This window comes from Hoplias malabaricus, chromosome 15 (assembly GCF_029633855.1).
Source record: "Hoplias malabaricus isolate fHopMal1 chromosome 15, fHopMal1.hap1, whole genome shotgun sequence".
NCBI lineage: Eukaryota > Metazoa > Chordata > Actinopteri > Characiformes > Erythrinidae > Hoplias > Hoplias malabaricus.
The window spans coordinates 25,839,458-25,983,162 of NC_089814.1; the positions used below are offsets into that span (position 1 = coordinate 25,839,458).

The 143,705-nt window shown below is 39.8% G+C and overlaps 9 protein-coding genes and 1 non-coding gene across 17 annotated transcripts; 5 read left to right on the forward strand and 5 right to left on the reverse strand.

Annotated features, from left to right (window-relative positions):
* Positions 1-2,358: 2,358 nt before the first annotated feature.
* ripply1 (ripply transcriptional repressor 1) lies at positions 2,359-4,848 on the forward strand. Its single transcript, XM_066646629.1, has 4 exons — positions 2,359-2,557; positions 3,058-3,127; positions 3,852-3,925; positions 4,132-4,848. Exons 1-4 carry the CDS (start codon positions 2,454-2,456, stop codon positions 4,340-4,342), a joined length of 459 nt encoding a protein of 152 aa, XP_066502726.1. The 5' UTR covers positions 2,359-2,453; the 3' UTR covers positions 4,343-4,848.
* A 1,300-nt stretch (positions 4,849-6,148) lies between these two features.
* LOC136668968 (transmembrane gamma-carboxyglutamic acid protein 3) lies at positions 6,149-16,004 on the forward strand. 2 transcript variants are annotated; one of them, XM_066646740.1, is made up of 4 exons: positions 6,149-6,181; positions 7,132-7,177; positions 10,305-10,465; positions 11,667-16,004. In XM_066646740.1, exons 2-4 carry the CDS (start codon positions 7,168-7,170, stop codon positions 12,213-12,215), a joined length of 720 nt encoding a protein of 239 aa, XP_066502837.1. In that variant the 5' UTR covers positions 6,149-6,181; positions 7,132-7,167; the 3' UTR covers positions 12,216-16,004. The 2 variants fall into 2 exon arrangements, with proteins under 2 accessions (XP_066502837.1, XP_066502836.1); XM_066646739.1 differs by lacking the exon at positions 6,149-6,181 and having other exon boundaries at positions 6,868-7,177.
* Positions 16,005-17,123: 1,119 nt separating this feature from the next.
* LOC136668118 (mitochondrial fission factor homolog A) lies at positions 17,124-27,502 on the forward strand. Of its 5 annotated transcripts, none has more exons than XM_066645396.1 (8): positions 17,124-17,213; positions 20,381-20,590; positions 21,609-21,721; positions 22,087-22,181; positions 23,501-23,680; positions 24,617-24,682; positions 25,279-25,354; positions 25,924-27,500. In XM_066645396.1, the coding sequence occupies exons 2-8, from the start codon at positions 20,395-20,397 to the stop codon at positions 26,053-26,055; spliced, it is 858 nt and encodes a 285-aa protein (XP_066501493.1). In that variant the 5' UTR covers positions 17,124-17,213; positions 20,381-20,394; the 3' UTR covers positions 26,056-27,500. The 5 variants fall into 5 exon arrangements, with proteins under 5 accessions (XP_066501493.1, XP_066501496.1, XP_066501495.1 ...); XM_066645397.1 differs by lacking the exon at positions 17,124-17,213 and adding an exon at positions 17,413-17,504 and having other exon boundaries at positions 25,924-27,502; XM_066645399.1 differs by lacking the exon at positions 23,501-23,680 and having other exon boundaries at positions 25,924-27,502.
* A 17-nt stretch (positions 27,503-27,519) lies between these two features.
* On the reverse strand, positions 27,520-68,523 carry amot (angiomotin). Of its 3 annotated transcripts, none has more exons than XM_066645394.1 (17): positions 68,398-68,523; positions 68,118-68,287; positions 67,792-67,914; positions 67,538-67,588; positions 51,812-51,949; positions 51,171-51,244; positions 50,925-50,985; positions 49,010-50,021; positions 46,916-47,420; positions 44,689-44,833; positions 42,865-42,957; positions 42,382-42,527; positions 40,713-40,862; positions 35,614-35,804; positions 34,252-34,634; positions 33,310-33,558; positions 27,520-31,290 (listed from the first exon to the last, which is right to left on the reverse strand). In XM_066645394.1, the coding sequence occupies exons 3-17, from the start codon at positions 67,877-67,879 to the stop codon at positions 31,163-31,165; spliced, it is 3,414 nt and encodes a 1,137-aa protein (XP_066501491.1). In that variant the 5' UTR covers positions 67,880-67,914; positions 68,118-68,287; positions 68,398-68,523; the 3' UTR covers positions 27,520-31,162. The 3 variants fall into 3 exon arrangements, with proteins under 3 accessions (XP_066501491.1, XP_066501490.1, XP_066501492.1); XM_066645393.1 differs by having other exon boundaries at positions 68,118-68,307; positions 68,398-68,510; XM_066645395.1 differs by lacking the exons at positions 50,925-50,985; positions 51,171-51,244 and having other exon boundaries at positions 68,118-68,480.
* A 5,634-nt stretch (positions 68,524-74,157) lies between these two features.
* pgk1 (phosphoglycerate kinase 1) lies at positions 74,158-84,548 on the reverse strand. Its single transcript, XM_066645675.1, has 11 exons — positions 84,390-84,548; positions 81,356-81,406; positions 81,064-81,219; positions 80,610-80,754; positions 78,959-79,062; positions 78,543-78,662; positions 77,086-77,200; positions 76,323-76,502; positions 75,859-76,036; positions 75,327-75,425; positions 74,158-74,828 (listed from the first exon to the last, which is right to left on the reverse strand). Exons 1-11 carry the CDS (start codon positions 84,452-84,454, stop codon positions 74,788-74,790), a joined length of 1,254 nt encoding a protein of 417 aa, XP_066501772.1. The 5' UTR covers positions 84,455-84,548; the 3' UTR covers positions 74,158-74,787.
* A 2,214-nt stretch (positions 84,549-86,762) lies between these two features.
* Positions 86,763-88,173, reverse strand: cox7b (cytochrome c oxidase subunit 7B). Its single transcript, XM_066646592.1, has 3 exons — positions 88,137-88,173; positions 87,122-87,246; positions 86,763-86,987 (listed from the first exon to the last, which is right to left on the reverse strand). Exons 1-3 carry the CDS (start codon positions 88,171-88,173, stop codon positions 86,913-86,915), a joined length of 237 nt encoding a protein of 78 aa, XP_066502689.1. The 3' UTR covers positions 86,763-86,912.
* Positions 88,174-88,848: 675 nt separating this feature from the next.
* On the forward strand, positions 88,849-88,958 carry trnal-caa (transfer RNA leucine (anticodon CAA)). The gene is made up of 2 exons: positions 88,849-88,886; positions 88,913-88,958. It is a non-coding gene; the product is annotated as a tRNA-Leu (tRNA).
* Positions 88,959-91,975: 3,017 nt separating this feature from the next.
* pgrmc1 (progesterone receptor membrane component 1) lies at positions 91,976-95,026 on the reverse strand. The gene is made up of 3 exons (XM_066645542.1): positions 94,647-95,026; positions 93,122-93,277; positions 91,976-92,625 (listed from the first exon to the last, which is right to left on the reverse strand). Exons 1-3 carry the CDS (start codon positions 94,936-94,938, stop codon positions 92,531-92,533), a joined length of 543 nt encoding a protein of 180 aa, XP_066501639.1. The 5' UTR covers positions 94,939-95,026; the 3' UTR covers positions 91,976-92,530.
* A 382-nt stretch (positions 95,027-95,408) lies between these two features.
* Positions 95,409-108,169, forward strand: fam114a2 (family with sequence similarity 114 member A2). The gene is made up of 14 exons (XM_066645541.1): positions 95,409-95,597; positions 97,071-97,309; positions 98,328-98,427; positions 100,565-100,666; positions 101,070-101,194; positions 101,706-101,840; positions 103,283-103,441; positions 103,949-104,072; positions 104,322-104,407; positions 104,841-104,954; positions 105,600-105,739; positions 105,817-105,889; positions 106,038-106,091; positions 106,675-108,169. The coding sequence occupies exons 2-14, from the start codon at positions 97,100-97,102 to the stop codon at positions 106,774-106,776; spliced, it is 1,524 nt and encodes a 507-aa protein (XP_066501638.1). The 5' UTR covers positions 95,409-95,597; positions 97,071-97,099; the 3' UTR covers positions 106,777-108,169.
* Positions 108,170-108,176: 7 nt separating this feature from the next.
* Positions 108,177-110,747, reverse strand: mrps17 (mitochondrial ribosomal protein S17). The gene is made up of 3 exons (XM_066645543.1): positions 110,611-110,747; positions 109,633-109,773; positions 108,177-108,631 (listed from the first exon to the last, which is right to left on the reverse strand). The coding sequence occupies exons 2-3, from the start codon at positions 109,753-109,755 to the stop codon at positions 108,329-108,331; spliced, it is 426 nt and encodes a 141-aa protein (XP_066501640.1). The 5' UTR covers positions 109,756-109,773; positions 110,611-110,747; the 3' UTR covers positions 108,177-108,328.
* Between the last annotated feature and the right edge of the window lie 32,958 nt (positions 110,748-143,705).

Sequence of the window (143,705 nt, forward strand, 5' to 3'; positions counted from 1 at the left end):
ACATCTATTTTTTGAGATTAGGCATTTGCTGGAGATAATGTGTTTAATGACAGTTCAGTGTTAACCAGAGCTGATGGTTTATAGTTAAGGGCCTATGAAATTTAAATTTAATTCAGTCTACAAAGCTGATTTTAAAACCTCTATTGTTGTTTCATCTTCAAACTTTTCTAGCAAAGATTTGCTACACTTGGGGCTGGCTTCCCACACAGGTATTAAGCTTAATCCTGGACTATATTCTCCTTTCAATTGAGAATATATTACAGTTCAAAATGTTGTGTAGTCCAAGAACAGGTTTAATACCTGTCTGGGGTATTAAATTAATTTGGTATTTTCTGTAAAGTTATTGGCTTTTAGATTTATAAGTGAGTCTCAAAATCTAAACTTGAAATACAAGGAATTGTGGCTACGGAACTGAATCATATGTCAATATATAGTCAATATATATTTTAAACTTGTGACGCTGAAAATTATCATAAGATTAAATACTTTTATACATTTATGTACAGCCAAATTGGTTACATTTGTTTAATTTTTGCCAGAAGACACAGCAAACAAAATGTCTCCTGAAATGTTGCTAATGAACACAAAATAATACTAATATGCATTACATGGTAATAATAAAAATTATTATTTAATAGTTCATAGCTCAAAATATACCATAAAAATAAAACGGAAAATCGTGTATTTACAGGCATGTGTCTCGTTAGGTTAAAATCCAAGGCTTATTACTACGAAATTAAGGTAAATTAAATCAGCTAAAACTGAATTGTGTAATCTCTTCATAGATGAAGATTATAATGTGTGTTTGTACCAGGTATATAAAACGCTGTGAGGACAAAAACCACTTTTCAGTATGAAGACTTCAACTCCTCTTGGGGATCACAAGTTGGTGAAGACATATTTAAATGTGAAGCTAACATTAGGACTAGTTCGGGGTTAGGGTTAGGTTTAGGCTAGTAGGGACTATTTATGTATAGGGTTAGTTGTAAGTCTCCACAAAATCTATGAAATAGCCCCAAAATGCATTGTGTTAGCGTGCTTCTTTCCATTTGTGCCTTTTGCCCCTCTTCTCAGTTTGCTGGCCCTGCAGGAGGTCAGTATGGTTCTGTCCTGAAGAGTTTGCCTTTCCAAACGGAGCCGCTAAGTCCATCAGGCCTCCATTAGGGACTCATTAAAGCCGCGTAGTGAGAGATTTGGCGCCTGGCTTAACGGCCTCCTACGCCAGCGCGTGCTTCAAGAAAAACACAGCGCAAGACTTGAGCCGCCCTGAGATCAGATCAAGCGAAGACACACAGAGAGAACTTCCTCTTTAATGTGCGGGAGAGCTGATCACAGATCAGCGGCTAGAACCGCGCAGCACAAAGGACTTTTATCGTTCTTTCAATAATGAAACACTCGAACACATAGAGCTGTGATTTGTGTAGAATTAACTGGAAGTTACTTACTGAGCAGCATTAAAATAAATTCATAATTTTGAAAAAAATGTTGGCTGAATAAAACTTCAGTTAACCTTTAAGTTAATTGTAAGTTATGGCCTACTTGTGTATTTTTCAGTCACTGTTCACCTTACATTTTGGTTACATCTTGAAAGTATTGAAAGTATCTGATTATATATTTGTCTGTTGTACAACTATGGGCGGGATTAGAATCAAATACTGTTGAACTTTATTTAATCATCAATTAAAAAGTGTGAAATTAGGCTGCTGATATTTGTAAATTTACTATGTCTAGAATCAAAACTATGTCCACCACCAAAATTGTATCAAGCTGTCTTTCTTTTTATGTGCTTTGTAAATAAAAATGACTTTCCACATTAGAACTGATTGTCTTTCTGCTTTCTCTCTCTTGAACAAATAGGTCTATTTCCTTATAGTTTTCCCTAATACGTCTGCGTTAGGAATGTATTATTTGTAGTGAAACGGTGTGTTTTAAATGTATTAGACATGACGTTATCCAATACGCTACAGCCCATTGAAACCCTATTAACTATTATCTGTGTTATATATGGCCCCGAATCCTGCCAATGCCCCCTGTTGTCCTTCTCACAGATGGTGTGTAAGTTTGCCCCTCTGTGTTGTTGTAATAACCTCACGGTACCAGATTTCTCACTCTCACGCTGTGGTGGCCTGTTTATACAACTGGGGAAGTCTTCACACCCAAATGTCCCCCAGCAGTCCACTCATTTGGCAAATGATTAGACATTTTGTCGTGAAGACCATTCAAAACACACCTCCTATCAAAGCCACGCCCCGTACACATAAACCACGCCTATACCCGAAACCACACCCCTCCTCGCGCTTGCTTCTTTATAAAGGCGGATATCACCTCTTCTTCATTCATTTGCTCTCATTCTCTTCAGTTTGTCGTCGCCTTTTCTCCTTCAGAGGAAGTTACCGCTTCAAACGGATCTGCTCTTTTTTCTCTTTCGGACTACGACACGAAGCCAAAGAAACATGAATTCTGCTTGCCTTGTCGCAGCTCAGACGTCTTTCGTCAGCCCTTCAGCATTTCTCTCGGCAGAGCCTCAGCTTGGGCTTCAACAGTCGTCCATGAGCAGGTGAGCACAACCCCTCACATCTTAAATAACGCTTCTACCCCGAGAAATATATCAGTGTTTTTTTTTTTTGCTTTGTCTATATGCCTGTATGTATTCTCAGGGGAAATAGTTTTGAGGGTTGAACAATGAATCGTTTTCATATTAAAGTTGCAATTCCAGTTTAATTTCAAAATGCTTCGTATGAGTTGTTACAATTTTGAAAACTAAACAGATAATGTTTAGTGGGAACTTTTACTAGATTCTCTTATAAATGTAGTAATAATTATATTGTAATATTGTGTAAAGCCTGCTCAAAGCAATTTTCAACATAGTCTGTAAACTGTTTTAGAATAAATTACCACAATTTTCAAATGGCAGGAGCTGTAGATTTTATTAATTTGTATAAAATCCAGCATCAAATAGGGGTTTCCCTATTGGGAAATTGACCTGGTAGTCCATGTGAACAGCATTTAAAATCTTCATGTTCAGTCAGTGACCTTCTTACTCTTTTCTTCTTACAGTCATGCTAGCTTGTGGAGACCCTGGCTCGTCACCAGCCAAAATGTTTGCAGGAAGACCAAGATCTCATGTGTAAGTTTTACTCTCATAATCATGATCACATTTAAAAAGTCTTCAATGTCATTGCGTAATAGTGAATGCATTCTTTAATCTGATGCAGTTGTAGGTCACACCTCAGAATAATTTACATTCATGTGGAAATTTCCCCAGACTGGTTATTTGCACTGAGAAATATGAGTGAATTCAAATTAATGAGGCTTCAGCAGTGCATTGAAAGCCTATAGTGTTTTCAAAAGAAGCCCTTTCAAAAGAGTCCTTGGAGCCAGCAGGGAGCTTGAAGGAGACAGACAGGCATGTGGAGCACATTAGCAACAGTATGCTAGAGCAGGAGGTGTGACTGTCAGGCTGTTTTGTTGACACTGAGCCACTCTGCGCAAAGGCAGAGAGAGCAACTGTAAAGCTGACACACTGTGCCATATGGTACCACTGTCTGATACAGAGTAAGTTTGGCACCCAGCGAAGAGGTGTAGGAAGAATAGCTTCCAGAGAGGTACAGAGCGCCTGCCAAGATTGAAGTAGACACCTCTGACTCTGGGGAGCATGTTTGGGCCAGTTTCCCACCCTTAGCCTGACACCCACCTAGTCACAGCAATTGCATCCTGCCCAAGGCGCTATACAGCCACAAAGCTGGCGCTGATGTCACCCCATAAACACTAGGCAGGAAGCCGTGTTGGATGCTTTTGCTCGTTTTTGTGCTTTGCAAATGTGGCCTTACACCTCTTTCCTCTCTTTACAGCCTTATGCCAGACCAACAGTGCCGACTAACACCACAGCAGATGGCAAAGCTCAGTCTTTCCAGCACCCTGTCAGGTCAGTGCTCTTGTTTTGGTTGGTTTTGGTCTGTGAAGTTGTAATCTATATTAAGGGTATCCCACTGAAGTAAGACAGCTAAATTAAGAAAATGATCTGGCATTTTGTGAAGGAAAGCTTAAATTTGTAGCCAAACTGAAAAAGTACAGCATATTTTCAGCCCAAAGGGAATGTTATTTTAAATGTTTGTTCTCTTTTTATAACAGACTCTTCTGGCCAAGGTCCAAGTCATATGACTACCTCTACAGTGATGGTGAAGTACTGCTGAGAAACTTCCCAGTCCAGGCAACTATCAGCTTCTATGATGAGTCTGACAGTGAGGATGAAGAAGATGACCAGGATGACTGGGAGGAAGAGGAAGACACTGATGAAAAGGACTCCCTCAAAACCCAGAACCAGTTCTCCACCTACAACTGAATACATATATTGAGAAAAAACTGATAGAAAACTTAGTCGAAGACTTTCATACAGACAATCTCAAGAACGATCATACAGAGTGTCTTCACAAATGAAACATTCTGATAATGCATGTACACAGCAACCTGCATGGATGTCCTTTTTTTTTTTTTCAAATTCATTCACTTATTCATTGTCTGTAACCACTATTCAGTGTTGTGGTAGGTCCAAAGCCTACCTGGAATCACTGGGAGCTTTTTTCAAATTCCATTCATTTAATGCCGTAAAAAGGACAGAAATCTTCCTAAATGTAAATTCCTCTGGGAATTGAATAATGGAAAACAATCCCACATTGGGATGAATGTGTTGTTTCCAAGCCATCTCAGGGTCGCTTTTGTTTTGTACACGAGATTCCTTTTTTTATTATTTTAATTTTATTCCTCTCTCCCTAATTTATGTTGTATATATATATATATATATATATTTATGTCTTATTTTTGTACTTTTTGTGCATTTGACACAGAATAAACTATATGAAAAATAACAAAGCTTGGTTTCTCCATTTATTTTAGCCGAGACTGTGAGTGATGCCTCTTTTTAAGCCCTGGTGATTTCCTCTTTGATGTTTGCCAATTGAGCTTGCCCTGAGTGGGCCTGTTCCACGTCTGCCTAGTTTTAAGTGCTGTGGAACTGATAGCGAAGAGGGGCTATGCTTTGTGGAGAATGTCAGAGGTCAAAGAAGTAGCTCTCCACCAGTGTCACAGTTCACAGGATGTCACTGTTATTAGCTACACCACAGCTGTTGATTATGAACAAATGGTTAAAAAATAACTAAATTCCTATTTTCCCATAATGCTCATACTGGAAAAGGTATGCAAGTGTTTCTATTGTTGTAAAATAACTTTTGTGTACGTCTCACACAGACATACTGCATAAGTTTAAAAAACCTGTGTGTGTGTAGAATTCTGAAAAAAAGCAGAGAGCTTCAGAGCAATCAAAGCTTGTGGTTTTGTTGGGATATTTTCCTTGAATTTCTCAAAAAAAAAAAAACAAACAAACTCCAAAGTCCAGTCTTTATTTGGCACAATTTTCTATTGTCGCTGTTCATAGTTTTCTTTATATATATAAATATTGTTTTTACTCTAATATTGGAAACTCCTTGGATTTTTATTCTTTCACTACTACATTCCTAAGTGATTAATTATTTGACACCTTATCCCCTCGGTGATATCCCTGATAAACGAATAGCTTGCTTTTGTGTAAAATATATCATTAATGGATATAGACTTTTCGGCCATCTCTTTCACAGCCTTTCTGCGACATTTGGTGGGACAGATTTAGACTACCACAACAAAACTATTCCCACTACAGGTGACACACAAAAATGTCACAGATAAGTTCAAGACTGACCTAATAAAAATGAATGGGTTTAAAGAGAATCGCGGGCGTAGGGAAATGTAGTCTTTTTACGTAAGGTGTGGCATGGGTGGAGAGCCGCCAAGATTTTTCCCTGCAAGAAATAAAAAATACAATCAGTGCTATTTATAGAATCAGTTTTGTTAATAAATCAGCATGAATGATGAACTAAAATTACCTGTCAGTTTCATGGAAAGGTGTAAATGTGCTTGCAGCCTGCCAGTGTGCGGACTACAAATCCCAGGGCTTTATTTATTTTTCATTCCAGAGGCGTGACCTTGCGCGTCCAAAATAATTAGTAGCGCGCAGATTGGCTCACCGGGGAAAGCCTCCCGTTCTTATTGGTCCGTATCCTTGTCGATCAACCGCTCTCCGTGACTCATGTGGATGCTCCCTCGGTGGAAACAGGGACGAAATGGATCGGCAGTCGTAACGGCGGGGAAGGTAGGGCTTTATATATTTTTGTTTTCATACGCGCTTCCGTTAGAAGTTAGATTTGTGGGCGACATGTGTGGCATTCGTTCTATTTTTACAGAAACCAAAAATAAAAGAAAGGACACATAAGCTGTCTATATGAATTTATAATGTATAGCCTCGAAGGAGTTTTCAGAGTCCTCTTCTAGGCTGATGTTTTGATTAATATTTGATTCGCTTGTATGGCAGAGGGATGTGACTCTTAAGACATGGGAGACGTACCTAGTGATAGCTGCTCCTCTTTTTATCAAACACTCTATCCTACGTTCAAACTATGTAGCTTTCACCAATGGACGGTGGATAAAGTGACGAATAACAGTCCGTTCTCGACTTGTACTTATCGAGCACGACACTTTAAAATGCTAGAAATTAGATTAAATAAAGAAGACACGCTTTGAGGTCCGCCTTCGATGTAAACACCGCAAGTGAAACTGGTTAAGATGGTGAATTCCGTTCTGTTTGTGTTGAAGCACTGATACGGCATAGTGATATAAATTTAGCTCCTGAACGCTAATGGCACATCTACCCCGCTCGGTTTCCATGGAAACCTCCTCCCCCGCCCTCCTCCTCATGCATATTCATGTGAGAGAGGGTTAGACACGTATTAAAGGCGGACAACCTTTAACATACACCCAAACTTTAGTGTCTTCTGCACGGGTTTGCAAGATGTTTTGATGTGTTACTGTTCACACCATGTTCTTGGCGTTTCTCAAGTAAAGACTGAGTGCTCGTGTTTGTGTCCCTTCAGTCAAGGACATGTTTCTGCAAGAGTGTGTTGTTGCCCTCACCATGTTATTCAGGGCCAGATGTGTGACTGCCTTCTAATGACCTCCGTTTGGTTTCTCTAAGACTAAAACCCGTAGAAAAGAAAGATAAAGACTGCCACACACAACTCTTTCACAATGTGTTTTTCTCCTCAGTCCAGAGCACCCTGCATTGATTTTTCCAGTGGTAGCATGGCAGCAGGTGAGCAAGAGAGTTTACTGCACATCATAGTACATTCTGTTTTCTTAAAAGAACAATGTTTCACTGATCAAACTTCAAAAGCTTTAATATAAATTTGTCTTTAAGTTAAACTCCAACTGTGAAAAGATATGGGCTTAAGTCATCACATTTAAAGGAACCCTAGGTAGTATTTCTACCTTAAAATCACAGCTTCAAAATAACTTTGATGCTTTATTTACCTGTAATAGATAGAAAAGTCTATGGAAATATGTTGACAGAGGAGTCACAACATGTGAATGTTCACACTGCACACTGTGCATTAAATCATAGTAAAGTCAGAGTTACTGTGTGTTACCACGATTCCTTTCATTGCATAAAGCTTTCTTTTTTTGTTGGAGGTAATTATAATAATAAAATAGAGATAATTTAGAACATAATTAGATGCATTAAGAGCCCATACCTGTTCTGTTTAATCAGAGTATCTATAAATTGAATATGTATATTAATTATCTTCCTAATAGTGTGTTTTCTTGTTCGAAATAATAGACTCTGACTCCAGCAAAATCAAAATCTACATATTTTCAGATCTGATAAATGTATTACATATCAAATACAAACCCAATTCCAAAAAAAGTTGGGATACTGTGTAAAATGTAAGTAAATGTAAATGAAAACAAAATGCAATAATGGCAAATCTCATGTACCCATATTTTATTCAAAATAGAACATAGAACACTTATCAAATGTTGAAAGTGAGACATTTTACCATTTCATGAAAAATATTCACTCAATTAGACACTTGATGGCAGCAATGTATCACAAAAAACTTGGGACAGGGCAACGTCTACCATTGTGAAGCATTCCCTCTACTTCTAACCATCGTCTGTAAACGTCTGGGGAGTGAGCAGGTAATTTGCTGGAGTTTGGGAGAGGCTATTCTTTTCCGATGTAGGATTAGTCCTGAGTCTTTGTTGGACTTGATTTCATGATGCGTCAAATGTTTTATGATGCTGAACAGTTTCCCACTTTGCGTCAGTCCATTTTAAATTAGCTTGGGCCCAAAGAAGATGGTGGTGTTTCTGGATCGTGTTGCCATATGGTTTGTTCTTTTCATGATACACCTTGTATCATGAAACTTGTAACTTGTAACTTGTATTTGTGGATTGCATGGTGAAATGTGTTTACATACAAGGATTTCTGGAAGTGTTCCTGGGCCCATGCAGTGATCCCCAGTACAGAATCAGGCCTGTTTTTAATGCAGTGCTGTCTGAGGTCCCGACCATCATGAGTGTCCATTATTGACTGTGGGCCTGCTCTCTTTTGCACAAGGATTTCTCCAGATTCTCTGAATTTTTTATATATGTGCTGTCAATCTTCATAGTGTTCACAATTTTACATTGAGAAATTTTCTCTGAAATTGCTCTGCAATTCTTAGACAAATATTTTTGCTGATTGGTAAACCTCTGTTCATTTCATGCTTCGTGCTTCTGACAGACTCATCCTCTATAAAATGCTCTTTTTATACCCAGTCATGTGACTTAGTTGTAGATTGATCCTTTTTATTAGTACTTTTACCTTTTTATTAGTATTTTTATTAGTTTCTGCCATCAAATGAAAATTTAGTTAATATTTTTCATGATATGTTAAAATGTCTTGCTCCAACATCTGATACTTTATGTGTTCTGTGGTGAATACAATATTGATCTATGAGATTTGCAAATCATTGCTTTCTGTTTTTATTTAGTTTTCATGAGAAAATTATTTAGTTTTATCTCTTTTTAATAGGCTGTGCTCAAATTTTTTGGAACTAGGGATGCATACACAATATCAGTGACACATCACTTTATGAAAAGTAGATTTAAAAAGTACATGGCAAGATTGATGGCCAATCTGGCCGCTCATAAAATTAATTAATGCTTTTCTGTTGACAGTAAAATGTGTGAGAATTGGAAAATCTGTGTTCACATTAGGTGCACTTTAAAATAGTTGAATTCACTCATAAGTGCTGTCTACAATTTTTTCACATTCAGTGTGTCTTATGTTGTTTATCATTCATGTGTCAAAACCATCAGTGTTCTTTTTGCCTGGTTCTCCCTGTGCCTTACTTTGATAATTTAAAATAGCCCACATACATATTTATATGTGTGATAGATATTTGTGTAGGGAGAAATGATGCAAGCTGAGGCTGAGCTGAGAAATGGAAGGCCATTTCCCCCCACAGAAGCTCACTCCAAATCAAGATAAATTCCAAACTCAAACTTATGGATGTGGGAGTCATAGTGATGTCTCCAATATATTATACACTGGTCAGCCATAACATTATGACCACCTCCTTGTTTCTGCACTTACTGTCTAATCTCTCAGCTCCAATGACCACACAGGAGCAGTAGGAGTGTAGTTCTACCATTACAGGTTGTAGTCCATCTGCTGCTCTACATACTTTTGTCCTGTGGGCAGCATTCAGTGTCCACTGATGAAGGACCAGAGGACGACTAACAGAAACTGAAGCAACGGATGAAGTACTGTCTCTGACTTTACATCTGCAAGAGGGGCCTGCAAGGTAGGTGTGTCTAATAAAGTGGACAGTGAGTGGACACAGTTTGGAAAAACTTAAGCAGCCCTGCTGTGTCTGATCCACTCGTACCAGCGTAACACATGCAAATACACTACCACCACGTCAGCATCACTACAGTGCTGAGAATGATCCACAAGCCAAATATTTAATGTTCTGTGATGGTCCTGATCATTGATAAACAAGGTTAAAGTGGGGAAAGTATGTATACAGAACAAGAGATGGACTACAGTCAGTAATTGTAGAACTACAAAGTATTTGAGCTGACCCCAATGATTTTCCTAAGGCTTGTATAATAGCTAGATAAATCCTGGTCAGGCCTATTTTCCTTTTCTTTATTTTAAACAGGTTTAAATACACACACACACACACACACGCACTCTCTCTTACAGAAGCAATGACACAGCACTGTTTCTAGAGCTCTGATGGACTCAAGTGACTCCATCTGCTTGTCTCTTGTTGTGACATCACCCATGGCATGTATGTTATTCTCTCACTCTATCTCTCTCTTTCTGTCTCTCCCTACGATTCCTCTGTCTTACTCCTTATTTTTTTCCCTTTTTCTTTACTGGACAGCATTCCTAGAGGGTAAGGATGCTAACTCTCTCCTCAAGCGTTTTCCAAGGGCCAATGGTTTCCTGGAGGAGTTACGACAAGGCAACATTGAGAGAGAGTGTGTGGAAGAGAGCTGCAGTTTTGAGGAGGCCAATGAAGTTTTTGAAAACAAGGAAAAAACAGTAAGTGCTATCATTTTATTAGCTCAGGTAGTCTCAGCTAAAGCATGAATGTACAGATGTTTCTCTATTTTCCTTGTTTGATTAATATGTGTATTCATTATAACAGTACCGAGTTTTTGGTTCTTGATTGTTAGTAAATAATGTCTTTTCAAGATCATTATCAAAAAATGGTATTGTTTTAATTTACAGATTGTTATTGCTGTATTATTATTATTATTATTATTATTATTATTATTATTGTATGTTCAGGTAAAGGATGACAAAAGCCACAATTGCATGTTATTATAAAATCAGTTTATAATTTTTTACATTAAATTTGCAACTGGCGGCACGGTGGCGCAGCAGGTAAGGGGCCTGGAGCTTGTGGGTTCGATTCCCGCTCCGGGTGACTTGGTGTGTTCTCCCCATGTCCGCGTGGGTTTCCTCCGGGTGGTCCGGTTTCCTCCCACCGTCCAAAAACACACGTTGGTAGGTGGATTGGCGACTCAAAAGTGTCCCTAGGTGTGAGTGAATGTGTGTGTCTCTGTGTTGCCCTGTGAAGGACGGGCGCCCCCTCCAGGGTGTATTCCCGCTTTGCGCCCAATGATTCCAGGTAGGCTCTGAACCCACCATGACCCTGAACTGGATAAGCGGTTACAGATAATGAATAAATAAATAAATGATTTTCAAAATCATTGTGATGCTCCACTGTTGTGTAATAGGGAGAACAGAGCCTCTGTTGTTGCTACTCTGGGATTACTGGAAAACTGCACTATGTAACTTTCGGAGGTGGATAGGAAACTACCACCCACCCTTTAGGACTACTTTAGGACAAGGGCGGCATGGTGGCGCAGCAGGTAGTGCCGCAGTCACACAGCTCCAGGGTCCTAGAAGTTGTGGGTTCATGTCCCGCTCTGGGTGACTGTCTGTGAGGAGTGTGGTCTGTTGTCCATGTGGGTGTGTTCCTCCCATGATCCAAAAACACATGAGAGTGTATATATGTTGCACTGCGAAGGAGTGGAGCCCCCTCCAGGGTTTGTTCCCACCTTGAGCCCAGTAATTCAAGGTAGGCTTCAGACCCACCACGACCCTGAACTGGATAAGCAGTTACATAAAATAAATGAATGAACTTTAGGACTAACCCAGGAGCAAAAATATTAAATCTTGCTTAATGTTGCTTTATTGAGTGTGTTGTACTGAGATACTGTTTTCTGAACTGTAGATGGAGTTTTGGAAGACACGGAGTGTCTACACGGTGAGAAGCAATGTTGAATCGCACTCGGAGCGGGCAGACACTGTGTACATGCTGGTGCCACTGCTGGGTGTGGCCCTCCTCATCATCATCGCACTCTTCCTCATCTGGCGTTGCCAGCTACAGAAGGCCACACGCCGGCGTCCAGCCTACACACAGAACCGCTACCTGGCCAACCGCAATGGCCGAAGACTTCCTAGAATCCTTGTGCACCGTGATGGCCCCTCCCACACAGACAACTGCCATGATAGGCCGACGGTGGTGGTCAGCAGTAGTGGAGAACGTGGGGGAGGAGCCTCCACCACTGCGGACACTTCCAATCACGCTAATCAGGCTGCAAATGGCCGTGGCCTCTATGTTCAGGATTCATCTATGTCTGTGGCTTCACGTTTGTCTGGGGCCACACCTCCCCCGTCCTACGAGGAAGTGACCGGCCATTTAGAGAGCAGCAGCGACGAGACTACGGCCACTTACAGTGACCCACCACCTAAATATGAAGAGATAGTTAAAGAAAAGTAAGAATGAAAGAATAAAAACAGAAAACTGCCAGGTACTGTCATTTTGGGGAAGCTTTCCAATCTCGAACTGTCGTCATGAGGGTCTCACTTGGACTACCTTGCCAGCTAACTGCGTTATTGGCCTCTTGACTTGTCCTGGGCTACTGTCCAAATGTTCACGATGGATGGGTGGGTGACCCTATTCCCCAAACAAAGAGTGAACATGCTTTACGGACGGGACCCCTCACTGCTTTTTCTCACAATCTTCCAAAATTCCATCTGCCAACCCATCACTGCTTCACCTAGCACCCAGTGCATCTTTTGAATCCAACTTTGACTTTAGTATTCGGAATAGGATACCTAAACAAGGAAATGGGGAAGTTTTCTGGTATCTCTTTGGATATTAAAATGAAAAAAGCACAGGTTCAAGGAAAAAACAAGTGGTGGCTAATCCCTGAAGCACATGGATTGGTAGATAACTTGTGTATAATATTTCGGATCACTGTGTGCCATCACATTGTACAGTGTCCAGTCCACTGTGGAAGTGTCAAATATTAACATCAAATTAATCCTTCAGGCAAATTTCCAAACAATTAGTACAACACCATATCATCAGAAAGAGCAAACAGGAATTGTTTCTCAAAAAACTGTAAAATATTATGCAAATAGTGAGACGATCCAGCAATGGCATTTTAAAAGCATGCTATGATATGGAAACAATTCATGTTTAAATGTAGAACTGCTAAAATGTGACAGTTTTTCCTGCACATTTCTATTCAGCACACATTCTCCCTCTCTGTACCTGAATAGGAAATTGGACACAGGCCTTAATTACAAGTCAGAAATCAATAGTCAATCAGTCTTTCTGTGTATTCAGCAATCTTGCTGCCAGTGGTTTCACCAATCTTATAATATTCTACTTCCAATACTGTATCCTTTCCTAGACCCTACTGCAAGACACACAGAAACTCAGCTCACTGAGAGCACAAATACTGGGTGACATAAAATTCCAGACTCCTCCTGAACCCCTGGTTCTCCTCCTGTCTTTCTTTTCTTCTCTCTGCTCTCTGACTGTTTACAGCTTTTGTTACTCTTTTTTATAACGGCATAAAAAACAAACTGTGTGAATTTGTATAAAGCATTATGTGGCTTTTTTGACCTCACCGGGTGCTATACTGTAGTCTAATGCTGCTTGTCCATGTCATTTTGTTCCTCGCACACTGTCTATGACTCTTGGTTCGAAGGAGTTAGCCAAGCTGCCCATCCACTGACATGCACCTGAACAGTGTTTTCCAGCTCAGGTTAAAACCAATGAACTGCCGCCTTTTACAGTAAATATGTAAATAATTTCTCACTGCCAGCCAATAGAGGAAATGAGTTGGTGGGAGAGAGGCGTTCAATGCTGTGTTTTTGAGTGGTACAGAAAATCAGCACTATTTTCAGATGAGAGCAGAGCCACGTGTATGAGAATGTCAAGAAGTAGCAGAAGATACACATGAAAGCAAATTTAGCTTGAACAATGATTGAGCACAACATGTTGCCACATGTACAAAAGTACTTAAAAGGATCCAGGGACAGAGCGGCAAAGCTATCTTCAAAATACTACTACTACAAGATACTAGCAGTAGGTACAAGCCAAAGTTACAATACCATGTAAATGATTGTGCAAAAAAAAAAAAAAAAAAAAAAAAAAAAACCCACATCCAAGTGAAAAAAAAGTACTGTAACGGATTCAGGGGCTCCGTTAGCTAGAGTCATGATGATGTAGCATCTCATGCTTATCCCTGTAGGTCAAACCCAGTGGCTCAGATGGGGCTCGGCTAAAGCCCTTAGCTTGATGTTAGTGGTAGCATTATAGAGCACTTGGGCTGGACTCCAATTCCAAAGATCCAAAATCCAAAAAAGGTACACCATGGACAAAGACATAATTAGAACACTCCGGAAAATGAGAACAAACAAGGCATCCACATGCTCAAATGAAGTTGGATCTAACTGGGTGGCTATCTAAGGCTTCATTTTGTAAGAAAGCAGCTTGTGAAGTCTGTAAAAATTGAGGTGACCTTCCCTCTTCCTCTCTAATCATTGAGGGGGAAGAAAGGCTTATTTCTGGTACTTTAGTGATACTGCCTCTTTGATTGATCCCCATCCAAGGGGCCTGAGCCTATGAAATCAGTGATGAAGGAAAGCTGTTGCTGAACTAATTTTACACTGACAAAGCACTAAGTTGCTACATTGACTGTATCGATGGTTGAAACTTGCTGACCTAGGATCAGTTTGTGGCTTTGTTCTTGAGAGATTGATGAACAAATGGATAGGAGACAATTGATCTTGGAACTGATGTTAATGGAAACTGGTCCGGGCTAGTATAAATAAGTGTGGGCTGAAAGAGTTGTAGGTTGTGAATAAAGTGCTACACATATATGCTTCTAATGTAACACCACTGTGTGTGTTGTCTGTAACCTACTGTGTGTTTGTTCAAGAGAGGATGTGTGAGTGAATGTGCTTTGTGTGTGTATGTCTGGTTCTGTATTGCCAACTACCTACCTAGAATGTGCCACCAGAGCCACAGGTTTTTTTTCCACAGTTAGACATTTTGTTTGTCCTCAATCAAATGTCAGAACATGTGTGCATCTTTTTTCTGTTGCTCAGCCTAAATTGCATGATGGACTATAAATGTTTTTTGTTGTTGTTTTTTAATTTTATTTTCATGCATATTACTGTCTTATTTTTTAAAGACTTTTAATTATGTCTACATTTTTACTGGGGCTCTCTATATCTTTATGTGCTGGTTAAATCTATTTAAACACTTTTTTAAACCAGTGTAAGCGCTGTTGAAATTGTAATACATATTTGTGTACTATGATAAAAAGTTGTACATTTGTGTATACATAAACCTATACAAATTATGTCACCGGGCATACTCCATTCCACATAGTAGTAGTAATTTTTTCATATTCATGTATTTGTGTATTCAGAACTTTATATTTAAGTATATAGCACTCACCAGCTATTGGTCATTAAAGCATGAATATTCATTTATTTTAATAGCTTTAGTTTATTCACATAATTTTTACTACCACAGATTGCTTCACGGTACAGAGGGCTTATGATAGCACTAGCTGGTCAATGAAGAAGCTCATCCAAAGAAAAATGAAGACCATCACCATGCCATAAAGCTTTGTTTTGCTTTTGCCAATTTTGTTGACTTGAAAAACTGCAGAAAATTGTCTTCCCTAAAAATCCTTTTCTTGCGCTAAAGTTTACCTCTTTGTAGAGTTTCCAATCAGACTGGCTTTAAAAACGGATATCAGCCCACTGCTCACAAATATGACATTGAACTTGTGTAACGTATCAGTGTGATTACAAATGCATATGTATTGTTCATTCTTTTTTTTTCTTCTTGTCATTCTTAGTGGACTGTGGTCAAGGTGGTGGTATCAGTTGACTGGACCCTTAGGTCTGAAACATACAAATTTAATATTCTATTTCACATTTAGAATATAATCTAAAATACAACAATAGTTGGCATTTATAAAAGAATGAGACACAATATAATTTTATGCTAATATTTGCCTCCTGCCACAATTCTCCTATCGAAGGCATGGGCCCAGTCATCCGGCTATATATGCACAATGCACAGCCAGGATTACTGCTGATATTCTTGTTAAGATTGGAGAACAGAATAAATCTGTATTTACCTTGTCACCTATTTGCCCTACCACCCTTCCCTCTGTCATAACAACCTGTTTTGAAGTGCCAAATAGTCCTGTTTGTGAAAGCACTGTATTCTGTGCGAATATTAAACCAGTGAGCCACACAGTTCTCTTTGACTCTTTTCATTACAAGGCATATCTCCATTTTGTTATGTAATTTTTTTTCTGCTTGTTGAAAAGGGATGCCATTTTGCATAGTTACACCCTGAATATGTAGCATGCATTTGAAAAAAAGGTTTTGATTACACATTTGATTGCATTTTTCCACAGTCAATCTTGGAAAAAAACACAGTCCCATTTGTCTATGTATTATTTAAGTGATAAAGTAAATTGTAAGTAAAAGTCAAGATGACAAAATATCTTCTAAATTACATAGTGTTCTTTTCATATTCATATGCATTATATGGACAGAATATTGGGACACACCTAATAATTTAATTCAGGTGTTACATTCAGTCCAGTTGCCACAAGTTTAAATCAGTCATAAAACACCTAGCCTTGCAATCTGCTATTACAAACATTTGTAAAGGGTGGATCATTTTAAAGACCTCACTGTACAAAAGTATGATATTGTAATTGGCTGTTGCAAATAGTCGGTTCATGGAATTTCTTTCCTTTGAGATATTCCAGAATGTAAGTGGTATTATTGAAAGGTGGAAGTGTTTAGGGACCACAGAAACTCAGCCACGAAATGACAGACCATGTAAAGGGTCACCAAAATGGTCAGGAAAATGTACAGTAAATAATTGTGCACTAAAGGTACAGACCAACTCCTTATATTTTTAGTGTAAATGTACCATTAAATGTAAAACAATGGCTTTCCTTAATGGTACATTTCAATCTCTTCTAGACTATTTGTAAGCTTTTAATATAAAACTGAATATATTCTTAAAGGTACTGCCAATTCACCAAACTGACAAAGTGCAGCTTAAAATATTTTAGAGCGTTAGAGAGTTTAGAGCCCATGCATACGTAATAGGAAATGTACGATTTAAAACGGAATATTATTGATTAAAAGAGGACATTTTTCATTGTCAAAGTGAAATTTGTTTGAAACCTACAGTTATTTACAGCTGTAATACTGCTGGGGTAATTATGAAGAGAAATAACAAAGAAGAGAAGCTTTAAGGTGGGCGTAAAATAATTTATCTGCTATATTTAGAAGTAAACATTGTTATTTAATAACAAAGTTATTAACGAATTGGTAATTGGTTGGGGGACGTCTGCTCCCGCCCCTCGCCCGGTGAACCCGCCTATCACGTGACAGGGGTTTTCTGCGTCGTCCCCCGGCGGAGAAGTGGACGAAGGTTTGTTTTTGAATGTTGAACGTTGTTAATTTAGAGAAGTTCGAGGGGAAGGGTTTATATGGGTTTGTGGTGGTTGTGAGATGAACGGAGGAGTCTTGTTATACTTTCGGGAAGCTGTGTAATATTCTGGGCTATAAACTGATAAACTGCTGGTGTATTCAGTTCGGTGGCGCTGGTTTGCCTTGCAAAGTGTCAATGGTGCCCTTCCTTTGAACTGGGTGAAACAGAAGTCAAGTTCCATGCCGTAAACTGTGCTAAGTAATGCTTTCTGCGTACAGTCGGTGAATTAACGTAAACACTATTTCAGCGTTTTCAAACTTTTGGCCCCCGTGTTACAGACTTGTGTCAGCTGCTATATTAGTGTGTTGACCCTACATCGTAAACGTACATGTCTGTGAATCAGAATCCCATAAAAAGGTGTTTGGCTCGTTCGTGTTGTTGTACATAAGTAAGCAGAGTTCACTAATGCTTTACAAGGGCTTAACGTTAGCTATATACAGCCCAACCCTGTGGCTAACCTCTCCCAACAGCACAGGCCGGACATTCAGACTTTCACTTTAAAACTCGAATTAACCTTCGGTGTACATTTTTAATATCACTGTTAGTCTGCCCGCCCTCCTGCCCTAATAGTATTCCGTGTTGTCCTTACTTAGCTACTCGGCTTAAAACAGCTCTAATCTGCACTACATGTAAATTAACGTTAAATTACAAACTAATCCCACACTGGGTTGGACCTGCTGCTTCAGTTTTCAGCATGTATTTTAAAAGGCCACGCCAGCTTCAACTGCTGTGAAGACATTTTCAAGTTTTTTTAACGTTTGTTTGAACGTTTTGACATAAAATGCCAAAAATAAAATAATTAAACACATTATTGAACAGGAGGCATATGGAAGATTCAAGGCCACTTGAATAAGCCACTCAATAAGGAAGAAAATGCAGTTTTTCCAATTTAATGAATTGGAATACACAAAATGTTTAAATATCCTAAATAAGTAAAGCCTCTGTTTTTAAACAAATTGTCATAGAGGGACCAGAGAAACCCAGAGATCATAATACAGCCAGTGGCTAAAAATGTGTGAGGTGCATTCAATATGTAAATATTGAGGTTAGCAGAAATTAACGAGGTAATGTCCATATATTATATGACATGTCTGTTCATCAGTTTTGACATTGTGTTAGTAATATAACAAATAGTTCCTTCAGGGTTCGTGAAATTATAAATACATTCCTTATATGTAGTAAATCTTTCAGTCGAGTTGCTCATATTTAATCATGCGATATTCTGGGCCTAATTAGTGAAAGTGAGGCACCAGTTTCTAAACTTGCACTTATTGCAAGCCTTTTTACTGAAATATTAATGTCTTCATTCATTAATATTGTCAGCTAACTATTTTATTACTACAGCCACTTGTCAGTGCATTAACCTCTAGCTGTTTGCTGTCCAACAAAAATCATAAAACCCTTAGCACCTGATTATGTCTCCATGTATACCAACCCTGTGACAAACCAACCTTACAAGCCAACCCCTGTACATAATCCACCATTGTCCAAGATTTTGCAGTGTTGGAAGGACATCATAAATTGCTCCCAGCAAAAACTTAATACGACTTGCCTCCATCACCCACAATTCTTGCCAGGAAATCTTCCACCTCTCTAGATTCTCCCATCGAAGCAACTGGCCTTGTTTTATCTGTGATGCTACTGTTGCACACAGTGCCTCCTCTTCCTGCTCACAAATAAAACTAGTCATCATATGCCTGCTCCGGTTTCCTCCCACAGTCCAAAAACACACGTTGCAGGTGAATTGGTGACTCGAAAGTGTCCGTAGGTGTGAGTGTGTGAGTGAATGTGTGTGTGTCTGTGTTGCTCTGTGAAGGACTGGCGTCCCCTCCAGGGTGTATTCCCGCCTTGCGCCCAATGATTCCAGGTAGGCTCTGGACCCCCCGCGACCCTAAATTGGATAAGCGGTTACAGATAATGGATGGATGGATCATATGCCTTCTATCTGGTGATATGGTCTTACTAAAAGCTTTCTATTAATCACACGACCCAAGGCCTGCACTTACGCATTGTGCTTGTACCCCTCTCCCATGCTGTACCTCACTACTTATACTTAATACTTATGGCCCTGTTCATCCTCTCTAGGCAACCCTTTCCATCCTCTCTATTTCGGTGATTGAAACATCATAAACTGTGAATGGCCATCTAATATGAAGCAGTAAGCCAAACTGCAGACCCCACAATTTCAACTTCTCTGGCAAACATGATCTATCAATGGTATTAACAGCCTTCACCAGTTCAGATTTTAGTCCCACAACCTGTTTGGTATCGTTTAGCGCTGCACTATACCATCTACATAAACTCTTCACTGGTCTCTCCAGTACTGTAGGGATCATTTCGCCTTCCATCAAAAAGTTTTTTGCACAAGTTTTCCTCTGTCAACAGACCTCTAGACTTGCTTGGTTTAACTTTCAGCCTAGCCAACCTTAGATTATCATTTAACTTCTCCAGCAACTGCCGTGTGCAAGGCACAGTAGTCATCATTGTCATCATGTTGTCCATGTATGCACTAATTGGAGACACCGAGTACCGTCATGCAACTTCTCCCTGCCTACGACTCACTTAGAGGCCCTAATTACTGTATCCAATGCCATTGTAAATGCTAATGGTGAAATCGTACATCCAGCCATTATACCTATTTCTAATTGCTGACATGATGTAACAAATTCCCCTGTACCAAAGCAGAACTGAAAAGGATGTTGGCCAATTGTTTTAAAATTCTCATGTATGTTGAATTACTGATATTGATAAATACAGCACTGCATGAAAGTTTGTGTACCCTTTAGAATTTTCAATAATTTCTGCATACATTTGATACAACTTTTCACACAAGATTCAGATAAATTAGACAAAAATATTATATTAGGCCATTTATTCATTGAGGATCAAATATTTCATATCTGTGATTGGCCAACATATGTGAACCTTTGCTTTCAGTATCTGGTGATACTGATATTACCGCAACTTAATGTTTTCAGTATTTCATTAGTTCTGCAGGTGGGCTTGGATGAAGTAAGTCTTAGCACTTTTGGGGACTGTATCCTGATTTCCATTGTGGCGAAGTTAGTTTAAGTACATAAATACAGTTGTTTAATTATAATTCTCAGCCTGTGTGAAGAATATGGCCACTCCAGGGTTTATGGGCGAGGGCTCCCAGGTCCGTGGAGGAGACCCATACTTCACAGAGATCATCAGCAAGAAGATGAGAGTGCCAGAACGACTGAGGGTTGGTCATGGAAGCCTGGCTGAAGAACAGAGGCCAGAGGATCTGCTCCCTGTCTACAGCATGCATGTACCAGACAGACTGGCTTTAACAGGTGAGGCTTGTCCCTTTAATATTAGGTCTTACTATACAGTAACAGTATTATGTTATTTGTGACAAGACAAGAGACAAAGGAATATTCAAGATGGTTTATCTTAGAAAATGTTGGGCCTCTGCAAGCCACTAGAACTAGCATTGGCATAAACTATGGAACTGTAAGTCTAATCGCTTTTCCTAAAGATATTGTAGCAAAGGGCTTCTCATCGCTTAAAAGAGCTGTAAACATCATGCATGCCAAGAATGCAGTGGTATTACTCTTGTGATCAAGTCAGTTTTCTCAACATCTCAGCAGTAAACTCACAAATATTAGACATTCATCAAATGGGCGTTCATCTATGTAATGAAGGGTTTATTCACTGTGACCCTGCTATAAAATTCCTCTTTATGGAGTTAAGGACAGACTCTCCTTACTGATGCAGTTCGGCAGTTTTTTTTTTTATTTTCTCACACTAATGCCTGTGTAAGGATAGGCATAACAAATGTGCTTTACAATTGCTTAGTTTGATCATGGTGTATGCCTCTGCTGATTTAACAGCACTGTATAATATTTTTCTCTTTGCAATTATTTAGGGATAAATGCTGGAATAGGTGCATTTGAAATGTGAGGGGTTCCGATATATTAGACAGTTTTAGATGAATATGCAGATACTATTCCACACACATTATATGTTAAAAATAATACAGTGGCTCGGAATCAATATGAGCAAAATTGGCCCTGTTTCTAGGGGGGTAGGATGGCCTACTTTCTCCTCTCCTCATAATAACAGTGCATGCTAGTGTGGGCATCTGTTAGCTTTGAAGAAACTGATAGGTTTGAATGTTTTGAGGAAGTATATGCTTGCATTCAACTTCTGGCATTTTGTGGGGTTTAGGGAATCCCAGCTATTGGTTGGAATTGGCAAGGGGGTGGTTACAGACAGTTTATGGAAGAATTGTGGTTCAGTCTATTTGTTTTGAAACCAGAGATTTATGTCTGTGTAGATATTTTGCCAAAATATTTACAACGTTGACAGATGCTCCTGACCTCAGTCCACGGCCGCTGTTCTCCAGGCAGAGTGCCTCATCAATGCGAGATCTGCATCGTGGAGCCTGGGATAAGGAGACTCACACACGGGAATCTGTCCAGGTAAACTGACTTAGCAGATGTAAGCAAATTTTTCTGTAGCTCCAATTTGCCTTAATTCAGATCTGTAAAGGCAAAGTCACAACAGACCCTACTAAGACAATGATTCCTTTGTTTTTGGTTGGTGATTTAGTGACAAGAATTCCTGGAGACAATGAGACTGTGTTTTCCATCAGATAAATGTTGTTTGCGATGCTGACAGTATTTATTTGCCATTGTTTATCTTTTCCTTATCCATTGTGTTACAGCTTTAAGGTAGCACTTCATTGTTCAGACCAGGTGTCAGCTCAAAAGACTATGGAATCTGTTGCTATATTATTGAAGTTCAGAGACTTTAACTCGTAAATGGTCTATTCTGATACGTGCAGAGTCCACTACGTAGATCTTACAGTGACCAGACCTTTGGGAGAACTCCACCTGGCACCCCAACACAATCCAAACAAGCACCGCATTCTACATCTGTGTAAGTAAACATTCACACATTTTCTGCTGCTGTTCCTTTAATTCAGGGTGCGGGTTGTTGGGTCCAGAGCCTACCTGTAATCACTGGGAACACACCCTGGACGGGCGCAAGTCCATTACAGGGCACCACACGCTCACACATTCACTCACCCACTTGCAAAAATATGGGCACTTTTGAAAACGCAATCTACCTACTAAACACACCTACAGGGTGTGTTTTTGGACTGTGGGAGGAAACTGGCTCGCCCAGAGGAAACCCACGAAGAGACAGGGAGAACACACTAAGCTGTGTACACTGGGGCTGTGTGATACTGACACCTACCTGTTGGGCCACTGTGCCTCCTGAAATTTTCCTTAGGTAGCTTTTTTCTTTTTCTTTTGTGAAGAAAACGTCTGAATCTAATTTTGTTTGTTTTATTTAGATATATTTTAACTGTACTTAATAAATATGGATGGACATTTAATTACTTTAAACTTTAAACTCATAAGGCAAAGGACAGTTTGATTACACACATGTATCAAGGCCATCCTGCATTCACTGAAAGTCAAGAAAGTTTTTATTAATATGAGATTTTAATTTTAATTTTGGAAGGTTATAATTTTGATAATCTTTCTTTTGTTTTTAAAATGTTCTTCTTTTATTAACAGTAAACAGGGATTTTTTTAAACTCTTCCTTGTTTTTTCATTTTACTCATTTAGCCAACTTGATTATTACAGCACTACTGCTCTGCAGTACAATATTTTGCCACACATAAATGGACACATAAACACCAATAGCTGTCTAAACTGATCAGTTTTCAAGATCTATTTGTATTTACCTCTGAATTATTACACACAACCTACAATTTTTTTGCATTAATTGTATTTAAGGAAACAAAGGGAGATTTAATGTAATCATCTACCTGTTTTAGTGCCGGGGTACTCAGTTTATTCAAGAACATTCTTACGATTTCTCTGTCTAAACATACCATAATACATTCATCACGTTATCATGTTTAGTGTATGTGAATGTTTGCACTGGGAAATTAGCAGTGCTGGAATAAAGCCCTCCAGGACTCAACGTTTGTGTTTTTTGTCATATTATGCCAGTGTTTGTTAGTTCTTCTTCTAGGGATTTCAGCTTTTGCCCCATCACCCTTGTTCCAGTTCATATGCTGATCAGCAACATTTTTTATGTGCTGGATCAGGCTCAGAGGGGAGTAGCTGAAACTGTGGGTTACTTAGAAACAGTATTTTAAAAAAAATTGTTGTTTGTGTGGTTACTCAACTTAACAGTGGCACTCTTATTGTGTGTCTTGCCCTCGGCCTGCCTGCAATAGTGTTGGAAGAGCCACCCCTGTAGACCCCGACCCAGACCTGCCCCCACCTGGGCCCCTGCAGTTCCCCACGGTCCCACCCAGCCTCCTGTCCCCACAGAGCATGCTGTACACAGCCAGGCAGCTGGGCCAGCAGGCTTCAAAGAAACTCCTCCAGACGGTCACTCAAAAATGCTCTTCCAGGTGAAATGTCTCTAGATCATGCCACCTTCTAAGCCCTAAGTCGCACCCATTTTTAACCCCAGCCCTCCCACTGCCATGGCTTATAAAGGTTGTTTTATATCTAATGCGGACACGGCACGGGGTGTGTATATTAGGTGCCGGACCCTCTGCATTGTTTGATATTCACACGGCTTGCACCACTCGACAAACCAGGCTATCTTTGGTCAAACCTTTTCCCTGGGCAGCGAGTGTTGTGGGCGTGTTGTTTCATATTGGAGTTGTAAATGCCGTTTCATCTGCAGTTCTGTCAATTTGGCCGTGCGTGATGTGCCGCCTCCGCAGTAGGTATGAACCAGATTTGAGAGCTATGTGGATTTGATTGGCTTGTAGTGATGCACCTAGAGCACGCTGGGAAGGTCCACCTTTGAAGAAAATGGTTAATTATTCATGTGTGAGGCCATTTTGCTGGGGAACGTATAGCTGTCACTTCTGTCATGACCTTAGTTTAGATTTTTTTTGAGGCCATTAATGCTTCTGCCTGCTGTGTTCTTCACCGCTTGCTCTGCTTTTACCCCGTTCACAGTTTGCCTGTCCCTGTGGATTTGTAGAAGCCTGTACGAGGATAAAATTGAAGCCTAAACTTGACTCTGTTGAATTTGACCAGGCCCAGTTAAATAATGTTACATTTGAAGAGCATAGATTAGTTTAGAAACATTTTAGTTGCTGATTCTAATCGAGCAGCAAATTTGTTTTTAGTTAGACTCAACCCTAAACCTGATATTTTTTGGTGTTTGTCAGGCTCAAGTTGGGCTCCAGACCTTTAACCCACTGCTTGGCTTGCTAGAGCTTGTTGGTTGAGCTTGTCACTCACTCTTGTGTCAGACTTTTGGTTTCAGTTATCTGGGAGTTGAATTAAAGCATATTCCTGTGGATCCTGGTCTTTCTCTTATGTTTAAGGTTCAATTTCCCAGAAAACGCTCCGCCTCAACCAGTCGAGGTCCATTCTGATCAGACCAGGAAAAGGTGATGGATGCTTCTGGTCCTGTGTGTTTGTAGTGAGCTGAATGTTGATTATTCATGTGGTTATTAAGTTGCCTCTATAGTTTTAACCTGGGAAAAAGACAAGCAATCAAAACTAATTTGCATCATACTTAGCTGTGTAATTTCAGTTGCTTTTAGTGGATAAGACTGGAATCTATATGTGTATCTGTAGCAATAGATGAGTACATTACATAGCTACAAACATTAGGAAAAGACATTTTGGAGATCTTTCTCTCAGCTTTTTTTCCCCTTAAACTTAGAAAACTTACTTTGAACAACAAAAATTTACAGTATGTGGAAATTGTGTGTACATTTCTTAAAAACCAAATTATTGCTAAAATGTTAATATGGTGTGCTCTGTATAAAGATACATATGTGTCCTCTAGGTTTTCATAGATAGCAACCTTCATTCTGTTTTCTCAACAAATTTTCTACTGTGGTTTATTATTCGTTGTGGTATTTTTGTGTTCCTGTGCATCATGTGTAAAATAAGGGTGTTGCAGTATTTATCTTCAGGTTGATGTGGAAATGAGTAAAAGTTAGACTTTTGTGTCTATTGCTCTTTACTGATGTAACAGCACCATACAGGAGTCCTGGTTCAGTCCGGAGGAAGAGACAGGAACTGCGGTCGAATTCATTGTGCTTCGCAGACAGGTCAGCTCAAACAAACTTATCAGATGTTGACTGTTTTTGTGTTGGACTAGTTTTGATTCGTCTGTGGTTTTCTGGATATTTGTAATAAAATTCTGGTGAAAAAAAATCCATGAAATCCATGCTGGATTATTCTGAGGTATGCAGGTCTGTTAATGTAGTTGACCAGCGTACTAGATTTCATAACTATATATGTGGGTTAATAAAAATAAAAAGTGGGCCTGGGTGGGAGGGATGGCCCTTTTCTCCCCTAATAATAATTAGCTGGCATAAAAGATCTGGACTGAGAGCGAAATTGACAATGAGTACATTAGGTATAAAATTTGGTAAAAGTTTAATAGACTTTTATTATTATTATTAGACCATTAATTAAAGGCTTTTACGAATAACCTAATAGTAAGTCTCAGTCTTTGGATGGTGAAAGTGTAAATACAATTTATTTTTTACATCTTGTGATTCACAAAATAACCACAAGAGGGTGACAGTATCTCAGAGATGTTTTAGAAAATGCTCTCACCAGCTCACACGCCTTCACGCCCCCCTGAGCTGTGTTCGTTACATTGTTTCTGCAGGTGGTGAAGATGAGCAGGAGGATAGCAGGGCTGGAGAAACAGAATGCTGAGCGCAGACAGAATGAACTGGTGCTTTTCTCTCTTCTGCTGTCAGCCTGTCTAATTAACGGCTGGCTGTGGATGCGCAGATAAACCCTCGCTCACCTCCAGCTGATCAAATTCAGTCCTCCTCGTCCCCATCAGGGCTCAGGCAAAACAGCCCTGCTACTAAACCACGCACTTATACAGAACATAGTCTAGAACTACACTGTAATGTGAGGAGTGTTGCGTAAAGCGTGAGTTAATTTTTTTTTCTGTTGGCAGCCATAATGAAAACATTACTGTGAGGAAAGTTACAAGCATTTATTAATAACATTTCCACTCACAACAAACAATAAGAATCAGCACTTAAATGGGAAGTCCTACACTTTTTACGGGCCTGCATAGCTCAAAGGTCGAGATGTAAACAAATCCATTAGAGATTATAATCCATGAAATTATATATTGTGTAAAATCATACCACCTGTTATGTACAAAGGTGATGAAAGAAATATACACACATTTTATTTCCTATTAAAAAGACATCAGGGAATATGAATCATACACTTAAAGGCAACATTCATGATTGTAATTTAAAAAAAATAATACTTTTTTATAAAATACAGATAATATTTCCTCACCCTTTGCTAGCTCTCCAGACTGTTTGCATGTTTGAAACTTGTCTAATGTGCTTATGAAGCCCCACTGTCTGTAAATGAGTACAAAAACAATCTATCTCAGTCTGGTATGCTAGGCTCTTTCTCTCTCTCCCTCTGCTCATGTCAGAGAAAAGGCATCTGGAGTTTTTTTAGACAACGGGGGGAACTCAAAACATTGTAAAGCACAAACCGAAATGCGGAAATTGCTCTATTCCTGCTCCATAGGTGGGTAATATTGACATATTTTTGCTTTTTTGGATTCCCCTTTAAGCAGCTTCTGCCATCCACATGCAGTCTGGGAACAGTGTATTAGGCAAGAACTTTTTTTGACAGTAAATGTAACTACAGATTTATATGATCATTTTCATCCTGTCCTCTGTAAATGGCCGTTGAGAAGTTATTAAACACTGCAGATGCCCTGATATTCATCATAAAATGTGATATGACCATGATGAAGCATGACGTACTGAAGGCTTTCATAATATTTATGGGATTTATTGTTTACTGGACTTTGTACATCCAATTAATCTGAATTACACATATGCTTTTATATCTGTGCATGAAGTTTACCTCTTTATCCTGATGGTGTTTGCATTGTAGTACATAGGCTACTTAACCCAGTTAAGTAAGGAAATATTGCTGCATGCCTTCCAAATACATGCAAATTCCAAACAGAAAAAAAGAAGAGATCAGTGAAGTGCTCAGTATATTTATTTATTGAAAAATTAAATAAAATTTTGTCAAGGAAAAAAAGAAAAGTTATTTGGAACATGTTCAGGAGTATACACCAAATAATTAAAAAACTGTAAATGGTAGAAGGACAACTGTATGAGATGAATTTTGTAAAACAAAATTGATTAAAGAGAATACCATTGAATTAAAAAAAAAATAATGAATCATGATTGTACAGTAATAACATTGTCAAGCAGCAACTAGAATACAAACTTTGTGATGAGAGATACTATGAAAGTGAAGGAATTCTTCTCACTTGGAGAAAGACTAACAGGGAAAACAAAATGTTCCTAGATTGTCCCGAGTTGGACTATAACACATTGTTCTTTTGAAGCTCAATGTAACATTGTTTTGACTAACAAACATAGCAAGACCAAGACATAACCCTGAATGACTCTTGGGTGGGAAAACTGAGAAAATGATACAGAGTGTCCTCCACCATTAAAGGTGGTAGCAGCTTGGTCGGGTCATTTACTGTAGGTCTGTGGTAATTACATTATCATGAAGACATAAAAACCTTAAATTAAAAAGGACTTTGAAATGTCATGAAAGTAAGGCTCGTTTCTTGAAGAAAGCATCATTGATGTAGTCTTTGTTTTCTGAAAATATTGCAAAAACAAATTGTTTATTAAGTTGTGAATATGCATACAGTCACTTCACCCACCCAAGACTCAGTCAGCAGCTCTGGGGTCCATTGTCCTGTTTCTCTGGCCAAAATGAGGTGTTTCTACCAAACTGCTGGAAATGTTTTAAGGTTCAAGTCGTGAAGCAAAGCCATGTTGATAGTGGTTGCTTTAATGTAGATGGAATCATTAATCTATTAAACTTGTGCTCAAAAGGACAGTAAACTGAAGGGCAACATTGGGCAGGAAATGTAAAGTACTTGTTTCTTTAACAGAGAGGGGGTCTTTAATGGTGTTTTTCCACTAGAGTCCAGCTCTACTCTACTCGGCTTTAAGCTTGCAGCTTTTCCACTAGCACAGCTCAAAATGTCGCAAAACCCAGTCTCTAACGGGAATCACAGGCTCAGAAAAACACAACAATGACGGCGGTAAATGTAGGCGTTGTTGTCTCATCGTGTATTCGGTTTATTTTTTGGACTGAACACGGCTCTGCGGCCCAGTTCTCACAGATCAGTTTTACTTGTTGCACTTTCGCTGGAAATTTTCTCCGGCCATTGGCCCAAGGAGCATTTAAACTCTTCAAAACACCTTCAGGTAAATTTATGAGCTGCCGTGTTGAGTCCGATAAAAATGAAAGCTAATGTAAACTTAAGAGATTTTACAAGCGGTGAGTTTGTGCTGGATTTGATTGAGCTCTGCATTTCGTGGTGATTGACATGTCTCTCTGGCCAATCTGTGCTCTGCAGGTTTACATGTCAACATTTAGTATCTAGCATCCTAAATTAGAACAGGGTTATTTTTTTATCTGAAGGTTTAACGATTAGAGTTGGGTTTCTGAACTCATCTAAGTCTTTTTAAGCCTAGACTAGGCCTGTGATTACTTCAGTGGTGATTTACAACAGTGTAATTGTTATGTTAATAAAGACTTACTACTGAAAAGCCTTTTTAGGATAGGATTAAGATTAATCTGGGATCAGGAATCTAGTGTTGAGGGTAATGTTTTATATCTGGAAGGGCAAATTTATCATAAGTTCATGCAGATATAAAGGCACTACTTAAGGCTATCTGAAAATATGCTTTTAATTTATACCGAGTTATACACGTTGAGAGCGAGGTATTTCAGAACTGTTCATGAAATGTTTGAACATTTTAGATGTTAAAAGGACTGAATACAGAATAAACACTGATGGTGAGTTCTCAGGACTTACAGTAAACTACATAAACATCTTAGTGTATGTGTCTGCATATTTCTCTGCCCCAGCATTGTTGAAATAGTGGTAAAATAAGATCTGAACTATTTTTTTAAGACAGACCACCTTGGAAAGACATTTTCAAAGTACACAAACAACCCACTGAGCAAATCCATTGTTTCTATGTTCACAAAACAATACTGATTCAGTATCAGAGCATTGCTTTCATTTGGCAACGACATGTAAAGAATGTAGATCTTGTATTGCCCAGGTGCAAAGTATTGCAAGTTTTCTCTGAGATAAAACAATGCTCCGTTAATGTTCAATTTAGTTTTCAGTCGTACATTTTGAATAACCTTTGGTCAAAAGCTAAATGCCTATGTGTTCCCTGGAAAACTGAGAATGTGAAAACACTGAAATGCACCTCCACCCCTCAAACACAACCAACCATACTGTCCATAGCAGACAATGTAATCCAAGTAACATTCCCATAAAAAGTTGAAATGTCTAGAGACTTCGCAAAGCATGACAAAAAGTGACAACCACCCCCCACCCCTTACACCCAGCATCCACTACATTAAAATAAGTGGTGCTTTTCAGAATTCTCTCATACTACACACTTACACAAACCCAAAACCAGTTGGGTTATTTGAGTTTTTGCATATACAGCAAAGTAAAATTATGGACCACAGGGCAATCCTGTCGGTCCAATGGACCCATCCATGCTTCCCCTCACTAATACATTCTTTAGTTGCTAGAATCAACAAGTTTTATAGAATGCCATTGAGCAGAACAAAATTGTCCAGACCAGAGCATAAACACCTTCATCTCATATTGGGTGGGGGGATGTTTGGTTATATGACCAAAAGTTTGTACCCGTGTTCTTCTTCTGAAATTAAGATTAATACTTTGGGGGTTTGATGCATTCAGCCTTTAAAGCATTACTGATAATGGTTATTAATTTTTTGGATCATTAATTCTGGATCACAAGTGACACACTAGTTCATCTCAAAGATAATAAATGAAGTGCAAGAGAATACAGAGCTCAGTGCTGGGGGGGCTTTAAAAATGTATATTCTGGGGAATGGTGACCCTAAGCTCATCTGTAGCTGCTCCATAGTGTCTCATTTTTTATGTAAATTATATACATTTTGTGTTAAAGCCTGTGGCCAACATTTATACATTTTAGAAATAGTCAAATTCATCAGCTACTTTCTAGGGGTGTGCAAAAACTATGAGGCATAGTGTAATTAATTATATTCATAGTTGCTTTAGATTGGAAGTGTTTTTTTCCCCCTTCTGTATGAGCAAGCATTAATATTTTTGACAAATTCAGTGGAGAGATGTGAGCTACAATTTCTGATTAAATCAGTGCAGTTTTGGTCAGTGTTCTGTAAAGCTTGACCAACAGTATTTTATGAAAGAATGCAGTTGTTGGCGAAGCATGGATGGGTCAGTTCTCTTTAACACTGCATTCCTACACTCTCAGTGCCCATTTTAGGTCACAAAGCCCCACACATTCTATCTCACGCGTCTTACAGTATTTAGATACAGTATTTACATGTAACGACAGTTCCGCTAGATATTATGCCAACGTATACTCAAGTGCCAAGATTGTAACATTGGTATATGTGCACTACAGAGAGAAAAAGCCTAATCAAATTACATTTGGAAAAAAAAAAAAAAAAATTGTAGTGCAATAAATGCAAAAATCGGTTGCCAATACATTTGGTCCTAAACTCTGGAGGAATAAAACGCCACCAGAGAATACTGTACAAAAAAGTTAGTTAATCATAACTGACAGGCCTTTGTTCTGTACAAGGAATAAAATATCACTAAAATGTAGTGCATTTCAACACCCCATTAGTGTCCCACAAAAAGAGTGTATAGAAGAGCCTAACATGGAATAAAGTAATCCTTCACCTGTATGTATATATATATATATATATATATATATATATGTGTGTGTGTGTGTGTGTGTGTGGGTGTGTTTGTATGTATGAGAGAGAGAGAGAGTTCAGATGAGGATTTCCACCATCTCGTTATCCACATCCTGCTGTGGCAGTGGCTGAGGCAGGGGTTGTTGAGGAAGAGACTGTACAGGGGCTCTTCTCTCTAGAGTGCTGCTGTGGAACACAGGAACATCTGCAGGAACACAAACCAAACTATTTAATTTTGCTATAATGATATACTTGGAAATATGACAAAACACAGAAAAAGTTTTATTCATTTCCAGAACACACTACTCCAAAAAAACAAATGTTAAAGTTTCATTTTAGTATAAATGTTCAACAACAATTCCAATGAAGTTGGGACATTGTGTAAAACAAATAAACACAGAATATGACGATTTGCAAATTCTTTTCAACCTATATTCAATTGAACACACTACAAAGACAAAATATTTAATGTTCAAACGGATATACTTCATTTTTTTTTTTTTTGCAAATATTCACTCATTTTAAATTTGAGGCCTGCAACACATTCCAAAAGAGTTGGGACTGGGGCAAGTTTAACACTGTGTTACACCTTTCCTTTTAACAACACTCAATAAGCACTGGTGGCCTGAGGACACTAATTGTTGAAGCTTGGTGGAATTTCCCATTCTTGCTTGATGTACAACTTCAGTTGCTGAACAGTCCGTGGTCTCTGTTGTCATATTTTGCACTTCATAACGTGCCACACATTTTCAATAGGAGACAGGTTTGGGCTGTATGCAGGTCAGTCTAGTACCTGCACTCTTTTACTACAAAGCCATGCTGTTGTAATATGTGCAGAATGTGGCTTGGCATTGTCTTGCTGAAATAAGCAAGGATGTCCCTGAAAAAGACATTGCTTGGATGGCAGCATATGTTGCTCCAAAACCTGTAAGTACCTTTAAGTAGCATTAATAGTGCCTTCACAGATGTGCAAGTTACCCATGCCATCAGAGATGCTGGCTTTTGAACTTGCGCTGATAAGAATCCAGACAATCCTTTTCCTCTTTGGCCCGGAGTACACGATATCCATGATTTCCAAAAACAATTTGAAATGTGGACTCGTCAGACCACAGGACACTTTCCCACTTTGTGTCAATCCATCTCAGATGAGCTCGGGCCCAGAGAAGCCGGTGGCGTTTCTAGGTGTTGTTGATATATGACTTTAGCTTTGCATGGTAGAGTTTTAACATGCACTAGTAGATGGAGCGACGAACTGTGTTCACTGACAATGAACAGAATGATGTCAATTTTTAATGTAGTGCCGCCTGAGGGATCGAAGGTCACGGGCGATCAATGCTGGTTTTCTGCCTTGCCACTTACTTGCAGAGATTTATCCAGATTCTCTGAATCTTTTGATGATATTATGGACTGTAGATGATGAAACCCTTATATTCCTTACAATTGTATTTTGAGAAACATTGTTCTTAAACTGTTGGACGATTTGCTCACACAGTTGTTCACAGAGTGGTGAACCTCGCCCCATCCTTGCTTGTGAACGACTGAGCCCTTTGGGGATGCTCACTTTATACTCAATCATGACACTTACCTGTTTCCAATTCACCTGTTCACCTGTGGAATGTTCCAAACAGGTGTTTTCTGAGCATTCCTCAACTTTCCCAGTCTTTTGTTGCCCCTGTCCCAACTCGTTCTTTTAGAACGTGTTGCAGGCCTCAAATTCAAAATGAGTGAATATTTTTTTCCTTTAAAAACCCTTAAAGCATCACAGTAAATTAAAAGTAAATAAATAAAAACAAATACAAAATAGTTGCTGTGCTGCGTCAGTGTAGTCTGCTAGGGTTAGAGCTCACTGGCACTCTCTGCATTTTTTAATTTCCTTGTATTCAACAAGGTGCTTCTGCTTGAGGTGGTGAAACATTAGTTGTTTCTCCCCTTCTGTTGTTACAGGTTTTGTTCATATCTTACATATTACCATGGTTTGTTGTATATCTGATATTTTGTAAACACACCACCTCTTCCCTTTTTTTAAATTGTGTAAAACATTACACCAGTATTTTCACAAACAATACAATATGGAACAACTCTAATAACAGTTAAAATGTCTGCTCTCCATAATAATTTTTTGATTGCCCAGGCTAATAGTCTTTTATATCCCAACTGTACACAATATAAACAGGTGTAGCATTAGCTGAGCTGTTTGAAAATCTTGTGTGTAAATGTGTGTTACCTGCAATGCGGTCTGGGATGTACACAGGGCTTGGGCTGCTGATGCGGTTGTTTGCTATGCTCTGCAGGGCTGGCGTGCTGGGCTTGCTCGTCTCCTGGCTCTTATCCGTCTGAGTGCAGCTGTCCCGGCTGCCTGTCTTTGAATGAGTGGCGGCTGGCATAGGGGTGGAGGGCAGCACAGGAGACGGAGAGGAGGAGATAGACTCGGTTCTCAGAGAGTCACCTCGAAACTCTGGCCCCAGTAACACACCTGAAACCAGCAGTGGGGAGTGAGAGGTGTAAACAAGGCAGATGGTCCAGAATTAACTGACAAATTAAAAGGAGAATGAATGATATTCTGTCAAGGTCCTTTCACATGCTTTTTACAGCAGGAGGTTGTCTGTCAGACACGCTCTCATAGCGAGAAGTATTCAGAATGCTTTGGGAAAGGGGAAATTGCTGTGCAGGAAATAGAGGGAATTCTCCAGAACATTAGTGGCTCTATTCACACATGCACTCACTTAGACTTTACCCAAAGTCTCTACTCAGGTGCTAGCTGGATGAAGTCAGCGTAAAGTCGAGGACAACTGTTGCAGGCTCATACTTGCAGCTGTTCCTGGTCAAGTCCAGAATATTTCTTGGTAACCGTGCCTGTGTGAAAAGGTACATGTGTGCAACTAATTCTTCTCTTTCATGTTTCCTCTGTCCTATTTCCAACCATTTGAGATGGCCAAGGGTGTTCAAAAACACAAACATATTTTTGTATTTCTTTGATTTACATAATCATATTTCAAATCATAAGATGGGATAAAATGGGAGTGATCACTGGGAACACTGGGAGCTGGAGTTCTGTATGTCTTCCACTCTAAACTGTACATTTGATATAGTATCACACCCTGGAGAGGATATCATTCCTTCCATCAACATATCTAACACTTGATTCCACTGTAGAGATTGTGCTTACCCAGACTGCCCTTCCAGCTGCGGTCTTCTCTGCGCTCCTCAGTGATGGGGCTGCTGCCGCTGAGCCCCAGTGAGTGCGAGAGGAGGCCGGAGCCACTGGAGCTGCCTGTACCCGTGGCAATGGACATAAGGGATTTGGAGGGCCGCATTGTGGCCGGCCCGTCTGCTTTGCTGCCGGGCTCCTTCCTTGAGCGCTGGTGCAGGACCTTGATCATTGCATCCTTCTCAATGATCTGTGCATGCAGGTTCTTGATGCGACTCTCCATGTCCAGGCAGCGGCGGTTGGCCATCAGGATCTCCTCCTCCTCCTTCTGGATGCGTGCCTCCACCGAGGTGTCATAGCTGCTGCTGGGTGAATGGCTGATGATGGCTGCTGATGTGTCCCTGCCAGAAGAAAAGAGTAAACGATGGAGGTGAGGTATGATTATGCACATCTATAAGATCATCATGTCAATTCTGCTTCTTTAATCTCCTAAATGTTCTTATGTCTTTCTAAGAAAATGTAAATAAGGTCACTTTTTGTAGCCTGCAGCACTCAGGCTAAAGACAGGTCTCCTAAGACCCTTTCTCCTATTCAGTAGTTTATGTAGTGTATAATACTTTGAACACTGGGTTGGGAAGACCTGCTTTGTATCTACACTCGCTGTTCATTTTATCAGCTCCACTGACCATACAGAAGCAATTTTGTAGTTCAACAATTAGACTGTAGTACAACTGTTTTTGCATAATTTCTCACCCCCATTTTCACCCTGTTCTTCAATGGTCTACACCACCACAGAGCAGCTATGATTTGCTGAAAAATGATTCAGTGCTGCAGTGGCACTGATGTGGTGATGTGTGTGTGTTGTGCTAGTATGAGTGGATCAGATCAGTGTCGCAACCAAAAATGTCCTCCAACAGCGTTCTGCGTGAACTGAGAAAGGACTAGAGCAGAACCAACATAGACTGCAACTGATTAAGATTAAGAATGTAGATACAAGGTAGGTGTTGCTAATCCAGTGATTGTTCAGTGTATGTCCAAAGTTCCAAAAGTGTCCAGTGTGGGCAAATTCAACAGTGCATGCACAGCTTATATAATCTCCATAAAAGAATCTGAAGCTGTTATCAAAACAAACCACGACAAGCTGCCTCTTACTCCCCTTGACTTCAGAAAATTTGTAGATGCCCACAGGCCATTAGTATATCCTTCTGAAAAAATACAGGAATCTTACAAATTTGTATCATTTCCCTGCTCCAACTGCCTCAGTAAACCAGCTGATTAACGGGCCTCTCATATCCTAAAGTAGGCTGGTCAGCAGTGGCTACCCATGGTTCTTCTGACTCACATTAAGTGAACATGATTAACGTGCGAATGTATATTTACCTCTGTGTGGCAACGGAGGCAGCAGCATCCAGAGCAAACTGTCTCATTACACTCTCTTCCAAGTACTTCTGCTCCCATTTGGTCATGTCTGCCTCCAGGGCCAGAATCCTCTCCTCTTTCTCCCGCAGGTGCTCCATCAGGGCCACGGTGCTGTACTCTGGGCTGACGGGGGTCTGCGGACCGCCCTGCCTCTGTGGAGCACAGAGAGAGAGGAATGCTATAGGCATTAAAAGTGTATGACTTATGAGCTAGTATTAAAAAGCCTAAATAAGAGGACTGGTCTCAGTCCAGATTCCTCTGATCATTGCCAGTACAACTGATTTGAGATCAACACTACTACTCTAATTGGTATATTCAATACACTGTAAGAAGGCAGTACTCAATTCCTGAGATGGTCTGTCAGCTACTTGGGAGTTCTTATTCACTTTAATAGTTCGCAGTTAGTCCTAATGTGCACTGAAACACAATGAACAGTCTTTGCAATGTTAATAAAGACATGAACAAAATATAAGTGTGGATTGTTAATGTACTTTTACAGACATTATTTATCTACTTGACTGCTGATCATGTTAAGTTTATTCATTTGAAGTTTATTTTATTTTATAGTTCACAGTGCAGTATAATGGCTTAAACATATGGATTAATCTGTGAGACATTTAGGCTACATTCACATCACAAGACACATTAATCAGTAGCCTGAAATGGCATACATTCATACATTTATGCGGCTCTAGCTTAAATGGCCAGAGTAGTGCAGGATGTAGGTCCTTACAGAACAGCTTCTACAGCCAAGTACTGTATATGTCTAACACAAATACATTTATATTTAGTGATCTCCTGCACTGCACCTTTTCTAACATTCAGTGCGTTATTTTGGTGTAAAAGCCATAGTTTCACCCCCTGTGCATGAAATATATTCAGAATTCACATTCATGTCACAGCCAATGAACTGGGTATGTGTCTGATGTAGAAAGTGACTCAAATCTGACTTGGAAAGATCAAATTTGACATGTCCACACAGCTTTGATCATTAAGGATCATGTTTAAAACACTACCGAACTAGTCTCAACTATGCCTGCTGTACTCTTTAACTTTTAAAGTGTGTATGTCAGTGTGTCAGTTTGTGAGACAGTGGCTACATGTGAGATAGAAACAGTTTACCCCACACACACTTCCAGTGGAGATTCTGTAGCAGTCAGTACAGGGACAGCATTAAAGTGCGTGTGCAGCAGCATCCAACAACGTGGACAAAACAGTACTCAGAATTCGCTCATGGCATTACAAATATATTAAAAACTCTTGAAATCTATATTGTTGTAGTTCAATTAAAAATATGTATCTTTATCTTTGTTGATATTTTTAGTTTACTATTTCATTTGAACAGAGCAGCTGTCCTCCACACTGTGCGAAAATGTCATGATAAATGGACCAATAGAAATGCTCCAAACTTGGAATCCATTTTTTTTTTAATGAATTCCATAGAAAGTTAAGAAGATTTTCCCTTTCTCTCGTAAATTAGCTATTTTGGGAGATACATGATTTAATTGAACAGCGATGATATGCTTCATGTGAATGGTGTGCTCATAATGCAAAAAGCTTTCATGACTGGTAATATGAATTTACCCTTATTCAGAAATGACTGTGGTTTGATAGGTGTCTTGATGGTGAACTTTTTTCAGAAACAATTTGGATATTTTGAGTGACTGTTGACTTCCAGGATTTGTTAGCAGCATTAGCCACACAGAGCTTTTGTCATAAAGTAAAACTCTGCTTTAAAATATGTTTTGGTTAGAATTAGAATAATTTTATTGGCCACTGTGCTTGCACACAGGAATATTTTCTATGCATTTAACCCAATCTGTGCAGTGAATCACACATTTACACACACACCCTAATAAACACAAGGGGCTGCCCTTGTTGATCAACTTCTTTGGTCTGTATTCATTTACATGATATTAAAAACTAATCCAGCTTGAACGTTCTTATTTTTCTTAAGATTTATGAAACCTATGCAGAGATGCATAATCAGAACTGGCTAAGATCAGATATGCAAGGTTTTTGTCTAAATAAACGTGATAATTTAGACCACATAATCACATAAAAATTGGCCACTGATCAGCGTTACATTAGAATTCATGATTACTGCCTAGTTACAGTTAATATCTTTATGAAGTCCAGCACTATATTCATCATTCATAACAGCATAACATTTACTGACGTAATTTCATATATTCCAGGACATTGTATACATTAAAATAATAGGCTCATAATCTACACTCATTTGTTGGAAAGTGTATTTGTGGATGTGCTTATCCTATCAAGTGTTTCTGTTTAAAACAGAGCTTAGCCATCATCCAACTTGCTTGTATAAATGTAGTGCCTGATTACCAGGTTTCAAACACACTACAAAGGTTTCAGAGGATGTCTAGTGTCGGGGCCCCTAATGGAGAACACAGCTGTTCGCTCTTCCTAACGTGCCCTCCTCCCTCTCTCTCTCATACACACAGTGCGAGCTGCAACCTTTCTCCCAGATTAAGGATCGTGTAAAAACACTACCGAACATTTGTATTGGGCGCACAGGAAGAATAGAGTGGAACTGGAGAAATAAAACATCTGCAGCTCCTGCTGACTGCAGCTGAGTCTCAGTTATGCCTGCTGTAGTCTTTCACATGTGTGTATGTGAGTGTGTGAGCCAGTGGCTACATGTGGGAGAGAAACAGTTTACAGGGACAGCATTAAAGTGTGTGTGCAGCAGGATCCAACAACATGGACAAAACCGTACTCAGAATTCTCTCATGGCTTAAGGGGCGTCAGACTGTGGGTGATGGTGGATGCTGATGGCTGGGGCTGGGGGTGGGGGGAGTGTTGTAGAGTGTGTTGTGGGGTCGTTGGCAGGGCAGACCTAGCTAAAATGAACACGAAATTAGGCTTTCTGAAATGTAGTAATGAAAGCAGCTATCAGTCTCAGGGAGTAAATTTCTCAATCGCTATGAAAGCGAGCCATTCCCCACAGGTTCTGTTTTGTTTAGTGTGAGTTTAAATATATTAATCATGTGTCTAAAAGAACAAGCGTAAATTTGAGAATCTGTTAAGTCGCGAGGTATTGACCTTGTGTAACGACACATCCGGGTCCAAACCGTTGCTCAGTATGACAACTTAGTGATTTTACTGCTAGATTTAGCGACTTTTCAGACCTTCTGCTGAGTTTTTTTTAAATAATTTTAAAAAACTAAAGCAAAAAAACAGACTAGCACCAAATCTATTGACTTTCTGTACAAATCTTTGACATCTCTTACAGTTGATTATCTCTGGTAGCACATCTCGTTTACAACATAGGGACAGACCGTGAGCAGGAGACACAGCTCTCCCTATGCGGCCCCTCTGCTCCCAGAGACGGAGCTGCGGAAGCTCTCTCCTCCGCAGCTTCTCTGCTCCCAAAAATGGAGCAGCCCATTCAGTCCGCCCAGCAGCTCTCACACACATTAGAATGAGCTGTGAATGTACAATCTGTGCGGCCAAAGACACACATTTGCTTCTGTTTACGTTTCAATTATGGCTTTTTCTGAACTCCTGAACAGAGATCACAAAATTGAGCGAGACATTCAGCTGTATTCAAACAGTAAACACACATCTTATGAATGTATGACAAGGGACCTTAGGTGCGATGGGACATCACAGTTTCCTTGTACTCCACTTTTGGAGTCATAGCAAATTCAACTGTAGAAAAATCGCTAAAACGAGTATCAGGTTTAGCAAAGCTCTAGGCCAGGGGTCGGCAACTCTTTATCCCTCTGATGCGGCTCAGCTTTTGAAAATAATTACCGAGTATTTAATTAAAATGTAATTTATTTTAGTTTGTTCATTTTCAAAATGTAATTCTATGAAGATTATGGCAATCTTGTAACATTTAAAATATTTTGTCGCTCTTAATACACGTCACAACTTCCAATCTGCAAACCCATGCCAGTGTGCAGTTTCTTGAACTTTTTGACCGCTGACTGCACAACGGCAGTAAAAGGATGATGGCACGCAGAGAGAGGACAGCATTTTTGTTTGCTGCCAGTGGAGAATTTAAGTTTGGCTTTTTTTTCCCCATTACTACAAGGACTCAAATAGACATTGAGTATTTTACTTAACCTTCAACCCAACGTCTTTTTTTAAAAACCCTGTTATATTCAGTGTTATTTCATGTAAAATTTCAAAAGGGTTTTGTGGCTCCCAGTGTTTTCTTTACTGTGTGAAACTGGTCCAAATGGCTCTGAGTGGTAAAGGTTGACGACCCCTGCTCTAGGCTCATGGTTCTATTGCCAAAAAGCAAAAAATTCAATTCAGTTGAAGAAATTATTTAATGCTGCTGCTGTTAGCTGTCTTTGGGGCATTGTTTTATTGTCTGGTTTTATGATTATATACTGTCAAGCCACTTACGAACTAGAGAATTTAAATAAAATCTAGATTACTTCTTGATGCCTGTTTTGGAGATGAGCAGAAATGGTTACATGTGGCATGGTGGGGGTAACATAATTTTATTACAGTTGCCTACATATTTTTCTACCTGAATCTAAGGGGAAAGGAATGTTCACTCAGAATACTTTTTTTCCTTCAATCCCTGCAATCTACATTTGTGGTCATTTATGAAGGACAAGGTGATAGTCAAAACCAAAAGTATTTAAATCATTGTCTGTCAGTTTTGTGTTTAGGCTTGTCGAGTATTCTGTTAGTGCACCCGGTGTGTGTGGGGGATGTGAATGGCGTGCTCATGTAAAATGTTTTAATGTACAAATACATTGTTGTATAAACTTCATTACATAAGTCTGCTGCTGGATGTTAACTGGAGTGCACAGAGGAGAAGGGGGACCAAACATGTGTTCTGCTAATAAAATCTGATTATTATTAAAAAAAAAAAAAAAAAACTTTTATTGCTGTAAGAATCATTTGTATTTTATAGTGATTTTACAAGCCAAAACAAGTTCACTGCCCAGACTGTAAATTTTTAACAACTTCACGACTGGTTTATATTTACATCCTTCAGGCCAAGCTAATGCAAATTCCTTTGATAGTTGTGTACGGAGTGGGCTTTGCTGTGTGTGTTTGTGTTGCACCTGCTGCATCCTGAGTGATTCCAGCTCTCTCTCCAAGCGTGTGCGAAGCCGATGCTCTAACTGCTCTCTCTTCTCACATGCAGCCTGAAGCTGAGCCAGTGCCTGCTGCATCCGCTCCACTTTCTCCACATAGACCTGCTTCTTCTTCAGCTACACACACACACAGATAGATACAGAACATACAGGTGAGACCCAATGCTCTTTCCCCAACTGACAAACCCCACCTTACAATAACCTCCTTGTGTTCTTCAGTCCCCTTCCCCCAAAACTCTGCTTTCAAATCCACCAGGAACTATAATTGTAGCCCAAATGAATGGCCCAATTTAGATCAGAGGGCAAATGCGACAGAGAAGAAGTAGAGAAATAGGACAAGTATGTGGCTCCTGTTTAGACAGGGCTGGCCTGGCCTGGTTGGTGGGTGGATTTTGGGGGGGGGGGGGGTGTTAAGAATTCAGCCATCTTCAAGTCCTTTCATGGCACACAACTCAAGAGGCTTTGTTTGGGGAACAAGCGGCCGTTTGTGACCAGGGCCTGAGGAAAGTGGAACAGGCCGGTGCATTTCGGGATGGCTTTAGCAGCAGCCAGAAGGCCATCTGGGGCTGAAACTGTGGAGGCCACACACACACACACACAAACCCCAACTGTTCCAAATACACTCAGACTTCAAAACTCACAAGAGTCAATACTGGTTCAGCCGTTCATTCTCTCTCTCTATTGTTTCTCTCCATTTCTTTGTGTCTCCCTTTTTATATCATTTAATTATACCCCCCCCCCCATTGGCATCAATGCCGAATTGCACTCAGCCATTTGTGTTAGTTCAAAATAAAATAGCAAAAACAGATGTTGACCAACAGATAAGTTCCTCTCTCTTCTTGCTATGTGCCCTCGCTGAGGCTGTGTGAGTGTCTGGCTGTCCTGTGTTTAGTGAGCTTGTTTGGATTCAGTGAAGGTCATGGCCAGCCGCTCACTCAAGCTTGAAGATTTTAACTGCGCCTGTGTGAAGTTGACAAGAAAAACATCAAAGCTGCCATCTGCAGGGAGGGTGGAGCCAAAAGTTAAATTGTGGTCAGCATTAAGGTAGCAGGGTGGCCGCTGACTTTTTTGCGTAATCCTTATTAAACTCATTAAACTGAAGGTAGCAACAGAAAATGAAAACTCCAAAACTCTTTTTGATTAAATGGTGTGAACAGAATAACTGTGGTGTGGGTAATACATTCAGCATTTAGCCAAAACAACAGCAATGCCCAACAACTCACAACCTTAAAGCCCTTCAGTTTCTGATTGTCCAGAAAGATTTTTGAAGGGAAATTTTTGAAGACATGTTTCAATAAGAGTGATGGCAAACATAAAAAGTTACTCTAGAGTATAGCCCTATGACTCAGCAAAGTACTCAGGGCAATGAAGAAAAACCCTAAATTCCTGAGAGCTCCTCTGAGAACATTCTCAGCTTTAAACTGAACCAGATACTGCAGCCTTTGGCTACAGGTTGAAAAGTGTCCACAAGGGGGCAGGCGCGCGCGCACACACACACACACACACACACACACACACACACACACACACACACAATGATAAATGATCCCAGACTTAACTGAAAGCATACCACTCAGTACCCTCATAAGCTGCAGAAATATGCTGAGCAGGCCACAGCTGAAAGTAGTGAGCTCACCTCCTCCTCCAATTTGACTACTTTAGCCTGAGCGTTGTTCAGTGCCTGGTCGCGGATCTCGATGTGCCTGCGCTGGTCTTCATTGGTGGAGCGCAGCGCATTTAGCTCCATCTCAAGTTTCTCCTTTTCCCGCTGAGTCTCTTTGTCTATAGAGTGGCCCAACAGTGAAAGACAATTAGCTTATTTCAAGTGGCCTTTTCAGCCCTTTGCTGGACTAAACAAGTACTCGAGATATATATAATCTTCTACATTCCTATTTTTAATATTGCAGTGTGTTAAGCTTAGCCATAAGACATAACTATAGTTATCTCCAGTGGGAATACTGCAACAAACAGCATATGATGACAGTTTTTTTAAGTAAGACTTATTTGATAGATACTTGATAACTAGCACTAAATCCTACAGTAACAGTAACCCTACACTAAGTACAGTTCTGGTGTTTCTAGATGGCATGTTGAAAGAATTTCTGGATGAATCACTCACTCTGAACCAGAAGCTGTGAGATGGTTTTGCGGTTGTCCTCTGTGCCCTCACACTCTTTGGCTGCTAGCTGCTTGTTGGCAGTCTCCATACGTTCTACAATGGGAAAAGAACTTTTGTCACATCAAATCTCCTTTTTTATGCACTCTTTTCAACACTTACTGCATAAGCTTTGATACATGTGTTACATCAAATCCATGTTAGAAGCCATGCAGAACTGTAATGCAGAGTTGTGGACAGGAGGATTTAATTTTACTTTTATCTTACCACTCTCCGATCCTGAAATCAATTATAAATGAACATATGTTAATCCAAATTTTTACTAGCATGGACAAAGTAAAGCACTGAATTTATTTGATTCAAATGTGCGCATCATGTAAAAGTAAACAGAAAGACAACATTGTGTTCTTGTATTTTGTTGCTGTGGAAATTACATTCACATTTTCATTGTGTAAATTAAATGCATTATTTCTTCCATGTGAGCTCTGTATCTTTTTTAATGGTTACAGATGTGGTGTACAATGTTCCCTTTTCCTTAGCAAATATGCTGGAAATTTCTCTGGACATCTATGCACACGAAACACCAATGGGTCCGGTTGCTCAGCAAATTGAAAAACAAAACAAAAATTTTATATGAATCCTGATTCCCATGGAGCAGACTTAGTCATAATTCAGCAAGTGCTGTTAAGTTCGATAAAAGGTCTGATTCAACAAAAGGACAATTATACTGCAGGGGTTGCTTTTTGCAATAGCACCACGTTAATCAAGAAAGCAGGGCAGACGTTAAAACAATATTTTCTGCATGTTAAGTAAACTAGGCTCTGCGATGAGGATTCCAGAACCCAAATCTACACTCCTTAACATCCTAGATCCATAGTATTCAATGGAAATTTAGATTTTCTTTTCGGAAAAAAAAGGGGCGTGTATCTTTCTTGTGTGAATGAGAAACAGTGAGGAAGAATGGAGGTCAAGAGGCAGAGAGAGGGAGCAAGAGAGAACGAGAGAGAGAGGGGGGGCTTATGCTGTAAAATTCTCCGGCCTCCCTGTGGACTTCGAGTCTGGGCTCAGTGCCATAAATCAGGGATTTCTCTGTTCTCTGCTGCTCCAAAGAACAACTATGAGACAGAATGGTTGAGGTGGCCGTGCTCAGCCTGTTCTCAGGCACTGAGCGAGCAAACAGAGAGGCCTTTGCTTTGGGTTGAGTGGAAATAAAAACATTTAAGAAAACAGAACGGAGGAAGTGACATGCAGGAAAATATTTAGCTGAGGTCAAGTTGCTTTTGACAATAAAATAAATCAATAAAAAACACTAATTGTACATTACAGGTAAAATTTTTTAGTTAAAGTTAGGGTTCAAACTTAAATTAATTTCTGTAACAGTGCAGCCACTCAGACATTAAACTTAAACTACTGAATGTAGTCATTCATTTTCAGTCATTTCCCTACAGAAATAATCTCCACGCAATGAAATCATTAGCCTTTTACTAACACCTAGTGAACTGCATGTATTAGAGCTTCCTGCAATTTATACACTGTCATTAACCCCCATTTGAGGGACCCACTCACGTGTGTAGCATGCACTAGATCATTCAAGTAGTCTAGACTTGCTGATCATATGTGAGCAACATAAATGTCATAATCCTATATAATCACTTTTATAAATAGTGATTGGTGCATTTTGATCAAAATGAGATTGCTTCCTTTTGTTAAGATAAAACAATAAAACAATTGTAGTTGTTCAGCCCTAGCAGAGTTTAGTTCCAAACTGTCCTGTTAAAGTAGAACTCAAACTCAGCTACAACCTGGGCAGCTCTTCTTACAGCTTACCTCTCAGGTCCCTGTTGAAGTCATGAAGCCGGCGCACCTCCAGCTCCAGCTTGTTCCTCATGGTCTTCTCCAGGGCCTCCCTCTTAGACGATGACTTTGCCAGGTTCTCATATGCCTCAGAAACCAGCTGGATCTCCGTCTCCAGCTACAAAAGGAGAGGAACTTACATGGTTTAACCTTTTAAAGTCACAGTGGTATCTGACAGTGACAAAAAGCATGCTGTTTTATTATATGGATTTTTCCACAAAAGTAGTAGAAACAATTAAGAAAGCCCAGAAGTGGAAGTTCTTTACAATTTCTACCGATACCCCATGATATAACACATCAAATAAATAAATAAATCAAGCAATAAAACATAACACCCATCATTATAAGAGGAGTTATTTCATTAAGATTATATCAGACATGCTAAAGTTATCAAACTAAAATTTTTTTTTTTTAAAACAGTCATTTTGTAATTATACTTTAATAGTATAGCAGATTATAGTTAAGTATACGTTCTGACCATTAAAACCAACTGACTGAAAATTGGCATACTTGTTTTATTATATCTGATGACATGATCAATAGCATGAGCTGCTGGAGCCACCCTTTCCCTCTTGTAAATAACTCTAGAGTACTACTTCTGAGAATTACACAGCTTGATGCTACATCCTAACATGGTGTTGGGGAATGATTACACTTTACTGGCCAAACTGGAGCCAAAGACTGACTGTTGGTATATAACCAAACACACTGTTGGTATATGCCTGCTTAATAGTCTAAAATTAATCTTAAAATTAAAGTGAAATAGATGTGCAATTTCTCGACAGTTTGAGATACACTTGTTTCAAACACTCTTAAAACAAGTTTAAAAGTGAGGGCATTTAACTGTTCACTGCCAGATGAGTCTTAACATGAATCACCACAAATAAGATTTATGCAGAGATCAATTTTCTGAGCAGAGATATCAAGTTACCGGTTTTTACCAGGGCATACAGGCCAAGCTGGTGGCTACATTCAAATACTTACATTTATAAAAATGGTATTAAGTCCTTCTGCATATTCCTACATCCATAAGAAGGGCATGCCATTTTGATATGCACTCTGGAAATGCAGAACCCAAGGTAAACAACGAGGAAATGAGGCTATATGCACCAAGCAGGAGCTTAATTTGTGTGAATATAGGAAACAGGGAGAGGAGGCTATTTAAAGCAGCTTGGTCTTTTTTGCTGTTTTTTTACTGGTCAAATGGTTAACAGCGTACAGATGCTAAATAGTGATCCAGACACTTATTCGCTATGTATACATTCAAAGATTTTCACCAAGAAAATTTAATTCATTCTGATAATAGATTACAACTGAGGTGTTTGTATGCATACACTTTATAAATCTGATGCCAATTACTGTTTGTATGCACACTATGTACATTAATTAGTGTACATGAAGCACAATTTAGTGTAAAGGTTACCATGACAACAAGCATCACATGAGTCCAGACCCAATGTTTTAATACGGTGTGCTTGTGTTTGTAGTTACTTTAAAATTATGGCAGACTTAGGAGTACTTGAGATGTACTTATTAAACAAAGGGCATAAAGAAAAAGACGTAATTTCCTGCAACATTCCGCAAAATTCCAAAAATAAACATCATTCTGACCCGCCAAAAATAACATGAAACCTCTGGAGTAAAAAATTCAGTAAAGATTTTTGTGTGAAAAGTGAGAAAGATTTGTACAGAAGGAATTCACAGATTGAGTGAAAGCAAAACTTCCTTATGGCATGGCAGTCATTTGTGGTTATATGCGACGTAATGAACGATAATCTGACCCACGCAGAACATAGCGTTATACATAGTGTAAGTAAATGCATATGTGCAGAATATACTCAGCATCTGATTGGAAATGTTCTGGGATACAGCAGTTTCCATGGCTATTATTTTTGTATTTAATGGATTATTTAAAGGATAATCCTGCTTGTTCAATCAGAAATAATAATAGGATTGGCTCCATTGGACTACTCTATTGTGAATGAAGTGTTAAGCATGGACATATTCTACTCTAACTGAGCTATTAGTTGAATAAATAATGGATAATCCGGATGCAATGAGGACCTCCTAAAAATCCAGTACCCAGTGGAAGGAATCATATCGAATATCGTTCCAAAGCTATTAATGCATGCCTTCTTGAACTCTTGGTCACAAACCGACATCCCTGAGATCATAACATTAGGTTCCTGACGTGTCTTACCCTCTGCAGCTTGGACACCTTCTCTCCACACACCTCCATCTCCTGCTTGAGGTGTCGATTCTCCTCTGTAAGCATGTCCACCATCTGTTGGGCACGGGCCAGAATGGCGTAGGGGTCACCCTGGATCGAATGAGGGTGCGGGAAATGTTGCCCAGGGCCCTGCTGCTGTTGCTGTGGGTGAAACGGGTGCTGATGCATGTGGAGACCCCGGGGGGCCGAGCCATAAGGATCATGAGGAAAGCCATGGCCTCGCTGGTGTGGTGGCGGGTGGCCTGGTCCATATGGCTCTCCCTGGTGTGAACCTGGTCCTTGAGGGCTCCGAGGGCCCATAGGGAATGGCGGCTCCCCTTGGTGGCCCATGCCTTGTGGAGGATGGGACGAGGCCAAGATGCTGCTCAGGGTGGAGGACTGGGCACGGGACAGTGAGCCTACTGAGGTAACAGAGGAGGTGGGGCTGTGGTGATGGATTGGCCTCTGAGAGTGGACTGAGTTTTCCTTACTGGAGCTGAGGAGAACAGAGCAGCCAAGGGGTTTTATTGACCCATGCTTATTTAAAGTCACTGTACATTTGCCACACTGAACAGCACGTTACATCAGCACTTCATTATGACCAATATCACATTTATGAAATAGCAGATTCATTGTGATGGCTCTTAATGACGCAGGCAAGTGCATGAGTCTGACTAGTGTCACTGATACTTTATACATTTACACAGCAGGTGTCTCAAACAATAATTCATGTCAACATTCCTGTTTCTATGGAACATAACAGAGAGACAGTCATGCTGTAACTTGCAGTGGCTGAATACTAAAATTTGGGCCACATTCTTTTCCAGTGTGACACACTGGCTCTGAGGTTAATGAATTGAAGGAAAACAGGCAAAACTGGCTCTTCCTTCAACGCCTGACAACATGTTCCAGCATTTCAGGGAAAGGCCATTCAAAGGGAAATTCAACCTGTTCCCCCTTGTCGACACTACACAACATTTACCTGTTGATTATAAGGTTGCTCAAAGGCTAATTTGGAGCACTGATTAACAATATGTACATTTACGTACATTCTAGTTAATGTACATTATACTCTTTTCCCAAAAGAACATTTCAACTTCAGTGCCTCCATTAACCTTTCTTAGCATATGATTAAGTCTCCTTGTCCCAATTCTGTAAATTAATAAAACTATATCAACGTCAACAAGGGTGCCATTACATGTCATCATTGTCAAAATAAACATGCATCTCCAAAATAGTAATTTTATAGAAGGAAGAAAAAAAACTTTCTTAAATTTCAGTGGATCTCAATCTGAAAAGTGGCACTGGACAATAATTCAATATCAGTATATATCACATTATATCATGTTTCAATAACAATGATATGATTTTTATATACATTCTCAATATTTCAATATATAATATTTACAGCACCTGTTTCTGACCAGCTGTCATTACAGAGCACTGCCATTAGGTTATTGCGCTCAATTTTAAAGTTAGTTTAATAATATTATTATTGACAAGGCCAAGAAGTTGTTGTTTGATGGTGATGTCATGTTTCTTGTTGATCTTGGAAGTTTTTCAGTGGAATTTATACTGTCCAAATCGATATCAGAATTATATTGTATCAACCAAAATTAAGTAATATATCGTGATATAAATTTTGGCCATATCATCCAGCCCTAGTAAAAAGATTTATTCCATTTCTATTGGTCCATTCTTCGCTGCTGGGTTCAAATGTAGTAAACTGAAAATACATGTTTCTCTTTAGACAATGACATTTTTTTTACTTTTTTGCTTTTTTTATTGTTACTGCTAAGGAACATACTCCAGGACCAGTATTTGGGAAATTATGTGGCAGAAAATAGTAACTATATTACATTTACATTATTTAGCAGATATATAACTCTTTAGATATGTAATGGCTTAAATCAGCTATTTTTTCTCTTTCATCTGGTGTTGTGTATCCCAAATATAAAAAAAAAAAAAAAACACACTTCCATTTCCATGCTCTGATCACATGCATTTTCTGAAGAAATTTCAACCAGCCTAAAAATTACACAACCATGACCGTTCACATAACACTTCACTCACACAGACACTCACCGGAAGGAGCCATACTCGGGTGGCGGCTGGTAACGGACGTGGGGCACCTCACCTCTCCCCTGCTGGCCTGCAGCGCGATGATCTGAAAAGTAATGTCCTGGCTCCTGATGCTGCGGCTGATGGTGGTGCTGCTGCTGTTGTTTGGGTAGTGAGGGAATGCCCTTAAAAGGGTAGTCAGGTGGTGGACCCCTGTACTGACCTGCAGGTTTGTAATAGTCCCCTGGTGGACCAGGAGGGGGCATCTGAGGCGAAAGCGGGGCACTTGTTACAGGTGCATGGGCTTTGACACCACTGGTGGCCAAAGACAGCTGCATGAGCCTCTCACTGAGTGATCGCACATGGCCCTGCTTTAGGTCTTTAAGCCCGTCGTCTTGATGCACCTTCCCTGCGCTAACCCGCTGTACGGCAGGCCGGCCCTCTGGGGGCCGCACCTTTTGATTGGAGACTCCGGTCACATAGAATGCGGCACCGAGTTGTGGCTGCTGTGGCTGTGGTGGCTGGTGTCCACGAAAATACTGTGACTGCACTTTGGCCTCCTCATAGGATGGCAGATCTTCAGGGTTTGGCCCTTGTCCGGAGATGCAGCCACCACCAGATGTTCCTCCACTGCCTCCTCCAGCACGAGGATTGAGCTGCTTCTCCATGCCACTGTCCACCTGCAGCTCCTGGCCCTGCGGCTCCTGCCGCGCGATGTGTGTGACCATGGAGTGCTCGTCCCCGGGACCTCCTGGACCTGGGTATCCACTCAAAGGACCTTGTTGCTGTTGCTGCTGCTGTTGCTGTTGTTGTTGCTGCTGCTGCTGCTGCTGTTGCAGGGCGAGGTAGTTCCGGCTTTCGCCATAGCGCATCTGCTCCTGCAGGAGGCGCTGTAGAACGGTATGGCTTCCACCACTGCCGCCACCGCCGCCGCCGGATGACTCTTCGGAAACCGAGGACGCTGCTGCCCTCATCTCCGCTTCTCGCTTGCCGCCCACCTCATGGAAGGAGGAGCTTCGTCCCCGGTCCACACCCCCTGAAAATGGCAATGAGAGTCAAAATATTCAACTGTGCAACAAAAATGAAATAAATAAATTAATTAATTCATTCATTTAAAAATAATAATAATAATAATTACAATATAAAATGGCAGCATATTGACAGTCATGTTACATTTAGCCAACAATGATTGTGGATGGAAATGCTATAAATTAAATCAGAAGATCTGCATTAGACCTGTGCCTTGAGGAGTGGAATGCCCCAAAAATACATTTAAACCCCAACTGCCCCAAAAGTATTAACACATTGACCAGCTGGATGACATCACAGGTTTAGCTATCAGGCCCAAATATAGGCACTGTTCTCCATGGCTGGAATCAAACAGTGTAGCTTCTTTTCAAAGATCACTGTGTGATCAGATTTGATTGTTTAGATCCTGATTGGATTGTGATAACACCCAGAGTCAACACATTGAAATCCACCCAGTAGATCCTTTAACCACCAAAACAACATACAGCAAAACAACTTTTTATTTTTTGAAACATGCAGTGCTGATAGCTGATCAACATTGTCTCTTAAACCAAAGCTGTAATCTGCCCTAACCTTTAATTAGTTCAGGACAACAAAGGCATTTTCACAAATTGCATATAGCGATTTTAAAGTTATAGTGAAGTGTTAAAGCATACAAAGCCATTAGCAGGAGACCCTTCTATCAGACTACATTGTGCCATAAAAACACATCAGTTAATACTGCTCTCTGAAGTTAACAAAGACTGAATAAATGCCATCTAAAAATAAAGTCAGTGTGTATATAACGTATTTCTATCTCTCTTTTGAAAATTGCTGAGGATAGAATGGTTTCCATCTATTGGCCTTGCGTACAGTTTGCAGTCTAGTGGTTAATGAGCCAGCTACAAAGTAGTGAAGGGGAACTTATTACATCTATTGCTTTCTGATATTCTCCGCATTCTCAAGGAGGATGAGGCTTTTTTCCGAAACATCTGTGGTAAATAAATAAATAAATAAATGTACAGCAAGTCAGGAATGAGGGCTATGGAGACATGGAGGGAGAGAGAGGGAGGGAGGAAAGAGTGACAGAAAGAAAAAAAATGCATTTCACAATGGTATTTGCCCCCACCCACCCTTCCAAATAAAATGGAAAAAAAAAAAAAAAAAAAAAACCTACTGTAACTTCCTCTTCCTGTTGCTCTTCCCACAACTCTTCACACCCCCTCACTGTCTCCCCCTTCACAGAATCAACTACAAAGTCAGCAATAGACAACAGATGATGGCAATGAAATAAAGGTTAAAAGAACTTATGGTTAAAACAGACAGGAACATTGTTGGCCATGTGTGATGATGTATGGTATATGGTAATTAAGAGCAAGAGTATACTGATGAGAAAACAAATATGTTGTTCTTGGGTTGGTACATTAAGTACCAGTTATAACATATCAGTACAATCACCACCAGTACCACAGTAACTGCACTGTAATACTGAAAAGGTTAGCGGGTACGTTAGTTATGTTTGCGTAACAAAACATAACAATGTTAGCTTTGTTACATGTATAACAGTGCAGTTACAAAGGGAAATAAAACATATTCCAATAACATAGTAAACTCAATCTTTACAGTTTTATTAAATGAACTCATTTTAAAAAGCATCATACATACAACTGAAGCATGCATATATATATATATATATATATATGTTTTTTTTTTTAATTCTCACAGATTGTGAACAAGATTAACTTATATTGGACATGAATAAATATGAATTAGATATACTTGGACAAACTTTCTCAAGCCTATATTCAGGTTACCTACCTGTGTAGCTGCTGTAGTTGTCTCGACTCACTGATGGCTGTTCATAGTGCTGACACAGGCCTGGCTCATTCTTCAGAAGCTCTTCGAGGCGCTCCAAAATGCACAGGCGGTCCTCAAGCTCCTGAACGCCCAGCCACTCTATAACAGGAAGGTACTCTCACCAGCTAGAACAATGGGGGTGGGGACCACAGACAACCAAAGGGGCTTTTTTCGAGAATATTGAAGCGGGTAGGGGGTCAGGAATGTGTAATGCACGAGGGGAGTATGTATGTTTCCTAGTCATGACAGAACTGAAAAAAAAGAAAATGCCCTTGTTTTTCCACCCCTTCATGGTCATTGGGGAACCCAGGCAGCTGTGTGGTCTGCCATAGAACGACAGCACCCTCAATTTCTAAACCAAGGCCAGTCTAAGGAGTTATGAGTTATAGTGGGTTAAGATTAAAGAACGACTCAACAAGGCTGGTTCCAGATCAGTCAGTCTAAAGAGTTATGTATTGAGAGAAAGCAGGCTGGTGGGAGAAAGGGCTAAAATCAAACACAGGATGAGAGGATGTGCATAGTTTTAAAGGGGGATTACACAAGGGGATTTGAGCTGCTCTAGGCAAAATAATACAATAACTATGGGAACAGTGTTCTACTAAAGCTGGCATGTAAAATCATACAGATGCTTTAGCCAGAATCAGGGAACAAAAGTCTTTTTGAAAGCATTTGGGCCACTGACGTTTTACACATTAGGAAAAATATGTTTCTTTTCAAGAAACGGAATGATGCCAGTAGATACATTTGCATTCCAAGGACAAACCCACTCAGTCCCTGTCTGAACTCCAAACAAACTTTTTTTTTTTTTAGTACTTTAGACCACATGTGGAGAACAGTCGGAGCTGTCTGACTGTTTCCTCCATTAACAAGTTCCTACAGTAAATCTCTGATGACATGGTGAAAGAACACAACTCTGTGTCACTGTTCAAAATCAGAAAATGATCCTTTTGCCTTTGGAGGCCTAACCACACAATCAGCTGGAGAGGGACAAGCACCACAACAAGTTATTTAACTGCACACACACACACACACACACACAGACATTAAAACTTGGTTTCTGCAAACTTTTATTAACCTCTTTTTAAAACTAATGTCAAATATACTCTCACTGGCTCTCCACTGTTGTATTTTTCAACAAAATCATTTGAAAACAACGTGGAATAAAATGTAATTATATTCACTTAGGCTGAGTGTTTATTTCTTTTACTTTTGGAGGTTTCGCTTTAACATTTATATATAAACAACAAAATATAAATTATATATGGAATATACTGTCAAAGGTTTTTCCAAGTCTAATCCTTTATCTAACCTCAGTAACAAATACCATATTTTGTTCCAAAAATGTAGCATGTAGCCTTTGTAAATGCACTTCACAAAGTTGAGACCATTACGCTGGTCCTGTCATTACAGTTTAGACTTGTTTTTCTCCTGAGTTAGGACGTTTGTACGAAACAAACAAAACACACATATACATGCCACGGAAGAATGATTAAGGCAGTGTCACAATGACAAATCATCCCCCCCAAATCCAATGAAAAATGACACCCAGATGGCTTGTCTACCCACACCCTTAATGGCTGAATCTCAAACTTAAAGTTCCTTGACTGTTTCAGATAAAATGTTTCAGATAAACTGTTTATTCCGCAGCCAGATCAGCCCAGGGTGAATTCGTGGAATCTGGCATTCCAGGGAGTCCACAGATAGGTCTCCATATGCATGCTCCCCAAGTCTCTGACCTCAGAGCGTCATCACGGTTATGTCAGTGACACACTGCACTGACAGTTTAAGTACAGGCCTAGGCATGGAGAGTGTCAGACTCTGCACTAGGAACGACAAAATGGGAGAATGTTTACCTGTCTCCTTCCCAACTGTTTGGACAAAAAGCCCACCAATCTGCTGCCCACGGATGGTGAGATTTGTCCCAGCACTTCTGCACAGGTTTAAAGTATGTTTGCACAAGCAGGTTCTGTAACAGGATCAAAAGAGTGCTCTATGACAATTTACCATGTGGCTTAAATCAGTGACTTCATCTTTTACACTAGGCAAAGAGATCCGTTTTGCCACAGACTTGGGAAAATCAAACCTAGAGCATATTTATGAAGTAAAAACTTGTACATATTTTGAGGCACATTTAACTGCGTCCTTTCCTTCATAACTCGGAACATTCCTAGAAACACACATATATGAATCTACCACAGCAAGAAAAAAATTACCAAAAAAAAAGTAAGGTACAAATCTGTGATACCACTCACAAATGGTCTGTATTCTTTTGTTCCAATGTCTTATATCCTTAAATAATCCACTTAGCCGTCAGGAGCAAGCATGTTCTCTCTGGATCTCTCTGCTCCTTTCTAACAGATGGCACTGCTGTTTGTTCTGTTACCTGCCACATTCCTCCAGGTGTGGCTGTGAGGACAGGTGAGCCTGGAGCAGCGCCAACAGACTTTCCACGCCCTCATACCAACCTGCTGCTGTAACCACTGCTGCGGAAAAGTGTCCTGATCATTTTCTGTTAAATACTGGAAGTGATCTATCTAAATTAGGAGCAATTTAGGGTTTCCTTTCATTAACATAAAAAGAAGAAACATGATATGAGAACAACAGGTGAATTTAAAACAATTAGCAGGCATTCTCCACATAGATCATAATGGTAAAGACAATTTCTTCCCAACAGGTGTCCGTTTACAACGTATGTGGATCAACATGACACACAGTGGAAGAGTTCAAACACATCTGATCATCTTACTGATAAAAATTATTTTTAAATCAGTGATAAGTCCGGCTACTGACTCGGTCTCAGTTAAGCACACAATACAATCATGCTAGGAGAGTGAAGGCTACCACACAGTGAAAACACAATTTTTAATGCAGCACCTTTATGTAACTTAAGAGAATGCTCTCTTCAAATTATGTCACAAGAGGCAACATATGTCCACATTGACTACTGCTGTGACAACAGGGCCCCAACCAAACACAAAGTTAAGAATGTTCTTGTCTCCATTTGTGATTACGAGACAGCAGTGTCCCCAAAAGATATTTTGATGTAGAAGAGTCTGTTTAAACTTTATCCCAAATTTATATAGTGATAATCAAGTGCAGTCTGATTTGAAATATTAGCAATGAACAATTGAAAACAACCTATAATCTTTGCATAATTAAATACTGGATTGCTCCTACATTAAATAGTGCTATTTCAATGAAACCTATGACATCATCTATGACCTATTGTTCACAATGAAATCTAGAGGACATGTCTTGGCATTTCAAGACAAGAAATATAAGGAAATATTTTGCGATTTTTGTCAACAAATCTGGGAAAGACTGACAAATCACAAGGAAATAGAAATGGGGAAATCCTCTGGCTGTTAGCTGTTGTCAAGGCAACGAGGGCTGAACAGCGAATAGGAATCGACCCCCCAAAAAACTGATTCTTTAAGCGTCTGAGTGATGCTGGTAACAACTGTTGGCCAATGATTCATAAAGTAGAACATAAAGTCGACTTCCTGTCCCTCAATGTGTTCTTGTGGGCTTGGGAAATGCCATCAGATGCAGCCCAAGTACTGTTCCATTTAAAAGTACACATCTAGCCAGGTACAGTCCAAATATGCAGATGTGTTCTTGCTCCACCCGCATTATCGAGTATGCATTGAGATGTGACTTCTGTAGACTTTAGAGAATCAGATATAAAAAAAATTCACACAATCTCAGCACGAATGCTTTTTCATTCTTTTTTCTTCTTCTTTGCAGAGTTGTAGAATGACTGCAAAGCATAATGTGATATTATTTGAACGTGCTGAATCCACATGTAAAATAAAACTCCTCTGTTGTGCCAATAAAGCTTGAACAAAGGAAATAACAATAATATTCACAAAATATGCTTTTGAAACAGCTGTGAGTTAAGGCCAATTCAGGCCATGATCATGTTTCAGGGACTAGCTCTAAATACAGCACTTAAAATACACAAAGCCAGGTCAAGTCAAATAGCCCCTGGACAGAGTTTCCACCTGCTCTGAACGGTAAATTAATCTGACGGCAGGTGACAGAGATTTTCAGATATGGGGTTCAAGCACATGGTCTGCTTTTCAAACACTCAGTAGTCACTCCAGCTTCATTTTCTCACTAACCACCCATGCTCTCTTGCATCAAAGAGCTGCTGAGGGGAGCCAAGAACAACACGGACACTGGGCACAGGTGTAGGCCAGTGCTGGCATCCACTCAACCTATCAGAAAGAGGAAGAATGAAAGACAGAGGGAGGGAGGAAAAGAATGAAGAAAGGCCACACAAGCAGAGACAGTGACACAGAGCCAGCAGCATCGGAGACAAGCCAACACAAAAAAAAAAAAAAAAAAAAAAAAACTGCCAGACAACTTCAAAAGGCAAAGAGTACAGAGGCAGAGTTGCTTCCTCTGGAAAACAAATGACTATTAAAGCAATAAATCAGCCATGACAAGAGCTTTAAACACTTTTAGGCTGTAAAGATAGAGTCCTTCTGTTTAGGTAAGATTGTGACTATTTTATGGATTTTGAAAACAAACAAGGACTATTTAAGCTCTTGAACCAAGTCTGAGTTATGATAAACACAGTGGTAAAAAGTACTCAGCAATAATCAGACACTACTAATTATATTTTGTACAGATCAAATGATGAATTAAGGTCATTTAAGGGCTAGGTTTGTTATTGTGTCTTTGCAGTCAATCAAGCGATCCAGGCCTTTTCATTCTACTAGAAAAACCTTGATGATACACTAATTACCCAGACTGTAACCTGGATTTATTGAAAGTCCGGTACGTTCTGAATGGAGCCTGAATTTGTGTAAATATTTACCTTCCATGCACAAGTTTCCCAGGGCCCCCACGCAGAGAGTGTTTATTCTAGTAATACGGCAGGAATGTAGCCCAGCGTAGGCTCAGCATAGTTCTGGAGCTGGCAAGTTGAATGGACCCTGAGTAACATCACCTGACAGTAAAGTTCCTTTCTGACCTAATCACCTCAAGACATTTTGGCTTCTCTGTGTTGCTGTGCCAACACCATTTCCTAGTCCATAATCACAGCATTGTAATCTCAATGTGGCTGGATAAAGTTTAAGGCTTCGAAACAGTGATACAGCTTCTGTTTAAATGCCATGAATGTTCCTATGATGATACTGCAGCATGACTATTGATCACTCACACCAAATCTAAAAATACGCAACATTTCGTTACATCCAGCTGACTTTATTGTGGTTTTACACATGTCTCAGCAAATGATGAATCACTTTAATTGATGCAAACAGTTCATTTCTGCACAAGAAACATTCTAAAATATGCGGTTACTGTGCGATAACAGTAGCCTCATACACCTACTGAATATTTCACAGTATGAAATGTCTCAAACATAAAGAGTCTTTGCCAAACTCTGTGGCAGGCAGTTATGTTCAAGAATGCTTCAGGTCACATTACACAACAGGCCTACTGGCAATAAGTCTATGATCGCAGAAAATAACATTCTGACTGGGCCATTCATCAGCACATTCTGTTTCAATGAGGAAAACAGGACTGCACCAAAAGGGTTGAGACATTGAAAGAAATCCAAAAAAATGGTCTTAAATGCCCCCCCCCCCCCAAGTCAATCCCATGATGTAGCATTCAGTATTGAAAATGGCAGATGGAGTCAGCTTTCCAGTCGAGTATGTGTACAAATGTAAGTAGCTATAAGTATTGATGCACAATATCGTAATTATATCAGTATCGGCAGATAAGATTATCACATCGACCCTATTTTAAATATTCACCAATATTTCAAACCGATAATTGCAGACATTGATTTTATGCCGGAAAAAGATGGGTGACACTCTTTTATTGGTATTGTTTTTTGTTTGTTTGTTTGTTTTTTAAGAAAAAATAAATAAAAAAAAGGCTGATAAACGTTTAAATTAGGCTCAGGTTCTTCCACCGAGTGTGGAGTAGCATAAAGGCAGAGCTAAATCTCTTATTTCTGTTTCATTGTATTGTTGAATAGATAAATTGCTTACAGTTTATTGATATTTATATGCTTAATCTGTTGCTTTAACATTAAGTAGTTCTCATTTTCACTATTTAAGTAGATCTATTATTATATTTAAATTGTTACATTTCTAAATAATGATTTATATCTGTGACTAGTCTCTGTAAGGACCAGTTGGCTTGCTAAAATTGTGACTACGTATTTTCTCAAGAGACGTCCTTTTTTTTAATTTTCCATAGTCGGATTAAAGGTATAAATGTGAAAAAAATGTTTTGTTTGTCTATAATATTAATCCAGGATATCTTATCTTTCTGTATTTTATAGATATACGTTGGTATCACTAACAACAGATACGTACACATATATTATAGGATATCAGCATTAGCCCATATCAGTACATGCCTAATTATACGTCATTGATAACAACTTTTATTAGATTGTAATACGTTGTTTTCAAGTGAGTTTTACTTAGTTAAGCAAGACCTGATAAGATAGACCTGACAATTGGAGCTAACTCTGTCATCCAGTAAAATGATTTTAAATGTAATCATGTATGCTGATTGAAGAGTGTCCCAAATGCACTGCCCAATGAGGTTCCTTGTCAGTTAAAAAGCTGTCTAATGAGAGCTGCTTTTGAAGACTGTCCAGGGAGCTGCCTTCAGACTTGAACCCACTTCCTGTTATAATTATTTTGTACACAATCCAATTAAAAATCAACAGTGAACACTGAATTTACCAAACCAGAATTTTTTTTCTTTAATTTTTGCTTAAAATCATACTGCATAAACATGCCTGTAAACCATGAATACACTAAAATCACACACCAAAATGGTTCTAGATGTATTTGCCGCATTCCACTCAAAAGACCAGGATTTGTAAAGAGCTAACATTCATCAGAGGCGTAACCATCTTCTAAAGTAAACAACCATTGCCTATTGTCCCAAAACCTTTCCATTCATTCTGCTGATTTAACTCAATGAGGGAGGTTTCAAGAGCTTATCCCACTAGTTCAATTTATCTCACTTTTCACTTGGATTTTCCACTCCATTGTCCTTTCTCTCTCCTTTTCCTTAACAGTAAGCGAAACGATGCACTTTGCCCTTGGCACCAACGGTAAAAATGCCTAATGTTAAGTAGCAGTAGGGGCACATTCCAGAGGCCTCCAAGATCTGACTTAGCAGCCGTTTTTGAAACCAGGACAAGAAGAGAAAGGCCGGAAGACTAGTGTGTCCTCACTGAGCCTCTGCTGAGACAGAGAGAAACTTTGTGATAGCAGAAATGCCACCCCTACCTTTTATAGGCACTGTTTACATAACAGTGGAGCATCAGTAGAACCCTCAAAGGTTAATGAACTCCAGAGGGTTCTTTTATACTTCCTGAAAGGCACGATAATACTAAGAATACTGTTCTGGAAGGAGACAAACAGCGTTATGAAAGATTTAAATACAGGTGACAGAGAGAATTCAGGGAAACCTCAAACAGAAAGCGAAATCTAAAAATAATTTCTTTTGGACAATGCTACAGTATAACCACTTAGACTCCCTAAATGTCAATTCAGAGGTTGTTTTTTCCGTTTAAAAAAAAAACTTATTTTAAAACTCCTGAAAAGAAAGGCTGTTCAGGGAATAAAAAGTGTCTCATTTAGTGGCATCGCTCCAAAGAACCCTGTCTTGTGCCTTTATTGTGAAGTATACAGATATTAAAAAAAATCTGAAAAAATTGAAAGAGAAAAGAAATAAAAAAACTAAAGAATGAGACAAAGATATGAGCTCAAAAGAGAAGAAAAGGAGCACAAAAATGTCCATCATTAAAGTTTAAAACAATGGTGTGAGGGCTTGAGAAGGAAAGAGATTGGGATAGATAGAAGGGTGAGAAAGGGAAACTGAGAAACACATGGCAGGAACAAAGCAGGAAATACAGCATTCCAATCTGGAAAGGTCTGGCGCTGGGAGCGTGGAGAAAGTGTAAAGCGCAGAATCCCTTGGTGTCCATTACGCCCAGCTCAGCTCAGCGAGATTCTGTCACTGCCAGACTGGAAAAGAAGTAGGCCAAGAAACTTTGACACATCTGCTCTCTCTCCCTCGCTCTATTTCCATGTTCATTGCTCTGTGTCTTCTGCACCAGAACCCACCTTCCAGCAGTTACAGTGATTGATTTCAGAGGATTGTCTTCCATTAAACATGCGATGGAGAGTCTTTGTTGAGAAAGAGCAGAGGAAGACATTCAGGGCAAGGGTACTGCAGCTGGAGCTGAGATTGATCTGAACCAACTGGAATGTGTAAATGTCGCTGGTGCATCAACAAACTCATAACCACATCCCCCCCCCAAAAAATAAAAAATAAAAGTCAAATACAAATTTCTGCAATGGTGTAAAATGTTAAAAAAAAGGATTGAATACATAAATTAAATTTTACAGTTTTGTTCAATAAACTAACAATAAAAACTCTGTAAACCTGTGCATGATTATGGTGAAGAGAAACATCCAGCATGAGTAACCAAATAACTCCATTTCTTTGCTCTCTTCATTCCCTAACTCCAACAAACTCTCTATAATGTGGTTTTCTCCTCCCGCAAGTCCCTGATACAGGCCCAAGTATTCGGAAACACCGCGTTTTCCCCCCTTTCTGCCTCTCAGCTTCCCACTCCCCCACCCCTCCTCCCACCCACTCCCTCCATCCAAAGCCTTAATGGAAAGCATGTGGTGGAGAGATGAGATTGCTGCTTCATCTCTGTCACTGAAGCTGTGTGCCAATTTCTTTTTCTTTCTCAGTGCAGACTCTTTTCCCTCTTGTGTTTTGCCACAGGAAAAAAATCCCTATGAAACCAGAATTTATGACCAAAATGACAAATAACACATTGGCGATTTTGTATGACACAGACGATGTACAATACAACGCTGGAGAAAAATGCATCAGAACCCAATAAGTTTACAGTGGGTCCATGTTGACATGCTTAGTCTCACAATTGCAAACTCCCTCGCCAAGAACTACTCAAAACCACAAACAAGAAGAGGGGTGATTAAATCTGATTTTGTTTTGGTCATTCAACACTGCACTCCACAATGGGGAAGGTATGCTGGTTGACCAAAGACTACACAGTTGACGTATGTGCTAATAGGGGACAGTACAAATAAAAGTGTAATATCTATCAGTTATTTTGATCTATATTTACAAAAGGTAATGTCTAATGAGGGCACAGCTTGTTTCAACTGGAATGTTTTCTTCTTATCTAATTATACTAGTGAGTATACGTCATGTGTACTGAGATTGTAAACCAAAAATATTTTTAATACTTAACATTTATATGTATTACACTTTTTTAAACAGCCAGAACCACTCAAAATACAGCATGTATTCAACTTAGCCAAGCTCTGCTCCCACTCAACTTAACTAAATCAATAACAAAAAAATTTACTCGTCTTCCTTTTTCCATTGAATTGATACAAAATTGATAAAAACAACCACAGTCAGACCCAGTGTGTGTCCTGGAATCCACCACATAGTGACACATTGTGGCTAAGCCATGATTAATGTTACAGTGGAGCTACGTGAAAGATTTTGAACCTCGCCCGTGTGATTTTGTCTGAAACTCAGTGACACATTCCACCACAGATGTGTCTGTCTGCACAGCCTGGGGTTGAGCGAGTGTGTGCTGAGCCACATGGCTCTTCAGGAGCCGTCGAGTTACTCAAGCTCCTGAGCAAGTATACCATTATATTGTTCCCTTTCAGAATGAAATTATTCTGGTCAGAAACCTGGGAATGTAAAGTGAAGTATACTACAGTACATCACAGAGTGAAAGAGGTCAAAGGGGTCAGAGGACTGGAATGATTTAGGAAGACTAATCCCCAGACTTTTTTGGTTTTTAAAATGGTGTAGAGCTGAGTTATGCATATTTTGGAAGCATTTGGGTTAATAGTGTATGGAGGCTAAGAGATATTCTTATTCAGTCATACAGAGACATACAAATGACTTGGACTATAGTCTACAGCACTTCTCCCCTAGAACACAGCCTCATTGTAAAACTTCAATAGCAGGAGTACAGGCTTTCTGGAGTTGCAAAAGCCTAGTGGAAAAAAAAAGAAAGAAAGAAAAAGGCATTTGGGTGATTTCTAGGCTGAGTCAGCAGGCAGAACTTTGGCCTTGAGAGAGAGAGAGAGAGAGAGAGAGAGAGAGAGAGAGAGAGATGGGGTGGAGAGATGGAAAGAAAGATGGAGGAAGTGAGACAGAAAGAGGAGAGAGAGAGAGAGAGAGAACTGACATTCCTGCACTGTGAGTCAGTGCCGCTAGGCACTCTTCTGGTGGACGTTCACTACCTCTACAACTAAACAAAGTCCCAGCTCACAAAATGGACCGTTCCAATGACAGGAAGAAGGAAAAGGCAGTTTGGCTGCAGTGTGTCCAGCTTTTAAAGTTGTGGGTTAATTTCTGACCATGCCCAAAAAATGACTTAAATTCACTGACAACCATATGCAAATGCCAACTAAGGGTTGTTTCTTTTTAAAGGAGAACCACATTTGACTCAGTAATTAGATTTTAATTGATAATTATTTAATTCATTTTTTATTTATTGATTTTTTTTTTTTTTTTTTTTTGGGGGGGGGGGGGGTAAAAATATTTTGATAAATTTACATAATGTGTATAGTCTTAGACATTTTAACAGGTGTTTAATGCTTCCACACCTCACAATAAATAATATAAATAATAATAATAATAGATTTTTTAATCAATTTTAAATGATCATCCAGGGAAATAAAATTGGATCTGCTGTGGGATCACTCCAAAGAAATCTTTTTTACAACCTCATTTTAAAGTATTCCTTTGAAGAATAAAGTCAAGAAAGCCCACTAACTGTTGAATGAGGAAATAAACTGATAAGAAATTCAGCTGTTAAACCCGTCATAAAAGCAGGAGCGAGACTCCAACGTCTGGGGTGGTTAAGGGGGCCATTACTTTCACCTAATAAAAAGAATCACCCAGGCCTGCTGCACATTCCTCATAAGTTAATCTCTTGCTTTGATTTCCAATAACACATGACTGCATTCCGGCCCTATGTAACGGTGCGTATCTGTCTGCTCTGTCTTACACCCCCACCCACATTCCTCATAGAGCATGGTGACATCCGTCAGAGGAAGCTCTGCTGATTCCCTCTGCAGCTTTGTTAATTATTTAACAGCCATCCCTTCATCACAACGACTTTGCAGGATCTGCTAAAAGTGTGAGGCTTAGTAAATAGACACAGGTTTAACAACCCAAGGGTTGGCCACCTCTCCAATTTAGCACAGTTTTATGCATCAAAATTTGGAACCTCTGAGGAATAACTGGAGTTACTAAAGTTATGGTGGGACACATTAGCCATGGACTACAGAACTTTAAAGTTCAAAGCAGAATGCAAAGACAGATAACAGAGTCAGCTGAGGGTATTTCATGCTCAAAATTGAAACACCGTGATCACAATCATCCATAAGGCTAAATGTGCTGGACAAAATCACCTTAGACTCTTATCACACTAGAGTTTTTCCTTCATTGTTATCTCAAGGTTTCCTTGAAGAGAAACGTCATTCACACGTTGAGACAGCACACAGCATTTGAAGTCTATCACTGAAATGTGTTTTAAACTTTCTTTAAAAAGTTCTCACAAGGGAACTAGAAGCCATTTACCTTCACACAGTCCAGTTCCTTTGCAGTAGGTTCCTGAAGGCTTCCATAGACTTGGGCTTCATTAAAACTTTATTCGTGCCGATATTTACTCGCTGCTATTGAGAATAAAGTCAAGATGATACCGCGAGAGAGTTCGCCGGCAGCGTGGGCACTTTCTCTGCCTAATTTCTTCCAACATTTCATGCTCAGCTCGACTAAAAGATGTTTTTCGCTCTGAAAAGCGCTATGAGAGGAATGCATGGAAGATTAGACCGGGCATCTAGTTCTAGTAGAAGGCCCTGCCCCTTTCTAGAGGCCGGGGATGTTTAGGGGGCTGGGACAGAAAGCCCTCCTCTCTTTTCCTGTCCTCTCCTCCTTCTCAGAGAAAAAGAAAGAGCCGCTGCTCCGTTTGGCTCCTGGCGACGTCGCTCAAGCATTAAATAGCAACAACGACAAAAGGCTTTTGTGTGTTTGAAGCAGGGCGCTCGCGCTGCTTTACTCACACTCTCTCTCTCTCTCTCTCTCTCTCTCTCAAGGGCCAGAGTGTGTACACTTTCACCCAGAACTAAGTCTGCTGGAGTCCGGCACCACAAAAGTCCTCATACAAACTACATATGAGGAAATCCCATTGGTGTACTCCACTTTATATATAACAAAAAACAGGAAATGAACAAGGCCATGAGACTGGTATTAATAGCAGTGTTTTAAACAAACAACAGAGGTACAATAAGTTAAGAGTGCAAAAAGTTAGAGTTTTTTTTCCATTCAAAACAGCCATTAACTATGATATCCACCCCCTCAGGAAACCAATTTAAAGGCCTCCTCCAGTAAAACTATGTTACCTCAGCAAGTACCTATGGTGTTTTATTCATTCATTCATTATCTGTAAACGCTTATCCAGTTCAGGGTCGCGGTGGGTCCAGAGCCTACCTGGAATCATTGAGCGCAAAGCGGGAATACACCCTGGAGGGGACGCCAGTCCTTCACAGGGCAACACGGACACAGACATTCACTCACACCTACAGACACTTGAGTCGCCAATCCACCTACCAACGTGTGTTTTTGGACTGTGGGAGGAAACTGGAGCACCCGGAGGAAACCCACGCGGACACGGGGAGAACACACCAACTCCTCACAGACAGTCACCCGGAGCGGGAATTGAACCCACAGCCTCCAGGCCCCTGCAGCTGTGTGACAGCGACACTACCTGCTGCACCACCCTATGGTGTGTTCTGTGTGTTCTCTGTGTTTTCTTTCTCTCTCTCTCTCTCTCTCTCTCTCGGAGGTGTGAATAAAGACAGAGGTAAAGCTGATTTGTCTATTCATACATCCACGAGTACTGTGTGAATGTAAAAGTGCAGTTATTAGTGCATTTCGTCATTATTTTCTAGCAAGTATTTACTAATGTGTAATTCTTATGAACAACGGTGAATTTTGAGGGGATTTAATTGATGACATGATGGGAGTTTTAACAGACATGTTATACAGAAGTCTTAAAGGAAATATTCTGGGATATGATTTCATCTCCAAAACTCTCTTAGAAATGTGCTTTTCTATATCATACATTCAGTGATGCTGATGTTTGGATTCGGGGAGGTCAGTCTTGTTCAAAAGACTACCATTAGTTTCTCTGTTTGATTTGCATATTTTCTACCTTTCTGTCTGAATAAAGGCGGCACAGTGGCGCATGTCCTTTCAAACACAAAAGCCGTTTTTACACATGAACTGGAAAACCAGGTACAGACACATTCTGGAGACGTCCTTTCACACATGTAGCATACAAATGGAGAAAGCCTAGGCCACATGCGTTCTCACAGCTGGAACTATTCTGCATGGTTTAGGCGCGGGGCAGCTCCTGTGTAGCGTTTGCAGGGGATACAGCATGAATTCATTGTAATTATCTCTATTCACACATAGACTCGCTTTGACTTTACCTGGATTATGCTCTAGGGCACTGGCAGGATAAAATCCAGGTAAATCAGGTACAAATGTTACAGACTTTTACGATCACACATACATCTCCCCTGGGTAAAGTCCAGAATCTGATTTTTACTGTTTATCTGGCAGGTATTGTATGATGAACAACTGGGTACTGCAGGCGGTACCAAATATACTTATATCTTTTCACAACTTTTAACAGTTTTGAAAACGTTTTCCACATTAGTTCTGCCTTATTCCGTTCTACTGGAATTTTACTAAAATAAATAAAGAGTGGTCTCTGACTGGGATTGATTTTATATATATATATATATATATATATATATATATATATATATATATATATATATAGTATTTTTATTAACTACAATTAATTTAGCAAAGTCCATTTAAACTGATATATGGACTGAGTTTATCTTTTAGATTGTCTTCTGTTTGGGTCTTTTGACTTCTTAATGGTTCTTTCAAGTGAATGTGTGTGTGTCTGTGTTGCCCTGTGAAGGACTGGCGTCCCCTCCAGGGTGTATTCCCGCCTTGCGCCCGATGATTCCGGGTAGGCTCTGGACCCCCCGCGACCCTAAATTGGATAAGCGGCTACAGATAATGGATGGATGGATGGTTCTTTCATGAATCCTGTTTGTCTTCATCCATCTTTTGTTGCTGGCTGCCATTTCATCCTTTACTTACTAATTTTCCAAGGACAATTTTCTTTGCCAATGAGTTTTATCACACTCTCTTATTTCCATAACATTAAACTGGAAAAAGGCTGGTGTTTGGTTGTTGGAGCTTTGTGTGAAATGCTGCCTATTACATTATTGCTAATGAATATCTATATAGAAATATTCAGTTATTTCTTAACTCTTAGATAACATGAATGCTAAGTAATATAAATAAACATGATTAACCAGAGGGCATCCCTGTTGCCCTGAATAATAGATGCAGGTTAATATAAGAATAACAATATTAAGGCATCTTTCTCGTCTTAAACAATATCCACTTTCTTACACAAGAAAACTTAATCTAATTAACGTATTTATATAAATCTACACTGGTTTAGTTAAAAACGCTACATTAAAAGATTTTATTCACAGACTATTCACAAAGTCAACAGGGGCCTCAATAGCCGACCTGCAGCAGGATTATCATTTATGAGTCAGTTTCATAAACACACATTAAACCTGGTTTGAATTTTACTGCTAATGATGATGAGTCAGTGAAAAGCCTAGTTTTTTTTTTTCTTCACTCTAGGCTAGGCGTCTGTGCTCATTAAGGCAGCCTGATGTTAGTGAATCAAGCCTTCACGCTTGAAGAGGCCCATGACTTGCTCAAGAAAGTAAACTATGATTTTATTTGTGCTCAATGGCCATTTTTCTCTAATCTGCTGACGTTCACGGTCTTGCAGCACAACAGCACATGACTGCATTTCTGAAAAATATGATACTGGGATTAAATCAATAGTATGTGCTCAGAAAAGTGCTTCCCTGCTCTCTCTGTATGCAACTTAGAGACACAGATGAAAGCTTTCATCTTAAAGTCAGGCAAAAAGGCTACAGTGTAAAACAACATTTTTGGCTGTTCAACAAATGCTTCTTTAGAAAACTTAACAAATTCTGGGTGTGACATTTAATGTCCAAATCCCTTTCCACAACTTAAAAAAAATACTAATAAATAAATATAAAACCCTTGAAAGGCCTCATTGTGTTCATAATTATTACTGAACATAATTTTACACACACACACTCATTTGGACACTTTAACTATTGGGGCCCTTTAATAAAGGTCTTCAGGCTACTTCATGTTTTCAAAATGAGTTGTATTTTACTTTTGGTGCAGCATCAAACTGTTAAAGTAGTTTCTGTGAGTGGAGAAGGCTCAGAAAATAATTCCCTTCAGACTACATTAAAACTACTGAGTAACAAGGTGCAAATATCAAAATCTGGGGCTGTTTTTTACAGCACATTCAATAAGCTCAAACAATACTGACCTGAAACCAACTTTAGAATGAACATTATGCCACATAAAAAAGGAAAGTAAAATGACACACCTGGTTGGACAGTTTTCTAACACAATGAATGTAATGGTAAGTTAAATACTAAAAAAAACAACAACAACAAAAAGAAAATTCACCTAAGAGTGAATCAGTGATTTCCAAAAGCTCCAGTCCAGTAACTCCATTTTCTATAAAGAAAGAGCAACAACTTAGATTTTTTGTCAACTCGTACGGCATTCAATGTTTATTTCATGAACAGTAGTTTAGCGCCCTCTCGGGTTTAAAGGTGGAAAAACTTGTAAAACAAAAACTGTTTGTTCCACTAAAAAAATTACAATCAATTCTCAAGTTTCTTGCTCCAAAGAGGAAACCACCCATTACCAAATTTTACCTAAAAAGCTCTGTGCGTATTGAGGAAATCCAATATTCTTCATCCATGCTGAAACGTCATCTGGATTCCAGTCCTCGATAAAAATCATGACTTTAATTCGCTCTATCACTCCACATGCCTATTCTAAAACATAAAACATTTATATTTTGTTAGTCACCATTAGTGATTAATACACAGCTTTCATTACACAAGCAAAATCGTTGTCAAAATGCCCTCCTCCTTCTGATTTTTCCCCCGTGACTGTGACGAATGTCCTCCTTTCAACACATTCATCACTTTCCTAGTTTTTTTTCCCGATAAAACACAAGAAAACTAGGACTACTTACATTCAACAGACTTGTGCTGAGTCTCAGCAGAGTCGAGGAATCTCAAAACGATGCTTTTGATTTAGTTTAGTTCTTTGATTTCCACGTCTTAATCACACAAAGCAAACCCAGTGTTTCACCCGGCGCTTTTCAACACGAGCTCGAGCTCCAGTGCCACGCGCTCCGCCGTTCTCTCGGCGAAAGGAAAAGACTAAGTGTTTTACAAAGTTAAGAAATGTGAAAACAGTACGATATAATTTTTTACAGTGATGCTATCGTCTTTATTTTGTACAGCCCTTACAATTCTCTTTTCCTGAAAACCCGCCTTCTTCTGTCTCACAGCTGTTTGAGCGTTGAACCTGTGTCAGTCACAGCCGCTCACCTCCGCAGGTGAGGGGGCGTGGCTTAACTCACAACTACGGCTGCATTATGGGACATGAAGTCCAACGACGTTTACCAATATTTCATAGCAAGTATAGATAGATAGATAGATAGATACTTTATTGATCCCCAGGGAAATTCAAGGTCTCAGTAGCTTACAGACTTAGACATCACATACAACAATCACTAAACAGCAATGGACTAATAAAGTTTAAAAAAAAAAAACCCTAAAACAAATATCAAAATCAAATACCCAAGAAGTTGACGGTGTGCTTAAGAATAATAAATCAATCGTCAGAATAATCAAACATAGCCTGGCAAGAATCTGTGATACTGTGAGCAGCTGGGGATGATCTCTTTAGTGCAGCATATGATTTAAAAGTTGAAAAAGTGTGGATAGTGCAAAGGGTATGGAATGTGCAATATAAGTACAGTGCAGTTTCAGAATTAGAAATAAATATATTAAATAAAATAGTGCAAGGCAATTCAGTGCAATGTACCTGTATTAAGTATACACCTACTATTGTAGCTGTCAGATTAAGGTACACATGAGGTAGATGAGTTTGTTGACTTGTCCAGTGGTTGACCTGTCTATTGTCCAGTTAGGTACACATGTGCAAATATGGAGGAGGTGGAGGTGGTGGTGGTGTTGGATGGGCAGACAGACTATGCAGAGAAGTCCAACTCTCCTCTCCCCTTTAGTGAAGCATTGAACAGCTCAATAGCCCTGGGGACAAATGACTTCCTCAGTCTGTCAATTGAGCCTGGCAGTGAGCGAAGTCTCCAGCTGATCAAGCTCTTCTGCTTGGTTATGATACTGTGGAGTGGATGGCACTCATTATCCAAGATGCTAATCAGTTTGTTCAGGGTCCTCTTGTTTGATATGGAAGTTATGCACTCCAGTTCAGCCCCCACCACAGAGCCAGCTTTCTTAACCAGCCTGTCTAGTCGCCCAGCATCCCTCTTCTTTATGCTTCCTCCCCAGCATACCACAGCATAAAAGAGGACACTGGCAACAACAGTCTCGTAAAACATCCTGAGGAGCTTACTGCAGACATTGAAGGACCCCAACCTCCTCAAGAAGTACAGCTTGCTCTGCCCTTTCTTGTAGAGTGCTTCAGTGTTGGCTGACCAGTCCAGTTTATTGTCTAGGTGTAAGCCCAGATACCTATAGGTGTCCACCACCTCCACGTCAACCCCATCGATGGTGACTGGTAGCAGGACAGGCTTTGACCTGCGGAAGTCCACCACCATCTCCTTGGTCTTTGAAGTGTTCAGTTGGAGGTGGTTCAGTTTGCACCATTGCACAAAGACCTCCACCAGGCTCCTGTACTCCTCCTCCTGCTCATTCCTGATACACCCCACAATCGCAGTATCATCAGAGATGATGTGGCACGACTCAGTGTTGTAGCAGAAGTCAGATGTGTACAGGGTGAACAGGACTGGTGAGAGCACAGTTCCTTGCGGAGCTCCTGTACTGCAGATCATAGTGTCGGAGAGACAGTTCTTCAGTCTCACGTACTGTGGCCGCTCTAACAGATAATCTGTAATCCAGGTTACCAGGTGAGCGTCCACACCCATCTGTTGGAGCTTGTCTCCCAGTCTGAGAGGTTGGATGGTGTTGAAAGCGCTTGAGAAGTCAAAGAACATGATTCTCACAGCACTGTTCCCCTTGTCCAGGTGTGAATGTGTCCTGTGTAGGAGATAAGTGATGGCATCCTCCATGCCCACTTTCTCCTGGTATGCAAACTGTAGTGGGTCCAGTGCATGGCGTACCTGGGGTCTCAGTATGCATAAGACCAGTCTCTCCATTGTCTTCATCACATGTGATGTTAGAGCCACAGGCCTGTAGTCGTTAAATTCACTCGGGTGTGGCTTCTTAGGGACAGGGGTGAGACATGATGTCTTCCACAGTGTTGGAACTCGTCCAAGACGGAGACTCAGGTTGAAGATGTGCTTCAGTGGCTCACCCAGTTCAGCACCACAGGCCTTGAGCAGCCTTGGACACAGTCTGTCCGGCCCGGCAGCCTTACCAGGTTGTAGTCTCCTCAGCTGTCCTCTGACCTGATCAGCCGTGACGATGGGGGGAAGGGGGATGGGGGCAGGGGAGGTGATTGTCTCGGGGGGGTAGTTGGATGGCTGGAGACTGATGGCTGTTGACTGCAGCCGTTGACACAGTGTGGGGGAGGGGTGTGATAGCCTGTGATGGGGGTCGCCTAGAGTGTGAAGGAGGTGTTGGTTGGTCGGGCAAGCACACAAGAGCAGTGTCCGAGTCAGTAAGGGGTGGCTGGCATACCACTGCCATCGGAGCTGGATCCGGATCAGGGCGGTCAAACCTGCAGTAGAACTGGTTCAGCTGATTCGCCATGTCTAGATCCCCCTCCACAGAACTGCTGCTCTTTTTGAGGCCAGTGATGGTCTTCATACCATCCCAAACCTCCCTCATGTTGTTCTCCTGCAGCTTCTGTTCCACCTTCTTTCTGTAGTCCTCCTTAGCCTCTTTCAGCTTAACTTTGAGTTCCCCTTGTACGCGCCTCAGCTCTGCCAAGTCCTACTCTCTAAACGCCATTTTCTTCCTATTGAGAAGGGCCTTGACATTGCTGGTAATCCAAGGCTTGTTGTTGGGAAAGCAGCGTACAGTTCTCGTGGGAACAACAATGTCCATACAGAAGTTCAGGTAGTCTGTAGTGCAGTGTGTGACCTCCTCTAAGTCCTCCCCACTCTGCAGCACACTCCAGTCTGTGGATCCGAAGCAGTCTCTCAGAGCCTCACCTGCTTCAGGTGTCCATTTCCTGAAGGTGCGTGTGGTGGCTGGTAGCCTCTGTACTTTGGGCTTGTACATTGGCTGTAGATGAATGAGGTTGTGGTCTGACTTCCCCAGCGGGGGGAGTGGCGTGGCACTGTATGCATCCCTCAAATTTGCGTACATGAGGTCTATTGTTCTGTTTTTTCGAGTAGGGCAGTTGACAAACTGGTAGAAATTCGTGAGAGTGGAGTCCAGTGTTATGTGATTGAAGTCGCCCGAGATCGCAAAAAATGCATCAGTGTGTTGAGTTTGCAGCCTAGCGATTATTGAGTGGATGACGTCACACGCTCTGTCCGGAAGAGCACGCGGCGGAACATAAACACACACCACAATGGCGTGCGAGAATTCTCTGGGCATGTAGTACGGTCGAAGACTGACCGCCAGTAACTCCACATCCTTACAGCATACAGTCTCCTTCACTGTAACATGTCTGGGATTGCACCATCTGTTGGTAATGTACATGATGATAGGCTGTGTATTTATTAACTAGCTATTATAAGTTTCTACTCGTGATAATGTGTCATTTTCAAAATTGGAGGACAAATAAGTATCACTCGCTTTAAAAAATTGACCTTTGTGGGGTTTTTTGTTTGGTTTTGTATACAAATAATACAAATACTAAACCTTTATTCTGCTCAGACATTTATTTGTTATGTTGCCGATATTGAGATACTCATTGCTTTTAATTTATTCCAAACAATTTAGTTATCTTTAAGTAAGGGGAAGGAAACCGCATGCACATATTTTAAAATTTTAGACATGAAATAGGAAATTAATTACAAGATATTTAAAATTCATTTCTTTTATGCTATCATAGAAACGAATATATTTTCCTATACCTTACTATTCAGCTCACAGCAGTTTAATTCAAACCCTTCACACTGAAGTGTTTTGCCTTAGCTGCTTCCTGAATGAGGAAAAACACAGGATAGCCAATCACATTTTGGCAAACAAAAGCCGTTACTTCTACATAACAATAAACAAAGTTACTGATAGAGTGTCTGTGAAAGGTTGCAGGAGGATGAAAATTTTTGTGAACTAATAATTTGGTAAGTGTCTATAATGATCTAAAATTATAGCAGGAGCTAGGTCTTTGAATGTGATGCTTTCAGTGGCTACAATCATAAATGAATATAACATTTCTGCACCAAATTTCTCAAAAAACCTAATTTTAACATATTGACGATCACCATTATCTGTAACCGCTTATCCAGTCCAGGGTCGCGGTGAGTCTGGAGCCTCCCCGGAATCAAGGCGGTGTCTGAGTAAAGGCATGAGTATACCCTGGAGGGGGCGCCAGTCCTTCACAGGGCAACACACACTCCCACATTCACTGACATAGTCACACCTATGGACACCATGGAGTCGCAAACCACCTACCAATGTGTTTTTTTGGACCATGGGAGGAAACCCACGCAGACACGTGGAGAACACACCAAACTCTTCACCTGGAGTGGGAATCGAACCCACAACCTCCAGGTCGCTGGAGCTGTGTGACTGCGACACTACCTGCTGTGCTGCCATCATCATGATTACCGTGGTTTATTTATAAGTCGAACTTTCAATGTAGTTACAATTAGTAAACACACAGAATAAGGTGTAAAATATTCTATGCCAATCCATTATAGCTTAGAGAATTATTACTACTACCACTTCTTCTGGACTAAAATATTAGGGAAATTGTAAGTAAGTGTGTGGTTGGAAAGACCTTTGCACTTTGTCATTCTGTCCATGAAAAAGCGATATTTTGAGCTGACTTTGAATTCTTCAAGTCAGGAAAAACCTTGGTCACCAGACACTATCAGAAACATCGTTTTAGACATGCTGGTGAGGTTACTGACAGTGCAGTCACACGGAGGCAAAGCTGATATTTTTCCATTGCCAGCTTTCAACAGTTTACTGTCTATTGACCGGTATTTGACGGATGTTTTGTTTTATTGATTTGTTCTATTGCTTGGTCTCTGTCATCATTCACAGTCTCAATATTGAAAACACCCTCTGCCTAATCATGGACCAAGGGCACTATACCTGTGAAGACCAATGGCAAGATGACCTACATCAAGGCTGCTAACTGCTCCATTTAATAGCTTTCCTTTTGTTAGTGGTTCCTTTTTTGGCTTGTTAAGGATGACAAATTTGCCTCTGCCCTCTACACCATTCTCAATGGCCCATCACAGTGAGAACGTCCCCTTGACCCAGGCTCCAATGTGGGTTGACATTGAAGATCTTAGAATTATTATTTACGCGGCTCCTGATGTCTCTCCCATGTCCGGGTCCAGACCATCAGCAAATGGTTGGGGGCATTTGTCCAACAGCCAAGAATGCACATGCTCTTTCTGATTGCACAAGCCAGCAACAATTGGGGGAACTCACCCCAGGTGGAACCTTCTGGACAGCGGAAAGTGGAGACTCCCATATACCCCAAGGTGGTCAATTAGATTTGGGAGACAAACTTCAGAGCTGCCATAGATCTCTGAGCATTGCCCCCTGTTCCTCTTGGTCATGTACAGCACCATATCATTGGACGTGAATGCCGGTGTCCACCCATTCTTCCCCGATGTGGGTCAGGGAAAACTGCCGAAGTGACATATATCGCCTCAGGTTAGTCAGGCTATCCCCGCACCAGACCAGCTGTTTAACTATAGTCGTTTGATACTAGTCTCAGACCACTCGCCTACCCACCAACATCAACAATATATTGCAGTGGAAATAAGTGCCATGTAATACAGGGATCACTGCTGTATCCTGTAAATCACCAACAAATCTGAGATATTTTGAGGCTTTGGCCACAAACTTTTCAGGCATAACAAGTTAATAATAAAAAGTACATTTACATCTCAAAAGACATCAAGTATAAGAGACAAGTGTTGTGTTTTTTTTCTCAACCATTTTATTTATATTCCATGACAAACTACCTAGGTCTTCTGGTCTTGGACAGATTCTACTGTACAAGCCATAGGTCCAAGATGACAAGTGCATTATGAGGGAGGAGAGGGAAAAAAAAAAAAAACACACGAAGTGTCTACAGTTTCAGGTACACTTTCCAGATCTGCGAAGAGGCAACAAATAGAAAACTCTACAGTAACACTACACGCACCACATTTACATCATATGCTGCTCTGTATATGCTCTTAGTACTTTAACACATGACACAGAAACTAATATTTCAGCAAAAGAAACAAATGACTAATTCCTTAAAACGAGGGATAAACTCCAGCCATCTTTATATCTTTACTTAGGCAGTATACTGGGTCTTTCTGCTCTGTTTCTGTGAGTGAGGACCCCCTTTAGCCAATATGGTTATAACACAATGGTGGAATATTTAAGGGTTGTGGAGAACAAGTGAGAGCCCAGCACAGCACACCGTTGGTCGTTGATGCAGCAAAGAAATGGGGATTTGTCATTTGCGTCCCTGAAAGGTGATAGCGTTGAGTAAGTGCTGAGTAAGTGAACAGCAGCGACAGCCTCTTCAAGGTAGAGAGCTCCAATGTTGACAGCATGGATTTATACACTGCTCAGGGCATCGACACCAGGCAACACTTTACCTGAGAATGGTGACAGCCAATGTTAAAACATGTAATAAACATCTTGTTTACATGCTTTAAATGTTGTAATATAAGCAGCTAAAATGTACAAACTAACAGCTCATTTAGACCTATAAACGTGTAGAATATCAATCTAAAGGGCATTATTGTTCAGTTTAAATTCTGGTATACAACAGTTCTTTTTTGCTGAAGCAAAACTATAACATTAAGCGTTTTTTTTTTTAATTATTAAACAAAAATTCTCTTCTTTCAGAAATGTAGGCTCGTTCGTATCTTCGGAACTAGCCAGAACAACAAATTAAAACTGAATACACTTAGTATTACAGAGAATACATTATGAAGAGTGTAAAATGCAATAAAATGAATAAAACACACAATAGTCCAGCTTTGGCTAAGTGTTCTGCTATTCAACTACAGGTCTGAAATTTAAAACACTTGTCTGGTGCGCACTCTAAACACACTTCTCAAACCTTACAATGGGACTGAAGTTCAACTCACCCTCCAGAAGCTCCAGACTAGCTCCTCCTCCTGTGCTCACATGGCTGACTTTGTCCTCAGTATCCCACTTGGCGCAACAAGTAGCTGTGTCACCGCCACCTGAGAAGTTCAGCCATAGAAGTGTTAAGAACAAGCACACCGAACAGTGCTCAACAAGGGAAATATATTGAACAAAGAAAAGCTTCTAAACTAGTTATCCAAGTAAAAGGATAATACACCTTGAAGTTTAAGAGCAGTTCACTAATATCACCCAAACTTGACCACAATTAACACCAGTCTCACAGACAGCTAATACATGAAATTCATTAGGAGTATTTAGCAATAATTCTAAAATGCAGCAGTAATAAGAATATGGTGCCACCCAGTGGTTAACTGCAGAAAAGAAAATCGATAGAACATATTAAATATATAATTTTGTATTTGTAACATTTCTAAACAGAATTTAAAGAGAGAGAGAAAGTAAACTTACACACAAACATTAAAATGGGGCTGAAACTAAAATCTAGATATGAACAGTTCTTGCAGCACTCACCAATGATGGTGATGCAGCCATTTTTGGTTACTTCAACAACTTTGTCCATCAGATTTTTGGTTCCCTTGGCAAAGTTATCCCACTCAAACACACCAACAGGTCCATTCCACACAATCTGCTTGGCTCTGCTCACAGCTTCAGAATAGAGCTTAGAGCTCTCAGGCCCACAGTCCAGACCCTGGATATTAAAAAAAAAAAAAAAAAAAAATCACATTTAAAACCGTGTGAACATTAGAGGATAATACCCAATTATTCCTTTATCACAGTTCTGCTACAGCATCTACCCACTGGTGTCCATTTTGTGTCAGTGACAGGTTTTGATGTTTTCTAGATACTGTGAAACAAGGTAAAATGTCTGATTCTACAGCTGCAACAGATAGAATTAATTATATAACCCCGGGAGTATTCCGTTAACCAAAACTCATTCAGTCCATAAAAAGACAGACCACACTGTTGCCTCTTACCATCCAGCCTGCTGGAATGCCTTCTGCCACTGTAGCTGTGCCTGTCGCAGCTTTCTCGTCAAACTTGTCAGCAGTGACAAAGTCAACAGGGAGAGCGATCTTGACGCCGTTCTTTTCTGCCTTGGCCATCAGGTCCTTTACAATTTTAGATCCCTCCTCATCAAACAGGGAGGTGCCAATCTGTACCAATGCATGAAACCAGGGTATGTTATTAAAATTAAGAACTAAAAGCTGTATTACAACATTCAAAATGCAGTTAGGACACATTTGCACACAGTACCCTAAAAAAAAAAACCACATTTTTTCTCAAACCACTCCCTCTTTCTTTAGGATGTCTTCCCTATTTTAAAATGACTCAGGAACTCAATTTTTTCTAATTCCCCAATTTATGAATCATTCATAAAAGTACCCATTTCTACTCATTAGCCCAGATTCTCCTGTTCTTCTGTAAAGTGAGCCAAGTGTTACCACAACGTAGCCATCTTCTGTCTGCCCATCTTTGTGTTTATTTATCTTGTTATGGTTTGTTCATCTGGCCACCCCAGCACTGTCATGCCCAATTCAGGAATTTAGTAACAAACAACCTTTAGGACTAACCACTTAAATGCTGAATGTTTGTCACCATTAGCACATGTAGAAAATGAACGAACAGAGTGTATAGATACTTCCAAAACCATCAGAAAGACTTATAACAGGCAGATCTTTTTGACCACTAGAATATTTTAAATGACTATGTCCAAATTGCAGCTCTTAGGCCACTCACCTCCATGTTGTTGAGGACCTTGAGGAAGGTGAAAGCCATGCCACCCCCAATGATCATCTCATCTACTTTGTCCAGCATGTTGTTGATCAACTGGATCTTATCTTTGACCTTGGCCCTGCAATGATCAAAGACCAACTTAGGAACATAATCGAAAGGCACTAACGTCTCCATATTAATAGAATCACAGTCTAGGTGGGTGAGAGAGAAGATAAATATATAAATCCTAACACTACAGCTGCTGTAGTACTTCTGTCTGGACAATTCTTCTGTTAAGGTTTGCATTGCTTGCACAGTTCCTCAATGGGTTGCTTCATTTCAATGGACTCTGTCAATGGCATGGAGCCAGATAGTCACCCTGTAGTCACCATTACAGATTAGTGACAGCCAATGAGCAGTGGCATTTAGTTCAAATATTTCTAGCCAGAGAGTAAATGTTTGCACAATCTTGTTAGTATCATAATGAAGTAATATAATCAGATGCTATACATATTCTACTGAACTTTCCAGGCACGTTTTGTAAACAAATTCTAATATAACTGGATGTATTTTTTCACAAAACCTCATTTTAAGAGTCGTCACATGGTTAACATTCAACTGTTTAAAAAAAAAATGTAAGCTTTAGATAAAAAAAAAAAAGTAAATAATCCTACATCAGATATAGTCTAAATATTTTAGCACTAAAACAATGACATGTCTAGCACTAACTTAAAATATATATATAATTTTTTTTTTTTTTTTTTTTTTTTTTAAATAAAGGAGCAGTTGCTCAATAGACCAGTATTGTTCTAGACCCTGACCTCGTTCCAAAGGGGGAGGAGTGATCAGCAGAAATGTTGCGCAGTATTATGTTTCTCTAGTACACTGGACAGTTTAACGTCAGTGTACTTGACACAGTAAGTAGAACACTATCACACATGTGGGCTGAATTAATTAAGAACATAAACCCATCTATTCCTGGTCTGTCATTGATGCATTCAGAAGGGAACGTTTAAATGGAAGAGAAGACAACACCCCCACCCAGCATTAATACTTTAGCATTGCAGAGTTGGAGGCAATATGAGAATGAATTTTTAAAAATAATTAAATTTTGTGTACTCCTTTACCCAAGCAGAGTTTACAAAGCATTGTAAATAAATGAAAATGCAAGCATGTGTTTTAAATGGTTTTAATGTCCTGCCATGAGGACTTGTTGGCCATTTTCTGATTTAGCCAATTATCCTTTGGCCTAAGGTATTCAAGAGCAATTGATGGGAGGGATGGGGTGGGGTTTGGGAGGCAGATTTTTGTTAATATTTTAATCGTTAAAAATATAAGGTGTCATAAATGTGTACAAATGAACTCAGACCAGATATCACATTTATGACAAGCATGTGTCATGGGTATCATATGGCCCCCAAGCATTAGCTTACAGACTACAGGAATTATCTGAACACCACCTCTATCCTTCTAAATCTTACCCTCCAAGGATGGCTAGGAAAGGTCTCTGTGGTTTCTCTAAGGCCATGGCAAAATAGTCCAGCTCTTTCTTCATCAGGAAGCCTGCAGCCTTCTGAGGTAGATCCACTCCTACCATAGAGCTGAAGCAAGACAACAGTTAGCCTAGAGTAACTTTTAGTATAGTATAATGGCAGTTGCAGAATGTGAAGTAGCAATTGAGAAAATTACTTATTACTCCTTAAAAGGATTTTTACCGAAAAATAAACTTTTACTGGTCCAATTACAACAGCATCTAGTAGCCCCTGCTTGAGACGATATGATTAGTGTAATGCTTACTGCTAGAAATCTAAGTAATTTGAAACATCAGCATTTAAAAAAACACGCATTTAATGCAACTTAAAAAGGTAAAAATATAAAAAAGATTATAAATATGTACCTGTGAGCTCTGTGTGCTGTTCCAAATGCATCGTTAACATAGATGTCACCCAGCTTGGACAAGGAGGCCCTGAAAGCATTAATCTCTTCCTGAGATGCTTTGGTCTGAACAGAAGAATCAGAAAATTTCATGAGTCCAAATGCCTTCAGCAGACAACAGAATATCTTGAATTTTAATAGTAAACAGGCACCCTGAACATAAGTATTCAAAAGGATGTTTAACCTTTAGAAATACTCAATTATCTGTAAACTGGCCCAGAATTCCTCCTTCCTCTTATTCTGTTTATTATGTAAAACACTTTAGTTCCATAAAAAAAAAATCCCAAATAACACATCTTAAAAGGTTTAAAAACGTGACATTGTTATATTGTGAACTGACACTTAAATCACTATACGTAAATGCACACTATACATTTTTACTAAATCTCATCACTGTAGCATTTCACCAGTACACATCTGCTGTAGTCAGCCAGCAAGTAATTCCTGAAAAATAAATATTAAAATGGTTCTTGTTATGGTACTTGGAAAGAGATTTTTTTTTAATTGCCTCCTTAAAATTGAATGCTATTACATTTTAAAAAGTATGCATAACACTTCCCTAAAAAAAGTTTCTGCCACCTTTATGTGAGAATCATGGTCCATGTACCCTCCCGGGAGTACTAAATAATAAATCCAGTAAAGCAAACAACCACAGGCTCTGAAATAAAGTTTAACTCTGGTCATATTTCTGCTGCATTCAAATACTCAAAAGTTCATGACTCTTGAACTGAGCAGCAAAAAAAGGTCATGTGAAATGTAGGAGCCCCCTGCTCCACAGAAGCACTAATCTACCAGGGGCATAATTTCTACTGTACAGTTAAGAGAAGCTCAAAGGTCAGAGGGGCAACTGTGCGTCCTTGCACTCCCTTCTCATCTCTCCTTGCCTATACTGCATACCAGCCAGGGCTCCACGGACCAGAAAAGCAACACGCTCACACAAGACCACCTCAGTGCCCTTCCTGTAAATGTCAAAAGGCCAAGCAACACTGCAGAAGTCCACGCATGCAGCAGCCTCTGCCCTTTGAGTGGGGAAGGTAGGCAGATAATATGTTCATGCTGAGCTGTTCTGTACAATGATAAAACTTGGTGGACAATACTGTTGACTGGACAAAATTAGCCTTCTGACTACATGGTACAGGTGCATGACTTCTTTGACATGCATAAAGACACCCAAACACACATCTTCAAAAACAATGTAATATAACTGACTACAAGGACTGTCTACTAAAAATTAATTGGACATTTTATTATCAGTGAAGTTATAACATTTAATGAAGCTTTGGTTTTCTCAAATCATTATCTTGATACAAATAATTTCATTAGGAGGAAAACTTGTTTTCAAATGTTTCACTGTATTTTTATGCAAGTTCTTAAAATAATGAATGTCTTCTTGCATACGAGCATGGCATTTCATACATATAATAATAAAAAAAAGAAGTTGAAGTATTTATATTCACAAATCATCCCCAGTATGGTCCAGGATGATTGAATTAAACCAACAATGCAGCGTTGACTTAATGACTTTACTCTCCAGTTTCAGCAACAATACATACAGACAATGACTAAGCATTTTACCACTGTCGACAGGCAGCAGCTGTTTGTGTGGTACTTGCCTTGTTTCCTGCAGCGTCTTTCCCCTTTCCCTCTTCTGCAACATGGAAGCGCAGGTTCTCCAGAAGAATAACAGAACCTGCAGGAGGGTCGGCGCAGGCACTCTCCACTTCTGGACCAACACAATCTTTCAGGAACTGAACATCTCTGAAAGGGAAGTGGAAAATAAAAACGGATTGAATCAGAAACCTAATTCTAATATCTTAATGCAACTTCATCCTGGGAAGGTGCATATAGACTGCATTGTACTCTATGCTCTATTCAACCCTTTAAAAACTAAACCTGTCACTGCCTACATATTCACAGCACATGCCTTGATTGTGAACAAAATTGGTAGATCAATAGTACCAGATAAATAGTTAACAAAATTATATAATTATGCAGCAGTAGAAAATTACTACATTACCCATTATTTATGATATGATACAGCTGTTCCAGACAGCAGGGCTCACTTACTTCCCCAGCAGGTTCTTGAGTTCTGCAGCCACAGGCTCTAGAGAGTATTTGTCAGGCATAGGAACGCCATCAGGACGGCCCAAGTGGCTCATCAGCACCACTGCTTTGGCTCCATTGTCTAAACAGTGCTTGATAGATGGGACTGCAGCCTTAATCCTGTGTGAAGAATTATATTTTGTATTAAGTGAACTCTGTATAATTCATCCATTGTCAAACATGTAACCTATACCTACATTCCAAAACCAATCAGACAAAAACAAGCCTGAATAATACTGTTTATAATCTGTATTACCTCTGATTGTTTGTGATGGTCTTGTCCTTCATGGGCACATTGAAATCGACCCTGCACAAGAAAGAAATCAATATTAATTTGATGTGGTAAAACAGCGCATATATATTCTAATAGCAATAGTAACATTTTGGCTTCAGTCAGACAGTACATATATAATTAACTATTCAAAACTTAATGTTTTCTTAAGTAACTGAACATAAAAAGATAATATCTATGTGTGATATAACACACATTGTGTGTCAATGCTGAATTCTGAAATAAATCTAACTGCATAAGAGCACAGAATTAATACAATGTGGTGGATATCATACATCTCTATTAACTGTTACATTGTCACACTCACACAATAGTGAATTGCATCACAGTATTTCTGCAACCCAAATTAATGGCAATACGTGTAGAATTGAATAACCAACTACATTCCTGTGTAACTGTGGTAAATACAATTAAGCACAAATGGTCTATTATGAAATATTTGCCCTCTTAGTCTTTTCAACAGCTAGAAATCACATTTCTTGCTATTCTTCCTATTATACAACAATGAGTTTCCTCGATTTCTAAATCTTGGGGCTGACATGTGCACATAGGCATATATTATTACAGAAGATATGTTAATAACCTGAGAGTTATGTTTAAAAACAAATAAATAAAATACCTGGACCATAATTAGTAGAAAATAAGATCAGTTTAATCTATTACATATCAGTCTGGGGAATTCTAATTTTAATTAATAAATGACTATTAATAGGATGAATAAATATATAAACAAAGAATTTTACATTTGTACTTTTATTTTGTATTTTTGTATTATGTCTTCAGAAACACAGTAACATACCTTTAAAAAAACAACCATGGCTGCACTAAACACTTCTCAATAATACCATTACTAAAACATGTCAACACATTACTGCTGTTTAGACAGAGATGAAAAATCCGATAAAAAAAAAAACTCTGCCCAATATTCTTTGAGTATTTATTAATTAACAGGTGGCATTAAACAGACAATGCAAAATGGCTGTTAATGCTGATAGCAAGAACTAAGCACCACAGAAGGTTGCTGGTGATTTTTCCTCACAGCACAAACTAGTGTTAATGGATGAAATGACTCAGTGCTGATTCGGTTCAGAACAGAAGCCATCACTGGGATTTTATGAGACTACTTGTTTGTTTCAGTGACTCATTTTTGAGACAGAGTTTCCACATAGCTTTTGGCCTGCACCACGAAACAGTGAATAGGAGTCTAGTAGTGAGCCTGGTGTGTTACTGAGAGGTTCACTGCTCATTTGCATGATCTTTTGCATCACTGTGTGCGCCCCCAAAAATTTACAGGAGCACGCAGACCGCAGCATGTTCTTTCTTTCTCTCCCTCACACACACATATATATTACGTAACACTTAAGCCCACCCCAATTCCTCTGTCCTTTCTCTATCCCCCACCTACAGTCTGGTGCACCCAGGCAGAACGAATGAATGACTTGCGTGGTCTGCATTTCTGATCCACAAAGGAATGGCATTCCATCATAGAAAAAGCAACAGAAATCAAGCTGTTTCATCATTTACACCCAACAATGACTCATGTCATAAAATCTGTGCAACAAATTGATTGGACAGGGCTTTTTTTTTCATAAGCACTGAATTGAGGGTGGTAGGGGCAGAGATCAGACCCAGTGGATTTATAATTTGGACCATCAAGCAAGTATTTAAGGAACACTGGATTTGTGCTGGATTAACGAACACCATCTTAAAGGGCTTTCTTTATTTAATGTCAACAACAAAAAAAAAACAATGCCAAACAGGATTAAATCAGAAAGCAGAGCCCTCCCATCTCCTGTGGTGAAGAGCCCAAAGGACTAGTTCAAGGACATCATGATGTCTAACTGCTATTGCGGTAGTTATGTTGTTAAGCTGAAATTAGATACCTTTACATATGCCTATAGGAAACCACACTTGCACTAAACCTTGACTCACAAGCAACCTTGAAATGTAGCGTGTTATGGAGGAAAAAAAAAGTGACGGACTAGGCCTTTAAGGGGTGGTCCTTGTATCCTACGCAACACACAGCTCAGTGAGACGCTGCACTTGGCAGCAATGATGGGCTATTTTCAACCAACCCACTTCCAGAAAAAAAATAATTCTAAGTTCTGTATTATTATGCCACAGGCAAGCTTATTTTTGCGTTTTGAAAGCATGCTTGAGTACAAGCTCAAACAGGCATAAATGGGGCATGCTATTTTAACACTGCTATTTGGCATGAAGCAGATGCTTACACATCTCATCCTGAAAAGTGAAATAATTGCTACCACTGATGTAGGATTTGATGCCAGGCGGTTAATTCAGATGTCATTTTCGTCGCCCTCAGCAGTGGACGCTGGTGGATGTAAATGTAAATGCCTTAAAAAGGGGATTCAACCCAATTTTCAGAGGAATGAATCAGAGTCATTCAGAGAGGTCTGACATGAAATGGACCATTCCAGAGAAACTTGAGTCAGAAAAGCTCACAACTGTGGTGGTAGGAACCAGACCTCTAAAGAGCTGTGTGCCTCTGAAAGCACCCTCACGAAAGGTCATTAAAATTAAAATGATTACAAATATTGTTTTCTGGGAGGTTTTAGATAAAACACGGTTTTTAACCCCTTCAACGCGGAATTATAGACCGCATTGCATTAACCTTTGTAGCTTTCAATACATTTTCATAATTTGTCCGTAAACCATTCTGAATGACTCGGTTTACAATCAGGTTTAAGACGGCTAAAAGTGGTCTGAGTTGTTTAATTCAGACTACATCAGAATTGCTAAACGTGGTGATTGCTAAAACGTGATACGTGACATGTCTACTTCCTGTGAGACCTATCCTAAGCCGTTACCATTCATTGTGAAGGGGTTTAATTTTGTAATTATATAATCTTCCTGTGCGGAAGAGCCCAGCAGTACAGCAAATTATAGATATTAAACGTTTACGTTAAAAAAAAATAAAAAAATCGGCAATTAATATATTTAACGGGGTAAAATAATAACGCAAAACTTTGACACCCACCTCATTACAACACGCTTCCCCTTCACGTCCACCTTGTCCAGGGTGAGTTTGTTAGATAGAGACATGGTGAAGGTTGTATTTTAGCCGTGTTTTCTCTCTGCAGTGAGCTGTGGACTCCAGAGCTGAGTAGTTCCCGAATGAGAACGACCTCAGCTTCATGCTCACGCAGCCGAGGAGGGCGGGATCGTTTGACCTAGCGCGCCGCCTATTGGCTCCTATTGGAGAGGGTGGGGCAACCAAGCTTCTAATCGGTTAATGGACAACTCCGCTGTCAATTTTCACGGCTGCTGAAGCATGCCGTTAAAAGCCTTTTCTAAATGTTGACAAAACGTTGATATTTAGAGATTTCCCAGCACGTACAACCATTTAATTCTCTATTTTTTTTTCAATTACTCATTAAAGTTAATATAGGAACTGTTATAATTTTCGTTCAGCAATCGTTATTGCAAATGAACCGAGACCGAGACAAAAAAAACTTATAAAAGAAATTAATTTTCAAAACGTCTTCACTAATGCTTTGTACAGAGAAAAAAAAAACAGTTTATGCCACTAAAAACCTGTATTTATATAAATGTAAACATACTTTTAGGGAACAAGTATCAGACAGCACGTACTCAATGGCTGTAGACAGACAAAATAACGCCATCTCCTGGTCCTCTACCGATTTTACAGATCAAAGCAAAAGGTGCTAATTCATTTAACCCCCACTGTATTTACATCTCTTTGTTGTTAAATTTGGTTTATTACACATATTTGCTGATCATCTGAATCAAATTTACTTTACATTAAACTTTTGGAAATGCAACATCTAATCGAAAATATTTCAAGTGTTTATTTCTTTTAGATTGATTATAAATCAATCTAAAAGAAATAAACACTTGAAATATATCAGTCTGTGTGAATGAGTATAATATACACGTTTTTCATGACATTCTAATGACAACTAATGCAAACCCCAAAATCACTATCTCTAAAAATTAGAGTATTGTGAAAAGGCTCAATATTAAAGCCACCTGGTGCCACACAGTTAACTAATCAGCTAATTAACTAAAAAAAAAAACCTGCAAAGGCTTTTAAATGGCCCTTTAGTATAGTTCTGTGGGCTACACAATCATGGGGAAGACTGCTGACTTGACCGTTGACACCTTACACAAGCAGGGCAAGGCACAAAAAGTCATTGCTAAAGGGGCTGGCTGTTCACAAAGCTGTGTACAAACAGAGAGGCTAAGGGAAAGAAAAGATGTGGTAGAAAAAAAGTGTACAAGCAATAGGGATAACTGCACCCTGGAGATGATTGTGAAGAAAAAAAACATTTAAAAATGTGGGGGAGATTCACAAAGACTGGACTGCAGCTGGAATCAGTGCTTCAAGAACCACCAGCACACAGGTGTTTGCAAGACATGGGTTTCAGCTGTCGCATTCCTTGTGTCAAGCCACTCTAGAACAAGAGACAGCGTCAGAAGCATTTCGCCTGGGCCAAAGACAAAAAGGACTCAACTGTTACATTCTCGGATGAAAGTAAGTGTTGGATTTCCTTTAGAAATCAAGGTCCCAGAGTCTGGAAGAAGAGAGGAGAGACACAAAATCCATGTTGCTTGAGACCCTGTGTAAAGTTTCCAGTCAATAATGGTTTGGGGTGCCATGTCATCTGCTGGTGTTGGTTCACTGTGTTTTCTGAGGTACAAGGTCAATGCAGCCATCTACCAGGAAGTTTTAGAGCACTTCATGCTTCCTGCTGCTGACCAACTTTATGGAGATACAGATTTAATTTTCCAACAGGACTTATCACCTGCACACAGTGCCAAAGTTACCAGTACCTGGTTTAAGGACCATGGTATCCCTGTCCTTAATTGGCCAGCAAACTCGCCTGACCTTAACCCCATAGTAAATCTAGGGGGTATTGTGAACAGGAAGATGCAATATGCCAGACTCAACAATGCAGAAGAGCTGAAGGCCACCATCAGAGCAACCTGGGCTCTCATAACACCTAGATAGACTGGATAGATATATTGATAGACTCCATGCCACACCACATTGCTGCAGTAATTCAGGCAAAATAAGCCCCGACTAAGTATTGAGCTCTGTACATGCTCATACATCTCATTCATACTTTTCAGTTGGTTTCGAAAAAACTTTTTTTTTTGGTCTTGTTCTTAAATATTCTAATTTTGAGATACTGAATTTGGGGTTTTAGTTTCCAGTTATATTCACCAAATTAAAAGAAACCACTTAATCAGTCTGTATAATGAATGAGTATAATATACAAATTTCACTTTTTGAATGGAATTACAGAAATAAAACAATTTTATATTCTAATTTATGACCTGTGCCTATAAATTCAACTCATCATAATAAAGTACAACAAGACAGTGTATTAAGTATTTAATTTATTACATTTTTACAGACATGCCAGGCCAACAGGGCTTAGATATAAAGCGCATCCAACAAGGGAAAGTTCAAAATGTTTTGGGATGTTACATTTTCTCCTTTTTAAACACAAGGAAAAATGGGCAGGTGATGTTTTTACTCTTTCCATTCCTTGGGTTGCACCTTGCCTACAGGTGATAGATTCCATGCGATGCCAGTGCATGTGATCACCTGGGAACATGACAAACATTATACAAAGCAAAGGTCAGACATGATCAAAAGGTGCCAAATGACTACATGAAGCAGATTTATTGTAATTTTGTTCAAAATGTAAGTGAGGCTTTGAAATCAACACATGCACTTACATAGCCCCAGACTGCAGTACAAAATGTGGCTCCAGCAACCAGCAGAGGCATGCCATATTTTGCATGAAAACCTGGGGGTACATCCGTGGAGCTATGTCGAGCAGCAATCTGACGGGTACCTTGACCTTAAAAAGATGAAGAAAGAAAAACACTGCTGTGGTCACTGTATTCCAATTTGATATGTCTAATATTCATGAGCACAACCATATGTACTGTAATCCCTGAACAGAAAAATTAATAAAATCTACCTGAACAAATATGGAGAGCACTGGTTAAGCATGAGTGTCTGCCTTAGTAATTATTATATTGGCATAGACTTCAAACAAATGAAAAACTCAAAATAAGCTCAAATAGTTTAAAACAAAAAGGCACAATATATTAACGCATAAATAATTCTTGAGATCGAGAGGCTTACAAGCTCTTAATAAAATAAGTGTGTAATGCATACAGATGCATGGATAAAATATTTAGCCAAACGAATTAGGTTAATAAGTATTCTTTAGTTATTTAGAAAACAATAATGGCATGGCGTTAACTCATCTCTTCATTTATAAAACACTACGCAGGAAGTGATGACGACTCAAATGTGCTAAAACATTATATATGTAGAATAAAACAAGCTATGAATTACTATGTAATAATAACGCTAGATTCCAGCATTTAATACTAAATGAAATTAACTGCTGGTACATTACAGACCTGCCTTCAAGGCCAGCCCGACTTTCACTGACAGCTAAGGTTACCAAAGAACATCATAAGAACAGCAGCTTACCTAAAAGCCGTAACGGTTCTGGTCATTGTGAATTGAACATAAATGAAGGACAATAGTAGCTGTTGTGAACTACTGACAGCAGTAACATAGTTTAATACTGTACTGTGGACTCCAGCGAACAGCGTCTGTTCTACTCATGTACAGAAAAAATAAACAACTACAACCCCTCTGAGCACTCTCAGACAAAAAAAAAAACACATCGCGGGTGAGTTTAATTAAAGTGAGAGGAATGTTTTATCATACCGGTGAGGTTTAGAGCAGCTTTGGCGAAGCGGAACATGCTTATTTCTGTTTCTTTCTCTCGTTGAATACCCTTGAACGCTCTGAAGCTACAAAATGGAAGATATTACGCGCCGGATATCCGCACAACTCTTAAAGCGCATGCGCGAATTTGATCGTTGACGATTCACTGATCTACAAACAATCTGACACTGAAATGAACTACCGTTCACATTTGTAAATTAGAGGACATTCACACAGCTCATCGTGCTTATAAACCAATGTTTAAAATATTTTTAAAATATATTACGCTATAAAATAATGTTGATGTTGAATGATGTTGAAGTGAGTTGAATTCGTTATGAAAATAGTATTTCCAAAATTCACCGCCCTTAGTATTTATCACTAGCTAGCATAACTATCCTATCGCTACCTACGGCGTATTCTAGGTTCCCTCATTTTTTCACTATGTAGGAATTAAAGTACAGGCTGCTGAACCCAGGCAGTGCATAATATGCTTAATAAACCCCATTTAGGATTCCTCTACACGTACACGATTCCATACCCGAACTACAGGTTTTAGGGGGCGATTAATGATGTAGGTACACGTAATAGCTCTTGCGAGGTATAGTAACAGATAGCACTATTAACAAAGCATCAGTGTGCCTGATAACGTAATACGTTCAATATTTAGGCTATGAATAAGTAGGGCGTCATGTTAGATGTTGATAACCGTGTCAGGATGGCCGAGTGGTCTAAGGCGCCAGACTCAAGGTTTAGTCCTTCCCATGAAGCGGGATTTCTGGTCTCCGAATGGAGGCGTGGGTTCGAATCCCACTTCTGACACATACTTTTTAATACACGTATTCCCAACGTATTATTTCTGTACTCTATGAGTGTATAATAAAAATTTAGGCAACAAAGAAAACTTAAAATTCCGTCTATTATTGTAATATCCCTTTCTCATTTTCTCTCATTTCCTGTCCCTCTTTTTCGTTCTTACCTATTCCCTTTGTATTTATCCTTTTGTCTTTTCTGTCTCTTTCCTTATCAGAAAAATGCAGAGCTTCTGTAGCGTTGGTCTAATCAGATATAAAACACAATATTTTTGGCAAATCCTTGGGCACCATTACACTGTCTTTCATAACACAATAAATAAATAAATAAAAATCTGATCTCCCAACATTGGGAGAGCTTACACTATCCATGTTTACACTCATGTAACACTTTCTTTGAAAAAATAGCTAAACGTCTATAAATTCTCAATGTTTCTCACTATTTTTGCAGAAGGTGCTTGTTCTGATGCATTTCTGAGCTGTAGTGCAGTGGTTTATGTACAATTATGTAAAATTTCTCTGTGATATTTAGGTCACAAGGCTGAGGTTTATTTTAGATCATTATAGCCTGTGTTCAGTTTCAGCCTTTTAACAGGTGGTATAAGAGGAACTGTGCTATTGGCACGGTGGCGCAGCAGGTAGTGTCACAGTCACACAGCTCCAGGGGCCTGGAGGTTGTGGGTTCGATTCCTGCTCTGGGTGACTGTCTGTGAGGAGTCGGTGTGTTGTCAGCGTGGATTTCCGCCGGGTGCTCCGATTTCCTCCCACAGTCCAAAAACACACGTTGGTAGGTGGATTGGCGACTCAAAATTGTCCGTAGGTGTGAGTTAATGTGTGTCTGTGTTGCCCTGTGAAGGACTGGCGCCCCCTCCAGGGTGTATTCCCCACCTTGCGCCCAATGATTCCAGGTAGGCTCTGGACCCACCTCGACCCTGAACTGGATAAGCGGTTACAGATAATGAATGAATACCCTGGTATGTTAATATTATACTAGAATTCACCCATAATGGATATTGATGATTTGTTATTAGATACTGGTGTTGTAGACCAGAGAGTTTTAAGGGGAACTTTGAACAATTGTCCAAACCCAAGTTATGTGTAGTTTAAATAAAATATTTCAGTTGTAAATCATCACTGGCATAGCTACTTATTCCCACACCACAGGACTCATAAACTATAGTTGGTTTAAAAAGCATGAAAAACTTAAAAGCATATTAATATTACATACACCTTAATGAATACTTTTAATATACTGGTGCATCTCAATAAATTAAAATTTCAAAATTATTTCAGTAATCTAACTCAAAAAGTGAAACTCACATTATATAGATTCATTACAAACAGAGTGATCTATTTCAAGCATTTATTTATTTTAATGTTGATCGATACCAACGCTGGTATTGATATTGATCAATACTCGTGGAAAAAGATCGATACTCAAGCCTTTTTTCTCTCACCGCTTTGCCGCTAAAGTCAGCGTGTCTGCGTGTGCGAGGCAGCGCAGAGCACCCTCCCACTGCGTAGTGAAGTTGTGAGGAGAGGCGCCCACCCAACCCCCTTTGTGAAGTAGCAGCCCCCCCACCACGCTTCGTCAACTTGCGAGGGGCAACACCCCCCCCACCTCCCGTCTTTTGCTTCTACAGCTGCATATGGCGAAGACTTCCGGTGTCGGTATCGGTATTAATATCGGCGATACTGGCTCTGTATTTACTTGGTATCGTATGGATACCAAAACTCCCGGTATCGCCCACCTCTAATATCCAGGACATGAGTTACAACTGTCTCATTTTTTGTGTCAAGCCAGTAACCTCGTAAGTCACTCTGGATTAAGGCGTCTGACAAAATGGCATAAATATAAATGTCAAGTCACTCATGACCCAGAGAAAATACCATAAGCGTCTTGAATTTCCCCTGGGGATCAATAAAGTATCTATCTATCTATCTATCTATCTATCTTACCTAGGCCAAGGAGAAAAAGGACTGGACTGTTGCTCAGTGGTCCAGTTTTGCTTTCAGATGAAAGTACATTTTGCATTTAATTTGGAAATCAAAGTCCCGGAGTTTGGAGGAAAAGTGGGGAGTCACACAATCCAAGCTGCTTGAGTCTAGTGTGAAGTTTCCACAATCAGCGATGGTTTGGGGAGCCATATTATCTGCTAGTGTTGGTCCACTGTGTTATATCAAGTCCAAAGTCAGTGCAGCCGTCTACCTGGACATTTTAGAGCACTTCAGGCTTTCCTTTGCTGAAAAGCTTTATGGAGATGCAGATTTCATTTTCCCACAGGACTTGGCACCTGTTCACACTGTCAAAAGTACCAGTACCTGGTTTAATAACCACAGTATCACTGTGCTTCATTGGCCAGCAAACTCGCCTGACCTAAACCCCATAGAGTATCTATGGCGTATTGTCAAGCTGAAGATGAGAGGCACTAGACTGCACAATGCAGATGAATTGAAGGCTAGGCTATCAAAGCAGCCTGGGCTTCCATAACACCTCAGTAGTGCCACAGACTGATTGTCTCCATGCCACACCGCATTTATGCAGTAATTTATGCAAAAGGATCTGTAACGAATCTATAGGAGTTTCACATTTTGATTATATTCTAATTTATTGAGATGCACTTGTGTGTGTGGTTTGTGCATGAGAAACAGCTGTAATAATTTTCGAAAAGAAACACTAAACAATTTATAAGAATAGAAATTTTCTCACACATTTAAGCCTGCTCTATCAGTATCATTTTATACTCATTATATTCATTTGATCTTTATATATTAAAGATGTTCACATTACACTTTATGAGCACTGTCATTCTGGAAGGTCAAAATATTTACTGTGTATTTAACTACACTTGGGTCCACAACTGTCCAGTGTTTAAAACAGAAAAGCTGAACTCAGTAACTACTCAAATATGACATTTGTAAATGTTGTGGTGAAGTCAACGGATTGATATATTATTCTTCCAGACAAAAATAATAAAAATAATAAACAATTTTGCAATTATGAACCAGACCAAGTGAATACAATATTTTCTTTAATGAATAATATTCTGCAGTTACAACTCAAGTGTTTCATCCAGGCACTTGTATCAGTACCAAGGTGCTAATCATGGAATGTTAGGTTTCAGCTACATTTGTCATATGATACAGCACATTTCTCTCAGTCTCACATGATATATTGTAATTACATAACACCTCTGTAGTGTGGCATGATTCTTTGTATTTTTGAACATTCAAGATAAAATGGCTGACAAACCATTAGAATATAAAATTGTGAGTCCCATATCAGCCATCACCACTGTATGCTACTCAGAAATCCTAACGTGACTACACATCATAACATTGCTCCCATGATTGCATGCACAAGACTGCAATCTTGAAGAGGAATGCCAACCCTTCTTGGCAATTTTAAGACAGGTTAATTGAGGTCACAGTGAGGCAAATGGAAGCTTGAAGACGTTCAGACCTAATGGTCAAAGTGAACCAGAATTATCAGCACATAATCGAAGACTGCTAGAATACTAGGGCACATGAACATGGCTGAGCAGAACTGAAGGGTTTGGCTGCTTCGTGCCCCTGTTCATCCTACTCCTTCTTTTTGTCCTTCACTTCTTCATCATCTGTGTACTCTGCAGGCTCCTCTCCAGGCTTCAGAAGTTTACCAATGTAATCATATTTTTCTGCAGAGCAAATGGTTAAAACATGTAAAGACTTACACTGTGTCTGAAATGGCTCCCTATTCATTATTCCCTATATTACTCAATGTACTATTGTAAGAAATTGAATTCAACAGGGTAGTGAATGCTTTTTGTTTTGTTTTGTTTCTTAAAAAAATTAACAAAATATATATTCGCTTTCCATTACTGTGCATGGGTTTTACACTACTTTTTGAAGTGCATTGTGGAATTGTTTTGGTGCACTGAAAATTCTTCACTATGTTTTCAGACTCTATTACAAAATGGCAGAAAAAATAGTGCACTATATAGTGATATAGGGCAGTTTCTTACATAGCATTAGTCACTAATAAGCTAATGATTATAAGCACTGTGAACAATGTGTTGTGTAATTGACACAGTGTCAAACCTTATTAATATATTATTATCCATATATAATAAATCAACTCAATATAAGAAAACAGAAACTCTAGCAGAAAAGAAAGGCCATCTTGTTACTTACGAGTGAATTGCGTCTCCCACTCGCTCAGACTTTCCTGCTGCATGGCATTAAGGTCTGAAAGATCATCATGTACATCTTTCAAGGCCTCCTTATCCAAACAAAATGTAGCCAATCCCCTGGAAGCATCCCTGCCTGCAAAGACCCCGTAAGGGCCCTCTGGAAAAATACAGAGCAAAAATCAGAACGGCCTGTTTGTTGTATGTATCTCTCTAAAGACAAGAATTGTTATCATTCTTTCCAAGGCAAAGAGTGTTCTCTTTGGGATAGCTCCTGGATAACATGGATTTGGTTATCCAGGCTCATGCACTTTTACCTGACTTAAACCTGACACTAGCAGGTTAGAGTTGACATTTCCCCTCATTGCATAATGATCTTGGAAAAAAAATAACTGAAATATCTGGCCAGAACCTGATCTTTGGCCAAGCACTGATCTCATTACTCATTTACAAACTACACACATCTTCAGCATGGCTTTGATACAATGTGTGTGCAAAAGGCAAATGAAACCCCTGATTAATCCCTTAAAATATGGAAAGAAGGTGAAGATATAAGCTTTAGAATGAACACTTAGGAAGGGTGAAACCAATATTGAATTTAATATTAATTAAAACAAATTTAATATAGTACTGAAAAAGATTTTATTTTGACTTTATTACTGCAGCACTTATATCATCATCATCATTTTTTGTGTCAGGTATTTGCCTGCTTAATAGCAGCCATTCTTGGCTTAAAACATGCTTTCAGTTTTTGCAGGGATATTTCACCAGGTCTTCAAATTTCAGTTTAGAAGTTGTTTGCACCATTTCCCCCCCTCTCCATTCATAAGTATCCCTAAACATATTCAGCTGGGTTTCTGTGGTGAGGGTACCTGGCTTTGGGGACACAAGCAGCTTCACTAAAACAAAACATTCCTTCCTCTGTAACACATCCTTTCAGACCCACAACACTAAGTTTCTTCTGGCAGTTAAAAGAATGACAAACACCTAAATATAATATACTGATTTTTCTCCCCAAAAGTCAAAAGCCTTGGTGATAGTTTTGGTGGTCTAACTGCTCTTGAATTGTTGTTAGACTCATTTTGGATGTCAATCTTATAACTGATCTACTCATATAAAAATGACTAAAATGTAGTCACTGGTCATTTTGAAAGAGAATTACATAAAAGAAAGATGGCTTTGAATTTTGCACTTTATTTTTTGACTGTGACAGTCAAAAAGTGCTGTGCAAAATGTGCTGAGCGCTAGGTTAAGGGTTATGGGGTTAAAGTTGCTGAATGTTTCAAGAGGTGCAAATTGACAAGGAAGGAACTAAGGGGTGTGGCCGAAATTACATGGAGAAATGTGAGTGCTGGACACAGGGAAAACAAAACAAAACAAAACAAACAAACAAAAAAACTACAAAAAGCCCGTGCAAACGCACACAGACGAACCTACTATATAATTTCATCAACCAAACAGGGTTCTGAGCCCTTTCAAATTTTTATTTTTTTATTTTTGTTTATTATTATTTTTTTGAGCTATTGTACCTGGTCCATAGAACTTCTTTCCTCTTGTCACATCGAATACTTTCCCATTGACGGCCATCAGTATCCTGGGGTTATTCGTTCCATCGAACTCCTTCAGCTCATCGAGAGTGAAATCCCTCTTCTTCAGTTTAGGTAACGGCTCATCGATCTCGCCCACGTCCGCGGGCTTATCCCCGCGCACGATCTTGTACAAGAGAAACAGACAAAGGCACAGCAAGCTCAGGTTCAGAGGTGAAGTGAAAATCTCCTGCAGGATTCCTGGAGAAGTTTGCTCGTCGTCCGCTTCAGCCATTTTCGCCCTGACTGTGCGTGAGAAAAAGAAAACACACAAAAAACAAAAAAGACGTTGGAGCTTAGTGAAGAACGAGTCGCTGCACCAATCACTTAAGCCGAAAACAGTAGACTGTTCAGGACCGTCCTATCAGATTCTTAGAAGAAAATAGGGGCGAGGTCTCATTCATATTTGCCTTTGTAACTTCGTTCAAGTGTGAAACTGAGGAATTAGATATTGTGATATTTTGGCTACGTATTTCAAATACAGAGACGGGCTTCACTATAAAAAAAAATCACGGGGCTATTCTACAAGGTACATTGTTTAAAATATAAAACTAAGACGAGAAGTGACAGTTTGGCAATTAAACTATAACAGGCAACGAGGAGAATCTCTCCCCGGGAGTTTGGCACGGCATAACGGAAAATACGACTCTGCTTCCCTGAACTGTGTCCATTATACGGTTACACGGTATTGTGCTGCTAAGCTCTATTTATGTGTAGAAGTGCCCCAGACCAGCAGGTGGAGAACTGAGTTCAACCTCAGGCTCCATTTCACACAGTAGAAGAAAAGATAAACTAGGAAAAACAAATCGCTTCACAAGCGTCTAGACAAAAAGTGCAGTGACGTGGCTCCGTGGAACCGACAGTGTGACACTCGACACAACCAGGGATTAATAGGTTTGATGATGTTTATCTCGGATATTTAACTGCTTACGTTTTATTTGTGTGGTCACTGTATCATTGCGACATATTTATAAGCTTTTCATTCGACTAATAATATAATGTTTACTGGTTTGACAGCACATCCATAGACTACACTATAGCTATATTCCCATCTAGGTCAGAACTAATATATCACAGAGCTTTCAGTCAAAACACGTTTTGATAGGGCACTGAAAGTAATTATGAGATTACAAGTGATAATTCAAATCATCATTCAAAATTAATATTTATGAACTGCGGTAACGTACGTTAATGAGATAACCTACTGTTTAATAAGAATGAGACATTATCTCATTGTCATAACCAGTTGTAAGTCATAATGACGATAGACTCACGTCTTATTATGACATGCTAAATCTAAATAAGATAAGCCACAATTATGAGATGCTAAATCTTACACCAATCAGCCACAACTTTAAAATGACCTTGTTTCTACAATTATTGTTTAAAAAAATGATTAGCTTCACTGACCATGCAGGAGCACTTTGCAGTTCTTACAGACTGTAGTTCGTCTGTTGCCATGCATACTTTATTATGCCCCTCTGTTGACCACCATTCTCAACTCTGTAGTGACACTGACATGTTAGTGGTGAATTAGAGTGTATGTTGTGTTGATATGATTGGATCAGACACAGCAATGGTGCTTGAGTTAAAAAAAAAACTGTATCCATGCACTTGTCACTCTATTTGACATACCTACCTCGTTGGTCCACTTTTTTAGATGTAAAATCAGAGACAGTAGCTCATCTATTGCAGTATGGCTTATTTATTATTTATTATTATTACTTATTATTATGGATATTATTTTGGTAGGTGGACTATTATCAATTCAGTAGTGACACAGAGGGGAAAACAATTTGTGTCAACAATTGTTGTTTTAAAAGTGCTATAAAAATAAAGGTGACTTGACTCAAGGTGTTTAAAAACTGTTGTGTCAGATATAGACTAACACACTACTACCATGTCATGCCATCATCCAAATGACACTACCATGCCGTCATCCAAATTACTTTTGTTCTGTTCTGACTACTGAAGAACAGAGGAAAATGGTGTGAACAATGAATGCAGAGCAACAGATGTGACTAGAGTCTGTAACAGCAGAACTACAGAGTGAATTTGATTTGTCAGTGGAGCTGATAAAGTGGACAGCGTGTGTAGAAACAAATACATTTGTTTAATGTTTTGGCCTATAGGTATAGTTTTGAGAAATGTTCTCATTGCAGTGTTTTTAGATCTGAATCTGAGGGTAAGTAATAGATGTAGTGTCATATGTTATTCTAAGTGCTCTCACCCATTGTGACTAAAACTCCATATGAGATATAAAGATCTACATATTAATTTGTTGGTTAAACTATGATGAAATATTTAATATTAATTTTATAATTAAAATGTTTCAAAAACCTTGACAAACACACTGTGTTTTGGCAGCCCATTGCAGGAAATTGCTATGGTTTAAGATGTCAGACAACGAAAGCCTAGGAAGTGGCCAAGTGGAAAATGTAGAGGGTCAGAGCCCCAAGGCACAGTCTGGGGATTCCTCTGCAGATTCTCAGAGCGACAGCTCCACAGACATTGCTACCACCCGCAAAACACGGAGGAGGCCAGAGAGCAAACCCAAACCCGAAGAACCCCCAGAGACACCCAGCCCTGCAGAACATGCACCAAAGGCGAGCAAAGTTTTTGTGTGGTTGTTTGTATTCCACAAGTTTAGCCATAGATTTGACCCAAAGACCAATGTATATGCGTACACATATTGATCAAGCACAGGGTTACTATATGTTGTTAATTCACTGATTTTCATCCACTAATGTGCTAAATTCTTTACAGGGAATGTTAGATGTTAGAATGTCATATAAAAATGTCCCAAAACATTAAAAATCATTACTTATCACCATTTCCACATGATGGGTAGACAATGTTGGGGAGTAAAAGAATACATGTACCTGCAGTATTTATTTAGAATACAAAATATAAGTAAATGTATTCTGATACACTGACAATGGGGAAAAAAATAACAGTATTTAGAATACATTTACATCGGCAAAATGAATCGATTACATTAAAGTATTTATCTACTGAACACGAGGATTACAGTTCTTATTCCCTGAGGTGGGTAACACCATTATATCAGCTAAGAAATGCCCATGCTGGCTGGGACCGTGCCATGTAATGAGGTGAAGAAGGGGGACATCCCACCCAACCAGAGAGCGAAGCCAATTATCCTCTCTTAGGAGTCCTGGCCATGGATGGCTGAGGTGATTGAACCAGTGATCTCCTGATGTTAGGGGCAGTGCTTAGACAGCTGGGCCACTCAGGGGTCCAATGGAACCCCATTTAGAACAATGGGCCTTTACAGTGTGTGAAAATTTAATTATGAATGAAACAATAGAAATACTCTAAAATAAAATTTCTGCTTTTTCTTTTTTTGAAGTTACAAAGTTACATGCTTTTTATCAGGAATGATAAGCAGCTTAGCCTAATCAGATCTGTCATGAAACACCAAGCGTGGTTTGGTAATGATAAATAATTTTGCTAGGACCTGGTAATTAGAATTGTCATTAAAATGGTATATTTCTTGATGGACATAATCAATAGTGAAAACCTTAGTCACTGCTAATAATGTCTGATATACAGTTATCAGAAATGTAAACATGTGTCAAGACTGAATTGATGTGTTCTTATCAGGCCTCTGAGCAGACGACTGTGTCCCAAGGTGGCTGGGGTTACTGGGGAAGCTGGGGAAAGTCCATCCTGTCCACCGCCACAGCTACTGTGGCCACAGTAGGCAAGTCACTTTACATTTATTTGGTGTTTGTGCAGAAAACAGAAATGAAATCTGCATTCAAGCTAGATCAAATCAAATCAAATTTATTTATATAGCGCTTTTCACAACTGATGTTGTCACAAAGCAGCTTCACAGAATTCCAGTAAGACAAGATTTGACATGAAATGTAAAGACAAATGTAAAACCCTCAAGTGAGCAAACCAGGGGCGACAGTGGCAAGGAAAAACTCCCCCAGCTGAGGAAGAAACCTTGGGAGGAACCAAGGCTCACAAGGGGTGACCCATCCTCCTCTGGTCAATCTACTGGTGATGATAGTTAGTAGTCCATGAGAACTTCAGTGTAGGGACAGCTTCAAGGCACTTGGTGGTTGCTGGAGCGTGGGCAGCTGGTCTGAAGCGTGGAGGAGGATCTCGACAGTCATCCATCAGTGTCCAGACAGACAGGTGGGCAGTCGTTTACTCGGAAAGATGTAAAGGGATGGAATTAGTTTTGAACTGTTTTGTGTTTGTAAAGTAGAAAATATGAAAATTTCCAGAGTGTGGCTAATGACTCCGGCAGATCTGACTATGACAGCATTAACTAAAAGGAGAGAACCAGGAGGACACACAGACACGGGAGCATCCTGAAACACTGGCATCCCTCCGCTCCACCGTCAACAAACCTGAGTGATCGCGAGAAGCGGCGGGACGACAGCACCAGCGTCTCAGTATACTATAATTCCCTGTGTCCATGGACCCCCTGGATCTGCCGCCTTTATCTATGGGGGAGCATTAGCTACCAAATGATAAACTAAACAAATGAGTTTTTAGCCTACATTTGAAGATTGTGTCTGAGTCCCGAACATTTTCTGGAAGATCATTCCAGAGTTGGGGGGCTTTATAAGAAAAGGCTCTTCCCCCAGCTGAGGCCTTCTGAATTCTGGGAACATTTAAAAATCCAGTATTCTGTGATCTGAGTGAACGTGGAGGCTCATAATAGGAAATTGTATCTTGAAGGTATTCAGGAGCAAGCCCATGTAGAGCTTTATATGTTAATAACAAAATTTTGTAGTCAATGCGGAATTTAACAGGCAGCCAATGAAGTGATGATAAAACTGGGCTGATATGTTCAAATTTTCTAGTTTTAGTGAGGACCCTAGCTGCAGCATTTTGAACTAGTTGAAGTTTTCTTAAATTGCTGCTGGTGCATCCTGACAGTAGTGCGTTACAGTAGTCAAGCCTTGAAGTAATAAAGGCATGTACTAATGTTTCTGCGTCCTGGAGGGATAAGGCATTTCTAATCTTAGCAATATTGCGAAGATGTAAAAAAGCTGTCCTAGTGATACTACCTATGTGTTGATCAAATGATAAATCCGGGTCAATTATGACACCAAGATTTTTTGCTGCTGAACCAGGTTTAACTGGAAAGTTAGCTAGATTTAAAATTAAATCTGATAATTTATTTCTTGTCACTTTTGGACCCAAAAGCAGGACCTCTGTTTTGTTGCTGTTTAGAAGGAGGAAGTTACGCAACATCCAGCCTTTCACGTCTTTTACACAGTCCTCTATTTTCTTAAATCTGTGTTTGTCATCGGGCTTGGCTGAAATATACAATTGTGTGTCGTCTGCGTAACAATGAATGTTAATGTCATGGTTTCTTATAACTGTGCCTAGCGGTAACATGTATAATGTAAATAATAATGGTCCTAAAATAGAGCCTTGTGGAATTCCAAATCTTACTTTAGAATAATTTGAATTTAGATTGTTTACTTTTACGAATTGATAACGTTCCGTTAAGTAAGATTTGAACCATAATAGGGCTGTCCCTGTGATTCCAACCATGTTTTCTAAACTTTCTATGAGAATATTGTGGTCTATTGTATCGAAGGCTGCGCTTAGGTCAAGAAGCACCAACAGGGATACGTGGCCTTGATCAGAGGCAAGAAGAAGATCATTTGTTATCTTGACTAGAGCTGTCTCTGTACTATGATGTTGCCTGAATCCAGATTGGAATTTTTCATATATATGATTCTTATGTAGATAAAACTGGTCAGAGATTCAGATCAATAACTATGCTGGCTGAAAGGATAATTGATCTATTAATGAAACACGGATACTGTGTCAGTTGCATCTGATGTTTTGTTTGTGTTCTGACCAAGGACAAGGGCTGTCTCAAGTTATTGAAAAGGCGGAGACGTCGTTAGGCATCCCCAGCCCAGAAGAGCTCTCTGCTCAAGGGGAAGATGAAGACAAAACAGAGGGTAATTACTGATATGCTTAGAATATGTCATCCTTGGGCATGCTCAGTGCTAAATGTCAGCTAGAGGGGTATAAATCACTTTAACTTTGGGCCTTGACAATATGCATTGGGCCGTGACAATTTGCACAATATATTTCCTCTTTGTTTTGATGCCAGAAATATGGCAACATGCAATGGAAGCCTTTTCTTTGGCAAAACAATGGTTTTTAACAAATGTTTATCATATTAAATTATCTCTTATACTTAAAAACCCACATTTTGTGATGCTGGTAATTATAAAACCTGCAGTGTTTCAGCTTGTTTCACTGTGCTACAAGTGAGGAACCATTTAATAAATAACATGCTTTTGTTATGATGAGTTTTTGAAAAAAAGTAATATTGATGGGTAATTCTACTGTGTTTAGCTCTGTCCAATCATGAACCAGAAAATACTTTAGATGAGGGAAACACTATGGGTGCGTCGATGGGAATGCTGTCTTCCAGCAGTATTGGAATGCTCTCTTCTCTCTCCAGTATGGTTCAGAATACAGTAAGTCCTTAATTTATATATATAAATATAATTGCCATTTTTAACATTAACACATTGGCTTTCAACCAGTAAAAACAGAATGAATACATGTTTTCAGAGACTTTAGAAATTAAATAAAAGCCAAAACCGGATCATTATTATTCAAACATATGCAGACCTTTCACAGGGTGACACACACTCACACATTTTCCTCACCCACTCTATGGACACTTTTGAGTCGCCAGTTCACCTACCAACATGTGTTTTTGGACTGTGGGAGGAAACCAGAGCACCCAGAGGAAAGCTTCCTTACTCGAACCCACAACCTCCAGGTCCTTGGAGCTGTGTGACTGTGACACTACCTGCTGCTATCTATCTATCTATAACAGACAGATAGTAATTTAGTCAAAATGATTAAGTGTTCATGGATGGGTAAAAATGTTCTATCACTGCTTGATTTGTGGCTGAGTGTTTTATGAATTTTCTGTACATAGCTTTGCCTCATTTTTCCTTTCCTGTACTTGTTGGGCAGGGTAAAACTGTTATAAGTGGTGGTCTGGATGCTTTAGAGTTTATTGGAAAGAAGACCATGGATGTGATAGCGGAAGGAGACCCAGGTTTTAAGAAAACTAAAGGACTGATGACCAGAACCTCCACACTCTCACAGGTGTGTTTTCACTACATGGTTATTAATGATTTACTACCATCTATTTGTCTTATTTTTATTCATCACACTTGCTCAATTTACTTTTGTTTATATAGAGATTTTCATAATGAATGTCATCGCAAAGCACCTTTACAGTACTCTGTAGGGTTTACAGAGATCTATAAGGTTTACAAAGTGTCAACATGTTAAGAGATTTAAACGTCAGGAGTATGTTATAGTTGATGCAAAATTTAAAAGGTAGTCATAGATAGAACCAGGCCAAATAATGAAAATTTCTAGCTCTGGTGAACATTCCTGTTGCTGAATTCTGAGCTAATTGAAGCTAATTGAAACTAATTTGATGCTTTGTATGTGCTCCCTGCAGTCAAACCTTTATGATGGGTATTACTGAGAAATCATCTGGATTATTGGCAGCATTAGCTTCATACGTTTCTCAAAATTGGGACCTAGTAGTAACATCTCTGTTTAACCTGAATTTAAAGGATTGTTTCATCATAAGTTGTGTGTCATCCAGTCTTTAATTTCTATTAGACAGTCTATTAATTTATTTAGACAGAGGACATAATTTGGTGTTGCTGATAAGTACAGCTGGGTTTCATCAGCATAACAGTTAACATCAATACTATGGCTACCCAATGGGAGCATATAAAGAGGGAAAGGACCAAGCACTGACCCTTGCAGAACACTCTATTTGACTAAAGCATGGTAGGAGAATTTGTTATTCAAATAACACATTGGTAACCATCCACCAGTTAGGATCTAAACCCAGAGAGGGCAGATCCTTAAATACCTACCAGATTTTCCAGCTTAGCAAGTAATTTCCCATGATATATGGTATCAAATGCTGCACTAAGATCAAGCAGCACCAGGATATATTCATTCATTTAATGTCTGTAACTGCTTATCCAGTTCAGGGTTGCGATTGGTCAAGGGCATACCCGGAATCACTGGGTGCAAGGCAGGAACAAACCCTGGAGGGGGCGGCAGTCCTTCACAGGGTGACACACATTCACACACCTACCAAGGTGTGTTTTTGGACTGTGGGAAGAAACCGGAGCACCCGGAGGAAACCCACGCGGACACAGGGAGATCACACCAAACTCCTCACAGTCAGTCACCCTGAGTGGGACTTGAACCCCCAACCCAAAATCCCTGGTGCTGTATGACAGCGACACTACCTGCTGTGCCACTGTGCCCCCACACCAGGATATATTCATCACAAAATTATGCATATACTATACAATTATATGAATATAGAAATTAATTATAATAAACTTTATATTTATAAATATCAGCTATTGTAATCAGCCAGGACAGGACTAGATCAGTACTGGATGAGATGGGTTATATTTTTTCCTTCAATATCTGAATCATATTTTCTGTAATTGCTTATGTTCAGTAAAAATGATTTAGTTTCTTCTGTTTTGTGCACCTCTTTCAAGGTTTTAAGAGAAGCAAAAGAGCGGGAAGAACAGCAGAAATCTGAGAATGTGGCCTCAGAAACAGAGAGGGTGGCTCATTATGGATTATTGTTTGATGAGTTCCAGGGCCTGTCCCACCTAGAGGCCCTGGAGATCCTGTCCAGAGAGAGTGAAGCAAAGGTAGGGACAATTCTTAAATATTTGTTTTGGGCTATGCATTATAATTTAAACCACTGGTTATTTTTAAATGCATATATTTTTTAAATCATGTGTCATTTTATACTTGATAAATCATATTGCCCCAAACACCTTTGGTTGATTAGACTTCTATTAACTTGGCCTGAATGTTACAAGTCATTTCTTTCCTGTTTGATTCCATTGTTTTGATGTTTGTCAATGAATTATTATACGGTAAGTATACCTTTTATATTAAGTTCCTTTTCAGAAATAGAAAGGTTTCACTGCTGTTCAAGAAGTTACTTAGTACTTCTAAATTGGTACTTTACTCAAGTTATTTTTGAGAAGGTACTTTGACATTTACTTGAGTCATTATTTTAACAATACTTTTGTTAATGGTATCAATACTTTTGTTAATGGTAAAAATGTTAATGGTATCTTCCTAATATAATTAGGATGTTATTAACCAAGAGGTATTTTGTATTGAACATGTTGTTTTGTTGCCTGCAGGTGAAGTCTGTACTGACCACTCTGTCTGGTGATGAGCTTGTCCAGCTGAAAGAGGAGCTAGAGCACATTAAAGAGTCATTCTCTCTCATGGAGTTTGATGAGGAGGAGGTGGACGATACAAAAGGTAAAGGCTAAAATGGAAACTGTTAATACAAAAGACAACAGTCAAGTCAAATATATTTGTACTGTACAAAGCACCTTTTACAACCTGATGGTATGGCAACTTTCCAGAAACTCAGATACTGAACACTTATTGAATGTATTTTTTTCCTGGAATTTTGTATTCTATGGTTTGTTCAGCTGTGTTGCTGAAAAGTGCTTAATAAACTGAAACATAAAATAAACATTCATTTTAATTTGTTTGCCTCTGTAGAAGATGATGGCGAAAACTTTGAAAAGGAACTGAGAGAAGCTCTTGAAAGGCTTCACATATCATCAACGGCTGAGAAGCTTTGCAAGGTGAAAATTTGACCCTGTTTTTATAAGACACTATTTGGCAAAGTTATTTTAAAATATAAAATGGGTGGCACTGTGGTCCAACATGTAGTATTGCATTCACACAGCCCCAGGGTCCTAGGTTTCAATCCTCACTTCAGATCACTGTCTGTGAATAGTTTGCTGTGTTCTGCGTTTGCTTTCCTCACACAGTCAAAAAAAAAAAATCATAGAAGTATTGGCTGTGCAAAACTGTCCACAGGGGTGTGTTTGTTTGTGATTTACTGACTGGGGGAGCGCGTGATGCCCGGTGACGGAATGGAGCCCTGTTCATGTTGTATCCCCAGACCCACCACAACCTGTAGGAAATGAATGAATGAATGAATGAATGAATGAATGGACGAATTAATTAATACATATTAAACATGATACATTTCTACCTTGTGACACCTCTCAGGCCAGGAAGAATGCATTCAGCCGTGTCACAGACATTAAAATGCCAACTGAAACCAAGCAGGAAGAAGAGGAGGGAACTGAGCAGAAGGCAGCAGTAACAAAGTGCACAGTGGAGGTATATTTTCTTCAGAATCATTTAATTGCTTTTAATATTTTTGATCATCTGACACCTTCAATTATTGGCATTTCTTATTTCAACAGAAAATAATATAGATCAGCCTCAAGTATAAACACTGTCAAAAAGAATATACATTCCTTGATATTTCACAACTCTTAACTTGTGTAAAAATACAGAGAGCCTGTACATAATGTACAGAAGTTAGGGTTAGGGTTAAAATGTACATTCAGGGTGTACAGTCTCAATTATATCTACATTCTCAAATATAAAACCAGACACAGTGAAGCGCATGAAGCTTTTTTTTTTTCTTCATTTTATATTTTTTCTATTAATGTGGATTTTGGAATGGGCTTTGAGATTTGTAGTGAGTAATCTGAAAGTAGCAATGAAAATAAGTAAAATAATAAATTTGAACTCTTGGAAATATACTTTTGAAACAGTATTCAGCAAAATAAAATATATATATATATAATGCAAACATGGTAACAAAGTACAGTTACACTAATGTTCTGAAGAGTTTTCACTTCACTAAAGGACAGAAAACCAAAAATAATGATTGGGTCCCAACTGCCCATAAAATTAAATGGAAAAGATTAATACTCAGTTCACAACTTTGTTGCATTGTTTTGTTCTCCTGTATAGGCTGCTCACTCATCTGCTATCACAAGCCTGGCTGAGCTCACAGCCAGATCCATCGAGCAGTTCCACAAGGTGGCAGAGATGTTACTTCACTCAAACAGCAAGGAGGTCACTGTCCTGGACCAAGCCAAAGTCCTTTCACAGTAAGTCCTTTCCATCTATCACATAGGAAAAAGGAAGATGGATATATTTGTACAAAAATATTTATGCTTCTTTTCAGAATCACCATTGTCCTCTGCAAGGAAATATCACTACTATCCAAAAAGTTCACAGCTTGTTTAACTACAATTGGGGTAATAGAGCCGAATCTCTTTTTCTGACTTTTGTATATTTGATATATTTTATTCATATGTTCTCATTTTCTATTAATCCACCTGTGTCTGTTGATTGTTGCATTTACTCATAATAAAGTGTAACAATAAATTACTCTTTTCTCTGCAGTCACACGAAAAGGCAGAAGTGCTTAATCCACTCATAACTGGTGTATTTCTGGAGGTTTGTTTCATAAAGATTCATTTTCCAAACTGTTTTGTTTACAACTATTTGATTATTGATGTAAAGATTAGATGTGTATTATAACATCTACATGTGAATATTGTATTTTTAAAGTACACTGTATAATACACTATATTGTCAGATATTTGTAATCATCTGTTTATCCAACATATAGGCTATTAATAATGAGTTTGTTTCCCTTTTGATACAGTAATAGTCTGCACTCTACTGGGAAAGCTACATATCTGTAAGATGTTTTGGTAGTCAGCCACATAAACATTAGCAAAGCCAGGTACTGATGTTGGATAGTTAAGTTTAGATCATAAACGTCACTCTAACTCACCCCAAACAGTCGATAGAGCTTCAACATTCACACCCCAAAGCCTGGGTCTTTATACCTGTCCAGCCAACATTTGGCATTTTGACTGTATGATTATGTGCAGCTGCTTCAGCTGTCCCATTCTGTAAGCATTTTTTTTCTTGTGATTATATACAAGCTGTGCACAAGTATGTTTTATTTATGTTTAATGCTGATGCCCAATTAATTGAATGGTAACGGTCTTTCTCTATGCTTCATTCCCAGGCTTCTAACAGTGCATCATATATCCAGGATGCCTTCCAGCTCTTAATGCCAGTGTTAGAGGTGTCCCACATTCAGAAAACTGTTGACTCAGGCCACCACTGACCACTCTGCACTCTTTACTGTGCCAAAACAAGGATGAGATCCACAGCAAATGACTATAAGGGTGAACTGTCATATTTTGAATAGAATCAAATATTGTTTGGTGATGTGTTTTCATTTTCTTGAGTAAATGCAGCAAAAATTCTGATGTAATGTATGGAGGAGTTCAAGAGTTGGTATTTCCAATGAAGTATTAATGAGGGTCTTATTTCATTTTGAAAATAAGTTAGGTAATGGTGTTCTCTGTATCTGGCTGTGTATAAAGAGTCAACTATTTTTGTCTTATGCAGAAATCAGCAACTGATTTACATAGCCTCTGTCCTAATACCTATTTTTGAACTAAATTCATTAAGGACATCTAAACAGTATTTTTACATATACCCTTAAAAATGAGCTACAAAGACATTGTTAATATGAGATATATGAAGACAGTGATATTTAAAGGACCTCCACCTGATCTAAAACATTCGAATTTGGAAAGAACTTCTATGTTATTTAAAGGTTCTTTAAAGGCTTAATGGTTATTCAGAGTTACACATTTATTAATCTTTATGAAAACAACTGAGATTTTTTGGAAATGTTCAAATAGCCTTTGTGGCACCTTTTTTTAATGTTAAAATGACTGTGTCTGAAAATTTGAACTTTTTTTGGTGGAAGATAAAAATGACTATTGCTAATTTTACTGCTGTCTGAATACTAAATATTATTAAGGTGCATTTTCACCTAAGGATAAGATGTTGAGTTTCTATGCTATTTGTATAAGCAGAGATAGAGTTATAGCAGTATTTGAATACAATGGTAATTTTGACGACAAAAATGACAAATTTTCCTTTGTTATTGGAAATCTTAAAGAGAATGTAGGTTACATGTAAAATAACCAGTTGTGTGTGTTGTATAAGGTTGTCTTGTACTCACTTTAAAAGTGACATTAGGTGATGTACATAAACTTGACTCTCCTTCGTGTGATTGTAATGCCATAGCAAAACGCTACTGAGCTAGTTTTTATGGCAGAATTTTATACCTTTTTTTTTTCTCTCAAAATGTCTCCCTATTGCCCTGTGGTCATTAAACCTCCAACAGGCTCACTTACTAAAACTTAGGGTCAAATACACAATTTGGAAAAAACATTTTAATTTTTTTAAAACCAATATAAGGCTTCTTTCACAAACTTTACATTATGTGGATATTCTTATAACTTCACTCTGAAATGTTTCATGAAAAGCTGTTAGGGAACCCAAAAGAGTAAAACATAATACAATTAATATTACCAGTGTGTACCAGGTTACAGGTTGGACAGGGAGAATTTTCATTGCCAAAATCAAAAGCATATACTATTTTAAATAATATATTAAAGGTCACTCTATGCTCAATAAAGCATGTTTTATTGTATTTGATGTACACAAGTGTTTTCTGAGGAAGTATAAACCATGTTAAAATGATTAAATTAAGAACGCAATAAATGAGCACAAATACTAGAGCAACAGACATTTTATCTGCATGACAAAATCAACAAAACATACAGGGTAAATTTATATATTAATACAAAAACACAAGGCTAAGAAGCTGAACTTTGGGTTGAAGAAGGGGAGGCAGAAATGTTTAGCTGTTCTAACTGTTTTGTTAAAGATGCCTCTGTGTTTTCTGCGGACTCTGTCAGTGGCTCCAGGAAGCACCCCCCAGCGACCTTCTTTCCAGTCAGGGGGTCCACAACTGCTCCAACTTTAAACACTATCTCTGCCAATTCATGTTTGACGTGTTTTGACCTCCTCTCTGGTAAAGCCTTCAGTAACACAATGTCCCCAACAGTGCACTGCTGCAAGGCATCATGGGCGAAGTAGGTTTTCCTTTTGTTGTAGTACTGAGAGCAAAGCAGGACAAAAATTATTTTGTATTAAAACATAACCATTACATACAAGTATAATGTAAACTAATGTGTACAAATGGGTCAGTTTTGTAACACTGGAAATACAGTAATTAAATTAAGTTAAAACTAATGTGTGATCAATTAACTGGTCAGTACCTTCGATCAGACAGCATAATATTACACACGTGCACAGGGTATTAACATGCGTTTTGTATCCACTTCGTATCTGGATATACGCTGAATGGACTCTGTTTACACTTGTTATTAAAATGCATCCCAAACCTGACCAAATGAGATGCCATTTTACATTCCCGAATCAGAAGCCATTCCAAATCCTCCAACTGGCTGTAAACATGTCAGAAACCATGTTACTACCAGTCTATTCCCAAGGCTTGTGAGAGTATAATAAACATTTAAACAGGCAGAGATTCTGCATGGAAATGGATGTGTCCTGCAGCCATGATTTCTGCAGTGGTCAGCACCAGGACTGTCCCACAGAATCTTTGGACATGACAGAGAAGCCAAGACTGGTGGGAAAGAACTGTGTCCTGTAGGACAAGAATTCCTGTCATGTGTTTGTGCAGGACAAAGGACATTCAAGTTAATTTGTGAAAAATCCAGCCACAGACCTCCAGAAAAAAAACATCATAATTCAGCTTGTGTAACTCTACCCAGACACCAAAAACTCATTATGTTTGAGGGTGTTTACACCTAGCTTATAATGCAGACAAGTAAAATACAAACATGATCCGATCACCCAGAAGTGCTCTTGAGAACCCTATCTGCTTAACTTAAACTTAGCCTTCTCCAATCCTTAGCATCAGTTTTTTGTTTGTTTTATGTTAGGAAACTATACAAATATAAACAAAACCTCGAGACTCATTTTTGGATTATATTTTTGTATGTTAGGGGAACAAAAGGAAAGTTAAAACAACCTGCTTTTGCAAAAGAGGTTCTAGATTATCGAGTGTTAAAAACAGAATTCATTAACATACCTTAAGTAAATATGGATCCAGGACAAGTCTGGTGACCCGGACTTTTGCAGTCTTCCTCATCTTGGTCCCGATCACTCGGCCGATGACCCACTTTGCATGGACCGATGCTTGTTTCAAGGACATTTTTAAGACTTCCTATGCCTAGAAATGTACAAAATCTGTGCTTTAATACCTGAATATAGGTTTTCAAGCAATATAAGTTAACATGATTCAAAAAGCCTACAATTGCTACGGTATGGAAGTGCAACAGTGCCCATGGCATGTGTGACTTGCATGTGTGTGCTGGTACTACAGATAGGAGGCACATTTTGGGATTTTGAAAGCGACATATGCAGTCATCAAGTCCATATATAAAGAAGTCCAGTTATTTCAGCAAGACAATGGCAGGTCGCATTCTGCACATGGCTTCATAGACAGTGTGTGTGTGTGTTCTCGATACCTGCAGTCCAGATCTGACTCCTATTGTGCAACCACGGTAAAGTTAGTTTTCTTTTCGATATTAAAAGAAAACTAACTTTACCGTGGTTATTGAGCATCATAAAGAAGAGGATCAAACAATGACTACGATGGATTGTAGAGCAGCGAACGTTTTCTATTCAGTGGAAATGGGAAAATCCATCTCCGATATAATTTGTAGCCTCAATTCCCAAACGATTAAAAGAGTAATAACGAGGAAATGTGATAAATGGCAGACGTAAATATGCTGTTGTGCCTAGTTTTTGAGCGTGTTTGGCGCTTCAAATTTAAATACAATCAAACTGTTCCGTGAAAACGGAAATCTTTTGTGTTTGTCACTTAAATAAACGTTGGAAAACAAGCGTTTACACATTGCTCTAAGTATTCTCTAAGTTAAATCTCTTTCTCATCTGATTGTAATTATCCTTAAACGTATATGCTACGGGTTTTACGGTTTTCCACTGTCCGTAACTCGCCCACCGTAACACTAACCATACACTGGTGTGCTTGTGGTGGTCTTACCTCTCTGTTCAAGGTGATATTTTTACAGAAACGTTGAATTTTAATGAAAACCTCCAGAGCAGTGAATGCACACTGTGAATGTCAAAACCAGCGGCGCGTGTTGATGACGTCGTCTACGGCGTGTAGGACTGTTTTCTATATAACTTTTTCTATAGAATTTTGCATTATCGTCTATATAAGTTTTTTTCTGTATGTCTTGGCTGTGTGATAATGATAAAATAATAACAATAATAATAATAAACTGACATTTTTCACACGACATTTAGAAATAATATGCATTATATTTTACAAATGATTTGTAAATAGAAAAATGTACATTGAATGAACGAAAGACTTTACACTTTTACAAAAATAAAATACAAAAAAAAAAACATAATATACTTATGACAATTAATGGCATGAAAAATGTCATGTAATTTCCATTTACCCATTTTACACCAACTAAATAAAGTAGTGAAATCAGGAGCACTGTGATCTGAATGAACTAAAATCCAGTAGCCACACCAGCCCTTTGCGGATAACACTGCCCAGTCCTGATTTAGGGTCTGGTCAAGCCTGTAATGGACCTTTAACAAACAACAAAAGTTTTGACATTTCTGGGTTGATAACCTTTGAACAATAAGACTTATTGTAAATCTGTAAATCTGTTGAGCCCAATCGTATATACCCAGTTCAAATCCCCCACACCATTGGTTCCTGTGGTTGATGTCGTCATGTGGTTGGATGAAATGTACGTATTCCAGCTGTCACTATACAACTCGGAAAGGACCATCAAAACGATAAGATGGTTAATGCGTGCAACTCCAGTTTGTAGAACGATAGACAAAACAGTTGTGTAAATTTATCATTTATGACAAAATTAACCTTAAAAATTTTCCATGGTTAATTGTCTGTGAAACAGAACACAATTTCTATAATAAGATTAAATTGTTCTTTATATATTTATTAAACGTGTATTATTTATTTTATACTGGGTATAGCTTACAGTAATTAATGGTTAACATTTTTCATCTTATTTTTTCATTAACATTATTGATGATTACTGTAACACTTCAATTACTAAATCATAATCATTCTGAGATTTATTTTATACATGAGGAAAAAGGGGACAGTGATAAGTAATTCATGAACTCTTATTTTTACCAAGATCCGTGTATTGTAAATACTGAATAGAATAAATGCACTCTTAAAAAACTCACAAACTATTCAGTAATATACAATTTTTGAATATATCTCTAATTAAGTTTTTAGTTCACTATAATGTAGAAGAGTTTCAAAAAATTATATGATTGTGAAGGAGGGTTATTGTGTGATTAGCTCATAAAAATACAACTCTAGCTAAATTATTACTGATATGTCTATTCATTTATGTACCTATGTAACAATTAACTTGAGTTGAACAAAACATATTTATGCATGTTTTTTTTTAATTAACAGCAACTACATTTTACTTTACATGCTACATCACCAACCATCACAATAGCGTCTCTACAGTGCATTTCCCCAAGAAATTTGTGCTCTCCTTATCTACAACCACTGACTAGACCTTTCAGCTATTTCTGATTATTCCTTCACATAATTCCTTCCCTTAGTTTCCGGCCCCTGATGGCGAACTGCACAAGCAGGGATGTGGCCGATTTGGCTACAAATCCTCTAACACCTATCTCCACCGGTGTTACATGTGCCTGCCACCCACGTTCCCTAACTTCAGCCACCAAATCTGCATCCTCAAATGGAACAGTTAACTATGAAATAAACTATCCGTTTACTTTCAGACCACCATGTCTGGTTTCAGTTTCCCCTGTACATAATCCACAACTAGGGTCTTCATCTACACACTGTCAAAGAGTTTCCAGTGTTGGAAGGACGTCATAAGTTGCTCCCAGCAAAAGTTAATATGATTTGCCTCCATCGCCCACAGCTTTTGCCAGGAAATCTTCTGCTTCTCTAGATTCTCCCATCAAAGCCAATGGCCTTGTTTTGCCTGTAATGCTACTGTTGCACACAGTGCCTCCTCCTCCTGCTCCCAAATAAAACTAGTCATCATTTGCCTTCTCTCTGGTGATGTGGCCTTACTAAAATCTTTCCACATATCACCTGACCCAAGGCTTGCTCTTCTGCATCATACTTGGCCAATCACAACTCTTAGTTCTAATGAGCTCCTGGCTACCTGCATGGCCACTTTAAGATTCCACTTCCTTCCTGTTTTTGTGATTGGTGCGGCTGCTTTTACCACTGCATCTTTCTATCATGACAAAATAATCTCACAACTCACCTTTGCTCATTTAAATTCCTCCACTAAACTTGTGAGTGGTAACTTCAGTACCCTTCTCCCATGCTACTTAAACACTGTGACACCCCTAGCCACTTCCTTATGGCCTTGTTAATTTCAACTTCCCTGGCAAACACGATCTATCAATGCTATTAAAGCCTTCACCTGTTCAGCTTTTAGTCCCACAACTTGCTCTGTATTATTTAGCGCTACACTATACCATCTACCTAAACTCGTCACTGGTCTCTCCAGTACTGTATGGATCACTTCTCCTTCCATCAAAACATTTTCTTGCACAAGCTTTCCTTTGACAATCGAAAGACTTCTAGACTTGCTTGGTTTAACTTTCAGCCTAGCCAAACTTAGATTATTAACTTCTCCAGCAATCACCATGTGTAAGGCCCTAAATGAGGGGAGCCAAGTACAGTCATGCAACATTTCCCCACTTACAATCCACTTAGAGGCCCTAATTACTAACTCCATTGCCATTGTAAATGCTAATGGTGAAATCGTACATCCAGCCATTCAGCCATATTTCTAATCGCTACCATGATGTAACAAATTCCCCAGTACTAAAGCAAAATTGAATATCCTCCAAGTATGCTTTAACTAGCCAAGTAACCTTATCTGGCACCAGCAGGAATTCAAAAGCTTTCCACATAATTTTATGTGGCACTAATGCAGCAAATGCATTAGCTAAATCTAGGAAAACAACAAGTAAATCAGATCATGCTCCTAAATTCCAAACATTCTGCAAAACCAGAAACTCTTGCCTTTTGTACTGATGTATCAATTAATTTGTTTGCTTTCAAATAAGCAGCAAGTCTCCGTGCTATTACACTAAAGAAAATCTTACCCTCACCTTTCAGAAGAATTATGAGCCGAAACTGACACTCACAGCATCTTTCTCTTTAGAGATAAGAATACTGCCTGCTCTTCTCCACTCTTTTAGAATAATCCCTTCCAAAAATAACCAGAACCACCTTTCTTTTAAAACAGAGACAAGTGCTTGCTTGTTATCTACTACTTTTCAGCAAAGTGAAAATGTAGGAGTGTGTGTGCTCATGTAAATTTCTTAACAAAAGACTTTATATGTCAATAGTGAGCATGGGTCTGGTTTTTCAATCTGAAATTAATAACACATTCCATGAGTTAATCTTGTGGTCAACAACCACAATTATGCCATATGTAGTTGCCTTCTGTAAAAGTAGTGTCGTAGCCACCTAAATAAAACAATAAGTAGGATATTTTGATAGGCTAAACATATTATGCCAGAAAATGCTCCGAACATAATATAAACATACTATACATAATATATGTATAATATAACATACAACATGATATAAATCCCAACATAAAGAGAATACATGTATAGCCTATATACTTGTGAGGGTAAAAACGTAATATAATTATGGAAACTTAAAAAACGTTTAAGTAAATAATAACAGTAATCTAAGATTATATAATGCCCTCAGAATTAATGGAATTACTATGAATGAGTGGGACTTTAACCCACAACCTCCAGGTCCTTAGTACAGCAGGCTGGAGTACTGCATTTACTTCTCCAGCAGGCTGGAGTACTGCAATGGCCTCTTTACTGGACTTCCCCAGACCACAGTTTGGCCGCTGCTGCTTATACAAAATGCAGCTAGAATTCTTACCAGAACAAAGAGAACCAAGCACATCACTCCTGTTCTCAGGTCACTGCACTGGCTGATAATTAAAGACAGAATTGATTTTAAAGTTTAAATTAATTGTTTATAAATCAATAAACTGCCTAAGACTAAAATATATTTCAGATCTGCTTGAAGTGTATGAAACCAGTAGGCCCTCTCAGGACTGATCAGCTAGTGCCCCAGGTCAGAACCACACAGAAGGAGGCAGCCTTCAGTTACTATGCTGCCTGCTACTGGAACAGACTCCTGGAAGATGTCAGATTTGCCCAAAATACTGCAATCTTCAAATCTAGACTAACGAATCACACTTCAGCCTACCTTTATTTTATTTTTATTTGATTTTTTTTTTTGCATCTCCAGTTTAATCTATTCATTTTATTTTCAAGATTTACATTGTATTTTCTTTTATTGCACTGTTTTATTTATTTTCTATATTTTTATCTGTATTTTAATTGCTTTTTAAAAGGTTTTATTTATTTTTTACTTTATTTTTTATCTGTACTCTTTTGTAGAGCACTTTGAATTGCCACTGGATATTAAATGTACTCTAAAATATAGATAGATAAATATAATTGTCTTGCCTTACTGTTGAGTGATTGTCGAGACTTCAGATTGCATGGCAGGAGAAACTATCATGTTACGATGCTAAATAAACACACACAGCCTTGGAAGTAATTTAAGTAAATTTTAATTTAATTTAATAAATAGTTGTCATCTAACACAGTCTACCATTGCCTCCAAAATGCAACCTGAAATTATATTATGCAAGAATAATGCATAAATCAGTTTTATGCACAAATGCTCTGGGCCCAAGCTCATCTCACATCTCTTTCCAAAGGACAGTGTAAACATGTGCACTGGGATTTTAGAGGGGCATATGCTTCCATTGATATGATTTCTTATCTAAAGTGGCTTGTTTACTCCTGACATTAACATGCAATTCTTGGAGGTGTCAGATCATGGTCCACATTTAACACAAATATAAACAGAATACATTTTCCATGTCTGGATACAGTTGAGTGGAAATTGATGTGTAATTTTTCTGGAAATCAGAGGCGAGATTTTTCACAAATTAACTTGAATATTCTTTTGTTGTGTGCAAAGGATTGACAGCAATTCTTTCCCTCCAGTCTTGACTTCTCTGTCAGGTTAAAAAATTCTTCAGAACAGTCCTGGGGCTGACCTCTGCAGAAATCACAGCGGCTGAAAGACATACTTTTGCTCTCACAATGCAGACAATTCAAAGTGCCTGCTTTAACTCTTTATTCCTGAGGTTTGAGAGAATATTATACTCTGGTATTAACATAAAAGGGACCAAATTTACAGCTGGTTAGAGGAAATAAAACAGAAATGCGGTGTGTTTTTATTTTTGCACAGGACAGTGGATGAATGGAACCAGGTTGTCACCACAATGTTCCATAGTTTAATTTAAAACTTTTCTCTAAAGTAGAAAATTTTATTGCAACAAAATTGGACAAAATCCCTGCTGTTACCATTGATTTATGGGGAAATGTTAGATGACCAAATTACCACAAATAATTACCATAATCATAAAGTTAACATGAATGACAGTGGTTTGCAAGAACATTATTTAGCTAACCATTTTGGTGTGAAGTGGATTATTTGTAAAAGCACTTCATGAATCTCATCTAAAGTTAAACCATAGGACAAAGTTCTATATAAGCAGCAAAGAACTTTTGTCTGTGCATGTTCCAATTCTCTCACAGATGTCTTGGCTTGCAGTTGTAACTGGTGTGGGCTCAATGGGGGTTTAGTCTTTGTTAAACAGAGAGATGTGTCTAAAATAAGGCAACAGGTCATACCATGCTCTAATGTGTGTTCAACATGGCAAGAATAAGTAATCCCTGGATGGGAATTGGGCAGGTGCCAATGCAACACAATCTGGTATTAATCAAAACCATGCAAAAAACATGGTCTGTTGCTATGTCATTCCCATTTAAGGCAGTGCACTAGGTATTGTTGGTATTGTTAGCACAGATTTAGATCTCCATGTCTTAAATGGTCTTTTCATACAGGAATATAACATACACAAGCAGAGGGACACATGATATTATTAAATATTTCTTTGTAAATTGATAGGTTGAAAAGGTTTTTCTGTAATACCCCCCCCCCACTCTTTTTTTCATTCATTTACATAAAGATACTTGCTGCAGGGAGATTTTCCACACCTCACACATATTTTATGCATATATTCTATTAGCAATGGTTTTTGATTGACTGGCACACGTTTTCTCTCTCTCTCTCTCTCTCTCTCTCTCTCTCTATATATATATATATATATATATATATATATATATATATATATGGCAAAGGCCTCTGGAGTTGTTTTAGACAACAGAGAGAACTTAAAAAAACTGAGAAGCACAAACCAAAATGATGATTGCTCTATTCCTGCTCCATAGGTTCGTGATATTGACTTATTTTTGCTGTTTCTGATTATTTAAGGTGGAAATGACTCCAAACTCCGGAGACGGTTAACTGCATCACTGAAAGTGTTACAAAAGTAAAGAGCTGGTTTACAATGCTCGTTAGAGTGGATAAAAACGTATAGACATGTTAAACTTCATTATTTTCCCTCAAACATACGGTTACACCTTAAAATATGCTAAGATTAGACCTGCGTTTCCTGACAATTGAGCAAAAGAGAAGAACACACACTGGACAGAACACAAGTCCATTGCAGGGTGATGTTTTGGACTGGAAATGAACTAAATGAATGACTTGTCTCTGACAATTGCACACACTACAAGCTACATATATAATTTATTTAAAATATTAATTTATATATAATTTATTCTGCAGCATACGCCTATTACCACAGTATGGACATAGCTTTTATAGCTGCCAATGCATTTTTCAATTATTAAACATAGTCTAACTAACTAAAACAGACTAAAATACCAGTGAGAATACTATTTATGCGTGGTGACATTAGGCCAAAATTATTGTCTTGGCATATTCTTGGCAAATGTCTCTTGGCAATTTTTTAATGGAGAATTTACCATTTCTTTATGTGCAAATAAACGTGTGTTGAACATGGGTACACTTTAAAGCAGCTGATCTCAATGATAAAAGGTGTCTACAAAGTTTGCATTCACAGAGTACCTCACATACTATTACTGAGTGATAGAGGCTTACACAAAATTATGTCTCATTTACGATTTGGCAAGGAATGTCATTGTAATGATTTAAGGTGCAATTTTTGTTATTTCAGGATATTAGTTCAAGGTTTTAAAAACTCAGGTTTCATGTATTTGCTTCCAATATTACTTGACATTAAAGAGCTTATAACTAATGATCTGTTTGTGTGTCTTCCATGTATTTTTGTAAGTCCCAACAAGTGACTGTTAAGGAGTGAGGTCATCGTCTCCTGCAAACAACATGAGGTCAGTGTGGAAACACAGGTCACTCGACCGAGGAACATAAATCATTTATTAATTACTCAAATAATATTTTGCTCATTAAGATCACCTGGTGTATCATGGACCATAAAAGTTTCCTCATAAATCTCACTCACACCAACAAAAGCTGCTCTATTTCAGGGAAGTGACACCAACGTACATTAGCGCTGGATAATATACAGGTACAGGTCTAACATCTGGAATGGGCTTTAACCCCCACCCATCCCTCTCATACACACACACACACACACACACACAGCCGTCATGTAAATTGTACTGAATTTATAGAATCTCCATTTCTTTATTTTTCTATAGGCAGAAACTGTTAATGCAAAGGGGGACACACAAGCTTTTGATTCCTCTACATTCATTACAAATAATAGATGAGCAAGCCCACATATGATGTGTAAATATAGCCATTTTGCAAACACTCAGAACAATACATGTTTCAGGGGGAAAAAACTACAGTTGTTTGCAATGCGGATGAAGTTAGGCTTGTCTTTAAGTTTCATTCACTATTCTATGTTATTTACTCAATTAGAAACTCAATTTTAACTTGAGTTGTTTAGTTTTGTAGCACTTTGAAAAATGCAGCTAGCCGTCTCCCAAATTTGGAAACATTCCCACCTTAAGAATTTAATTTTCAGAGCAAGAAAACTGCTGACAGATTTTGATTTTTGGGTGGTCTATGCCTTTAATGTTAGTCAGGTACAGGCCAAAATTTTGTATTGTAGCATTGTGTGAATATATTGTTGGTGACCCCTGACTACAAAGGTTGTTGTGTGGTATGTGACAAAATAGCTGGTATTGGATTTATCATTAATGTACTGCAGAAATTACAGTAAACAAGCAAGCCTCTATAAGGATGGTAATACTACAGTTTACTGAAGCACACGCCTGCGCTACACTGGTTTCCCATTATGACCTGAAGAAATTGTTACCCCCTCCCACCCCCACCCCCAACTGTTATTGTATAATTTGCACCCTGCTTACAGGGGAATGCTAACTGCCCAAATCATTTATACCAGCTGACAGATGGCTCCACTAGCTATTGTCAGGCTGATGATTAGGGGAGAGAGATTGGCATCCTACCCACCCAGAGAACAAGGTCATTTTTGCTCTCTTGGACTTAGATAGATTAGAAACAATGAGCAGGAATTAAACAAGAAACCTACCAGTAATAAGGCCAGTGAATCTATGTTCATTTATTGTAATTTTTTACTATATATTTTTCATAGCATTTTATTTTATTAAATGTTTTGTCTTAGCAAAACTCATATAAGAATTTTTTCTTAATTAATTGAAAAGTTTAAATAATCTAAAAATGGCAAGGTGTCCCTCCCATTCTCAGATGGCTCATTTCTTCTCTGGCTATGGAACTAGGGTCCAATCCAGCTCTCATGAGTTTGTTTACAAAAGCTCTGGCTGGTAGCTCTGAGTGCAGGACTGTCCTAATGCAATAGAACTTCTCAGGCTATAAACAGAGGGTGTGTTGTAACTGCTACAGTGTCTGTATTCAGTCTACACGTTACAGTCCCAATGTCCACAAACAAGTCTTCCTAATTTTTTCAAATCATTCATTCCTACATTAAAAATATCCAGGTACAAACTGTGCCTAATTGCCAAAGTTTTCCTGTTTAATGACCTCTTAATACACAATTTTTCTCACTACAGTCTAACAACCTACACCATGGTTGTGTCTGAGATGTCCTGAATTCTTTCTGTGGAGTCATGTTTGAAAAAAATGTAGCCTGCTTTTTGTTCCAGTATCTCCAAAGTGATATTTATTGTGACTAGTGTATGCGAACATATTGGTGGCATGCGAGCATATTGGTGGAATGTCAAAGCAGCACATCCTGGTTACGTACTACTACCTTGGGAGCATATTTCAAATACAGTTTGGGTACAAGTACTTCCAAGTCAATATGCTACCTTCAGGGGTAACTACACATGAGACAGCATGTGCGGAAACGCATCAAGAATAATACTTTCTGGTTCAGCTTACCCCTTCAAAGGAAGGCTTAATACTTGACGTTGGAACATTGACATATGATTTGAGGTCATTCAGCAACAAGATACTGAGGTCAGGTACTGGTGTTAATGATCAGTCACCCCACCAACCCATCCCAAATATATAGGAGTTACATTTCTCAAGAGAATGCAAATCCGTAGTTTCACAGGCTAATGCCGGGTTGAGGGTGGCATTGCTGACCCATGATGGCCTTAGCCATACCCTTCTATCTGCAATGATTTTCCATTTGAGATATACAATTGTGTTGTAGTGTCTTACATTAATTGCTAGACATGGATTATTAGATTCACAACTACTGAAACATTCAAATGACCATCTTAAGGTGTATAAGAGCAAATTTCATTTATGACAAGAAAAGAGCATTTTAAGTAATCTATTGCAAATATGTGAAATAATTTGAAAAACATTAGATAAATACAGGTTACATACCACAGTCCAACCTTAACCATACATGCATTTCCATACATGACATTATTCTATTGCATTTAAATGATATATTTTGGCATCATATATCATCATTGAAATAGACATCATTAGACAGTGGAATATAAAGTATCTATTTTCTTGGTAGTGATTTCATCTAGTGCATTACAGGTCAAGACCCTGTCTTGCTTTTGAAATTTTATAACAGAATGCTCCCTCGAAACGTTACATCATGGGTCTGCCTCTGAAATCATAATCTTTGTAGTGCTTGGCTTTACTATTATCATACAGGAATCTGCATTCCTTGCCAATATAGCTATTAAATACAAGATATCTTCTCATAACTTTCTGTATAAGCTCCCTGGGGACAGCTATGTCAAATGTAGGTTTTATGTCTAGTTTGTAAAAAGGAGGGTTTCTTTTTGTTCTTTTCTTTCTTCTTCTTCTTCCCCTTCTATAATTTACCACTTGAAAATTTCCTCATGAAATACACAATTTAGGTCATACAAAAATAATAATAATAAAATAAAACGACATGATTATTTGTGAGTGTTTAATTTGTGCAGTCTACCGTATCCTTAACTCTAGGACGTTTAGAATACCATTACAGCAAGAATGGCTAAACTTGGAATCTTTTGAATTTTACAGGTATATTTTTTCCTGAACAGAAAACACCTGTAAAAATAACATAAATAAACAAACAACATAATAAAATCCCTTTGTATTGAGTAGAAAATATCTGATTGAACCTTCAACTTGGATTTTGTATTATAATTTGTTAATCTATCCATTACATTATGCTGTCTAGCAGTAGACAATGCCTCTCCAGCTCGTCACAAAGTCACTGGATGGAGCTCAATCACTCCAAAGAATGTAGTTCCAATTTCCCACAGCCCAGTGCTGATGGATTTCATACCACACTTGCAGACTCTTAGCTGTGGGAATGGTGAATTAATGCATGCTGGTTTGGTTGTTTAGTTCAGTTTAACTTCAGAAACTAGAATATATATGATAATATATATAGTTTTTTAATGATTTTTTTGATAACCTTTGAATAATATTTCCATAAGCACATTGTCTACTACTAGGTAACATTAATTATTCATTCATTCATTCATTCATAGTTTGTCACCTTTCATTTACAGTTATTAGTACATATATTAGTACATTTATAAAACATTGAAATTTATTGATTGAATGACATGAATTCAAAGAACAAAAAACCTTACTAATGAATGTTATTTATATTAATCTACAATGCATCTTAAAAGCAAAAGACATGATGTTGCATGATGTGACCGATAAATGAGAATATGCTCTGTTAAGCTGTCTTGGCAATTTGCTCCATTCTGTTCTCTTTTCTGTGATATCTTAAGGAAACAATTATTTATTTCCACCAAAAATGTATAACTTGTAGGAAAATTATATTATAATTTTAATAAAAATAAAAATAAGAATTTTTTTTAATATAGCATTTTTTAAATAAGTTCTAAGTTCTGCGGTTGATAGTAGCCCAAAGTGGGTCCCAAGATTGACATTCATTGTAAACAGTAGCAGTTGTAGCTGCCCGGTAGCAGGAAATGGACATCATCATAATCACACCATAGAGCACCGTCACGAGAATTTGCTCCTTGGCCAAGTCAGCAGAAGCTAGCATCGGTGTAACCAATTCACTGCTTACAACACAGAAATAATTAGGACACACTCCCTTGATTGACATCAGCCACAGCCAGCAATAGTGACAGCAGGATAACAACCACAGGCAGCAGGTTTCCTCCGTCTATAGTCCCAGCTGACAAAAGCAGGGCTCGTCTCCCTGGTCAAACAGCTATCCTTCAGGGTAGAGAAAATAGGCCTCCAGTTCAGATCTCACACCAGACAGCAGCAGAGAAGGAAAACCCACCATGCTCAGGTTTTCTCTGACAGCCATACATTAAACAGAATTTCAAATTGCTCTAAAGTCTCTGAAAGAACCAGTTTTGTAGATCAGTTCAATAGAGGAGGTCTTTTACATGAGGTGAAAAGCTATAAAAACAAAAATTGAGAAGACACCATTTTCACTGTCAGTCTTACACCATGTTTCACATCAACCACCACATCCTTTGAAATACAGCAATGGTGAGTCTCTCTTTCTCTCTGGGGCCTCTTTTGTTCTTTGTCCTTTTATTTTCAACTGCTGATCTTATTCATAAATGTAGGTCAATATGGGCTCAGTGATAAAAGCAAGAACATTAAGTAAAAACATTCAAGCAATGAAATATGTTCATTAGTCATCGTTCTCCATTGGGACAGAATGATTAGATTTCGGAGTCTGCCAGGGCTAGTCTAAAGTGTGTGTGCGGTGTACCTACAAGAAGTCTAGTATCTTAATGTGTGGCTCTTGGTTTTTGTTCTATCCCTAGTAAGTGTTTTTTCCCAGTGCAATCTCTTCTTCCAACAAGTCTGCAATGTTCTTAAAATATTATTCCCCAATGTTTTCCATTCTCATATATGTTGCTGGAGGAATTTGGTGACTATGTTTTGCTTAGTGCAGGAGCTGAAGCTAAGATAGCTGACCTCTTATAAAACACATCCCTTAAACAAGTCTTTTAAGAAATAAATTTTTATTCAGTTTGTGACACATCAGGACTTTATATAAAATATGCATGAAAAAAAGCAGGGAGTGTTAGTGCTTGAAACAAGCATAGTTGTAAAAATCTGGATTGATCAGACATGTGCGGCTAAGACTGCGAACAAGGGATTTTAATGAAAAGGCCAAAATACAAAAAATAGCCAAAACAGGTTCAAGAAAATGACCAGGCAAACGGAAACCAAGTGCAAAAAGCAAAGCCGAGAAATAATCCAGAATAAGACAATAAGGGAAAAAGGCTCAGAAATAGAATCATCAATAAACTCAATAATAGGCAAAGAGCGCACGCAAAAACAAACAGGTATTTATACAGAGGTTTACAAGTGGCAATGATTAGAATTTGGGTGAACTAGAGCACGGATAAGCTGAAGACCAGAACTCCTGGGTCAAGTGTTCTCCCAGGGCGTTACCAGTAGATTGACCAGAGGAGGATAGGTCACCCCTTGTGAGCCTTGGTTCCTCTCAAGGTTTCTTCCTCAGCTGAGGGAGTTTTTCCTTGCCACTGTCGCCCCTGGCTTGCTCACTTTGGGTTTTTTACATTTTTTTTACATTTCATTTCAAATCTTTGTCTTACTGGAATTCTGTGCAGCTGCTTTGTGACAACATCAGTTGTAAAAAGCGCTATACAAATAAATTTGATTTGATTTGATTCTGGGAAATGGAGTCTCTGGAGGCAGGAACAGCTAAAGGCTCAGTCAGGTTTAAGGGAGGCTTGACAATAGTGAAAATGAACATTTTTAATTCTATGCATGTATCAATTTTTCACTGTTAAAAAAAAGGAACAATTAACATTGTTTAATACAAATAAAAACTATTAGAAAACCAGAGGGCTCATAAGAAAATCATATGGAATTAAGTTTTTTCCCAATATTTTATGTTTTAGTGTTATGGTATTATTGTCCAAATGTTATTTAAAGGCACATACTATCCCCCTTTTTCCACAAGTTGATGAAATGTTTGTAGCATGCTTTGATCAGAATACCACAAAAGTCACCACAGCACCTTCCTCACATCTTTAAACATCCTTGTTCAGAATTATGGTTTTGGATACCTGTTTTTGACATTATAACAAGCCACTGCTTACCCCAAGTGGACAACAGTGTCAAACAAGTGAAAATAACTCTTTTTCTTTGCCCATTCACTTATATCTCTGCTCTCTGCATGTGTGATTTACATGGTTTTACCCTGCCATTGCTGTGACTGGAAATACTCAGAAGAGGGGGGCAGAAAGTTCTAACGAATCCCCTTATATCAAAATTAGGGAAGCAAAATTTAGGCTTGTCATCACATTGCTTTATACTTAGCAATATACTCTTTGAACTGGTAGCTTCTTGTGGTGTTCTAAAAGAATCACACACACACATATATGTTCGTTCATTCACCCCTTATGCAGTTCAGGGTCGAGATGGGTCTGGAGTCTACACGGAATCACTGGGCGCAGGGCAGGAACACACCCTGGAGGGGGTGCCAGTCCTTCACAGGGAAACACACTCATAGACACTTTTGAGTTGTCAGTTCACCTACCAATGTGTGTTTTTGGACTGTGGGAGGAAACCAGAGCACCTGGAGGAAACCCTCGCAGACACAGGGAGAACTCCTCCCAGACAGTCACCTGGACCAGGACTCAAACCCACAACCTCCAGGTCCCTGGAGCTGTGTGACTGCTCAATTAATCTATTACAAAGTGTTACTTGTTTTTTAAAAAAAAGGTAAATGATTTTAAATATTATTCAAAATTGTTTTAGATAGATGTTGTGATTATGATAGTTCAAATAAAATGGAAGCTGGTTTTACATTTCCCCGTTGGATCACGTGCTTTCTCACACACTCTCAGATCGCATTGTGTGTGGTTGGTGACTAAACTGACTGAACTTCACCCATCTAAACAAGTTTGTCTTTATATGACAGGTTTATGCCATAAAATATCAGCAGTATTTTGATAATTCCACATAGGGAACTGTTTCGTCTCATCTTCACAATGAGCTGCTTGATATGGGCTGATTTTGATTTTGAATGTCAGCCAGCTCAGCTGCCTACCTAGGCAACAGGGAATGAGGCAGATCACTATGTAGGGTGAAGCACTCATGGCGAATGTGGTAGACATGATGTATACTGCAGCCAGGAAAACCTGGAATGTGAAATGTTGTCATGCCAGCACACTGAGCGATTATGTGTGATGTCACTAGTAAAACAAGTATCGTGCTGAAATACTGTCAAATTTTTCAGCACAGACCAGTGAAGTCACTCTAATGACCTGCTCCAGACTCTAGATAAAGTTCCGGCACTAACACATATCTCTAGTTATCATGGGAAGGCAAATCAGAGTATGGACGGAATTACTGTCACTGTGATAAATTTTTGTAGCATATTTAAAAGATGTATTGAGTAATTAATACTGTGACAAGAGTTAGTACTATCAAGCCTTGTAATTAAGTACATGGACAGCTGGAATGGATCGAACACAACTGTCCCACAGTCCTTAAATATTTTTAGCTCAGTCTGGATAAGCATTCTCTCTTATACACTTTGAACTGGTTTAGTAAGATCTTAAGCTGTAATCAAAAACCCATTAAGTAATATAATTTTGTGCTAGGAGCACACGACTGAGATATTCAGGGATAATTATCAGCTCTTCTTCATATGTAAGATCAGATCAAAAGATAAATTCTCTCATGGACAACCTAAGAGCCCGTATGTCGGTTCACATTCAAATCTTAATTCTATTTACTATATGCTTTATTATTTTCAGATTTATTACTTTATAATCAGAGTGGTATTTGAATAACCCTCCATGGGAAAGAAACAATATATCAAATACAATGTTTGTCAATGTTTTTATTTTTCATAACTTTGTGATAAAGTGGTGGAGAAATAAAACACTTCCTGAATCTGTAGAGTGTTCTCTTTCAATTTCATCTAATTCTATAATTGTGCATTACTCACATCTGAGGCTATGGAATGAGAATGAGAAACACAAGATACACATCATTTGCCTCTCATTCTGTGTAATTAATTCATTCATTCATTATCTGTAAGTGCTTATCCAGTTCAGGGTCATGGTGAGTCCAGAGCCTACCTGGAATCATTGGGTGCAAGGCAGGAATACACCCTGGAGGGCGCCAATCCTTCACAGGGCAACACACGCACACATTTGAGTCACCAATCCACCTACCAACGTGTGTTTTTGGACTGTGGGAGGAAACCGGAGCACCCAGAGGAAACCCATGTGGACACGGGGAGAACACACCAACTTCCTCACAGACAGTCTCCCGGAGCGGGAATCGAACCCACAACCTCCAGGCCTCTGGAGCTGTGTGACTGCGACACTACCTGCTGCGCCACCGTGCCACCCCTACTCTGTGTAATTACTGGATGCATGTGTCTGTTTACCTTTTGTATTAAACTGGCCAATGGACACACAAAGGATAAATCGAAAAAAAAAAATAATAATAATAATAAATGAAACTGGCTTTAGGGCCAAATGACCCATTTTCACAGTGCACAAAGAGAGCTGAGACTGTTTGGCAGGAGTTTTAAAAGGTGTGGAAAAGTAAATGCCCTTGGTGTCCAAATGGTTAGGTCTTAAAGCTATACTACACTGTTTCTTTTAACTAATATCTATGTTTTACATGTATATTATACATTGAATCTTACTGAGAGTAATTTTGACTCTCCTCTGTTCTTAAAATAGAACTGGAACAATTTTCTAGTTGCAATGAACCTTTAATAATAGTAAATATAAGTTAATTGTGGCCCTCCTAGTATTGTATTTTTCTAGTTAAGGTTTGAATTCTGAACAAAGCAGAGTGCTTTTCTAAACTAGATATTCAAATTTGAAGACACTCCTCAAAATTAGTGAATGCAAAACAAAGTTTTTAAATGATCAAAGCATGAAATGAAATGGGACAATCTGGCTCAGCCAAACATGAGCAAAATTTCACCATGCTCTGTGCCAAACTTTGGCCACAACCATCATTGGACTGGACAGATGGAGCTGCATCAAATATTTTTGGGATAAATTAGAGTGGTATTTGTGGTCCAGAACCTGTACCTGACCTTACTAATGGTTTTGTAGCTGAATCAAATTCTCACATCAGTGTTAAAACATGAGTGGTAAAAGCTTCCAATAATAGTACAAGCACTTTTTGGACTTCTTATGGACTGTAAACAAGTCCAAATATGGTTTAAAAAAATAAATCAACCAATCAAAATCTTAACTAAAACATTATCAGCCTTTAACAGCACATCAGCCTTTGGATATTTAACAAAGAAAGTAAGAACATGTGGAATGACAGCTAATTAAAAGTTTTGCCATGTGACATTGAGCATTATATTCTTGGCTTCTAAGCAAAACTGATGAATGCCCTATTCAGCTCCAATAAGTGCTGATTAGATGTATGGCAACAGCTCACTGACAACATATAGCAACCCCCTCCTACCCCCATTTCTGTCTGATTAAATTCTGCAGACACTGTTTGCTTAGTGACTCTGTCTGCCAGCTTCATTGCTGTGGATATACAGCATGCTCATGACTGAGGTATGACATATATTTACCACACACTACTATGTTCAGCATTATGGTCATATGAATGATTTATGTCTTGAGATGTAAGCCCTGCTAATGTTTTTTCTTTGCTGTTTTTGAAAAGGCTAGACTGTGAGTCAGGTTGAAGTAAGACAGGTGCTTCCATCACAACGCTAATGGTTAGAGCCTGAGAACACTTTGATCACATTTACACAGAAATGGCAAGGTAATGGCAATCTTGAATGTAAAAATCTTTCAAAGAATTTTGCTCCAAATGCCCTGACAATCCATGGAGCTGACTAAGATGAAGATTAGAGAAGCCAGACAGTATAAATCATATCCTGGAGAGGATTATTACATTCACTTTGGCCACCTCTGAATTAAAATATATGATATTTAACACTGACTTACAGTTGTAGAGACTGTACAGACGTAGGCCCTAAGAGGTGTCTAAAATGATGAGAACTTACATAAAATAGCCTTGTACAGAAATTCTTGTCTTTTTCCTTGTGAATGCTTTTATATGATAAAAAGCAGCATATTACACTGACTGAAATCCCAAAACATTAAAATTACCTCTGTTTCTATATATAGTACTCATATGGTGATGATAGAGTGTGTTGTGCTGGATCAGACAAGTGGATCAGACAGAGCAGTGTTGTTGGAGTTTTGAAGCCCTTTTGAAGTGTCACTGTTGGACTAAGAATAGTCCACCAACCAAAAATACCTGGCCAACAGCGTCCTGTGGGCAGCGTTCATTTTGACCATTGACTAAATGATTACTAATACAACTTGTGCAGCAAGAGATGAGCTAACGTCTCTGACTTTACATCTACAAGGTGAACCAGAAACATAGATGGGTGAACAGTGAGTTGGGACAATGTTTAAAAACTCCAGCAGCACTGCTGTGTCTGATCCACTAATACCATCATAAAACACCACCACCATGTCACTGTCAATGTAGTGCTGAAAATGATCCATCACTCAGATCATAACTCCTCTCTGGCACTCTTGTAGGCATTACATTATTCAGCCATGACTTCCTTGTTCTCACACTCATTGTCCATTTTTTCAGTTTATCTGTCATTTTGGTGCATGTTGTAATTCTACAATTTCAGATTGTAGTCCATCTTTTGCTCCGCACATTTTGTTAGCCCCACAAAGTACACATATGTATGTTAAGGAGACATGATAAAATTAACAACAAGAGGTAATCTTAATGTTATAGCTGATTGGTGTATAAAGGATTCTAGAACCAAAAAAGGAGCCAAACTCCTACATTTTATCATTGTCATATGACACAAACAAAGATAAACTGGACGTGTTTGTAGACATTACAAGATGCTGGGGATGAAAACATGTTTCTTTTAACTTTAAAGTGAATGTTTTGACTCACAAATTCGCTAAGATGGGGTATGATGAAGGCTTTTGCCTTTTGGCCTTATGCTAGCCAATGTCAGCATTGTTAGGTAAAATAAAGGTTTGAGCAGTTATTATCCAAGTCACTGAGCTATAAAATTGTATTGTGTTTGCACCATCTGGAAAGGAGTCTCAGAGAAAGCATGCACTGGCTTTCATAGTTCCAACTGGGTAGCATTATATGGCTGGAGGGTGTCCTAGCTAGTGGGTGAAATTGGCAATGGATAAATCCTGCTCTTTAACCACAAGATTATTTGCCCAACTTGGCCCAAGCTCCTCCTGGCCTCAAAAAAATGTCCATTTTCTTTCTTTCATTCATTCATTGTCTGTAACAGCTTATACACTTCAGGGTTGCGATAGGTCCGGAGTCTACGTAGAATCACTGGGTACAAGGTGGGGACACATTCTGTAGGGGACACCAGTCCTTCACAGGGTGAGTGAGTGAGTGAGTGAGTGAGTGAGACAGACAGACAGACAGACACCAAATGTGTTTTCGGACTGTGGGAGGAAACCAAAGCATCTGGAGGAAACACATGCAGACACAGGGAGAACAATTTCCATTTTGAAAATTGAAATAAATGATTGAATAATACAGGGTGGGCCATTTATATGGATACAGCTTAATAAAACGGGAATGGTTGGTGTTATTATCTTCCTGATTATGGCACATTAGTATATGGGAGGGGGAAAACTTTTCAAGATGGGTGATGACCATGGTGGCCATTTTGAAGTCAGCCATTTTGAATCAAACTTTTGTTTTTTCAATGGGAAGAGGGTCATGTGAATCATCAAACTTATTGGGAATTTCACAAGAAAAACAATGTTTTTTTTTTAAATAAACAAATTTATTTTACAGACCAGAAAATGTTAAAAAAAGTTCTAACATTTTGTAAAATGCAATTAAAAATAATCTGTGATTTGTTAATTCCCTTGAATCTTTGTTTAACCTTTATATAAATTTGGAATTTGATGTTTGAAACAATTTTGGGTGGTGTTACTACCAGTCCTTATAGTGTAAGTTATATAGTGGACACTAATGTTAAATGGCCATGACCTTCGAGCCCTCAGATGGCAGTGCATAAAAGCCTGTCATGCTACAGTTATAACTATATCTTCATGACATTAGGCGAACTTCAAAATCTGTTCAAGCTTAAGCAAGAAGTGCAACCTGAAACTATTTCGCTGTGTAGAGATCCCTAAGCACAAACTCCTCTCAGATGATCTGAAAGTTAAAAAATATATAAATTAAAAAAGAAAAAAAGTGCTGTTGTCAGAGGAGTCCATGTTTCTGCTTGTTTTCAGGAAAAATGAATGAAAGGTTCTCTGTGTTATCAGCATCAGTTCCCAAATCATGAGTGACTTACGTTTGTAGGTAACATTTGCCATGGAGGCATATGTTGGGGTTTTAAGAGATGCAATCAAGGCAATGTCTATTTCTGGGAAGATAATGCCACGTCTCATTCTTCAAATTTTACAACAGACACATTGCATGTGGTTAAATTGCCTGCATGCAGTCCAGATACCTTCTATTGAAAATGTATGGCACCCCAGGAAGAAAAGTATCAGAGAATAACAATCACAGACTGTTGAAGAGCTCAAAGGTTGTATACTGCAAAAAGGAGCAAAAATTCCACTTCCAAAACTTAATTCAATTTTAAAATAAATTTTAAGTTTATTTTATTAATTTAGTTCCTACACGTAATATTCCTTGTTTATTTAAACATTTATTTCTTAAATAAAAATCCTCAAGGAGGATAAAGTCTGGGTAAGGTCCAGGACAAAGGTTGCGTTCACACATACTGCTCCTCCGGGTAAACGCCGGTACATTTCTGGCATGTGTGAAAGGGGTGTCGCTACCTGATTTGTTCCACTGCCTGATTTGGACGGCGCACGCGCAGAACACCATTCTTGTGTACACTTTATTGATAGCTCCGATATTTGACTAATTTCTTTATAACTGTAAAGAGACACTGCCCTCTTTGGTTGAATGTCATGCTTCCACATCGTTATTCGTCATGTTTTGTTGAAACAGAAGACTACCTCAACATGGATATCGTCAGTTAGCCATGTTATCATAAACACACACACACACACACACACACACACACACACACACATATATATATATATTGATAGGAATCTCATTCTTTAGTCCATTGCAGAATTACTTCAGACTTTGTGAAATCACTTAAGAATAAATTTAGAATATGATTCAGCAAACCTCACCTTCATCAAATTGAAGTCTCATGGAGTACTTAAAGGGGAATAAGGTAAATTTCTGGGCCCTTGGTGATATGATTTCATAGTCAGCGTCCACACTTGGGCCAGTAATGATGCTGCATTAATTGGGTATATGGGTGTAACCCTGCTTTAACTCAGATTAACAAAGAAGAGAAATATTTTATAGAATGTTATAGTTGTTTTTTTTGTTGCACCTTAAAGACTGTAGCCAACTACCAGAGAGAAGGCACTGATGCAACATTTTGGATGCAATGTGCCATATCCTGAAGAAGTAAGAGAAGAATTATGCAAATGTTGAGAATATCAAATATAATTTTTTTGTTTATTTTCCAAATTAAATTATGTACATATTCTCTACACAGGACACACTGTTTGAAACATGTGTGCTTGTGAATGTATCTGCAAGTAAGATTTCAAAAGAACAACTCAAATTTTGGTAAGGAATGTCTTCCAATTATGTAGGTGGATATCTAATATTGTCAGCATATATTCATCAAAGGAAAGTTGATTTTATATTTAGGAGCTCTTAAATACTCACACACTCAGCTTATTTATCTGTATCCACATTCTGAGCTGTGTTTGATGCAGTTTAAAAATGAAATCCGACGCCATACCTCTGAAACTGAACTTTGGACTATTTTGAGCTTTAATGTGACTCACAACAGCACACGAATTGTTTACTTTAGCTTGTTTACCCCTTCTGATTAAACAATCATGTTTCTTTGAGTACTAACCAAACATTAACATATATAAAGTTCATTAGAAATTGTGCAATAAACTCTATATGTAAGCTATAAAGTGAGGAATGTCCCATCCTCAAACTGTATGCATCATAAGAGTGTGACTAAATATATTCACAAGATTTCACTTATGGAAAGAGATGAGCTGTGGGCCCCGAGGCAGAGTGTGATCTCACTGTGTCTTTGTTCCCGATTCACATTTCTGTCTCCACCCTGCCCCCTATCTGTGCTCCACCAGACCTGACATCATCACTTAACATCATTCATTTTCACAAACTCAGAACGCAAAATGTTTGCAATCCTTTGAGGAACAGGAACCTTTCATTTTCTTAATTGTAGCAGAAAGTTGACAGGAATAAAAGTCCAACTTTTGCTGTTTTATTTCTGTATTATTTCCTGGTGTTGGAAACCCTACATGTGTGTGTGTTTGTGAGACATGTTTAAAGGTAACCCTGGATTAATAGCTCTTCTATTAGTTTGGGATTACACTAATTTAAATGTCATCACATGTTGGTTTCTGTTCACACATTTTTGGGTAATTTCTCAGATATTGTACTGGGTCTTGCACAAGTATATTGTATGAAACCAGAGACAATACAAGTTGTGCACAGTTTGACCAAGTTTACTAAGATTTCAACTCTGCTCATTGTTTACAATGAACACCTTCCCCATTTAAATTGTCAGTAAAGATCTCAAAGTGCATTATTGGTCAATCAATCGGATTAAAGTACTCACACAATTATCTGTTTTTTAATAAATTTTCCAAGTTTTATAGGGTTTCTGAGTTTTCCACGCAACATGGCCAGCATAAGAACATTTTGCAGATGCGTCAGGTGTTGTAAATTATGAAAATCACCAAAATTATAAATAATTTCAAATTCTCTGCATTTACATCAGTTACATTGGGAGTTAGGTATAGTAGATGGAATAGTTTGCTACATAAAGACCGGTTTGAATGTACCAAATTAAATTTTACAGATATTAAACTTAGCAATTAGCATTTTTTTGCTCTAGAATTGTCTTCTATTTGAAAATGTGTCTAATCCCAAATAATCCTGAGCAATTATTTGTTGAGTTCTACATTGTTGATTCAATCCACAAACTGATACAACTATGGAATAGATCTTGAGAAAACATTAGGGATTTAAACCTTAAAACGCACACACAAATTCCCCCCATCCTCAGTTTGGTTCTGATGGTTATGGGGATAGAACCAATGACCTTCCAGCTCCAAACCTACTTTAGGTGATTAAGTTAAAACCTATTACAAACTGGATTCCAAAAAAGTTGGGACACTAAACAAATTGTGCATAAAAACTGAATGCAATGATGTGGAGATGGCAAATGTCAATATTTTATCCGTAATAGAACATAGATGACAGATCAAACATTTAATCTGAGTAAATGTAACATTTTAAAGGAAAAATATGTTGATTCAAAATTTCACAGTGTCAACAAATCCCAAAAAAGTTGGGACAAGTAGCAATAAGTGGCTGGAAACAGGAAATTGAGCATATAATGAACAGCTGGAAGACCAATTAACACTAATTAGGTCAATTGACAACATGATTGGGTATAAAAAGAGCTTCTCAGAGTGTCAGTGTCTCTCTGAAGCCAAGATGGTAAGAGGATCACCAATTCCACCATTGTTGTACAGAAAGATAGTGCAGCGATACCAGAATGGTGTTACCCAACGTAAAATAGCAAAGACTTTTAAGTTATCATCATCAACCTTGCATAACATCATCAAAAGATTCAGAGAATCAGGAACAATTGCTGTGCATAAGGGTCAAGGCCGTAAAACTCTACTGGATGCTCGTGATCTCCGGGCCCTTAAATGTCACTGCACTTCGAACAGGAATGCCACTGTCAAGGAAATAACAGAATGGGCTCAGGAATACTTCCAGAAAGCATTGTCAGTGAACACAATCCACCGTGCCATCCGCCATTGCTAGCTGAAACTGTACAGTGCAATGAGGAAGCCATTTCTAAGCAAGCTTCACAAGCTCAGACGTTTGCACTGGGCCAGGGGTCTTTTAAAATGGAGTGTGGCAAAATGGAACACTGTTCTGTGGTCAGATGAGTCACGATTTGAAGTTCTTTATAGAACATTGGGATGCCATGTCATCCGGAGCAGGGAGGACAAGGATAACCCAAGTTGTTATCAACGCTCCGTTCAGAAGCCTGCATCACTGATGGTATGGGGTTGCATGAGTGCTTGTGGCATAGGCTGCTTGCATGTCTGGAAAGGCACCATTAATGCAGAGAACTATGTTCAGGTTCTAGAACAACATATGCTCCCATCTAGAAAACATCTCTTTCAGGGAAGACCCTGCATTTTTCAACAAGATAATGCCAGACCATATTCTGCAGCAATCACAACATCATGGCTACGTAGGAGAAGGATCCGGGTACTGAAATGGCCAGCCTGCAAGTCCAGATCTTTCACCTATAGAGAACATTTGGCGCATCATAAAGAGGAAGGTGCAACAAAGAAGGCCCAAGACGATTGAACAGTTAGAGGCCTGTATTAGAAATGAATGGGAGAGCATTCCTATTTCTAAACTTGAGACTGGTCTTCTCTGTCCCCAGACATCTGTTGAGTGTTGTAAAAAGAAGGGGGGATGCCACACAGTGGTAAAAAATGGCCTTGTCCCAACTTTTTTGGAATTTGTTGACACCATTAAATTTTGAAACAACATGTTTTTCCCCCTAAAATGATACATTCTCTCAGTTTAAACTTTTGATCTGTGATTTGTGTTCTATTCTGAATAAAATATTAGATGTCGGCACCTCCACATCATTGCATTCAGTTTTTATTCACAATTTGTTTAGTGTCCCAACTTTTTTGGAATCCGGTTTGTATATCATTCGCATCCAAAGCAAGTTAAAAGAAAAATCAGAAGTTCTGATCTTTTGGATTAATCAAGATATGAAAGCAGTGCCAGAAAGGTTGGTCCCATCTATGAATGCCTTTCAGGGTCATTATATGCCACAAAAACACTTTGTAAATGATTGAGAATAAATCACATTACATCACAATTTCAGTACCTGACTCAGTCATTAATATATTTCTGCCATGGCAACACTATCTATTAGATGTTTCTAATTTGTGTTTTAATGTACAAAGAAAAGGCCCTGCCTCAAAATATGTTCCTTAGAATGAAGTGACAACAGTATTTGTGATGTATGTTTCCTGTTTATTATAAGTTATATCTGGACAAACCAGCTTGAGATCGAAGACAATATCTAGTACAAGCAGTCTTGACCAACCCCAAAGTGATGCCCCTTTAGAGCATCCATTGTAATATATAACTGTCATGGCAGTCACATTTCTTTTTTCCCACATTTTTTTTCCCCACATTTCTTTCCCATTTCGACTCTTGACATTTTGATTAATGGAACTGTGGTTCTGTACGGTACATGCTAGAGACACTGTTATTGTTGTGGTATTATTTTAACCCCCTAGCTAGCCCAGGCTAGTGAGTCATGGGAAGAACTCTTGTGGCAGACGACATCACGCATCATAACTCAAGTTAGGTCAGACACCCCAATGTTGTTTATAAGGCTATAACACAGTCTTGTTGTTGTAAAATCAAACTTTTAATGCATCTAAGTATCTTTACCTTTTTTAATCAGAGTGTTATAAAATAAGGTTTTAGCTCTGAAGCAACATTTGTTTTTTCAGTGAGGTATACCTCATAAAACTCATAACATATTTCTGTGCAGACCATGACAAGAAAAAGTGTCTAAACAACAACATACTTTTTGTTTTTCTTGTTTTTAATTCTGAGCTATAAAAACTACAATATTGGTAATTATCACTGTCAGTATTGATTTGCCATCTAAAGACAAATGTAAAAAAATAATATAATATTTTTGAAATATAAATGGATTTTTAAAATTTGACAACAATAAAACATGTCCTCAGTTGCTCTGACCAGTCCACATTAGCATTAGCTCATCTGAAGGGGCTGCCAGTCTCTAGACTGATAATGTAAATTGTTTCCAGAATCTTGATGTCAGGAGCGAGGGGCGGATTGAGGGAGGCGGACGCATTCGCTAAAACACGGGAGTTTATTATATAACAGAAAATAACCAAAACAGACTTTAAACAAAAGGAAAACAGGCTAAACTAGACTCTAAGAAATAAGCAGGGTAAACGGGGACAGACGGAAAACAAAGCGAAACGCTGACAGAGGAAACTTACGGAGATAGACAGATAACATGATCGACAGGACGGACGACAACGGAGAAAATAGATACGACACGGTGACAAGAGAAGTGAAACTTACACAAACGGACTTTCAGGGCAAACACGAAATTAGAAAACAACAAGAGTAGGGATATAAACAAAACGATTTGACACGAAGAAGGAAGGAAGGCAACAACGCGACTGGGACACGAAACGACACGACTTGACTTGACTTGACTGGAACAGAGCTAAACAACAATACCAAATGAAGTGAAATGAACGACAAACATGACGTGAAACAAGAGGGCTTAAATACAGACACAAACGAGACACACCTGGACAGATAACAAGGAGGACGGGTTAACACATGACACGGACGAGGAGGCGGAACAAAGGCGGAGACTTGAACATAAACAAAACAGAGCCATGTGCAAATAAAGCACATGGCCGGGACAACAGACTGACAGGACGAAGGCGTGACAGATGCCCCCCCCCAAGAACGCGCAACTCCCGGGCGCGTACTCCTAAACCCCCCAGGAGCTGGCGCAGGAGAGGGCACGAAAAACATGACAGGACAACAAACCAACAGGTGACAGGACTCAGGACAGGACGGGAACCGACACAGGAGCTGGGGACACGACAGGACCGAATATACGAGACGGGACATGGGACATGACAGGAGACTGACAAAGGGGAGCCACAAGAGACGAGAACGGACTGGACAGGACAGGAGTGGACACATGGGAAATGACGGGAGACTGGACTGGAGACAAGACAGGGGACTGAACGTGGGACGGATACGGAGACTGGACACGTTTGGGGACAGAAGACTGGACATGGACAGGTGACAGGACAGGGGACTGGAATGGAGACGGGACTGATGACAGGACTGAGTGCTGAGACTGAACGGGAGCAGAGACTGGTGACAAGACACTGGACAGGATAGGAACATTAGACTGGACAGAAGACATGACAGGTGACATTACACTAGACTGATACGGAGACTGGACATGACCAACTGGGGACTGGACATGAGACTGAACAGAGGGTTGAAAGGGAGGCTGGACAGGACTAACAGGGGACTGGACATGTGACGAGACTGAGGGTTGAAACGAGGACTGAACAGGACTAACAGGGGACTTGACAGGAGACGGGACTGGAGACAGGACCGATGATTGAAACGGTGACTGGAGAGGAGACGAGACTTGAAACTGGACAGGGGGTTGAAACAAGGACTGGACAGGAGACGGGACATAGGGTTGAAATGGGGCCTGGACAGGACTAGGTAGGGGAACAGGGACCAAGACATTCAGGGGGACAGACACAAACACCGTGACAGGGACCGGGACAGACACAAAGGCAGACACGGGTACAGGGACAAGGACAGAGACGGGAACCAGGACAGGGACAGACAAGGGAACCAAAATAACAGGGGGGTGCCCAGGACTGGCTAATGTCTGTGTGGCAGTCTGAGGAACCAGCCTAGGCACAGTTCTGGGGATCGGCCCTGAAGTCCTTCGGGCCGACCTACGGACATGGACAGGGGAGGCCGTAGCCACAGTCACGGGGACAGGAGCGGCCGTAGCCACAGTCACGGGGACAGGAGCGGCGGGCGCAGCCACAGTCACGGGGACAGGAGCGGCGGGCGCAGCCACAGTCACGGGGACAGGAGCGGCGGGCGCAGCCACAGTCACGGGGACAGGAGCGGCGGGCGCCGCCATCACGGGAACTGGAGCGGCGGGCGCCGCCATCACGGACACAGGAGCGGCGGGCGCCGCCATCACGGACACAGGAGCGGCGGGCGCCGCCATCACGGGGACTGGAGCGGCGGGCGCCGCCATCACGGACACTGGAGCGGCGGGCGCCGCCATCACGGACACTGGAGCGGCGGGCGCCGCCATCACGGACACTGGAGCGGCGGGCGCCGCCATCACGGACACTGGAGCGGCGGGCGCCGCCATCACGGACACTGGAGCGGCGGGCGCCGCCATCACGGACACTGGAGCGGCGGGCGCCGCCATCACGGACACTGGAGCGGCGGGCGCCGCCATCAACGGGACAGGAGCGGCGGGTGCCGCCACCAACGGGACAGGAGCGGCGGGTGCCGCCATCACGGAGACTGGAGCGGCGGGTGCCGCCATCAACGGGACAGGAGCGGCGGGTGCCGCCATCAACGGGACAGGAGCGGCGGGTGCCGCCATCAACGGGACAGGAAGCCCTGCGACGTCGTCCACGGAGGCAGGGGAACCTGCGACGTCGTCCACGGAGGCAGGGGAACCTGCGACGTCGTCCACGGAGGCAGGGGAACCTGCGACGTCGTCCACGGAGGCAGGGGAACCTGCGACGTCGTCCACGGAGGCAGGGGGACCTGCGACGTCGTCCACGGAGGCAGGGGGACCTGCGACGTCGTCCACGGAGGCAGGGGGACCTGCGACGTCGTCCACGGAGGCAGGGGGACCTGCGACGTCGTCCACGGAGGCAGGGGGACCTGCGACGTCGTCCACGGAGGCAGGGGGACCTGCGACGACGTCCAAGGAGGCAGGGGGACCTGCGACGACGTCCAAGGAGGCAGGAGAGGCGCGCGTCGCGCTCACGAAGACAGGAGAGCCGCGCGCCGCGCTCTCGAGGACAGGAGAGGCGCGTGCCGCGCTCTCGAGGACAGGGGTTTGTGCTGCTCGCCGGGCTCGCGCTGGAGCTGTAAAGGGTTTAGGGGGTTTCACAGGCGCACCCATTAGATCACCTCGAGGTGCGCCCCTGTTAGCCTCAGACCTCAGAGGTACGGAGGTGAGGCTAACAGCCCCTACCCTTAACGCCCCCCCAAAAATTTCCCCGGACCTGAGGGGGTAATCCTCCAGCGAGGGGGGAACTCCAGCACGGTTCTTCCGCCGACTCTTTCGACTCCCGCTGGCGCAACTGGCAGGAGCTGGAGCCGGCGACTCCATTCCGAGGCCGCTTTCAAAGCCTCCCCCACAGGATCTTTGGGGCCTGCGCGGAATGGAGTCGGGTGAACGGCACACCCCTTGAGGTAGTAATCCGCGCTAGCTGCGTCCTTGTGGTCGTTCATTCTGTCAGGAGCGAGGGGCGGATTGAGGGAGGCGGACGCATTCGCTAAAACACGGGAGTTTATTATATAACAGAAAATAACCAAAACAGACTTTAAACAAAAGGAAAACAGGCTAAACTAGACTCTAAGAAATAAGCAGGGTAAACGGGGACAGACGGAAAACAAAGCGAAACGCTGACAGAGGAAACTTACGGAGATAGACAGATAACATGATCGACAGGACGGACGACAACGGAGAAAATAGATACGACACGGTGACAAGAGAAGTGAAACTTACACAAACGGACTTTCAGGGCAAACACGAAATTAGAAAACAACAAGAGTAGGGATATAAACAAAACGATTTGACACGAAGAAGGAAGGAAGGCAACAACGCGACTGGGACACGAAACGACACGACTTGACTTGACTTGACTTGACTTGACTTGACTTGACTTGACTTGACTTGACTGGAACAGAGCTAAACAACAATACCAAATGAAGTGAAATGAACGACAAACATGACGTGAAACAAGAGGGCTTAAATACAGACACAAACGAGACACACCTGGACAGATAACAAGGAGGACGGGTTAACACATGACACGGACGAGGAGGCGGAACAAAGGCGGAGACTTGAACATAAACAAAACAGAGCCATGTGCAAATAAAGCACATGGCCGGGACAACAGACTGACAGGACGAAGGCGTGACAGATGCCCCCCCCCAAGAACGCGCAACTCCCGGGCGCGTACTCCTAAACCCCCCAGGAGCTGGCGCAGGAGAGGGCACGAAAAACATGACAGGACAACAAACCAACAGGTGACAGGACTCAGGACAGGACGGGAACCGACACAGGAGCTGGGGACACGACAGGACCGAATATACGAGACGGGACATGGGACATGACAGGAGACTGACAAAGGGGAGCCACAAGAGACGAGAACGGACTGGACAGGACAGGAGTGGACACATGGGAAATGACGGGAGACTGGACTGGAGACAAGACAGGGGACTGAACGTGGGACGGATACGGAGACTGGACACGTTTGGGGACAGAAGACTGGACATGGACAGGTGACAGGACAGGGGACTGGAATGGAGACGGGACTGATGACAGGACTGAGTGCTGAGACTGAACGGGAGCAGAGACTGGTGACAAGACACTGGACAGGATAGGAACATTAGACTGGACAGAAGACATGACAGGTGACATTACACTAGACTGATACGGAGACTGGACATGACCAACTGGGGACTGGACATGAGACTGAACAGAGGGTTGAAAGGGAGGCTGGACAGGACTAACAGGGGACTGGACATGTGACGAGACTGAGGGTTGAAACGAGGACTGAACAGGACTAACAGGGGACTTGACAGGAGACGGGACTGGAGACAGGACCGATGATTGAAACGGTGACTGGAGAGGAGACGAGACTTGAAACTGGACAGGGGGTTGAAACAAGGACTGGACAGGAGACGGGACATAGGGTTGAAATGGGGCCTGGACAGGACTAGGTAGGGGAACAGGGACCAAGACATTCAGGGGGACAGACACAAACACCGTGACAGGGACCGGGACAGACACAAAGGCAGACACGGGTACAGGGACAAGGACAGAGACGGGAACCAGGACAGGGACAGACAAGGGAACCAAAATAACAGGGGGGTGCCCAGGACTGGCTAATGTCTGTGTGGCAGTCTGAGGAACCAGCCTAGGCACAGTTCTGGGGATCGGCCCTGAAGTCCTTCGGGCCGACCTACGGACATGGACAGGGGAGGCCGTAGCCACAGTCACGGGGACAGGAGCGGCCGTAGCCACAGTCACGGGGACAGGAGCGGCGGGCGCAGCCACAGTCACGGGGACAGGAGCGGCGGGCGCAGCCACAGTCACGGGGACAGGAGCGGCGGGCGCAGCCACAGTCACGGGGACAGGAGCGGCGGGCGCCGCCATCACGGGAACTGGAGCGGCGGGCGCCGCCATCACGGACACAGGAGCGGCGGGCGCCGCCATCACGGACACAGGAGCGGCGGGCGCCGCCATCACGGGGACTGGAGCGGCGGGCGCCGCCATCACGGACACTGGAGCGGCGGGCGCCGCCATCACGGACACTGGAGCGGCGGGCGCCGCCATCACGGACACTGGAGCGGCGGGCGCCGCCATCACGGACACTGGAGCGGCGGGCGCCGCCATCACGGACACTGGAGCGGCGGGCGCCGCCATCACGGACACTGGAGCGGCGGGCGCCGCCATCACGGACACTGGAGCGGCGGGCGCCGCCATCAACGGGACAGGAGCGGCGGGTGCCGCCACCAACGGGACAGGAGCGGCGGGTGCCGCCATCACGGAGACTGGAGCGGCGGGTGCCGCCATCAACGGGACAGGAGCGGCGGGTGCCGCCATCAACGGGACAGGAGCGGCGGGTGCCGCCATCAACGGGACAGGAAGCCCTGCGACGTCGTCCACGGAGGCAGGGGAACCTGCGACGTCGTCCACGGAGGCAGGGGAACCTGCGACGTCGTCCACGGAGGCAGGGGAACCTGCGACGTCGTCCACGGAGGCAGGGGAACCTGCGACGTCGTCCACGGAGGCAGGGGGACCTGCGACGTCGTCCACGGAGGCAGGGGGACCTGCGACGTCGTCCACGGAGGCAGGGGGACCTGCGACGTCGTCCACGGAGGCAGGGGGACCTGCGACGTCGTCCACGGAGGCAGGGGGACCTGCGACGTCGTCCACGGAGGCAGGGGGACCTGCGACGACGTCCAAGGAGGCAGGGGGACCTGCGACGACGTCCAAGGAGGCAGGAGAGGCGCGCGTCGCGCTCACGAAGACAGGAGAGCCGCGCGCCGCGCTCTCGAGGACAGGAGAGGCGCGTGCCGCGCTCTCGAGGACAGGGGTTTGTGCTGCTCGCCGGGCTCGCGCTGGAGCTGTAAAGGGTTTAGGGGGTTTCACAGGCGCACCCATTAGATCACCTCGAGGTGCGCCCCTGTTAGCCTCAGACCTCAGAGGTACGGAGGTGAGGCTAACAGCCCCTACCCTTAACGCCCCCCCAAAAATTTCCCCGGACCTGAGGGGGTAATCCTCCAGCGAGGGGGGAACTCCAGCACGGTTCTTCCGCCGACTCTTTCGACTCCCGCTGGCGCAACTGGCAGGAGCTGGAGCCGGCGACTCCATTCCGAGGCCGCTTTCAAAGCCTCCCCCACAGGATCTTTGGGGCCTGCGCGGAATGGAGTCGGGTGAACGGCACACCCCTTGAGGTAGTAATCCGCGCTAGCTGCGTCCTTGTGGTCGTTCATTCTGTCAGGAGCGAGGGGCGGATTGAGGGAGGCGGACGCATTCGCTAAAACACGGGAGTTTATTATATAACAGAAAATAACCAAAACAGACTTTAAACAAAAGGAAAACAGGCTAAACTAGACTCTAAGAAATAAGCAGGGTAAACGGGGACAGACGGAAAACAAAGCGAAACGCTGACAGAGGAAACTTACGGAGATAGACAGATAACATGATCGACAGGACGGACGACAACGGAGAAAATAGATACGACACGGTGACAAGAGAAGTGAAACTTACACAAACGGACTTTCAGGGCAAACACGAAATTAGAAAACAACAAGAGTAGGGATATAAACAAAACGATTTGACACGAAGAAGGAAGGAAGGCAACAACGCGACTGGGACACGAAACGACACGACTTGACTTGACTTGACTTGACTTGACTTGACTTGACTGGAACAGAGCTAAACAACAATACCAAATGAAGTGAAATGAACGACAAACATGACGTGAAACAAGAGGGCTTAAATACAGACACAAACGAGACACACCTGGACAGATAACAAGGAGGACGGGTTAACACATGACACGGACGAGGAGGCGGAACAAAGGCGGAGACTTGAACATAAACAAAACAGAGCCATGTGCAAATAAAGCACATGGCCGGGACAACAGACTGACAGGACGAAGGCCTGACACTTGAACTTGTTTTACATTTGAACTGATCCACTTTCAAATTTGGTCTATTCATCAACTTTTAAGTCTGCATTGAATATATTTTTAAAATCAAATTATTGTGGCAACTATCAGAGTCTGGGCGGGGCTGAGATTCATGCTAGAGTTTCCAGCATGCACCACACTGCCCCATGTTTATTGTTTGGGGGTTATTTTGAGGTATGTTAGTGTTGCTGGTCTTCAGTTTTTGACCACATGACAACAGATGCAAAGCAACCTACAGCAGATGGTATCTGTGATTACTGCATAGTGCGTGCATTTGAAACTTACTGCCTTGAGATACTCTCTCAGCTATGAGGACTGACCTTTAGAATGTGGCCTGAGAAAATGACTATTAATGCCAACTTATCTCCAACTGCCCTGAGACCCTATTCTGATCAAAGCAACCCACATTTTCCCTGCCTTGTTAACTGGGGACAGAGTCTGTGTGATTTAACCCAGGCAGCACACAGGTCCTTATATAGG

Excerpts from the sequence above, each read along its gene's own strand:
- ripply1 (XM_066646629.1), top strand. The coding sequence starts at position 2,454 with ATGAATTCTGCTTGCCTTGTCGCAGCTCAGACGTCTTTCGTCAGCCCT. Across the intron at positions 3,128-3,851 it reads GGAAGACCAAGATCTCATGT|CCTTATGCCAGACCAACAGT; the intron begins GTAAGTTTTACT and ends CTCTCTTTACAG. Across the intron at positions 3,926-4,131 it reads TCTTTCCAGCACCCTGTCAG|ACTCTTCTGGCCAAGGTCCA; the intron begins GTCAGTGCTCTT and ends TTTTTATAACAG.
- LOC136668968 (XM_066646739.1), top strand. The coding sequence starts at position 7,114 with ATGTGTTTTTCTCCTCAGTCCAGAGCACCCTGCATTGATTTTTCCAGT. Across the intron at positions 7,178-10,304 it reads CAGTGGTAGCATGGCAGCAG|CATTCCTAGAGGGTAAGGAT; the intron begins GTGAGCAAGAGA and ends TTTACTGGACAG. Across the intron at positions 10,466-11,666 it reads TTGAAAACAAGGAAAAAACA|ATGGAGTTTTGGAAGACACG; the intron begins GTAAGTGCTATC and ends TCTGAACTGTAG.
- LOC136668118 (XM_066645396.1), top strand. The coding sequence starts at position 20,395 with ATGGCCACTCCAGGGTTTATGGGCGAGGGCTCCCAGGTCCGTGGAGGA. Across the intron at positions 21,722-22,086 it reads ACACACGGGAATCTGTCCAG|AGTCCACTACGTAGATCTTA; the intron begins GTAAACTGACTT and ends TGATACGTGCAG. Across the intron at positions 25,355-25,923 it reads TCATTGTGCTTCGCAGACAG|GTGGTGAAGATGAGCAGGAG; the intron begins GTCAGCTCAAAC and ends TTGTTTCTGCAG.
- amot (XM_066645394.1), bottom strand. The coding sequence starts at position 67,879 with ATGATTTTTATCGAGGACTGGAATCCAGATGACGTTTCAGCATGGATG. Across the intron at positions 47,421-49,009 it reads CCCGAGTATGGCTCCTTCCG|CTCCAGTAAGGAAAACTCAG; the intron begins GTGAGTGTCTGT and ends TGTTCTCCTCAG. Across the intron at positions 34,635-35,613 it reads GCCTCCGTTGCCACACAGAG|GGACACATCAGCAGCCATCA; the intron begins GTAAATATACAT and ends TTCTTCTGGCAG.
- pgk1 (XM_066645675.1), bottom strand. The coding sequence starts at position 84,454 with ATGTCTCTATCTAACAAACTCACCCTGGACAAGGTGGACGTGAAGGGG. Across the intron at positions 81,220-81,355 it reads ACCATCACAAACAATCAGAG|GATTAAGGCTGCAGTCCCAT; the intron begins GTAATACAGATT and ends TTCTTCACACAG. Across the intron at positions 75,426-75,858 it reads TGGCTGCATCACCATCATTG|GTGGCGGTGACACAGCTACT; the intron begins GTGAGTGCTGCA and ends TGAACTTCTCAG.
- cox7b (XM_066646592.1), bottom strand. The coding sequence starts at position 88,173 with ATGTTCCGCTTCGCCAAAGCTGCTCTAAACCTCACCG. Across the intron at positions 87,247-88,136 it reads AGCTGCTCTAAACCTCACCG|GTCAAGGTACCCGTCAGATT; the intron begins GTATGATAAAAC and ends CATCTTTTTAAG. Across the intron at positions 86,988-87,121 it reads GTACTGCAGTCTGGGGCTAT|GTGATCACATGCACTGGCAT; the intron begins GTAAGTGCATGT and ends TCATGTTCCCAG.
- pgrmc1 (XM_066645542.1), bottom strand. The coding sequence starts at position 94,938 with ATGGCTGAAGCGGACGACGAGCAAACTTCTCCAGGAATCCTGCAGGAG. Across the intron at positions 93,278-94,646 it reads AAAGAAGTTCTATGGACCAG|AGGGCCCTTACGGGGTCTTT; the intron begins GTACAATAGCTC and ends GTATTTTTCCAG. Across the intron at positions 92,626-93,121 it reads GTGGGAGACGCAATTCACTC|AAAAATATGATTACATTGGT; the intron begins GTAAGTAACAAG and ends TTTGCTCTGCAG.
- fam114a2 (XM_066645541.1), top strand. The coding sequence starts at position 97,100 with ATGTCAGACAACGAAAGCCTAGGAAGTGGCCAAGTGGAAAATGTAGAG. Across the intron at positions 97,310-98,327 it reads CTGCAGAACATGCACCAAAG|GCCTCTGAGCAGACGACTGT; the intron begins GCGAGCAAAGTT and ends TGTTCTTATCAG. Across the intron at positions 98,428-100,564 it reads AGCTACTGTGGCCACAGTAG|GACAAGGGCTGTCTCAAGTT; the intron begins GCAAGTCACTTT and ends GTTCTGACCAAG.
- mrps17 (XM_066645543.1), bottom strand. The coding sequence starts at position 109,755 with ATGTCCTTGAAACAAGCATCGGTCCATGCAAAGTGGGTCATCGGCCGA. Across the intron at positions 108,632-109,632 it reads TGGATCCATATTTACTTAAG|TACTACAACAAAAGGAAAAC; the intron begins GTATGTTAATGA and ends CTTTGCTCTCAG.